This window comes from Lissotriton vulgaris, chromosome 9 (genome assembly GCF_964263255.1).
Source record: "Lissotriton vulgaris chromosome 9, aLisVul1.2, whole genome shotgun sequence".
Classification (NCBI taxonomy): Eukaryota; Metazoa; Chordata; class Amphibia; order Caudata; family Salamandridae; genus Lissotriton; species Lissotriton vulgaris.
Genome location: NC_141697.1, coordinates 485,738,042 through 485,882,220, shown reverse-complemented (window position 1 = coordinate 485,882,220; position 144,179 = coordinate 485,738,042).

The window sequence follows — 144,179 nt, the reverse complement described above, 5'->3', positions numbered from 1 at the left end:
CAATTCTAGAGAGGATTCCAATGGTTTTATTTGCTTGCTTGGTGGCATAAGAGCTTTGGATCAAAGTGGGGAATATTTTAATTTTCTGGTTACTCTCTTGGCCTGCTCTATTCTCCTTTCTCTACCTGGGGATTATCAGGTAGGCGTGGTGCTGTTTGCCAGCGCGTTCTTACTAGACAGCCAGTATTTGTTCTCATAAAGGCCACATTGCCATAGAATTTCCTAGCACTGAACAAAACTACTTTGTAAAAGAGCAAAATGCTGTCACACACAATGAAGCCAGCCAATAGATAGGAAGAGAAAGCATTTTAATAAAAACAAAAGGTCTTGGTTAACTCAGATTGAATTAGGGGCTCAAACGTTAAAGAAAGTCACAAAAGTACACCCGTGATATATGTCCTTATATTAATGCAGATTTACGTTTTTCATGAATTCAAATGAATTTCCGTAAGTAGGCCAGGAAACCGTAATCCTAGAAAATATTTGTGAATTGCATTTCAGCATGAGAAAAGATGAATGCGCCCCAGTGGTAATCTATTGAGTGTTTACAAGGTCACTTTTTCTCCAACCCCATTTTTCCCCAGCCCTGGAAGAAACTTTACTTCTGCCATTGTCAGCGGTAAATTTCCAACCTTTCTCAGTATGGGAAAAGATTAGAGAAGAGCTGGTGAAAAACCCCAAAAGTCAAATCCTTCTATAGTATTAGCCTGATGTTAACCAGAGAGGCTATTATCAGAGCTCTTCTATAATGAGATTGCTGCCATTATTTTACGGCGCACTACGTGGCACGAAAGGGACAAGTGGATTTTGTTAAAGGACAAGTAGATTTATGAAGCTACTTGTCCCATGGACAAGTACATATTTCATTAAATTCCACACCCCTGCGAATAGCTGTCAAGATAGATTCCTGAACAAAATACAGGGGTTCAAAATGACCAGGCCAGACCCTAGATACTCCCAGAGACAAACATCCAGGGACAGTTACAACATACAGTGTAGGGAAACTATGCCTTGAGTGGCTAGAGAAATCCAAACTGGCTGAAATTAAGCAACACTTGACTTTACTTAAAGACGGTGCAGACTGACGGTGGAGAAGTGTGGCTCACCGGTTAGAGGAGGCAGTCCCTGATGCAGAGGTCAGATCCGGGACCAGGGTTCAATCCCGACGCAGCAGGGCCTTGACCTCAAAATGTCCATGGACTCGATAATTCTCGCCTCGGTGCCTACTCAAATCATGGGTTCACACTCTGCAACTCTGGGCAATAGCTTGGTTAATCTCCACTACGGCCCCACTGCGATGGGATGCCTGGTCTTCACCTTGGGGATGCCCAGTAGGGGTAATCTCGCAGGGAAAGGCCAGGACGGGCTCCCAAAGCAAGCGCCTTGAGACCTTACGGTGAAAGGCGCTATATAAGAACGTATGATTTACGAAATTTTACTTGCGTGATTTCATAATGGGACCACGCAAACAGCGTCAAAAAACGTTTCATAGCGGCCGGTATATACGCTGCGTACAACGAAGCATGGAAAGTAATGCAAATTGAAACAGCGGAAAAAATACGAGAAATTTATCGTATAAATTTGGATAAATCACTTTCTGTTGTGGACAATGGGTTAACGACTCTGTCCTCCAGAATATATTCACTGGACAGCATTGTATCATCTGCTTTTGATATAATAGAGCATGACTTACTAATGTTACAATATGGTCAGTCTCAATTACGTTCTATTGTATAGCTTGGTTGGACGTTGCAAAATCTGCGTTCAGGCTATGTACCATGGCGTTTAATCAACACTACGTCATTATTCGGTATCTTTAACCTTACTGATAAACAAATCAGTTTGGCACCAAAAGGAGCAGACTATACGATTCTGAGCATTGAAAAACTCGAGAGATTACCATTGACCATGTCAGAGAGACCTGTCATTGAATGGATAATATACGGAACAATTACAATTCCAATAACAACTTTCCAGTTTAAATACTGCCAAGAGTATATACCTGCATGCCAGTATGAAAGGTTGAGTAAAGAATACATCAAATCAACCTGGGATTTACCTTATACACACAGATGTTATATTGAAGGGAACAAGGAGGTATTTCTTAGTGGTAAAAATTGTAAAAAATCACTAAGCGGTACACTTCTGTGTCAAGGTATTAATTTGCATGGAGCCTGCGAAGGGTCTTCAAATAACCTTTCATGTCACCTGCATGGCATGCCTGCAAAACGGATAGAGCCATTTTTTAGACTACTTTCTAACGGCAGTTACGTTTTAATAAGTGACCACAGCAGTTGTGGCATGCTGCCAGGAAAAGCCTATCTGACAACTGTAACTTCCAGGGCCGTTTGCTGTATGCAAGTATTGTATCCACACAGCAATCCAGATATGGGGGCTGCGTTATGGCCTTCGTTGAATATCTCTTCTATTCGAATTGATACTTTAAGCAGAATGAAGTCTATTCTTCTACGGACAACTGTGTATTTAACGTCATCAAAAGGAATGTATGATCTGCAAGTGGCAAGGACATCTGCAGAGATACATTCCCTTTTATCGACAAATTGCCCCGTGCATTTCGTAGAAATACTAAGCCAAATCTTTAACATGTCTGATACCAGTGGCATCGCACATGTATTTAAGACAATTTTTTTCGGGACTGTTAGCACCATTTGAAACAGTTCTGGGCATCTTCCCGAATTTTGTCCATTCTGTCTTTGGCGGCCTACCCTTAATCTTGGGACTCGTGGCAGGAATTTTATTTTTGCTCCTTCTGCACCGATATGGCAAGCCAATCCACAGACAAGACTCTAGCAACGATGGAAGAAACGATCCTAGCAATACGATACCGAGACCGTATCACTAAGGTCCTCGGATTGGCCCGGCTAAGAGATCTGAGTACAACCTGGTTTCTTTCATTCAGACCGATCTGGCAAGATTGCATCATACCTGTGCTTCGATGTCTGATATGCGGGGAAGAATGCGTGTTGGACATCTGTCTTACTCTACAATCAGCAGTACCAATGGATATCGATACTTTGCTAGGTCCTGTAACGACTCATGCATCGTGTTGTCCCCAGCGGCTACCAATTCTGATGATGGCATTCGTTGAGACTTCACCACTACGAATAGGTGGCCGTGAGGTACGAGAGGAAAGCAGCGCCAACAGGTACAGCCTTCGGTGAGCATTGCTGATCCAAACATCGATGATAGCAATCACGCAGAGAGCTGCACAGTTGCAGCATTTTCGAACTTGGTCGAACTTTCACCTGACGTTGTAGACCAATTTTTTGCGGGTCTGTCTGAAATAATGTTCTCTCCAGTCAACGAGAATCACTCTTAATAAAAACAATGAGCACACAGCGTTCCCTGAACTCTGAATTTGGCCTTCAGTTTTGAAAAACAAAACTACAGAAAATATTTGGAACAATTTGTTCCCCCGAAAGCGAAATTATTTTTGTTCAGTTTCCAAAATATTTACTTTTTTGGCACATGGTACTCTGCTTGAAGTATTCTTAGAGAACAGAGCTTCTATTTTAGGATACTAGAGACAATATTTTACCTCAGCCTCTAGCATATATACAACAATTTGTATAAATATGTGATGAAATGGTCTCGACCTTCTTTTCTGTATTTAGAGCCATTTTATGTGTAATTTTCGCAATTCATTCAGCTGATATATATATGTATATATCTGAATGATGACACTGCTATAAAAGCGTACAGTACCAACACTAATTTCCGTGTATTTAGCTTATTCCATTTCAAATGCGAAATATGTATTTTGGGGTGGGTCGGAAAACACACATGCATCGTTGAATGTTTACTATTGCTTAGTTTTTTAGTAATGATGAACATCAATCCGTGGAGTGGGTGTCGTGTTTATATCTAGGACCCTAATCAAATATTCCCGTTTTATGCCCTTGTGAGGTTATAATCAATAATATCCTGATAAAGGCATAAGAATCAGATCCATATTCAGTAATAGCCCATGCAGTCCAAAGCACAGCACGGCTACTCCCATCGACTCCTAGAAAGCACAACTCGTTCTTTAAACAAACCAAGCCTCCAGCAGCCCGGGAAATCCCCCCTGCTTTTGTTTTGATTTGAATAAGAACTCCTGAAGTCCAGAAAGAACTGCTAGTTCTTAGTGACGTCTTAAGTCCAACCTTACGTCAAACCCGGCACCTTCCAGGTATAAAATACCAACAGTTGCCTTAAGCAAAGACAAAGTGGTTTGGAGCAGAGCGGCCATCTACTTGCCCGAGAGCCCAGCTGATGCGAGAGCCATGGAAGCCGCCCCTCCCGTTTGACGCACTGAGAGAGACGCTGTCTTTTTCTCCAGCCGAGAAAATCCAGCTCCGGTGTTTCCAGCCTACCCTTGCGGGTTGCTGGGAGATCGAGTCCTGAAGAAAGAGATACCAGACCTCCCACTTTCTATTAACAAGGTACGGAGCTGACTAAACCCTTAAGAGAATTCTTGATGCAGATTCTTGGCAAAACAATCTTAACAAACTTAACTTAAACTGCTACTTACCTACTCCAAGTATTAGGCTTAGGTCAGGTACACCGGGGTAGGCTTAGTTAGAAGCACCACTTGAGTATGTTAGTCAATGTATTTATGTATGTATATATTTTATCCATTTTAAAGTATCATATGGCTAAGAAACCATATCAATGTTTTTACCGTATTATTTCATAATACTACTTTTACTGTACGCACTTTACTTTACTTTGTATTGCAATAGTGGCAATTCATTTCTCTTGCATGAGAAAGAAGACTGCTCAATAAATAACACCTCTTATTGAAAACGCATGTCTCTCTATTTCTCTGCACTCTGGTGAAACTAAGTATGCACGGTTGACTGAGTGAAATAGCTGCCTATTGTTTTCACACGACTCTAGAGATACACTCTTATTCTGAGGGAGCAAAGTTGTCATGTTTATGCGGTTGCCGGAAACTGAATCCCTTCTTGTCTGAGCCAGGGAAGTTCATCCCTCCCTATTCATTCAAGAAAGTTTCCAGTGACCTCTGAGCTAGCTGGGGCAAACCTAAATTAACTTTAACATAGTCAGTAGAGACCTAGATGACCTCAGTCCTACGTCTATACTGCTGTTTATGTTATTCCAATGCGTAGAGCCTTTTGCGAAAATAGGAACTACACTACAGGAGAAGGGAACTGAGGCCTGCAGTGTAGGGCCTCGCGCAGTTTGCTAAGTTAGCATGTTGTCCTGACAAGTGCAACCACTTGTCAGGTCTGACTTTCCCTTTTGCATTCACATTGGGCACCCTTGTGGTAGGTCCTGGTTAATCCTTGGGCAGGGTGCAGTGTAGGTAAAAGGTAGGACATATACTAAGGTGTGTTATGTCCTGACAGTGAAAAGCACTCCATTTCGATTTCCACTTTTGAAAGGCCATCCTGCCCATTGGCCAGAATGGGGAAGGCTGGGTGTTGTGTTTGTTAGCCTAGTTTCCTGTAAGTTTATAATGGAGAGGTGAAGGTTAGTATGTATGAACTCACAGTGTCATAACACATCTTTCTGTGAAGGTGGTTTTGTCACTGTATGTTCCGAAACCACTCTTTTAGAAAGTGGATGAGTTTTGTGCTTTAGGCATTTCTGTGTGTCTCTGCTGAAATGTGGATTGAAGGTCTGGATCTGAAAGTTAGAGGAGCTGGGAGAGGTCTTGACCCAGGGAAGGGTTGAGATGGCACCAGGCTGCCCTGCATCTGGAGAGTAGAGGGAGGAGAAGCCCAGGAGGTGAAAAGGCCTGGGCTGGTGCTATAAACCAATTGACCCAACTCCTGCTGAGTGATTAAGGATCCAGACCCCCAGTATCAAAGGGAGAGAGGTGACACTGAGAGGGAGACACCCAGAACTGATTTAGGGAAGGGTCAGGGAGCCCTGAGCACAAATGAACTTCAAAGACAGTAAGGGGTATAACTATGAGAACTGAAACCCATGAACGTTGGCATGAAACAGAAATGGATTGAGACTGAAAAGGCTTGGACCCATTCTATGGTCAAGATGAACCTCGGCTAAAGAAGGAGCAACTGGAGAGACTGCGGTGGAAAGACCAATCCTTGCTTCGTGATCTGGGGCTGGTCGCAGTTTGCTGTTCCAACCAAGGGAGAGGCTGTTGGGGCTGTGCTTGGAGGTGCTGAGTCCCCCTGCTTGAAGAAAACGATGCTTTGTGCTGTGTCTTATAATCCCAAGGGCTAGAGGTGAACTGGCTCCCTGTTTGGAAATACAGGATCATAAAAGTTTCCAGAGAAGTCCCAAGCAACGTTATGTGGGCGTGCTTTTGCAGCCTGAGACATTCAGAAGTTGTGCCTTGTGATCGTGGACATGCAGGAGTAAGCTGAGTCTCGGACACACTGGATGCATGTCGTGGTGCAGGCCAAGGCCTTGGTGAGGAGCGCCTGGTCGTGGTGTGCAAGGGGAGATGAAGTGAGACTCGGACGCACAGAGTGCATGTCGTGGTGCAGGCCAAGGCATTGTGGAGGAGTGCCTGGTCGTTGTGTGCTCCAAAAGAGAAGTGGGTCTCAGATGCGCAGAGTGCGTGTCGGGGTGCAGCCAGGGCATTGGTGAGGAGCGCCTGGCTATTGTGTGCACCGGGAGAAGAAGTGAGACTCAGACGTGCAGACTGCGTGTCGTGGTGCAGCCAGGGCATTGGTAGGAGCGCCTGGACATTGTGTGCACCGAAAGAAGAAGTGAGTTTCAGGCACACAGAGTGCGTGTCGGGGTGCAGCCAGGGCATTGGTGAGGAGCGCCTGGTCATCGTGTGCAACAGGAGAAAAAGGGGGACTCAGATGCATAGAGTGTGTGTCGTGGTGCAGCCAGGGCCTTGGTAAAGAGCACCTGGACATCGTGTGCACCGAAAGAAGAGGTGAGTCTCAGACGCGCAGCGTGCGTGTCGTGGTGCAGCCAGGGCACTGGTAAAGAGCGCCTGGACATCGTGTGCACCAAAAAAAGAAGTGAGTCTCAGATGCGCAGAATGTGTGTCGGGGTGCAGCCAGGGCATTGGTGAGGAGTGCCTGGTCATCGTGTGCACCGGGAGAAGTGAGACTCAGATGCGCAGAATGCGTGTTGTGGTGCAGCCAGTGCATTGGCGAGGAGCGCCTGGTCATGTGTGCACCGGGAGAAGAGGTAATCCAGCGGGTTACCAACCTGCCTTAATCAAACTCCATATATTCATCTGGGCCCAGCAACACACTCACTCACATAGGCTGCTCAACACTGCTGGGGAAGGGAAAAATGAGGGTCAATTTCTAAAAGGGTTTATCACTTCCCTATCTATTACTGATCCGAAACACTCCCTTTAATCAATGGATCTTTGTTTTAGTTGAGAAGTCATTGACGATATGACCTAAATTCATTTACCCTATTAATTCTAAATAATAGCAGACTCAGGATATTTTAAAATGTTTATCTAATTGTTTCATATGAGCAAAACAAATTACAGTGTCAATTCCATCATATTCTGAGGAAACAAGTTCATTATATTTCATTTTAATGTTCTATTAAATGAGATTTCACAATGACAAATACCCAGGAAAGAGAGGATAGAGAGAAAGAGAAGTACATTGACAGAAACACAGATTATATTTACCTAGGATGGAGCGAAAATCAGACTCCTCCTAACAAGACTTAATCGGCCCCTTAAAGTTCAGGTGACAGGTACTTCAGGACGGGTTAGGACAGGATAGATGACCTCTTCTGGATTTGACGTCTGCGTCTAACCCCTCTCTGACACTATCTTCCTCCTCGATTCTTCTGCAATCTAATTCTATTACCTCCTCGTTTCTTCCGCAATCTTCTTCTAATTTCTATTTTGCTCTGAAATTCTAAGTCTGCTTCTTTGGGTATTCGATCATCATTCGGACAGCATCTCGATCTCTCAGCATTTAGCAGCACCACCGGACTCCTAATCTAACTAACTTGCCCTATTATACTTTCTTAATGGCATGTACCACCCTTACATTTTCAGTTTTATGAAACTCCTATTTCTGATTGGTCAAGCTAAGCGATATGATCATCACACCATGCTAAGTTTTCAATAATTTTCTTAAGCTCATTGTTTTACATTCCCGCCCATTAATTTGTTCTCCCAAGCTTTTTTTCCCACCTGCATGTGCAAACTTTATCAACAACAATGTATACAAATTTCAGTCGTTCATTGATCAGGATGTTCAGTTGTTTCCCAGGACATGTCCCAAGAACGTCCTTGGACGAGTTTCAAGCTTTAACATCACCAGGTTGAACTTGTCATTTCTTCGCAGGCGGGAGAAGTCACGTGGGTTGCGGACTTTAGCATCGTTCAGAGGCCCAAATAGGAACTAATAGAGAAGTCAAAAGAGAAAGTATTAATTCCAAAATAAAAGGATTTCACTGTATACCACCTATTTCTACTCTAATCACAGTTACTTATAAAGACTGTATATGCATTAGCATTTAGTATATAACTCAATTTATTTTCAGCAAAGCAGATGCTTAGCACGTGAGTTTCCAACTGGCCATATTAGATGCTAGTGCGCAGAAGCAGACTGTTCCCTCCAAGCATTAATACGTCATGCTGAGTAGATGCAGTTGACGCATGTGCAATACAGTTCCGCGCATTAGCAGCCATCTTTAATCACACTCATGTTACCTGTCATTAAAACACATAGGCAAGCTTCCCCTATCTACAACATATGTGAAATGTAGTGCATAGTAGTATGACAATACTATTTTATTATTTCGTTACAGGTTTATATGAGAGGATTGCATCTGAGCAAGTCTCTTTTATACTAGTCCTTGCTCCATCAATCCCCTCTCTGATGGCATTTATGCCATCATAAACTACTTATACCCAACCAGATGCCAGCTTTAGCACATCTCAAACCCTTTTTCTATCTTTTTGTTTTCAACTTTATCGTTGTCTTTCATGTTTTTCATCTTCTTGTACAATTCTCCCTTTATTTCCTTGAGCTTAATGTCTTCAGACTTTTTTGTTTCCCTGTTTGTTCACTTCGTACTTTCTTACCCTTCTACAACATTTGCGCAATATCATTATTAGTAAAACCATCACTGTTATCCCAAGTATGGGCATTTTTATTTGAGCTACAACTCCTTTACCTACGTTAGCAAACCATGACCCTATAGAAGTTAGGCTATTTGTTAATGTTTTCCATACAATATCAACTTCCAGTGGTTTCAAGTCTTCTTCCAATGTTGTAATATTTTTAATGTACCCTCCAATTTCTACAATTTTATCAGGAATGTAAGTGCCACAGTGTTGCGCTTTGAGCATTTTACAGTCTCCTTCCTCTTTTGCCAATAATTTATCAAGGGCAAGTTGATTTTGTAAAACCATTGATCTGATCACAGCCATTTCGGTATTGATCATCAGAAAACCTCCAGCAGTATCAGTCGATAAACGATCAACTACTGTTGATAATTGACAAATTCTTTGTGAATTCAGAATTACTCCTACTGAAGGTATCAATGCACTAAATATGCCACCTACTATTTCAGAAAAACTGGCTCTTTTATTACAGATTAGTTCTTCTTTGTTTTCTTTGTTTCCAGTGATTCTTTTCACATGATAAACTTTAGGGAATACTATTCCAAAATAGCATCCCCATACCATTTTGCAGGTAGCTTGAAATAAGCTTTATTCCCACATACATAATAAATTCCAGGAAATACTGGATCAGTTCCCCCTTTTAATCCCCAACCTCCAAGAATCAGGAAATTATGTTCAAACTCACTGGAACCAATAAATACATTGGTATAGTCAGTTTTTAACTTAGGGAGACAGATTTTTCCTTTCTTTTCGAAATCTAGAGACATTGCAGTGTGAGTCTTGCCAGGTGTATAAATTCCTTCTTTCTCAACCGAAGGTAGGATATGACCTTTCTGTTCAATGGCTTTCTTCTAGAAATCCTGTCTTGTTTCTTCTACTAAATTCAAAAATATATTTTCTTCTTCTTCTAGTGAGCAAGTTAAATTATTCTTATGAGCTTCTGCAATATCTATTGTCTTTTGTGTTAGGAAAAATTCACCCATAAACTGTGCAGCTTGATTACTAAGCACTGGATTCATATTCTTTCGAATAGGAATCTCCGGAGGTATCACAACTAAATTTGAATAATAATATTTTATCTTTCCTGTTCTATAAAATAGACATTTTAATACGCTACATTATGTAACACCTTCTGCTACTGAAGCTGGTAATTTCATGCATACATAACAATCACTAATTTCCCTAGTGTCTACATATTGGAACAATAACTTGGTAAATACATTTAGAGCAGTGTTATTATCTGTTACTGTGTGATGTATTTCTGACTCATCTGATGCTTCTAATTCTACTCTATCTCCTTTCATGTTAGCTAACTTCCCATTAGTGTCTGTATTATTCTTTTTCTCTTCATTCATCAAGTAAGGTATTGCTATAGTTATAAATAACCATACTACCATTACTAATACTATGCTACATATACATATTCTACAGCACCTTTTAAAGCAATTTCGTTTCAGTCTTTCTGCAACTTTGTCTCTAGCCATTTTGAGAAGATTTCTCTTCTTTCTTTTACTTTAACTTGAAAATGTAATTTTCCTTTAGTTCAAGGGGGTCTCACTTCTCCTTCGTGAATCTGTTCATCAATTATTTCTTCAGCACTTTCTTTGTTTAAATCTAAATTTTCAAATTCTTCAAGAATCACATAGGTCCATTCAGGGCCTTTGAATTTATTATTCAGTATTCTTAGTCTCTGACTTCTTCGCCTCGGTTTCTCGATTGATGGTCCTGACTGACTTGTGAATTCATTCACTTGTTCAGGTTCTTCATTTATTGTCTTTTGGTGATATTTTAATCTTTTGACATAACTTGCCCAGTTATCACCTTTTCTTACCCTTTTACCTTGCACTGTACTTTCACTATCCTCGTCTCTTTCAACAGCTCTTTTATTTTTGTTAAGTTGTGGCACAATTTGATTTTCGTCGTCTTCGGATTCTCTCTATCTGTCCTGGTACAGGGCTTATTTTTGTATAACCATTTGCCTGAACGTTTTCTGCTTCCCCTATCTGATTCTGTTCAGGTCTTGCTTTAACTTTTTCTTCTTCTTCCTGAACTAGTTAATCTCCTCCTAACTGGTCCTGCTCAGGTGTTACTGCACGTTGCTTGCCTGCAGCCTGAACGTGTTCTTCTAACCCTATCTGTCCCTCCTGAGATTTGTGAATATTTTGGTTCACCTCTATCTGAGCATTTTTATCTTTCCTTATCTATTCCTGCTCAGGGTCTCCAACAATCTCAAATTCAATTCCCTGAGCTTGTTCTTCTATACCTGTCCGGTCCTCTCTAGTTTCTTGCTTTTCTGATCTTGTTCTACTTCTTCTTTTCATATTTTCATCAGGTACATCAACCACTGGTATCCAATCTTCCTGACTTTTGGTCGGTTGTTCTAGGTCGGCTACTGCTGAGTCTGTTATTATAGGCTCTTCAGCTGCACAACCTTCAGCACCCCCAACTTTCTGTACCAATTGTTGGTTTGCTTCATCAGGAGCTAGTACCCTTTTGGTATGACAAGCATGTATCCAGTTGGGCAAACCTGCACATTTCACTGCTGTTGTTGTAACCAGTATGACCTGTTTTGGTTTATCCCATTTTGGTGCTAGGCACGTCTCTCTGGTGTGATTCTTCACCACCACCCAATCTCCAGTATTGAGATCATGTGCTTGATCCAGCTGCTAACAACTGCATCTTCTCCAACCTGATGAGAGACAGAACGCACCAGATCAGCCAATCTTTTACAATAGTCTAATACCAGATCATCAGTTATATTTAACAGTTTATGTTCTGGTATAAAGACTAATCTCATTGTTCTTCCCATGATAATTTCATGGGGACTCAATCATTTGGTTTTGTCAGAATTATTTCTGAGTCCCATTAGAGCAAGAGGTAGTGCATCTGGCCTACACAGTGATGTAGATGTGCCCACCTTTGCCAATCCTGATTTTATAGTGCCATTCAATTGCCTCTGAACGGTAAGCATAGTGCAATTTTTGCTCAATTTTAAATGCTTAACAGATCAAACAATTATTTCATTATTAAAGTGAGATTCTCTATCTGATTCCACAGTTACTGGAAAACCGAAACATGGAATCAGTTCTCTTAAAAGTAATTTGGCAACTGTTATGCTGGCATTTCTTCTAGTAGGAAATGCCTCCACCCATCGTGAGAATAAGCATACTATGACAAGAATGTACTTCAATCCTCTACATAGTGGTAACTGAATAAAATCAATCTGCAACCTTACAAAGGGTCCCTCTGCCTTTCCAATCCTTTCCCAACTGACCACTGTTTTTCTGCCTGGATTATTCTGTTCACAAATTAAACATCTCTGCAAAGAATCTGCGACAGTCCTAAATTTCGGATTATACCAATCCTGTCTAAAGAGTTTGATCATAGCGTCTCTTCCTATATGGGTATCTCAATGATACATCCTGGCCGTTTGTGAGAGCAAACAGTCTGGCATGACCGATCTACCATCTGGATAAATCCAGACATCATCTTCTGCTCTCCTGTAACACCCTGTTTTTATCCAACCTTCCTTTTCACTCACTTCTACCACATCTTGCAAATGTCGCACTAAATCCCATGTTTCTCAATGCTGATATTAACACTTTCATTTCATTTTCAACAAACTTTATTCGGCATTTAAATAACAGCATAAAAGTACAATTTTTAAAATATTCCGACATTTCATTGAACAAACAAAAATAAAAAGATATACACAAATCAGCAACACACTAAATCCATCAGTTTGAACTAGCAGAGGGAAGATAGAAGACAGTTTTGTTGTTCTTTTAGTACAATAACAATCATCATATTTCAATAGTGGACCTTAATCTCACTTAGGTTCTTAAAAAATGTATCACACAGAATAAAATCAGAAGATATCTAGACACTTTTAAAAAGACAAGGGCATCTCTTGCTGATCTAAAATTAGCTCTCTTTAAAAGGTCTCTTGAAAATCGGTGCCTAGGCATTAAATAAAATGGGCATAACAATCCAAAATGAAGGGTATCCTGCGGAGATTGTTGATCGCAGCCGCAGGGACCCTTTGACTCGATTAAATCAGTAAACCCCACGGGGTCAGCTAATAGGTGGTGAAATAAATTCAGTCTAAAACGCGTTAATAAAAACCTATCATGTGGGTTGTATACAAGGACGAGATATGGCTCGAGTCCACTGCAGAATCTCAACGGCACATATGCTTGAACAGTGTGCATATTCTTTACAAGTGCTTCCAGTGTCGTCACTTTAAATTTGAGAAGCTTTTCAATTACTGTTGATTGAATCTGTTTAGTAATCCTCTGTGGGTTTGAAAACAGATCTCCACAACCGATTCCCTCTAAGACCCCTTTCACCTATTTTAGCCAGAGAATAGAGCTACCTTTCTCCCTGCCCAGACAATATAGGATTATTTGTTGGGTCAATGTGGCTTCCGGGCTAACCCAAAGATTTAACCATGCTGAAGCAGGACGCAATCTAACTCTATCTTCCAGGTACTTACAGCCTAGTTCCTCATGTACTATATAGGCTGATGTGCCCGGAGGAACTTTAAGAAGCCTCTTCAAGTATTTATTTTCCTGTTTTTGCAGTGTGTCTACTTTCGCCATCCCCCACAGTTCTGCCCCATATACATCTTTAGCAACAGAGACCGATTTATACAAAGTCATCATTTGCTCTGGGGACCAACGCCCCAAACGGCTATCAAAATTCATGTTCGCGCGAGAGCTAGCTGCTAGCTTATTTCCATGTCCCTCAATCAGATGTTTGAAAGTTAAATTTCTGTCAAATAAAATGCCCAAATATAAAAAAGTCTGCACTTTTGCCTGACTTGTGGAGCCTATTCTATAATTAAAATCTTTCCCCATACGCTTTGGGCCCACCTCCATGACATACGATTTTGTCAGATTCGCCGATAAATCTAATCCCTCCATGAACTCGATGAACCCATCAATGAGACGCTGCAGACCAAGTGGCGTACGCATCAGCAGGACCGCGTCGTCCGCGTAAAGAAGGACAGGTACTGGTCTATTTCCTATCCTTGGTGAATCCACTTGTAGGTTAGTTAAGAAACTTTCAAGTCCATTATGTAAATGGAAAACCGGAAGAGTGCTAGAATACATCCTTGCCTCACCCCGCTTGAACAATTAAAAGAATCGGTCAGGCCTCCCTCTAGGTTGTACCTCACTTTTGCAGTTGTGTTGTGGTGGAGATCTGTCAAGATATGAATGAGACCACTGTCAACACCCAGAACCGAGAGTATAGCCCACAGGTTCGATCGGTTTAGACAATCGAATGCCACAGCCAGATCCATAAAAGCTAGATAGACTTTTTCATTGCTGGCCTCATTGTATTTTGTAACCAATAAATATACATTTAAACACTGATCAGTCGTGGATCTGCCTGCCCTGAACCCATACTGTACTTCTGTTAGTATACAATTTTCTTCTTCCCAACACATAAGGCGGTTCAGGATGGCCCTACCCATTACCTTTGCAGTTACATCTATAAGGGAAATGGGCCTATAACATTGGGGGTTGTCCCTACTGCCTTTCTCATAAATCGGGACAATTATGGCCGTCGACCATGCGCATGGGAGACCCGAGGCTATAGCAGCATTTATTACTCTTGTCAGTATCGGGCCCCATAGTTCGTTCTTACTTAAAAAGAGGTCTCGCGGGATCCCATCCGGCCCAGATGCTTTGTTACAAGTCAGGCCCTTTATGCCCCCCTCAATTTCTTTTAACCCCTTCACTGCGGCGGCTATTCCGCCACAGGGCTAAGGGGGTTGGGGGGCCGCGCGGCGGTCCTGTGCTCGTGACAGAACCGCTACGTCACGGCACGTGGGTGAGCTGTGCTTGTGACGGAACGGTTCCGTCACGGCCCCGCCCGCTCAATAGAACGCGCCGTGCAGGCGCGGCGAGTGGGCCGTGACGGAACCGTTCTGTCACTAGCACAGCCCACCCGAGGCTCGTGACGGAACGGTTCCGTCACGAGCATGGGAGGGGTTTAAGTAAACGTGGTCAACTCTATGCTTGTCTCCCTGCAGGTATCCTGCTCTCCTTCCATCTGGGTGCCTCGATTATATAGGCCACCAAAATGCTCCACCCATTGCTCGGGCAGTACAGTTGACGCTATACAGGGGTTATTCCCTTCTTTGAAGCAGGGTCTGTTGATTATTGACCAAAACACAGAGAGGCCCCTTTTTTCTGCTGCCTCACGCAAATCTTCCCATGTCTCAGCTGGAGGGCTTTTTTGCGCGCTTGACTTCTTGTTTGTAATTTAATCTACAGCGTATGATCCTTAGCCCATCCCTTGGTTTTTGTTTAAGTGCTGCTCTAAGATTACGCTGCACGCGGGAACATCCTCTGTCGAACCATTTGGGTTTGGTTAATACCTTGCCCTTCCCCTTCGTAAACAATAGGCTATCTACTAGCCGTCCTATATTCTCAAAAGCCTCAACCAGCAGGGGCCCACTTACATCTAGATTAAAAAACACCTCCAGATACTCTGTGCCCTTAATCACTAATGAGTTATAAAAACTTTCCCCATCAATTTTTGCCCGTATTAAACGTCTACCCTGATCAGTGATCGTCTCCCTGACATCTGTTGCTTTTCTCCTCATTTCTTTGTTCCCTTGCAACACTACCATTGTCATGGTAAGGGGATTATGGTCGCTGAAACCGCTACACTTAATATTAAATTCTACTATTCTTTGTTTTATTGAGTGAGACACAATTACGAAATTGATGTAGGAGCAACATCCTCTTCCTTTAAAGGTGGGATTAACTCCCCTTTCCGGGTCTAATGGTATGAGGTCCATTGAATGTACCAGCTCATATTTTGACACCATTGTGTTCAGTTTGGTACCCTCTGTTGTATGCTCAAAATGAGCACCCTCCTCCATATTACAAGAAGACCAATCATCCGTGAAGGGTATCAATTGGGGACATAGATGACAATTAAAATCCCCTCCAATTAAAATTTGGGGGGCTAGGGCATCCGTCATCTTCTCTAACTGTGTGCCTAGCCGTCCTTCCAGTTCCTCCAGTCTACTCCCCCCTACATTATAAAACTTTACAACAATTAGATTAAGGTCCCTCGTTTTCAGCTGTACCGCCAGCATACAATCTGACTTCCATTTCAAGTCCTCCCATAATCCTTCTACCGTCAGGCGGACCCGCAATAAAAGACCCACTCTCGCTCTCCCTACTTTTGATCTAACTGCTGGGATGCCGAACAGCTTATAGCCATCCAGATTGAAATTAGTTGGAATCACTTCCCAGGTCTCTTGGGCACAAATTACATTATATTTATTTACGTAATCCAAGCATTCCTTATTTTGAAATTTGGCTGAGAGACCTGCCACATTACAGGACAGAAGTTCAAATGTGTTGCACTCAATTAGTGTTAGTGGTTTGTCGTAAATATTTAATTTACTATCATAATTTCTATGCAGGTAAGTACTTAATCAATAATAACTCAATCGGAAAGAAAGAACCAGAGTCCGTGGTGTTAGAGTTCTTAGGGGTTTTATTCCTTAAAAAGGAATGGTCATGACCTGGCTATCATGTTCCCGCAACCACACAGGGTTCAGGAAGGGATAGAGAGCATATGCCGCACACATTTTATTGACAATACATAGCTTATATACTTATTTTACATCATCGAAAGCAATAGAGTAGGCGTAACAGCTGAGAGAAGACAAGATAACAGCATCCACGTGTTAGCAATACGTAATTAGGAGGCGTGGACTGGGCGTGAACTAGAAGCGTCACAGGCAGGTGTCACAAGTGGGTGGCACTAAACAGAAATGTTGCAATGTCAGCAGAAATCGGAGACTTGGATGCGCACGCAGCTGCATGACGTGTGATTGACGTGAAACTGGAAGGGTGCAGGAGACTTGACATTTACACTGACGGAAAGAGACAGAAGTCTGGCATGTCAGATCAACTTGTACTTCTATCATATCTGATATCTGATGTTTGGGAACCATACTATCGAGAGGGAAAGGTCTCTGGGGCAGAAGCTATTCTATACTGACTGTGAGTGCGTGTGTAAGCGCCTGAGTGTCTGCATGAGAAGCGTGGGGGCATGGGCCTTCCATGGGAGCATGGTAACAGAGGCTATGAATTACTTGCACGGAGACAGGCCGGCCCTTTCGCCCTGCAGCTAAGAGGGATGTTTACTGAAACTAGTAGGCAGGAATGTATTTTCGAGGAGCGGAACAGATAATTCGAAGGTTGTAGTCAGTCTTGGCAGGCAGCAGGCTGAGCTAAGCACGGTGGGCCGCGCTGGAAGTAAGTCAGAGTTCACGGGTACAGAGGCAGCCTGGGCTGAGGCTTGTAGAGTCAGAAGCCAGAAAAAGGCTCGATGGCAGTAATTCAGGCCCTACTTTGCCAGAGCTGGAAAACGTGTAAAGTACACTACAAAAAGACGTTGGCATAGCATACTTAGGAACGGACTATTCAACCCATTCAGGGTGGGTCTGAAAGAGGACATGTTAACGTTAGACGCAAATGTATTTGCGTCTTCGTAGCTGGCACAGGAGGGAAGTTACATGCACTTTAAGCTGGTACATGGAGTCGGTGGGGTACACGCTAGGGAACACAATCTTGACCATAAAATTTATATTTCCTCATTCCCTCCTTGTTCCCTACGGACCCTTCATGATATATCGATCCTCATGAATCGATCAGTTTGTTCTTGTAACATCATTTGTTCTTCTTTCTTTCTTTCACGTTTTGAGAAGAAACTGGAATGTTCAATGCACGATGTGGCACACAGTCCACAAATAGCTGGCCCACACTGTAGGCACAGGCAGCAACTGAATACTAGGACTAGGCCAATGCCTAGGAAGGATAGGATCTTCCATCCCCAAGCAGTTAACGTTGTCCAGAACCAACCGGACCAAGTCCAGGTGCCTGGATTCTGATGTATCAGATTGGCAATCTTATGAAGACGTGTAATAGCTTGATATACTGTTGGCGCGTTTTCTGGGATGAAAATACAGCAACTTGACCCGATGACCTTACAGGCTCCACCTCTATCTGCCAAGATGACGTCAATAACAAGACGATTCTGAAGAACAACAACCCGCATGGCGGACTGCTCTTCTGTTAAGTTACCTAAGGCGGAGGCAGTTTCATTCACTACTGCTTCAAGTGTTCTAGTTAATCTGCGTATTAGTTTACTATTTTGGACGGGACCCAAGAAGAAAAAGAATCCTTTATTAAAATCGGTGTATTGTTCCCATGCTGTTTCTGTATAGTCGACAAGCGAGAGATCTCTTCGGAGCCTATTCTTTACTAGATTTGTATTTCTGTGATAATCAGGAGGAGCTAGAAAAACAGGTGGCAGAAGGAATGCAATGTAACAGGTACCATCCCAATCTGGAGGTAAGCGTATGTATGCGGTATGACCACAAACAAAATAGGAATGACGAGTAGCTCTAAAAGAAGACTTGCCTTGATCACTGAATTCGACCACAATAGTACATTTACTATGGCCTGTGGGCCCGATGTAGGTAGGGCTTTACCGATCGGTATTGGCCGAAAATACCGATTTTTGGCCCTTACCGATCGGTAAACAGCCATCGAGATGTAGGGAACCAAAAACAGAACGAATCGGATAGAAAACCGATTCGGAATGAGTACCGAATGGGAAAGAATCCGATACGTACATACCGAAAATCGGATATGTAACGATTCGGAAAAACACCGAATCGGTTACAAAGACCGAATCGGTCCTTGTACCGATTCGTTAGTGACACCGATTCGGAAAATCACCGATTCGGTCCTTGTACCGATTCGTTAGTGACACCGATTCGGAAAATCACCGATTCGGTCCAAGAACCGAATCGTAAGTGACACCGAATCGGAAAATCACCGATTCGGTCCAAGAACCGAATCGTAAGTGACACCGAATCGGAAAATCACCGATTCGGTCCATGTACCGAATCGGAAAAAATACCGATTCGGACATGATCCGAATCGGAAAACATGCCGATTCGTATGAATCTCCGATCGGGAAATTCCCCGATTCCGACAGTTGGGGAGATGTAGGGAGGCACAGAAACACCGAAATCGGCTCAAAATCGGTAGAATTCACTCGGTATTTACCATGGATTGCAATCAGGTGGTAACCAACTCCAACCCATATAAACAGTCCCAAAATGCATTGCAACTTGCAGGATGGCAGCTTTCTATGTCATTGCGAGGCGGCTACGGCTACAGCAGGAAGGACAGAGGGAATGGCTAAGAAATGAACAGGTCTACAGACAGAGGATAACCCTGTTCATGCTCACTGAGGCTGAGATCCTACAGAGATACAGGCTGGACTCTGACACCATACTTGAGCTCATCAGGGACCTTAAGCCATACTTGGACCACCACACCCCAAGGGCACACGCCATCCCTGCGCACGTCCAGGTGCTATGCAGCCTACACCTGGTAGCGTCTGGCAGCTATCAAAGTGGAGTAGCAGCAGCAGGAGGGGTGAGCCAGAGCAGCCTGTCAAGGTTCTTCCACATATTCCTTGACGCCATGATAGACAGGATGGACCAATACATCTCATTCCCTGCAACCCACGCAGAACTGCTACAAACCAAAGCGGACTTCTACCAGATGGCACACTTTCCCCAAATCATCGGTTGCATAGATGGCACGCATATTCCGATTTGCCCACCAGCGGACACCGAATACATATACCGCAATCGGAAATCTACACACACCATCAACGTGCAGGTGATCTGCAATGCCAAGTGCACCATCACAGACCTGGTAGCAAAATTTCCAGGAAGTACCCATGACTCCTATATATTCCAACAGAGCGGCATATATGCACGGCTGATGGCTGGCGATTTTGGAGAAGGATACCTCCTAGGTGAGCCACATCATCAGACCCCCATAACACATAGTAGGTAGGTGTAATACATGTATGCATGTGTCTAATGTGACCCCTTTCTCTTCCAGGCGACAGTGCATATGCCCTCCGCTCATTCATACTCACCCCCTACCTCAACCCCTCCACACCCAGCCAAAGGAGGTATAACCGGGCCCACATACGCACCAGGAATGTTGTCGAACGGACCTTTGGCATCTGGAAAAGTAGATTCAGATGCCTGCACAAGAGTGGAGGTGCAAGGCAGTATACCCCCATCACCTGCTGCAAGATCATAGCTGTATGTGCAATGTTACACAACCTTGCGGTCAAGAAGGGCACTGAGGTGGAGTTGTCTGACTACGAGGACTATGACGACGACGAAGCTGTGCCACTGACACAGCCAGCTGGGGTGTGTACGCCATGTGATGGCAGATACAGACGTGAGGAGATCACTGAGAACTATTTCTGACTGAGTACAGATGCAAAGACAGCTAAATGTTGCTTGGAAAATATAATTTTTAATAGTGATGCACCACAGTTACAGCACTGAAGTGCATCAAAAAATGGAGTCTGTAAAAACAAATAAAGTCCAGGGTACTGGTTTGCTCATCCCCCCTTGTCAGGCTATTTTTTGGCCCGCTTGGCAGACCCACTGGGGTGTCCCTCGGCCCCCTCCGAATGGCCAGCAGCATCAGCGGATCGCCTGGTGCTCCTCCGCGGTTCAGATGCAGCGCTGGCCGGGCTGCTGCGGCTGCTGCTGTCTCCAGCATCACCCAGGTCCAGGGCAGGATTGGAGGCGGCGTTTGATATTAACATGGCCTCCATGGCCGTGGTGATCCTGGCCATCCCCCTGGTGAGCTCAGCCGTGTGCTGACTGAGCACGGATTCTTGATTTGCGCTTCGATGGCACAGCTGTGCGGTCGCCGCTGCAAGGCGGGCCATGGCCCGGTTGAGCACCCGGGCATCCCTCCTGCGCGCAACCTCATGCTCCTCCTGCCTGGCAGATGAGTGGGTGATGGCAGTGGTCAGCCTGCCCAACCCTGCTGCCACCTCCTTGTTGCTGTCCACAACAGCCTGGAAACCCTTCACCAACTCCCCCATCTGCATGTTGTGCTGCAGGAGCTGGCGTTGGCAGGCCATGGTGGATCTGGCCTGTTGGCGCTGGATTTTGACCATTTGGCCCTCCAGGCCCAGGAACACACTGCCCTCCCGTGCTGGTGCAGCAGTGGTGGTGGTGGTGGCACGGCGTCGGGCACTGCTGCTTCCGGCCTGCTGACTGGGCTGGGGTGCCACTGGTGGGGGTGTGGTGCTGGCAGGTCCCTGAGCCCCTGCTCCCAGGACTGGTTGGACAGGTGGCAAGGCCACGATTGTGGCAGGAGCTGGTGTAGGCGGAATGATCTGCCTTGTAGGGGAGTTTTCGGGTGAAAATTGCAAGGGGGGTGTGCTGGACAGTACTGGGGAGTGCACTGGTTGGAAATCAATCACCAGGTCTCCCTCCATTCCAAGCCCTGGTGTGTCTCCTTCCTCATCCTCATCCTCCTCCTCCTGGCCAGCCTGGCTGTTGCTTGGCCCTGCGACAGCAGTGTTCGACGTTGATGCTCCCTCTGCTGTCACAGTGGTGCCGCCTGATGGTGCCCCTAGGTACAAAGAAGCATTTGTAAACTGAGTGCCGATGTATTACAGTCAGTACAATTATGGCATTCCACATGTCCTTGCATCTCCTTACACTGTGTCACACTGTTTCCTGTCTTGTGATTCTGCACTGACATATTTGGCTAACTTCTGCTGACTACATGTACCATGATGCTTGTCTCTTGTATGTTGGTGACAGTACAGTGCTGGTGTTTGCCTATGCATTGTGTCTAATGGGGAGGTGTCTGGTAGGGTGTGTAATGATGCGCATGCTTCTTACCTGTAGCTGTGGCTCTCGCAGTGCTGTCCAGGGTCCCGATTCCTACTATGCTCTCCCTCTCGATGGTGCTGGAGACAATTTCCTCCAGCTCGGTGAGGGGTGGCGCGGGGTTCTTGCCTCCTCCGGTGTGTCCAGCCTGCCTTTGAAGGTCAGCCAGCTTCCTCTTGGTGAGGCTGCGGAGGTCGTAAAACCTTTTCTTCAGTTCCTCAATGGACCTGGGGGTGACACCAGCAGCATTGACCTTCTGGGCGATGTCAGCCCACAATCTCCTCTTGGTGCTGTCTGGCACGTTGAGGGACAGCTTGCCAAAGAGCTGGCGGTGCACCCTCACCACCTCCTCAACCAGCACCTGAAGTTCGGTGGTGGTGAACTTGGGCTTCCTCTTTTGGGAGGACTTCTGGCTTCCTGCCTGATCTGCCATTTTCTCCTGCTCAGTTTGCAACCTCCTTCTCCCACTGCTGCTAACTGTGTGTGTTGGGCTCAGGCAGGCTTTCCAGAAACTTCTAGAAACTTCTTAATTGGCTGCACCTGCCAGGGTTGCCACTCCCTGTTTGGGTGGGGGAGGGGGAGCCACCTCATTGGCTGAATCGCCTATTGCCGATTCGGCTTTTACCGATTCGGTAATATCCGAATCGGTAAAATCCGATTCGGTATTCTCCGATTCGGTAAAATCCGAATCGGTATTATCCGATTCGGTAAAAGCCGAATCGGTTCATGCAATGCATTCCTATGGGCTTTTTCGCCATGGGTCTATGATTGCCGATTCGGTTTTTACCGAATCGGCTTTTACCGAATCGGTATTCGCCGAATCGGAAATATCCGATTCGGTGGTAGCCGATTCGGTGTTTTCCGATTCGTTGTTGGCCGATTCGGTAATTTCCGATTCGGACCGAGCTGAATCGGAACGTACCGAATCTCATTACCGATGCCGACCGAATCGGTATTCAATCGGTATTTTTTTCCTACATCTCGTTTTCCGATTTCAGAATACCGATTCGGCCCGCCTCGGTATTTTGAAATCGGACAATCGCGTTTACCTACATCGGGCCCTAAGTGTACTGAACCTTTCTTGCTGACACATAATTCACCAGTGACTGGTAGTACTGACATAGCGGGCAGAACTGGAGCAGTTTCGGATTCAACAGTAAGGATCATAAGGTTAATTGTGTAATTACCTAATCCATATACTTCATTTTCTAGATCAGTTCCTATTCTAATGGGGAGTCCCTTCTTGTCAGGATAACAGGCATTAAGCAGAACTAAGTTCAAGTTTCCCCAAACCCAGCTCCCTTTAAAAACAGCAATATCAGGATCTACGGAATTTATTATTCTAAACCAGGCACCACAGGAACCATTGTGAGTGAACGGGTACGGAAAGAGGGGCAGAGCTCCCTTGTATTTCTGGTAGGGAGGGAGTCGGCCACATATCCAGCAGTTTGTAGCATTGTTAGTCTGATGGGAGTGATGTAACATACTAATGAATGTGTTGTTGCGCAGCGCAAGTCTGTAAGAAAGTTCATGTGGAGGTAATTTACTAAAAGAATGTTCAGCAGAAACATTATAAGCAGATTGTTCACGCTTGAGAATAGGATAATAGATGGGGAGCAGTATACTCGCAACAATTATCAGAACACTTAGAAAAAACATAATTAATAATGTCACCATACAGTGACTACGTAGTGATTTACAATATGTACGTTTCTTTAGTTGTCTCTCTCTCTCTCTATCTCGATCTAGGGGATACATGTCAGAAACTATTTAACCGATTCACCTAGGGGAGGACTTAAACAATTAAACTGTCTGACTTGCTAGATCGGAGTTTACTCTTATACTCCTCTTGGGGAGTTTTTTCTCGTTCGGAAACTTTAAAGTCAATAGGCTCGATACAGTCTTTGGAAGGGGTGGACGAGCCTGGGTCGGATTTCAGTTCATTGCATAGTTTCACATGGCTTGTGTGGATCCACCCCTTTCGGCCCTCCACTTTCACCGCTGTCCTTGTAGTAAGTAGAACGGTCTTCGGCGCTTTCCAGCGGGGCTCCAGCGGACTTTTCCTGTCAAAGTTCCTTATTAGAATCAGGTCGCCTGGACGGACATCATGCGGCTTTACATCGGTGTTGTCAGGGAAGGCTGCGGCAACCTGTGAACGACATGATTGGAGTGCAGACATCAAGGAGGCAAGGTAATCTGTCAACATATTGCAATCAACATCAGTAATTTTCTTCGGTATGGGCGTCCCCCACATATTCGGTGGTCTGCCAAAGACCACTTCGTACGGGGATAGTCCAGATCGCGAGTGGGCGACCATCCTCATATAAAACAATGCAACTGGCAGGGCGACTATCCAGTCGACCCCTTTTTCTTTACATATTTTTCCAAGGCGGGTCTTTAATGTCTGATTATGCCTTTCTACAAGGCCTGCGGCTTCGGGATGTCGGACACAATGGAATCTCCACTGATATCCTAGCAGCAAGGAAACCTGCTTCATTAATTCAGATGAGAATGGCTGTCCGTTATCTGAGTACACGACACGAGGCAAGCCGTACCGTGGGAAGAATTCACGAACCAGCTGCCTGGCAGTGGTCGGAGCAGTGTAATCTGGGACTGGGTATGCTTCGGTCCAACGGGAAAGTGCACAAACAATTACGAGGACATATTTGAATCCTCGACAACGGTCCATCTGGATATAATCCATCTGGAGGACTTCAAAAGGGTGATCGGGAGGATGAAATCCACCTTGCTCTACAGGGACGCTTTTACCTGGATTGAACTGACAACAGATCATGCAAGTACGCACTTTCTGTTTTGCTGCTGCCCGTAAGTGTTTATTATACCAGACATTTTGTAAACTGTCTAACATCGCTTTCTCTCCTAGATGTGCTGGACTATGTGCTGTATTGATTATGACTTGAACCATAGAGTCAGGAAGAAACCATGTAGATTTTCCCTTCGTCATCCAACCTTGATCTGTCTGGATCCCTCCTAGTTCAATCCATTTCTTTAATTCGTCTGGGGTAGCATGTGTCTGAATATCGATTACATCTAGTGTGGGATCCCTGACTGTCATACAATTTGTCGGTCCTATTGTCTTCGTCATATCAGTTGTCTGAGTGTGAGTCAATGCTGTATGTTTTGCTGTCTGATCTGCCAGGTCGTTACCCTGGGAAACAGAATCTGTAACCTTAGTATGTGCTTTACACTTCATGACAGATATACCTGATGGCAGATGTATTGCTTCTAACAGTGCTTGAATGAGGGGACCGTGTTGGATCTTGGCACTATGAGAGGTCAGAAAACCTCGTTCTTGCCATAACATGCCGAAGTCGTGTACAACTCCGAACGCATAACGGGAATCAGTGTATATGTTAACATTTCTGTTCTTGGCTAATATACAGGCTCGGGTCAGAGCAATAAGCTCTGCCGCTTGAGCGGACAGTGTATCAATACGACATGTTTCTTTAACTTTGGTTTCAGTGGTCACTGCATATGCGGCCACTAATTCTCCTGTACTTGTTCTCATACATGAACCATCCACATAAAGTGTCAGGTCTGGATTTGTCAGTGGAACATCTGTTAAGTCTCGTCGAGGCTTTGTAACTGCATTAATGATCTCTATACAATCATGCGGGGCTGGATCTGTCTTACTTGTAGGTAACAGTGTTGCGGGGTTCAGAATACTGCAACGTCTGATTTCTATGTGAGGCTGGAATAGCGTTAATTCGTAACCTGTCAGTCGTGCTATAGTCAAGTGTTGAGTCTGGGTTCTGTTTAACAGAACCTCTACAGAATGTGGAACTTGTACTGTTAACTGATGTCCTAAAACAATTGAGTCGCTCTGTCTGATTGCTAATGCTGTCGCTGCTACTGACTTCAAGCACGCAGGGAGTGCCTGGGCTACTGAATCCAATGTACTTGAAAAATAAGCGCAAGGCTTATGTGAACCTGCTTGATCTTGGGTGAGGACAGACAATGCTGTACCATCACGTTCTGTAACAAAAAGTGTAAACGGCTTGCTGTAACATGGTGTCGCTAAAACTGGTGCTTGACATAATGCTTTCTTTAGTTCCGCAAAAGCTTGTGTATGTTCTTGAGTCCAAGGGAGGACAGTCGAAGTTGCTGCCTCCTGTGTCGTTAACTGGATGAGTGGTTTGGCTAGAAATGCATATTGAGGAATCCATTGTCTGCAGTACGAGGTGAGGCCTATGAAGGCCCGCACTTCCTTTTGTGTCTGGGGTCGTGGCATATTTACAATTAACTGAATGCGATCGGGAGTGAGCTGTCTCCCCACTTTGGACAGCAAGTGACCCAAGTACACAACTTGCTGAACACAGAATTGCAGCTTCGAAGGAGACACCTTGTGTCCCTTGTCGGCCAGAAAATGTAAAACTGTCAGTGATGCTTGTTCACATTCGGGCTCACTTCGTGCGGTGATCAACAGATCATCGACGTATTGCAGTAAAGCGGTGTTAACTGGCATGTTAATACAATCTAGTTGTCTTTTTAGTGCTTGACTATAGATGCTGGGGCTTTCTGTGAATCCTTGAGGTGCGCGTGAAAATTTGAAACTTCGTCCATTTAAACTGAATCCGAAGAGGTATTGGCTCTCTGGATCAATCGGTACACTAAAGAAGGCGTTCTTGAGGTCAATTACAGTAAAGAACGTTGCTTCTGAATCAATAGCAGTCAATAGAGAAGAGATATCGGGGACCACAGGGTACTGTGGAATAATGCATTTATTCAGCTCTCTTAGATCAATCACCAGCCGATATACTGGCGGTGCATTGGGATCAGTACGTTTAAGAATTGGAATGATAGGGGAATTGCAGATATTGGAGTCGGTCTCTACGACCACTCCTTGGACAATGAGCTCTTCAATAATTTTCAGTAAAGCCACTACAGCATCGGGTGGTAACTTGTATTGTCTGATTCGTGGTAGAACAACTCCTGTCTTGAGTGTAACACGGTATGGTGTGATATGCATACAACCTACATCAGTTGGGCCTGTTGCCCACAAGTGATCTGGTACATTTTTCAATCTGACATCGAATTCTCGTAAAACATAATGACCCTTGAAATCCCGCAGAAAGAGTCTAACTCCCTCCGGGGAACAGCAAATTATGGCTCCTAGAGCCTTCAGTGTTTTAATTCCTAACAGATTTTCTGGGCATGATTTCGTAAGTAGCAAGTCTGTAACACGTGATAATGGACCCACAGCCAAGGGGACGGGTTCAGATACTTCATTTACAATGGGCTGTCCTGAAAAACCAAGGGAAACATTCTGTGAGCCTGAGAGGGGTGCCCCTGGGACTTCATTATGGCTGATCGTTGTGCGGCTTGCCCCTGTGTCAATTAAAAACTTTCTATCTTTTCCCAATACTTGACTATGCACATAAGGACCCTCTTGATCTACAGGAATCTCAATAAGAGGCAAGCCAAATTCCCTCTCTAGGCTGTTTCATGTGTATCGCTGGTAATCGGGGTAAGCTGATTGGGCATACTGGTACATTTGTTGGGAAACTTGCTGAGTCGCGGCAAGAGGCTGTGGCTGTGATACCGCTACTGTCTGTGCTGTATGGGATGAAGCATGCATAGGCTGTGTGTTCTGTGAGGTCTGTACATTCTGTGAAGTCTGTTGCTGGACTTGATCTTGTCTTGGTGGATGCGGTCTCTCTTTAGTTTTACCTGTTGCTATATTGTGTTTCAGAACTGGGCATTCATGTACGTAGTGACCTGGCTGCTTACAATAGTTGCATGTCCCTTTAACGGGAGCTGCGGCGTGACTTGTCTGGGTCGTACCCTTTCTGTTTCCGTCGGTGTGTACCGACTGGGCTACTAACATTTTCATTTTTGTGTCTTTCATACGTTTCTGTTCCTGATCCTGTTCCTCTCTAATTCTATTCTGATGATATTGTAACATTTGTAACATCTGTGATGGCGTATTTGCTTGCCACGTACTCTCGACCTTGTACACACGGTTTTTAACTGCTAACAGGGAATTCTCGACTAGCTTTGATACAAAAAGGTGTGGATACGACTCGCTACTTGGTTTAAGACCACTATTAATAATGAAACATTTCTCGAATCTTGAATAAAAGTCACTAGTATCTTCGTCGGGTTTCTGTTTACATGCTGAGATTGCATCCCAGTCTTCCTTTCTAGTTGTCAATAATCTTGGCAGAACCTGTACTATCAAACCTGGTAACGCTTTAGTTTTGTCCCCAAGGCCTACCCCTGGGACACGTTTGTTCTCTTCGTCTTCTATTTCTGCCCATGCAATCTTTTTGTCTCCCACCTCCCATTCCTTTTCCTTGAGTTTCTCGTATATGCCCGTAGGCAGCAGTACCTTTAACATTTTCATGATATCTTCATACGTGTAATCCCCCATCAGTAACATGTCTTTAAGCTCTCTGTGGAAACCTGCAGGGTCTTTATCATGGCAGGGTACTAGTTTCTTCATTTCTAACAGTTCTAACTTGGTCAGAGGCGTGTGCACATACACGCGTTTCAAGACCTTATCCTCACCCATAACTGGGTGTACTTCTCGTAAGGGGTTCTGACTTTCAATGCCATGGATACGTTCCATATGATACATTTTTCTTTCTGGGGGTGGAGCGGGAACATATTCAGAGCTTACAAAAGTGTCATATCTATGTCGTTGTTCTAGAATTATTTGTATTAACTTGGTACTTAGACCTCTCCATCTATCCATGAGTAGTGCTTCTAGAGTTTCGTGTAAGGGACCTGGATCAGAATGTTGATTTCTGTATTTCGTGAGGAGGTGCTGCATCATGTATACACCTGCTAATTTCTGCTCGTCTGGGGAGAGGTTCAGGAATGTCTGTGCTACGGTGTCATCATTATATATATCCGCATTGTCAGTCCATAATATGGCTGACCGGGCTAGTTCTTGTTCATCCATAGAATTGAGTACATGGTACCCTATTCGGTCTCGAAGTCTTTTATCAGTCTCCTGGAACCGATGTTCAGGAGAATTCGGGTTTGTTAAGGCAGAGAGGAAAACTCTCTTGCTTTCTGGACGAATACCTTTCCTAAGGTAAGTTCCCTTACCTACATACGCTATAGTATCTGTAGTCTTTTCTGATTCTTCGAGTTCTTCCTCCTCCTCGGAGGAGGCCCTTCCTTTCTCTTTTTCGTGCATTTCTATCACTGCTTTTCTTATTTTCTTGTACATACTGGCTATGCAAGCCCCCTTATCATGTTTTCCTTCAGATATATTTTGGCCCCACCTGTTGAGTCCATCTAATTCATCCTGATCTGTCTCAGGCCTGTCTCGTTCTCTTATTAGGCAATTTATGAAAAAACGTAGTATCTGTGCTTGAACGTCAACTTTCTGATGCTCCATGGCATCCTTAACACTGTCAGGGTCTTTACCAGTCTGAATGAACTGATATATTCTATCTAGGCGCTCCTTCATTCCTACAAATAACAGCAGGAAATCAGTAGCAGATCTTAACCGTAGTGAGGCCATCATCATTCTGTCGTTTTTGCCGGGTACTGGATCATATCTGCAAACTGAAAGTTTTTCTTTGAGTATGTCAAGACGGGGTGACTTGAACGTGAGAGGACTCTGCATATCCCTAAGGTTTACTCTGTGTGTCAATGGTGGGGTGTGAAGACCCCCAGTCGCACCTCCTGAGGCGGAAGCTTGGGCATTATCTCTCTGCGGAGTCTGTATCTGAACTTGAATTTGTCTTTTGGTAGCGTCAGGTAGACGTGGTTTCGGTAGATCTATTTTAGCTGCGGGAAGTGGTGGAGGTGGAGGAATCTGTTGTGGTACTGGCGGAATATGATCTTGGGGCGGGTTACCACCCCATCCCTGTCGTTAGGCAGGGCGCGGACAGGCAGATTGGTGTAAGCGGGTGCTACATCCTCTAGATAGGAATTCAGGAATATGTCTTTAGTGGTCCTGTGATTTACTTTAGTTGGCACCAATGGTGGCGGCAGATTTTTCGGTATTTCTGAAATGGCCTCATGCGAACCCTCGGCCGCGAGATACATACCGTTTACGAGATTGTTTCGTGCACGGTCTACTTGCTCTGTTTTTACTCGGATCCCTTCAGTAACTAATTCGTTTTCTTGGGCTTTATCTGATTCTTTAAGTCTGTCTTCTCTACGTAGTGCTTTTTCAGCACGCTTATGTGATTCCTTACGCCAAAACTCTATGGCGTCTTTCTGAGATTGTCTGGCTTTCTTTTTCCATAGTGCTTCTTCTACCTTCATGATGCACTCGGCATCCCATGTTCCGGTAACAGGCCATCTGTGTCTTTCGTCTAGATGTTTTGTATAATCGGCCCATAAATCTAGATATAATATGGCATCTAAGCCATGCTTGTTATACATGAAATTTCCTGGAGTGTCCCTAGGGGGGATAGGAATTGCTTCCTCCAGTATCCCTTTCCTAGTTCCTATCTGCTTTAACTTGTTGAAAAACGGCATCTTGTTTCTACTTAGTACTGAAAGCTCGATCTTACCTACTTAATACTGAATACAGCTATTTATACAAGAACACACAATAATGCACATTAAAAACAGTCACACTCATACCACGACATTAATCACATGAAAAACATTTTAAACATATATCACTACCCCTTTATACTGATGTACTGCTAAACAGCACAGATACACTGTCTAAAAACAGTGCAGAAACTTGAAATAACGGATGTACTGCTAAACAGCACAGATACACTGTCTAAAAACAGTGCAGACCGGACTTGTGTACCCAAACCCGTCTTGATACGACCCAGCAATGGTACTCACCGGGAAGCACGGAAATCGGAAGGCCTCGGAAAACTCGACTGGACTGAACTGGACTGGACTGGACTCGACTCGACACGTGGATACTTCGGAAAACTTCGGAAAACTTCGGGAAACTGGTGGGCCTCTTGACACCTCGGACCTTGCTTCTTTCGGCTAGGCTCTGGTCGGGATCCTCCGCACTCCTCACCGCCTCGTCTGGGTACTGATCGCAGTCTTCGTCACCTCCGTGGGCCAGAGGGAGATGCAGGAAATCCTGCCAGTACGCGTAGTTTCCTTCTAACTGATGGCAGGGGACAGAGCTTGCAACGCACCAACCGGCGCGTGAGGTGGGGGAGGGGTCCCTATTCGGGCGCCAAAATGTCGTAAATATTTAATTTACTATCATAATTTCTATGCAGGTAAGTACTTAATCAATAATAACTCAATCGGAAAGAAAGAACCAGAGTCCGTGGTGTTAGAGTTCTTAGGGGTTTTATTCCTTAAAAAGGAATGGTCATGACCTGGCTATCATGTTCCCGCAACCACACAGGGTTCAGGAAGGGATAGAGAGCATATGCCGCACACATTTTATTGACAATACATAGCTTATATACTTATTTTACATCATCGAAAGCAATAGAGTAGGCGTAACAGCTGAGAGAAGACAAGATAACAGCATCCACGTGTTAGCAATACGTAATTAGGAGGCGTGGACTGGGCGTGAACTAGAAGCGTCACAGGCAGGTGTCACAAGTGGGTGGCACTAAACAGAAATGTTGCAATGTCAGCAGAAATCGGAGACTTGGATGCGCACGCAGCTGCATGACGTGTGATTGACGTGAAACTGGAAGGGTGCAGGAGACTTGACATTTACACTGACGGAAAGAGACAGAAGTCTGGCATGTCAGATCAACTTGTACTTCTATCATATCTGATATCTGATGTTTGGGAACCATACTATCGAGAGGGAAAGGTCTCTGGGGCAGAAGCTATTCTATACTGACTGTGAGTGCGTGTGTAAGCGCCTGAGTGTCTGCATGAGAAGCGTGGGGGCATGGGCCTTCCATGGGAGCATGGTAACAGAGGCTATGAATTACTTGCACGGAGACAGGCCGGCCCTTTCGCCCTGCAGCTAAGAGGGATGTTTACTGAAACTAGTAGGCAGGAATGTATTTTCGAGGAGCGGAACAGATAATTCGAGGGTTGTAGTCAGTCTTGGCAGGCAGCAGGCTGAGCTAAGCACGGTGGGCCGCGCTGGAAGTAAGTCAGAGTTCACGGGTACAGAGGCAGCCTGGGCTGAGGCTTGTAGAGTCAGAAGCCAGAAAAAGGCTCGATGGCAGTAATTCAGGCCCTACTTTGCCAGAGCTGGAAAACGTGTAAAGTACACTACAAAAAGACGTTGGCATAGCATACTTAGGAACGGACTATTCAACCCATTCAGGGTGGGTCTGAAAGAGGACATGTTAACGTTAGACGCAAATGTATTTGCGTCTTCGTAGCTGGCACAGGAGGGAAGTTACATGCACTTTAAGCTGGTACATGGAGTCGGTGGGGTACACGCTAGGGAACACAATCTTGACCATAAAATTTATATTTCCTCAGGTTCTTTACCTAGCTGGTGTCCACTAACTGATTCCGCTATAGGTGTTGCTACTAATGGATCGATGCCCGCCCTATTTCCACCATTCTGGGTTTGCTGTCAATCACAGTCCGACAGCCCGGACAGGGCCTCAAACCTATTATATAGCCTTATGTTCCGTGGAATGTAGTGATTCTGTGCCTCATTCCCTATTAGGTTTCCCCATTGTGAGGTCTGCACTTGTGCATAAAAGTACATAAGAGGGAGTGATTGGATTCGGGACATTGGATCTGTCTGTGACCCATTACAAATGTATTCAACACATTTTGTGTCCCTGAAATTGATGATAATACAATCCCCCCCAGTGACTTGGCCCGCCTGCCCACCCAATTGACTCTTCTAGCGAACAATATCTCTGCACACATGTGGAGTGGTAAAGGGCGATTTTCATTAAGCCACTTGACAGGATACACTCGCCCTGCTTGGCAGCTCGGAATTGTTTCTAGTGCTGTGTGAGAAGCGTGCTGTGCTTTTATACTCCCTTTTGCCTATTTTGGTTATTTTATCATTTTTGTTGTCCCTGTTTTTATCTGGGTAGTTGTCCCCTTACCTTCACATAATTGTACTTCTCACCGCTGCTTTAGCGGGTCCGGTACTGGGGGCTTAGCTTCGATTGTAGGTTGGGCGCCATCTTGGGAGGGGCAGTGACGCTGTTTGGGCGCCATCTTGAGCGTCCTAGTGGGGCTGATCACACCTGGTGACCCTACTTAAGGCGGTCCGTTTTGCTGCTCTGCCTTGACAGGATACACTCACCCTGCTTGGCAGCTCAGAATTGTTTCTAGCGCTGTGTGAGAAGCGCGCTGTGCTTTTATACTCCCTTTTGCATATTTTGGTTATTTTATCATTTTCGTTGTCCCTGTTTTTATCGGGGTAGTTGTCCCCTTACCTGCACATAATTGTACTTCTCACCGCTGCTTTAGTGGGTCCGGTTCTGGGGGCTTAGCTTCGATTGTAGGTTGGGCGCCATCTTGGGAGGGGTAGTGACGCTTTTTGGGCGCCATCTTGAGCGTCCTAGTGGGGCTGATCACACCTGGTGGCCCTACTTAAGGCGGTCTGTTTTGCTGCTCTGCCTTGACAGGATACACTCGCCCTGCTTGGCAGCTCGGAATTGTTTCTAGCGCTGTGTGAGAAGCGCGCTGTGCTTTTATACTCCCTTTTGCCTATTTTGGTTATTTTATCATTTTCGTTGTCCCTGTTTTTATCGGGGTAGTTGTCCCCTTACCTGCACATAATTGTACTTCTCACCGCTGCTTTAGCGGGTCCGGTTCTGGGGGCTTAGCTTCGATTGTAGGTTGGGCGCCATCTTGGGAGGGGTAGTGACGCTTTTTGGGCGCCATCTTGAGCGTCCTAGTGGGGCTGATCACACCTGGTGGCCCTACTTAAACCAGTCCTCATTCGCGCAGCGGGATCGCGCAGCGGGTGTGCCCTTGCTGTGCCTGAGTCGTGCCAGCGTCCTGCCCGTCTGCGCCCGTCAGCGCTAAGGAGGCGGCTGGCGGTGCTCCCTTATTTTTCATGTTTGACAGTAGGTAATGTCTCCACCCTGTGGTTATACTAGGGAGGAGTTACTGGAGATCAGGCGGTCTGTTCCTGTCTGTTCGTATAGATCAGTTAGCCCTCTATGTGGCCCATTAGTTTGTGCCTGTGACACTTGGTCGCTTGATGTCCCTTCTTTGTCCACTGCCGTGGGCTCTCCTTCGGATATTTCTCCCCGCCTCCGATCTTCCGCTCTTTGAGATATTACCATCTGGAATCTTAACATACGGTCTCTCCCGAAACATCATTCAGAAGTCTATGACCTTTTAAAAGACGAGGCACCAGATGTGTTTTTTATGACGGAAACATGGCTCCAGGATAGGGATACGACAATCGTCAATCTTGCTCTCCCCCCTGAGTATTCCATCTTTACTCTTAACCGGGTTACCAGGGGTGGCGGTATTGCGATGGCTGTGAAATCCAATTACCCTTGTATATGGAAGACAGAAGACCTAGCAGGCTGCAAAAGTGCTTCTTTCTCTGGCCTTCTTATCTATCGCCCTCCTGGGTGCGATATCACTTTTAGAAAGGCTCTCCCGGAATGTATCAGTTCCTTAGCAATTGATTGTGCTAATTTTACTATAATTGGAGATCTTAATCTCCATTTTGACTGTAGCCACATTCCAGCTATCAGTAGTACTCTGTCTGATCTGGAGGCGCTACAGCTCACCCAACTGGTCACTTCCCCCACTCATGTGGCAGGTCATACTCTTGATCCTCTATTTACCAACTTGTCTGGGGTCAAAGTGGCCAGTCCTTGTCCGGTCGCGTGGACTGATCATTTTTTAATCAAAATATCACTCCAGATTGGAGAACATCTCTTTATGCCCACGCACAGAGCTGTGCTTAAACGCCATTGGAGGGAACTTAATCTGGATGACTTTCATCATCTCCTGGAGCTTAATCCTCTAGGCCCCCTTCTTGACGTTGAGTTTGGTTACAATGACTACTTTGAATGGGTCTCTCGGGCCTTGGACGCATTGATTCCGGTTGTCTGGACCAAACAGCGTTCTAAAACTTCCAGCCCTTGGTACGACAGTTCCCTGCAGCCACTAAAAAAAGCCTGCAAAGTGGCAGAGAGGGACTGGCAGAAACTCTATGACGCCGAGAAGAAGAAGCTCTATTTGGCAAAAGTCAAAATTTATCATAGAGCAGTATGCCGAGCCCGTGCTGCCTACAATGCTCAGGAATTTAGTAGCAGCCCCAACCCGTCCAAACTTATTTTTAAGGTCCTTAAAGACCTGACAGCCAACAGAGCCGCTGTGACGGAGATCTGTTCAGCGACCCACTGTGAAGATCTGGCCTTGTTATTTATTGAAAAGGTCCAAACTATTTATCGCGCTTTCTCAAGTACTGTTCTGGTCGCTGAGTCTACTAATCTTCTTTCGACCGGTGGCCATACCCTTGTCTCCTTTCCTAATTTATCTTCTGAGACGTTTCTTATGTTGGTCAGTAAGGTAAAATCTGGCTCTCCTACTGACCCTCTACGTCCAGTTCAGTTTAAAGACTCAGCAAACCTTTGTCTTCCCCCTTTGCGCCACCTTATGCGCCCTCTCATCTGGTGTTGTTCCTATCAAATGGAAACAGGCCGTGGTGACACCTATACTCAAGAAAGCCACTTTGGACCCTTCCAAACTTGAGAGCTACCGCCCGATGTCACTCCTCCCTTGGCCTGCTAATATCACTGAGGCCTTTGTAAATGGGGTGCTGTCTGAACATCTCGCCAGGGCTGGTATTCTGGATCCATCGCAGAACGGTTTCCGTGCGGGTCACAGCACGGAGACCGCACTGCTCTCTATGACCGAATACCTTCGGTCTGTGATTGACTCTGGCCAGATCGCGGCACTGAGCCTGTTGGATCTCAGCGCCGCGTTCGACACGGTCTCACACAGGATTTTACTTCAACTTCTTTGTGAGGCAGGTGTGTCAGGCACGGCACTTGAGTGGTTCAGATCTTTTCTTGCTGACCGGACATTCAAAGTAGCCACCCCACCATTTGAGTCCAAGTCCCATCTGATGCAGCTGGGTGTGCCACAGGGATCGTCGCTGAGTCCCACTCTATTTAATCTGTATGTGAGACCGCTGGCTGATGTCGTCAAGCAATGGGGCATTACTATGGTCTCGTACGCTGACGATACTCAGCTGGCGGTCGTCCTAAGTGGTAACTCTGACCTTGATGCCCCCAGATTCCGGAATGGACTCTCTGTAGTGGCCCGCTGGATGAATACCAACTGTCTCCAGCTGAACGCTAAAAAAACTGAGGTCATGGTTGTGGGCAAGCGGGCCGACCTCTGGGGTGACATATGGTGGCCCCCGGAGTTGGGTGCGACTCCCACTCCTGTCCTGGAGCTAAAAAACATGGGGGTCTGGCTGGACCCTGCCCTTAGCTTTTCTGGGCATACTAAAAAAGTGGCAGCCACCTGCTTTGGAATTCTGCGTGGGCTAAGACCTATTTTGAGGTTTTTTGATCCTTCCACCAGGCAGCTAGTAATACAGGCCTCCATTTTATCTCGGCTTGATTATGCCAGCTCGCTCCTATTGGGAGCCAATCAGGCAGAGATTACTGGGTTGCAACGCGTCCAGAACGCCGCAGCCAGAGCTCTGGGGTGCCTACCTAGATTCTGCTCGGCGGACAGTACCATCTGTTCGCTACACTGGTTGCCTGTGGCACAAAGGATCCATTTCAAGACTCTCTGCCTCGCTTTTAAGATCCTCAAGCTGGCTTCCCCCCAGAATCTTCTGAATCACCTGGTGCCCTCTGTCTCTACCAGAAATTTGAGATCTCTGGGACAGAATCTCCTATTTGTCCCTCGGTTCAGGTTATGTAGAGCCGGCGGTCGGTCCTTTAGGTATTGGCTGCAAAACTATGGAACTCTCTCCCGCTCCATATCCGCGAAATAGGTGAGCTCCTGCAGTTCAGGAGGGCCATTAAAACCCATATTTTTTCTTGTTTAGTTTAGCCGTCTTGTAGTTCTTCTTTTCTGTAGCTGCTGTGTTGTGTTTGTTACTCTTGTAAGCACCGGGGCGCCCCTTGGCTGGGGCAGCCGTGCGCTATAAAAATGTCTCTAACATAACATGACATAACTTGTTTTTTAACTCCATATATGTTTCCCTCTTCCCTTGCTCAAGCGATGGTACCCCTGCAAAAATTACCACGTAGGGAGCTGAGTCTGGGGGTAGATCTATTGTTTGCAGGTTGGATACAGGACGAGTTATTAGCGGTTTTGACACTAACAGGGGTTGGACTGCAATTGGTTGTGATACAGGGTTACTAACCCCCCACACCTTCCCTACCTAATTGTTCCGATTGGGTAACCCCTGCCCAGTTAGTCTGGGGACCCATAACACTGGTTGTCACCTAGCTATTTGCTGCAGAAGGGTGGCTACCAATTGAAAGAACATCAGAATTTAAAGGAACATTAGCAATAATATTAGTACTGGTACGCTCAATACTTGATCCTGCCACTTTTGGCTCCGTGCAATGTCGCTCGCTGCCCTGGTTGCCCCTTGTTTGTGCTGATGCGAGCAAAAGTTCCACGCACACGAGTCTCGATTCAATCCGGTCCAGTCTGTCGTGAATCGGGTGAATTGCCTTTTTCACAATGTTTTCCAGTCTTTTCCAGAAGGAGGGGTCTGGCTCACCCACTGCTGTACCCTCATTGTTTGTCAGTCCATTGACTCCTTCATTTACCGGTGCCAATTCATGTGGGCCTAGTGAGGTGCTAACTGTCAGGTTCTCTTTGGGCGTCGCTTATTTAGCTTTTTTTGCTTTTCTGTCTGCGGCTTGTATTTGTGCCCCTGTGCGTTTTATGTTTAGCGTTAGCAGCCCCTGCGGTGACTGTACCAACCCAGTTTTGGCACTTCTAGCTGATCTGGTCTTTATATTTTTGTGACGGGTGCCTCTTTGAAGAATGACTTCTCTGTGGCCCAGTTGCTAAGATATTTTCAACTGTGTCCAGGGGTACAAGGGATTCTACTGGATGTAAAATGCAGCTTCCCTCATCCCCCTCACTGAGGATCAGTGTGTCCTGGGGTCTGTCATTTGAACAACCAGCGATTTTGCCCTTGCCAAACTTCCCATTGATGACCGTTTATCAAATGGATTATCAAGGGATAACCTCTTTTCGGTCAATTCAATGTTTTTGGCCAAGGCGCTAGACAATCTAATCAGAAAGTTGTCCAGGGTGCCCGTTAAGGTCCCCCCTGTGCTTCTTCTGCCATTTACTCCTAAGCGTGGTGATGTAGCCATAGTGAGCTGACTTGCAAAGGTGTCTGTGGCAAGATGAATCTAGTAACGGCCCACACTAATTCAAGCGAACAAAATGGGTAATACAAACAGTCACTAACCTCTTTTTGGAGGGCTGTAAATATGGATGTTAGGGGGGTGGCCCGTCCGGTCCTTGTCCGGACTTGAACGGGCTTAAAAGGGCCCGGGCTTCACCCGGCGCACGTCCGCGCACATCTGCGCGCGTCCGCGCAGCGGAGGTGATGATGCGTTATGTAGGCGCCAGCAGGCTGATGGCCGCTGGTTTGCAGGTGAGGGCTTTACCAGCACTCCCCTCTGGGAAATGTAGTTTCACTCTCCTTTGGCCCCAAAACAGCGAAGCAGCTCCCGCGGGAGCAGCGAGGCGCTATGTAGGTTCCGGCAGGCTGATGGCTGCTGGTTTGCAGGTGAGGGCTTTACCAGCACGCCCCTCTGGGAAACGTAGTTTCACTCTCCTTTGGCCCCAAAACAGCGAAGCGGCTCCCGCGGCAGCAGTATGTAGGCGCCGGCAGGCTGATGGCTGATGGTTTGCAGGTGAGGGCTTTACCAGCACGCCCCTCTAGGAAACGTAGTTTCACTCTCCTTTGGCCCCAAAACAGCGAAGCGTCTCCCGCGGTAGCGGGAGCGGCGAGGCGCTATGTAGGTGCCGGCAGGCTGATGGCTGATGGTTTGCAGGTAAGGGCTTTACCAGCACGCCCCTCTGGGAAACGTAGTTTCACTCTCCTTTGGCCCCAAAACAGCAAAGCGGCTCCTGCGGGAGCGGGAACGGCAAGGCGCTATGTAGGGGCCGGCAGGCTGATGGCTGATGGTTTGCAGATGAGGGCTTTACCAGCACGCCCCTCTGGGAAATGTAGTTTCACTCTCCTGTGGCCCCAAAACAGCGAAGCGGCTCCCGCGGGAGCGGGAATGGCGCGGCGCTATGTAGGCGCCGGCAGGCTGATGGTTTGCAGGTGAGGGCTTTACCAGCACGCCCCTCTGGGAGACGTAGTTTCACTCTCCTTTGGCCCCAAAACAGCGAAATTGGCAACTGGTTCCACTTCTTTCAATTTTCTTGTTTACTACGAATTTGTTTTTAGCGCAGTACTGGGCAACTTGGTCAGCATATCGATTACCAGCAGTCACATGGTCATTTCCATACTGATGAGCAGCACACTTGACCACTGCCACTTATTTTGGTAATTGTATTGCTTCTAAAAGCTCTTTTGTAAAATTTCCATTTTTTATAGGAGTTCCTGAAGAAGTCAAGAAATCCCTTTGCATTCTGAGTTGTCCAAAGTCATGCACAACCCCATAACCATACTGACTGTCAGTGTAAATGGTTACTCTCCAATGTTTCACAATTTTACATGACTTAATGAAGGCTATCAATTCGGCTACTTGTGCAGACTTGACTCCTGGTAAATAGGAGGCTTTGACTATTCCAGCCAATGTACAGACAGCGTAAGCAGCACTTAGCCCTCCTTCCTCATCCCTCATGCATGAGCCATCTAAAAAAAGCTTGTTTACACATTCTTTCAGGGGCTCTTCCTGTATGGCTAGGCGAGGTTCGGTGCAATATTCTGTAACTTCTAGACAATCATGCTCAACGTCATCTCTCACTTCTTCTCCATGTACATCAGGTAATAGGGTATCTGGGTTTAGGATTGTGCATCTGATTACTGTCACGTCTTCTGCACCCAATATGATTCTTTCATATTTAGTCATTCGACTTGGAGTAAGGTACTGGGTTCTTGTTCTGGTTAAATGAATGTCTACTGAAATTGGACATAAACTTTTACAGGATGTCCCATTACAGTGGACTCACTTTGTTCCAAACTCGTAAAAGCAGCAGTCACTGCTTTCAAACAACCAGGTAAGGCTGAAGCTACAGGGTCCAAAGTAGCAGAAAAATATGCCAACGGAGGTCGCATCAAACCATGTCGCTGAGTTAGTACTGATAAAGCACAATTATCTTGTTCACAACAAAATAGTGCAAATTCTTTTGCATAGTCTGGCATACCAAGAGCAGGAGCTTCGCACGAAAAATGTTGTCATTTTACAAAACCCTCCGTGCTTTCATCATCCCATTCTTTTGCTCGTTTTCTTGTCATTTGTATAAGTGATTTGACCAGCAAGGAAAATCCTACAATCTTTTGCCTACAATACCCTACCACTCCAAGAAACATTCTGATTTCTCTCTGGGTTTTCGGCAACTGCATTTGTTTTATTATTTTTATTCTTTCAGGTGTCACTCTTCACACTCCTCTTTCTAAATGGTTGTCCCAAATATTTAACTGTAGTTTGACAAAATTGTGATTTCTCTGGTGACACCTTATGTCCTCCATCTGCCAAATGATTTAACAAGGCAATGGAATTGGCGACACAATCATCTTGTGACTTTGATGCAACTAGCAGGTCATCAATGTATTGTACTAGAAAAGAATTTCTGGGCATTACCAGTGTTTCTAAACACCTTTTCAGAATCTGATTGAAAATTGAAGGGCTCTCTGTGTACCCTTAAGGAACCTGATTCCACACATAAATACGATTTTCAAATTTGAATGAAAACAAGTACTGGCTGTCTGGGTGTAATAGAATGGAGAAAAGTGCATGGCATAGATCAATTACGGTGAACCATCCCACACTCCATGGTATTTGATATAGGATTACTTCTGTGTTTGGCACTACAGGACAACAAGGTACCATTGTTTTATTTATTTTTCACAAATCCTGCACTATCCTATATTTCCCGTTAGGTTTCCTAATGCCAATCATAGGTGAATTACAAGGACTGCTCATTATTTCCTTTAGAATGCCTTGTTTAAGCATTCATTCTATTTCTGCCATGACACCTGCTTTAATTTCAAGGCTCATTCTGTATAGTCTGGTGTTTGGATAGACTGCACCTTCTTTCACAGTCACCTTTACTGGACCAACAGCTGCCATTAACCCTACTTCTTTTCCAGTGAAATCCCACACTGCCGGATTTACTGTCAGTTTCAATTCATCAGGTAGGTCATCTTTAGTCATCATATAATACATCTCGTCTGTTTTAGTACCTTGTTTGCTAGCAATATTTTGTAAATACCATCTTCATCAGGGGTCTGAATAGCAACACCATCCGGTGTACAATAAAGCGTGCAGTTAATTTTGCATAGTAAGTCTCTTCCTAACAGGTTTACCGGACAGGAATTGCACACCGCAAACTTGTACATGTTGGTAAAATGTCCTATACACTCCTTCATGGGTTCTGTGACTAGAGTTCTGATCTGTTTATCTTAAACACCTACTACTTGGATTGCTTCACCCAAGAGGGGTAGGTTTGGGATGTCTGCTGTTCTCACAGAAGAACAGGTAGCACCAGTATCCAATAAAAAGATAATGTCTTTCCCTTCTACCTTTCTATCAATATATGGACCTGACTGATCTACCGGTAAGGATGTGCCAAGTACGCACTCCTCTTCCTCCCCCTCAGGCACCATCATTGTTCATCTTCAAAAGAACAACTGTTCTGTAAAAGAAATTGTGAAGTTACAGAATTTATCTTATCACTTTCTCCTGGAAATCCCGGGTCCACACTGTACTTTTTTCTCTTCATAACATTTGGCATAGGGGCAGGTGGTAACTGACTCTGTTGATTAACAATCTGTTACCGTTGATTTATTATCACCTCATTCTGCGTCTGTGGATTCAAATTTTGATTTGGGCCATTATTATTTTGAATATTTTTACACTCGTTTTTCCAATGCCCCAATTGTCTGTGTTAGGATTTAGTCAGACTGAACTATCCTTTCTCTTCGTTTCTTTGAATGTCCCCGGTGTCCTCCCTCTGTTTCCTCGTTTCTGGTAGCCCCGCCCCCTTCCCTCGGAAGTTGATAAAGAAACCTCGGCACCTTGTCTCGGTGCTTGGTTTCTAACCCGGTTGGCGTTTTTCCTTGGATTGAGCCTGGTGTTGGGATACGTGTATTTTTTGTGAGCGCTTGGAGGAAGGAGCTGCTGCTAAACGCGAACTTCGGGTGGAGGCGTGTTCGCTGGACGAGGCTTCGTATCGGCGGCCCGGCTGGGTGCTAACACTGACGCCTTCCCTTTGGAGTCAACTTCACGGGACGCGTAAGCAGAGCCTTCGTGTCAAAATGCGCTATTACAAACTGGGGAAATAAGTGTGTTCTATGTTTATTTTTGGGCTCGATGGTTTTCCTCGCATCAGAGGGAGCTACTGGGAATCGGATTTCCGGGTTTTTTGTGTACCCGAGGTACGTTATCGTGTAAGCGCTGGGAAGTGTTTTATCAAGTGAGCTTTCACATTGTCTGAAACTTTCCATTTTTGATGCGCTTTTAGTCTGTGGCCACAGATAGTGTGCTATTATTGAATCTAGTGTAGGAGTTTTGGACTGCACGTTTTGTTCAGGGGTTTTTTGAGTCAGACGTATGACTTTTTTTCCCCTTCCTGTGAATAACGTCCTAGAATTTGGAGTCAATCATTTCTGGGTTTTGTTGGACTATCGCTCTCTATTGGCACTATCAACTGGACATACAAGTAAGCAGGGAATTTGGGGGGGTGTTGGGCCAGGGTTGGGAACGGGGATGCAGAGGAGAGAACACTGGACATTGAGGTATTGATCTGTTTCTTTTCTGTGTTTTCTTTTCTTTTCTGACTGCAGGAAAAAAGACTGTTGCTTTGCTCGCTGGGCTGTCTAGCTGATTCTTAGAGAGAGCTTGGACGTTACTCTTTCTTTGATTTATTATTTTCCTACCTTCTCTCTTTGCTCGGGTCGCTGTCACGCGATATAAGAGTGCGTGGGGGCGATTCGAGTGAGGGTAGAGGGCTGGGGTCATCCTCGCTTCCGTGGTGTGAGCTGGGGTGTGGAAAGATCCAACAGAAAACCAAGCCCACGAAAGTATCACCACCCGAGCGAGAATGGATGAGGATGGGCAGGAAGGGGAAGAGAGGGTCCCTACAGTGCAGGAATTGATGGGGGCTGTTAATGCCCTTCAGATCAAAGTACAGGAGTTACAACATGAGAACCAGGGGTTGCGTCAGGAAATGAGTGCGGAGAAGGCTAAGAATCCTGTGTGGGGAATGGGTAAGCCCTCTCTAATACAGCCTGCTACTTTTCAGTTCGACAGAGGTGCTAGCGCCAGTAATCCCCCTTTAACGGTTAATGTTACCACTCCCTCCCCAGTCCCCTTGGCAGTGCCTGAGAGATTTACCGGTGATTCCAGTAAATACAGCGTGTTTATGAATCAATGTCATTTACACTTTATGTGTCGTCCTGCTTCATTCCCTAACGACTCGACAAAGGTGGCATTTGTTATTTCCTATTTGGCGGGTACTGCGGCGTCTTGGGCGGTGCCTTTGGTGGACAATGATGACCCTGTATTATATAACTATGGGGCCTTTAAAGAACAAATGCGTTGTCTTTTTGCGAAACATGCATTTATGCAAGCAAGTGACTCCGAATTATTGAAATTGAGACAAGGAAAACAGGACTTACTAACCTATGTGTCCACGTTCAATCGGTTAGTATCTGAAACCCATTGGCCTGTGGATAAACGAACGTCTTTGTTCTATCAAGGGTTGTCAGAAGACCTGAAGGATGTGGTCTCCCAGGTGGTGGATCCTCCTGAAGATTGTGTGGAATTCATTGACTTAGTAGTGAAGCTGAACCATAGGCTATTGGAAAGGAAAGGGGAAAGATCCCGCTTTCAGATGTCCCGAGTGGTTCCTGCAAGGGGAGAGGTGAAGACCACTGGTGAGAGCAGAGCCACTTCAGAGCCTATGGAAATAGGAGGTGTAAGGGGCCCCTTAACAGCTGAAGAGAAGAGTAGAAGACGAACCCAGAACTTGTGTTTGTATTGTGGGCAGGGAGGTCATTATGCCAGAGATTGTTCTGTTAAACCTTCTTCCATGACATCTAGAAAAGTGGTGGCTTGTGTGCAGCCTCCTGCGGAGTTGTTGATGGGTGAGAAACTCAATCTTTCTTACCAGATATCCGGTACGGTCAAGAGAGTCCCTAAACATTTTATGATCACTGTTTGTTTGGTAATTTCCAACAGTCATAGGACTCCTGTTTCGGCCTTGTTGGATTCGGGGGCCACGGGCAATTTCATGGATATTAAGTTGGCGGAACAACTGAAGGTGCCCTGGCTTTTGAAGGACCAACCCGAACCAGTGAGGGCTATAGATGGAACAGAGTTGTCCTCTGGTACTATCACTAAACAGACCGAACCCTTGTGTATGATTTGCGATAACGGACATTCTGAATACCTTGGGTTTGATCTAATTGATGCTCCTTCGTTTGGTGTTGTGTTGGGGGTTCCTTGGTTGCAGTCTCATAATCCCCGGATTGATTGGTTTCGAAGAACCGTGACCCTTGATTCGGTCTATTGTCTGCAGAGTTGTTACAAGGTCGCCACGGATTGGGTTACTCCCTTATCTTGTGCTGCGAGTGATGGGTTGAGGTGTGATGTGCAAAAGATACCAGAGGCTTATGTGGAGTTTGCCGAGGTGTTTGACAAAGGACGAGCGCGGGACTTGCCTCCCCATCGTTCCTTTGATTGTCGAATTGATTTGATGCCCGGGGCCACTCTTCCTTGTTGTCGCGTCTATGCCTTATCCGGGCCAGAGGAACAACATTTGAAGGAATACATAGATGAGATGTTGGCAAAGGGGTTTATTCGTCCATTTTCCTCTCCAGCTTCCTCCGCTATCTTTTTTATTCCCAAACGGGAAGGTGGTCTTCGCGCTTGTGTGGACTATAGGGCACTCAATAAGGGAACTATAAAGAACAAGTATCCCCTTCCCTTGATCCCCGTTTTACTCGATCAGCTGAGGCATGCAACGGTGTTTACTAAATTAGATCTCCGAGGGGCGTATCATCTCATACGAGTCCGTGAAGGAGACGAATGGAAAACAGCCTTCCGGACTAAGTATGGCCTGTATGAGTATTGCGTTATGCCCTTCGGGCTATGTAACGCTCCGGCTGCTTTTCAGTTTTTTATCAACGAGGTGCTGAGGGAATTTTTGGATGTGAGTGTAATAGTTTACATTGACGACATTTTGATCTTTTCTAACACTGAGGCGGAACATGGTAATCACGTCCGCCAGGTTCTACAAACCTTGAGAGAACATCAGTTGTTTGTGAGACCAGAGAAATGTAGTTTCCATTCTGATAGAGTGGAGTTTTTGGGGTTTCTTGTGTCTGCTGAGGGCATCAGAATGGATCCGAGGAAGATCGAGGCGATTACCTCGTGGCCATCGCCAAAATGTGTGAAAGATGTGCAGGTGTTGCTTGGTTTTGCAAACTTCTACCGGAGGTTTATCTCCCATTTCTCGGAAATAGTGGCCCCCATGACGGTGTTGTTGAGAAAGGGTGTTCCTTTTGTTTGGTCCTATATGGCTCAGATGTCGTTAGATCAGTTGATTGAACGGTTCACTTCAGCCCCTGTTCTGGTACATCCTGATCCCTCGTTACCCTTTTTTGTTGAAGCGGATGCATCGTTGGGTGCTGTGGGGGGGGTCTTGTCTCAGCGAAATGCCGAGACGGGGTTTATGCATCCCATAGCCTTCTTTTCAAAGACTCTGTTGCCAGCGGAAAGGAATTACACCGTTGCTGAACGTGAATTGTTGGCCATTAAGCTGTCGTTTGAGGAGTGGAGACATCACTTGTGGGGGGCTCGCCATTCTATTACTATTTTCACAGATCACAAGAATCTCGAGTTTTTTAGGTCAGCTCGTGCCCTAACTCCTAGGCAGATGAGGTGGGTTTCATTTTTTAATGAATACGATTTTATAATCACCTACAGACCTGCTGCTCAGCAATTGAAATCGGATGCCTTGTCCCGTATACATGTGAACCATACAGAGTGGGGGACTGACAGGGACACGGGGTCTTTTATTCCATCTGAAAAGATCGTAGGGAGTGTGTCTCTGGATGGGTTCTTGGGTGAGGTGAAGGATAAGTTGCGGGGTCTTGATTTGACTCCTTGGTCTTCCCAGCCTTCCTTTTCCTTGAAAGACGGATTGTTGTATCATGAGACCCAACTGTTCATCCCACCTGCTTTAAGGGACACAGTGTTGAAATGGTGTCATTCCTCTGCTTTGGTAGAGCATCCCGGAATCCATAAAACCAAGGAATTCTGTTTACGTTGGTTTTGGTGGGAGTCTGTGACACCTGACGTTCGACGGTTTGTGGCGTCTTGCCCTATCTGCGCTGTGAGTAAGTCATCACACTCCAGTCCGTCTGGTCTGTTGCTTCCTTTACCGGTACCTCCTGCGCCATGGCATACGATAAGTATGGACTTCGTCACTGACCTGCCCTTGAAGTCTGGTTGTACGGTGATTCTTGTGGTGGTTGATTCTTTTACGAAGATGGGCCATTTCATCCCCTTAGCTAAACTGCCTACCGCTAGGGAAATGGCTCTGGTGTTTGTATCATCTATCGTGAGATTGCATGGGTTACCGTCAGCCATTGTGTCCGACAGGGGCGCGCAGTTTGTGTCCCGGTTTTGGACTGAGTTATGCGAGGCGTTACAAATGAAGATCTGCCTTTCATCGGCCTATCACCCTCAGTCCGATGGTCAGACAGAGAGGGTAAACCAAACTATGGAGCAGTACTTACGTTGCTTGCTGACTACTTTGACTTGTGATTGGGTGGTAGCCCTCCCCCTTGCGGAATTTGCATACAATAACAGCATTCATACCGCAGTTGGGATGTCCCCCTTTTACTGTTCCATGGGATTTCATCCAAGGGCTATTCCTATTCAACCTTCTGGTCATGTGCCTGCTGTCGATTCTCTGGGACTAGCTGTGAGCAAGATATGGGGGTTGGCCCGGGAACATCTTTTACGGGCTAAGGAGGACATGAAGAGGCAGGCTGATAAGCATAGGGTCCCTGCCCCATCCTTTGTAGTGGGGGAGCGAGTGTGGTTGTCAACAAAGAACCTGAGATTGGATGGCCCTAGGAAGTTGCAGCCTCGGTTCGTGGGTCCCTTTCCTATAGCCAGGGTTATCAATCCTGTCGCGATGAGGTTGGAGCTACCTGATGAATATCGCATTCATCCGGTATTTCATACTTCATTGTTGAAACCCTATAGAGACACCGATCAGACTTTACCTCCTCCTCCTCCGGTAATGATTGAAGGAGAAGAGGAATTTGAGGTCAGCGCTATCCTTGATGCCCGGAGGAGACGGGGGAGGTTGATGTACTTGATTGATTGGAAGGGGTATCCTCCGGAAGACCGCACTTGGGAACCAGCCACAGGGGTACATGCTCCTAGATTGGTTAGGCAGTTCCATCTCCGCCATCCATCGAAACCCCGCCCTGTTGGGAGGCCTTTGGGGGGAGGTACTGTTAGGATTTAGTCAGACTGAACTATCCTTTCTCTTCGTTTCTTTGAATGTCCCCGGTGTCCTCCCTCTGTTTCCTCGTTTCTGGTAGCTCCGCCCCCTTCCCTCGGAAGTTGATAAAGAAACCTCGGCACCTTGTCTCGGTGCTTGGTTTCTAACCCGGTTGGCGTTTTTCCTTGGATTGAGCCTGGTGTTGGGATACGTGTATTTTTTGTGAGCGCTTGGAGGAAGGAGCTGCTGCTAAACGCGAACTTCGGGTGGAGGCGTGTTCGCTGGACGAGGCTTCGTATCGGCGGCCCGGCTGGGTGCTAACACTGACGCCTTCCCTTTGGAGTCAACTTCACGGGACGCGTAAGCAGAGCCTTCGTGTCAAAATGCGCTATTACAAACTGGGGAAATAAGTGTGTTCTATGTTTATTTTTGGGCTCGATGGTTTTCCTCGCATCAGAGGGAGCTACTGGGAATCGGATTTCCGGGTTTTTTGTGTACCCGAGGTACGTTATCGTGTAAGCGCTGGGAAGTGTTTTATCAAGTGAGCTTTCACATTGTCTGAAACTTTCCATTTTTGATGCGCTTTTAGTCTGTGGCCACAGATAGTGTGCTAATATTGAATCTAGTGTAGGAGTTTTGGACTGCACGTTTTGTTCAGGGGTTTTTTGAGTCAGACGTATGACTTTTTTTCCCCTTCCTGTGAATAACGTCCTAGAATTTGGAGTCAATCATTTCTGGGTTTTGTTGGACTATCGCTCTCTATTGGCACTATCAACTGGACATACAAGTAAGCAGGGAATTTGGGGGGGTGTTGGGCCAGGGTTGGGAACGGGGATGCAGAGGAGAGAACACTGGACATTGAGGTATTGATCTGTTTCTTTTCTGTGTTTTCTTTTCTTTTCTGACTGCAGGAAAAAAGACTGTTGCTTTGCTCGCTGGGCTGTCTAGCTGATTCTTAGAGAGAGCTTGGACGTTACTCTTTCTTTGATTTATTATTTTCCTACCTTCTCTCTTTGCTCGGGTCGCTGTCACGCGATATAAGAGTGCGTGGGGGCGATTCGAGTGAGGGTAGAGGGCTGGGGTCATCCTCGCTTCCGTGGTGTGAGCTGGGGTGTGGAAAGATCCAACAGTCTGCGCCCATGACAGGGAAATGTCTTCTTTGCTTCCTCTCTACTCATCTTCCCTTCTCAGTTTTCCCCCATTATTTTCATTTTTTCCTTTTGTTTGATCGTTCGTCTGAATATTTAATTGAAGCTCTTGTGGTTCTACTAGTTTTACTTGTTCCCACATTACCTTTTCTTCTAGCTTTTTCCATCTATTTTCAATTCTATCTCCGGAGTACTTTAAACCTTTTAGTACTTGATCTATTGGCTTTCCTTTCCAACATAACATTTGGATTTGAATCATTTAACAGATCTCAAGTCTTAATCCAGATACAAACCGATACAAAAAATGTCCCATACCTTTATCTCCAATATTTTCAAAAACACTATACTACTTGAATACTGTAGTAGGCGCTCATATTAAGCATGTACAGTTTCATTTAGTTCTTGAGTAGTTCTGTCTATTTTTATCCTTCTGTTTCCTTTGGAGGAATTTTCCCTTGCAAGAAAGTGATCACCTGGTGATATTTCTTCATTACCTCTTCTGAGGGTGCTCCCGTTTTCTCATCTCTAGGCCAATCCACTGTAATTTTACATTCAATCCATTCATCTGTAGGCACTACTATGTCAAATAAACCATCTAAATCCTTTAACAATACTTTAGAAACTTTCACAAACCTTTCAACCTTTTTATACCATTCCATTGGCTTTTCTCTTCATTTTGGGAAATAATATTAAATCACAAAATAACTTGTTGGGTCCATGGAACATGCATGTATCCTCCTCCTGGTACCTCTCTCATTGGCCATAATCTTTCTATCTTTTTAGATTCTCTCAACACATATTAGGATTTAGTCCTATTTGCATGTGCTTCCTCCTTTTCTTCACCCACCTTGCTTTCCACTTATCTAATTATCCCCATTTCTGCAAAATTGTCATTAATTCTTTAGTCTGAAGCTTTCTTCCCAACATAGTCATATTTCCAAGTCTTTGTCAGTAAAATCTGCTCTGTCTGGTTTCTGCAATACTTTTGATCTCCCTATTTCAATTTCCATCTCAGAAGCAAGCTCAGTTAAATTTTCATGGAATCATTTTACATTTCTAGTTATGCTCCTGCATAGGAACAACAATTCTTCTTCACTATAAGTATTTAACCTGTCTATCCCTACATTTCCAGCTATCATTTCTTCCAATTCTATTTTTAATTCAAATATGTCTAAAATCTTCGGTTGTTGATTCGGTTTGTCCATTCCCTGTGCCCACCTTTCTCACTCTTCTGGCGACACTATTGTGGCATTTTTAGTCCCTGTGGCTGTTTCTAATCATATTTCGTTTGAACAACTGAGAACAACTCTTCTTGGAGGCTCGTTTATTTGTTCTCTTATCGGCAAATCCATTAGAGATATTACAGATTCACATTCACAGGCTTGATCTTCAATTATTATGTTCTCCTTTCTAGGTTCTATTATAGGAGTGGCTATTACTGGTGGTTTTGAACAATTTCCTTTATCCCCATACAATGGAACAACAGGACCTATAGTCACAGCTATAGTTAGAGCTTCAGGGTGTGTACTCAATGTGTGATTTTCTGTATTCATTCTTCTCTATTTTTGTTTATTGCTCTCTTTTTCCTGAAGTGTTTTCCCATTTATTGAGTCATGCAAAATCTGAGGAACCAATGGTGTTTCTAAAGCAGGAGCACTTAAGGTAGTTCTACCAGGCTCCTCCTGATATGGCAGAGGATTCTTAAGTAGGATATCTTCCATAAACTCACCTTCTGATTCTCCACAACCTGTCATTCTTAAATGCTTAGTTTTCCCGGTACACTTGCCTCCTGACTATTCCTCTGGCATTAATACATGATACAGTCCTTCTGTAACCATTGCTTGTCTCTATTGTTTCATCTGAACTTCACATGATTCACGCATTCTTTTAGGATAGAATCCTCTGTAATTCCTAGTACTTCTAGATATGTCTCGTTTAAATGCCTCTGTTTACCATTCCTCTAGAGCTTCATACTGTGTCAGCCTAGGTCTGGGTTCTAACTCATTCATTCTTGTCCTTAAATTCTGAAGAATTCTCCCATTGAACATACGATTTTCTGGAAAAGCTAATATTCCATCACTTTTAGTTTACTCAATCCAATTTTCTAACCAAACACAAGTATGGTAACCTCTTTCCATCATCATAAATGAAGCAGGTGCTTTAGGAGGTGGGGTAAGAATCCCCTCTCTAGTGTTAATGGGTTTATCTTTCTTGAAGTAATTTTTAATTCTCTGTATAAATGACATTTTTCTTTTCTTTCCATACATTTTAGTTGAAAATCCTCTTATATATTGTTCTCTTGCAAAGCCTAAATATATTCTATCTGGACAAGTCCCTATTAAATTTGGATCGTATTCCCACATACAACCTCCACTGTCTATTACTATTGTTGCTTTAATTTTGTTAAGCAATTAGTCCTTTTGTTTATTCTTGGTTTTCTCTAATCCAGTTGCATCTTTTATTCTTTTATACAATCAAGCTCAATTTCACAAAATTCACTTAGCCAATACTAGCGCAGCTCTATTGTGACATCAGTATCACTCCTCTCGACTGACCCCTCCTTTACAAATCTCCATAACTCACACACCTGCTGTTTCAACCAATCCCAGCTTGGCACTTTGTGACGTCAGCACAACTCCAGCAGCTGACCCTCCCTTCACAAAGAATTACGAAAATGTATTTTCTTTTAATTTTTCATCTAAATTTTCATTAAGAACAACATAAATACATTTGCTACTCTGTCGGTTTCATTTAAACTAAAAGTTTCTTTCACTGTGAGTAAAACCTTCCGCTTACTCTTCATATACTGCGAGTAAAACTTTTCCGCGTACTCTTTGTACAAGCTTAGAAGAACCTGATACTCATCTAGTGTTACTCTTTCTAGGTGATATAACTCCAAAGTTTCACCAGCGAACTCTTTGCTATCAATCACTCTCACTTATTCACAAAACTATTTAAAAAACCTAACGAGTAACTTCACTGCAGTGTGGCTTCCATTTACCACCTGCTATACGCTTCCTGGGATTTTCCAGACAACATGGAACAAATACGAACAGGTTTGTTAAAACATAAATCAATAACCAATATTCACCAAACTAATCAATAAAAACCATCCTCTGCTACCAGAAAACTGATCCAGCGGGTTACTAACCTGCCTTAATCAAACACCATATATACATCTGGGCCCGACAACACACTCATTCACATAGGCTGGTCAATACAGCTGGGGGGAAATGAGGGTCAATTTCTATAAGGGTTTATCAATTCCCTATTCTATTACCAATCTGAAACCCTCCCTTTAATCAATGGATCTTAGTTTTAGTTGAGAACTATTTAATGATATGACCTAAATTCATTTACTCCACTAATTCTAAATAATAACAGACTTGGGGCCCGATGTAGGTAAATCTACATTTACCACTTCATAAATACCGAATCATACCGAATCGGTATTTATGAAGTGGTAAATTAGAGGGGGGGAGATGTAGGTATTTCAGATTCGGTAAATACCGAATCTATAAGATTCGGTATTTACCGATTCTGTAAATACCGATTCGGTATCCCCCATTGCTTTCTATGGGCCTTGAAGCCCATAGGAATCAATGGGCATTACCGAATCGGTAATTACCGATTTGTGCAAGGGTGCAGGGGGTGTCACTTTGACACCCTCCAGCACCCCAAAAAAAGGCATGTGACCCATGTGGCACACAGACATGCCCTAAGGGCATGTCTGTCTGTCACATGGCATAGGTGTGCATGCACACATGTGCATGCAAACCTGGATTCGGTATTTTAACACCCAATTGGATTGGGTGTTAAAATACCGAATCTGAAGGGCCTGTGGGACTGAAAGTAGTCCCACCTACATCCCAAATTAAAAAAACAGGTAAAATTACTGATTCGGTATTTTTGCGATTCGGTAATTTTACCGAATCGGTAAAATACCGAATCGGACAAAAAAGGTCCCCTACATCTCAGTAGGCCAAATGCCGGTCGGAAATGGCCGAAATCGGCCGTTTCTGACCGGTATTTGGTACCTACATCGGGCCCTTGGTATGTTTTAAAAATGTTATCTAATTGTTTCATATGAGCAAAACTAATTACAGTGTCAACTCCATCATCTCTTGCGTAAAACAAGTTAATTATATTCACTTTTAATATTCTATTAAATGAGATTTCACAATGACAAATACCCAGGAAAGGAAGGATAGAGTGAAAGAGAAGTACATTGACACAAACACAGATTATATTTACGTAGGATGGTGCTAGAATCAGACCCCTCTGACCAAGAGTTAATGGGCCCCTTAAAGTTCAGGTGACAGGTACTTCAGGATGGGATAGGACAGGATAGATGACCTCTTCTGGATTCGACACCTGTTTCTCACCCCTCTCTGACACTAACTTCCTCCTCGATTCTTCCGCGATCTTCTTCTAATTCTATTACCTCCTCGATTCTTCCGCGATCTTCTTCTAATTTCTATTTTACTAAGTCTGCTTCTTCGGGTATTCAATCATCATTCGGACAGCATCTCGGTCTCTCAGCATTTAGCAGCACCACCGTACTCCTAATCTAACTAACTTCACCAATTATACTTTCTTAATGGCATGTACCACCCCTAAATGTTTCAGCTTTATAAAAATCCTATTTCTGATTGGACAAGCTCACCATGCTAAGTTTTCACTAATTTTCTTAAGCTCATTGTTTTGAGTTCCTGCCCACTAATTTGAGATCCCATGCTTTATTTCCCACCCACATTTGCAAACGTTATCAACAACAATGTATTCAAATTTCAATCGTCCATTGATTCTTCAGGATGTCCTTGAATGAGTTTCAAGCTTTTACATCACCGGGTTGAACTTGTCATTTCTGCGTAGGCAGGAGAAGTCACGTGGGTAGCAGACTTTAGCATCATTCAGAGGCCCAAATATGAAGTGATAGAGAAGTCAAAAGAGAAAGTATTAATTCCAAAATAAAATGATTTCACTGTATACCACCTATTTCTACTTTAATCCCATTAACTTATAAAGACTTCTAATACATTAGCATTTAGTATATAACTCAATTTAGTTTCAGCAAAGCAGATGCTTAGCACGTGAGTTTCCAAGGGGTCATATTAGATGCTAGTGCACAGAAGCAGACCTATCCCTCTAAGCGTTAAGATCTCATGCTGCGTAGATGCAGTTGACGCATGCGCAATACAGTTTCGCATGTTAGCAGCCATCTGTAATCACACTCGAGTTACTTGTTACTAAAACACAAAGGCTAGCTTCCCCTAGCCCAAAAATATGTGAAATGTCGTGCATATTAGTACGACAATACTAAGCATGGGCGGAATTTGTGAATTCGTTAAATGCGAATTCGTGCAAATTTGTAATCGCGATTCGCAAAAATCCGCCAAATTCCGTGAACTTGCAATTCTTTTTGTGAGTTCGGGAGATTTTTTTACCAGTTCGGGAACGAGAACTTGCACATGCGGTCGCAACAGTCGCGAACATGTTGTTTACACTTAACCAGCCTGCTCACGATGCCTTTTCCTGTTTCGGGTCGCAATAACGTGTTCGCAATGTCCTGTTTCGGGTCTCAATGACGTGTTCGCATTCGCAATTTCCTGTTTCGGGTCGCAATGACGTGTTTGCGATCGAGGAGTCTCTCGGCCAGCTACCAAAATCTCGCAGCACACGCGAACAGGGAGGAAAACTCATCAGCAAACGCAGAATCATGATAAGTCAATGCAGCGCACGCGAGATTGTATTTATGAAGCGCAAACAAACAAAAAAAAATCCGCCAACTAGCGAATTGTGGATTTTTGGGCAATTTCTCACGATTCGCGGATCACGAAATTGCCAAAAATTTGCAAATTTTCCACCCATACTTAGATAATAATATTTTATTTTTTCGTTATGGGTTTAGATGAGAGGATTGCATCCGAGCAAGCCTCTTTTATACAAGTCCGTGCTCCATCAGAGGTGAGACTCAGATGCGCAGAGTGCGCGTCGTGGTGCAGCCAGGACGTTGGTAAAGAGCGCCTGGAGATCATGTGCACTTAGAGAAGAGGAGAGACTCGGACATGCAGGGTGCCTTTTGAGGTGCAAGCAGAGGCGCTGGTGAAGAGCACCGGGTCATCGTGAGCACCAGAGAAGAGGCAAATCTCGGACGTGCAGTGTGCGTGTCGAGGTGCAACCTGAGGTGCTGATGAGGAGTGCCTGGTTAGGGTGTGCACCAAATTTGAAGTAAAGTCTCCGTGGTGCTGAGGGCAGTTCTTGGTGTTCACTGTAGCCCCTGGAAGGAGGGTCAAGTCATTGGGCCCTCAGAGTAAAAGAGCAACGGCCCGGACCGGCAGCCCCAGTGGAGCAAAGCTGCCAGCCCGAGTTCACTGCACCCCGTGACGGAGTTCTGGATCAAGGTCCAAGTCGCTGAAGTCAGAGAAGAGAGTGGGGTCGCGCCCCCCGCAGGTAACGTGGATCACCACCTGGGGCGGGGTGCGGGCCTGGAGGGACACTCTCTTGGCCTCTTGCTTCTGTCAGTTGCAGAAGCATGTTGCTTCGGCTCAGATCTCGGCCAATGCTGCCCCAAGGAGGGGCAGTACAGGGGCCAGAGTGAGAAGCAGTACTTTTGTGTCATCTTTGATCCATACTGGGGGTACTGTTAACAGAGCACCTAAACTCTTGTATTTCACTTTGCATTATTGCTGATAACAAACTATTGAACTATCGTATGATGCCTGAACTCATTTGTGCGTGCCAAACTACATGCTTGGTGCATTACGCACTGCGTTATTTTTCCCTTGCAAATTCCCTGATTGCACATTGCATTATTTCTTCATTGCACAGTATCTGGTTATAACGTGGCACAGTGCATTATTTCTTCATTGCACAGTACAGGATTGTAGCGTGACAAATTGCTTTGTTTCTTCCTGGTAGTGATACGCATTGCATTATTCAGTCTATTGCAAAGTACATGACTGTGGCGCTATGATTGGCATTGTTTCTCTGTTGCACAGTATAAAAGAATATTGTTACGCATTGCAGTATTTGTTTTCTTTTGCAACATGTGTGATTCTAGCAATACGACTGGCATAAACTTTTGGAAATGGTTATTCAAATTGTTTCTGCACTCCCTCTATGACAGGCCTCCCCGCCATGATTAAGCGTGTTCAAGATGAGCATGGAGCTGAGGCGGCTGTGGAACTGGGGATGCCTCTGGTGGGAGTATTCAATGTGGTGGCTGATATGATCCTTGCCAATTTCAAGGGTGATGCAGTAAGCTTTCAAGTCGCTAATGGCTTGGCAGCAATCCCTGATGTGGACAAATCACGTGAATTACCAAAAATTATTGCAAAAGCTTATAAAACCATTGGCTGCAGGGTTTGGGGGTTAAACCTTTTGCTCAAACTCAGTCTCAAACACAGCCAAAAGTTCCATCTGACAGAGATGGACGCCCAGTCTTTTCTAAAAAGAACTAGAGGAACAAAAAAAAGGGGGCAGCAACAACAACAGAAGCAAGAGTCGCATGCTGGTTCACCGACACAGGATACTTCTGAGCGTACTTATGACTTGCGCGACCGCATGAAAATTAAGACTCCTGATAGATTTCAGGTCCCTGATCGGTGTTCTCCTCGTTCTTCACAGGACTCATCAGGCTTGCAAGTCGGAGGTGGGGAATGCCAGGATCGAGGCACGAGTCATCCTGTTTCACGGGGACGTGATCAGCCTTGTCAGTTTGATGGCAAGGGGAAGCAGCAGGAACAACAATGCTTCTGTGCCTCTTTTCAAAAGACAAAAGTTGCCCCTTTGACAGCGAGATATGCCTCAGACAGTGAGAACCCAACTGCTGGACTGGACTAGGGCGGTAACCCTGCTAGACAGCGCAGCGGAAGTTACCATAGTGCAGGAGGCCTTGCGTCCTTGTCTGGAGGCGACAGCAACTGATACTTTCATTACTGTGGAGACAGCTGACACCCGGGTTGCCCGCCCGATTGACTGTACAATATGGTTTTTCGTATAGAGGGTGACATTGAGCATGTAATCACAGGGATTTTTTGGGAGAATCTAACAGCTTCCTATGACATTTTGCTAACGGAGGCAGATTGGCCCTCAACTTTTGTTCTTCCAAGTTTTTCACATTACGTCCCCAAAGAGCATGCAGAGGCCTTTGCAGCTGAGTGGTATTTGGGGCTGGCACTGGCACTGTACCGTAATCAAGTTGGCTGGGATAAAGATTTGCCACCACAATATATTTCATTATTGTCTATGCCTCAACCACAACCCCAATATCACATACAGCGGGAAGTCAAAGGTCCCGTTGCTGATATTCTCGCCCAGTTGGAGTATCAAGGAATGATTGAAACAAGTGTCACCAATGAATAATCTGCTTTTTACTGTATCTAAACCTAATGGGTCTTACCTCATAGCTTTTGATTACCGGCATTTGAATTCTCATTGTCCGACCTTTGTGGTACAGAATACCAATAGCTCTGCTTTAGTAGACAGCATAGTTTGTAAAAAATATAAAACAACACTTGATATTTCCAATGGTTTTTATAGCCACAATGCGTCCCCTGAATGTAGTCAATGGACCGCATTCTAAGCATGGGCGGAAAATCCGTTACGCTCGCGGATTATGCGAATTTTCGGTAAATTCGCAATCTGCGAGATTCGCGAATTTCCCGCAAAATCCGCAAATTCGCACGCAGCGGATTTTTTTTCTTTGCGGTGTAAGTTCGCAATTGCGAACATGTAGGTGCGGCGGCAGCAACAATCTTGCAATCGCGAAATTACAAAAATTGCAATTCTGCACAAGAAATCTACTAGCAAGCAGCATAGACCTTCTGAAAATGATGATTTTTATCAGAATAACTCCTCAGGTTGACATTTGCCTGCACTTTTTTGGATTTGAGGCCTTTCGATTTTCTTTGGATAACTTTTGGATTAGAAATCAACTTTCTCATATAAGCTTGGTCGGGCATTACAGTTGCTGTAATGCTGTTCTGCAGAAAACCGAGTTTTGCAAAAGTGAAAGCAGGTTCAAAAGTTCAAACTCATCATTAGTAACCGTTCCCTGTAGTGCTTCCTGACAAGGGCCCCTCCAGAGTTCAGTTGCTAGTTGCAACAATTGTATGACCCTGCTCTGACCCTCACAGCAGGCTCATAGAATAGCTACAAGTAGGCCACAAAGGTCCTGGAAAAAAAATTGCACTGCAACAGAAAGCAAATTACAGATAAGGAAGCAGGTGCCAGACTGGAATTTTAAAACAGTGACACATTAATAAATCAACCCCAAATTAATTCATGTCAGTTGAAGCAGGCAGGTGTGCTTGCTTTTTCCCCCCATAATCTACAGTGATGATGAACCAGAGGGTGGCATAAGGCATTGATGTACCAGAGGGTGGCATGGGTGAAACAGAGGGTGGCAGGGGTGAAACAGAGGGTGCTGGGAACCTGTGATGATGAACCAGACGTAGAAACAACATAATCGTGACCGTTGCGAGCCGACATGTAAGTTCGCAATTGCGAACTGTTACAAAACGCTCGCGAACTGTCAGATATCCTTGCAAACTGGCAGAAATCCTTGCGAACTCAAAAAAAAAAATTGCGAGTTCGCAAATTCACAAAATTCGCGAACGCCAGATTCGCAAAATTCGCCCATGCTTACCGCATTCACAGCCTGTGGAAAACAGAAAAAATACCAGTGTTTGCCTATGGGGTATAAAATAAGCCCCGGGGTTTTCGCCGCACTTGTTGTCTCTCTGTTGGACAGCATAGCCCTAGATGTATACTCGTATGCGGATGATATCTATCTCACAAATGACAAATTATGTCTGCATCTGTGCCACGTTGACCACATAGTTCTGGAATTTGTGAACTACAGTTACAAATTCAATTTTGCCAAATCCCACATCTCTTGTTATGCGGTGCTCTTTTTGGGCTATGAGCTCAACAATGAAGGTCGGGGCTTGGCACCCCACTTTCTGGAGAAATGCGCACGTTTGCAGTCTTCAACCACCCTTAAAAAATTTCAGACTTTGCTGGGATTTTTTAATTTCCTGAATATGCCCAGTGTATCAAGCCGCTTTATGCCTTGATACAACGTACATTTTCAAAAGCCAGCTGGTTAACAGAACAGTCTGCTATTCTATTTCTTTGCAATCTGATTTTGCTTGAATCTAAGTACTTGTTGTTGTGTGATAACCACACCAACCTGGTGATAGGAATCATGCCAGGCCGAGTGGGTTTCACTTACTTGACGTACAATGAAGGAGACACAGTACCTACTGCATACAAATCTCATTTGTACACTTCAGCCGATATGAGGTTTTTGACTGTTGAAAAAGTTTTGACAGCTGTGCAAATGGCGGTCCTAAAGGAACGTGCACTGGCACAGGGAAAACACATTTTGGTGGTTATACCTTACCCTGCTTTGGAAGCAGTGACAAAGGCTAGAGTGCCAAAATGAAAGGCTTTGCATCCCTGCTGGATACAGGGGGCTACTTCCTTGATGTCCCCAGATGTCACCTTTATCTTTGACCCCTCCCTTCAGACGCAAGAGTTCTTGCAGCATAAACATGTTCATTCACCTCCCCTGTCTTTGCTTCCTTTGGAGGAGTATGCATGTATCATTTACACTGATGGTTCGGCGCAACCGGCCACGGTTTTCTAAACATGCTTACTGACAGCTTGCGCCATTGTAGCAGGTACAATGGTGAATGGAGAGTTCAAATCTTCCATTGTGCATACTCATGCACTGGGAGACTGTACTGCACAATTGGCTGAACTGGGCGCTCTGGTTCTTGCTTTCGAGTTTGCTGATCCAAATGTTTCGACTCCCATTGTCAGCAACTCTTATTACTGTGTTCAGTCTTTCAATGACAACTTATTCTTTTGGCCTTAAAATGATTATCGAGATTCTAAAGGCAGCACAATTAAGCATAAAATGATTTGGGCTTGAGTGGCAGATCTTAAACAGCGTCAGCGGCTCACACATGTTATGCATACTTTTGGCCACCAGCGTGTGGGAGCACACGCTCTTGGGAATTGTTTGGCTGATGAAGCAGCCAAATCTGCAGTAGCCACATGTTCCGTAGCAGCTGTTACTAGATCCAAAACAAAGATTGATAATGACATTTTGGCAGCAATAGCTGCTCCTAAGGAAGGCCTCAATTACCCGGAAGGTTTACCTTCTAAATATTCTTATCAGTTAACTCCCAAACAGGTTCCTTTTGCTAGAATACCAGGTGTTGATTCTCAACACGGACCGCAGACACACTTTAATCAAAACCGCACATGAAGTGACCGAATATTTTTGAACTGAAAGACAAGTAAGAGGTAATGGATATCAGGCAGTGCATGGCCGCCTTTCAAGAGCCTACGCCTTAGTTTTTTCCATGAGAGCCTTGCATTTTTATTAGACCAGATAAAACTACCTATTTTCCCTTGGATTAAACTTAGCTCTTTACATGGAAAATCAAGGGGAATTGTGCTAAAAAGGTAGGTCAGTTTTGGCAGAATGACCATTTTGACCAAATTTACCCTGCCATATATCGTTAGGGGCAGGTTTTTCCATCTTAAAAAGAGACGATCGATCTCTTTAGAGACCTTTTTTATGTTAACTTTAGGTATATCCTCTATGATCTTGACTATGGTTGTCCCAAGATACCTAAATTCTTTGCTTACTTTACCGCTCCAATTATAGACATGCCAACACAATATCTCTGTTGTCCTTAACAGCATGCAGTTTGGAACTTGTTAGACCTGGAAGCTGATGCCATTGAGCTTTACAAACCTTCTCTCCAGATTTTGTATAAATTAGTTAAACCTGCCTCATTGAAAAAGAATCATTTTTTTTGTTTTAAACAGATTATATTATACTCCAAAGAAGATAGCTAAATTTGCCCCCTCTCCTCCTCAAAATGTTCAAGATGCGAGTTCTCTCCGGCAGATGACGTGCATATATTCTACGAATGTGTTGAGTTAAAACAATTTTGGCAGAATGTGGAATCTACTCTTGGAGCTATTTTTAAATTCAAGATCAATTTGAATCTCCCAGTAGTGATATTTGGCATTGATAACATCCTGAGGAATTCCTTGTCTGCTATACAAAAAGGCCTGACCATGTATTTGATCCTTATCACTAGGAGGGAGATTAGCAAGCTCTGGAAGGATCCACGGCCCCCGATGTATGAGAATTGGCTGAGGGCTGTATTGGGTATGGCATGCTTGGACTTTGGTAATTGGAATGACAGTGGGTGTAATATCTGGTCGGAGCTCCTGGTATGGGGCAGAGAAATAAGATCAATCCGAAGCCCCTAAGTCCAATGATTACACCAAGCTTTATCCAAAGAAGCTGGCCTGGTTTATTCTACAGCCAATGCAATTGCAGAAGTCTGGGGTGCCCCGGTTGGAATGATGGCTTCTTGCGTTTATTTGCAGTCGCCATATGGTGAGATGAGGACAAAAAAAAAACACACATGGAGGCATGGCTTCGGCGCATGCCGACGTGTCTGTAACTGTTTCTATCTTGCAGCAACATTATTGATGGCGTGGTTCATATAAACAGACCCGTAATTATGTATTTTTTTGTGACATCTGTCAACAAAGGTATACACCTGTTACAACGCAACATTTACAACTACCTACCATTACAACGCAACTTTTACAACGCATACCATTACAACGCATTGCGCTGGGGGGCGCTCTAGGATAGGGAATAAGTTTAATTTACTATCCAACACCTTCCCTAGTGTCCACGGGGACTGGAGTTGGAATAGTAAATTATACTTACCACTATCCAGCACCTCTAAGCGCTATGCGTTGTAATGGTATGCGTTGTAATGGTCGCGTTGTAATGGTAGGTAGTTGTAATGATATGCGTTGTAACGTCATACATCCGTCAACAAATCTAGCCTTCTGTGGTAACACGTCCACCACAAACACTGCTTTGCATTGCTAATCGCCCTTTTGTTTGTGTGTATCTTGATCACTGCTGTCCCTTTTCTTCAGATACTGCATATAAATATATTTTAGTTGCAGTGGATTTGTGCACTAGATTCCTTTGGGTATGGCCACAGCGCAGTGCTGATGCTCAAACTGTCATCAGGGATTTGCGAGTCTTTGTAGGGAGTTTTGCCTATGGCACCTTTAATTCAGACCAAGGTCCACCGTTCGCCTCTAAGGCGTACAGGGATGCTATGAGTTCTATGAGGGTGCTGGTGCTGCTTTCGTCTCCATATAGGCCTGAGGGCAACTCAATGGTGGAGTGAATGAACCGTTACTTAAAGCAATCCTTGACAGCCAGAGTCTTAGATACTGGCAGGAACTGGTTAGCCCATTTGTGTGGCGTCCAACGTGCACTTAATAATCTCCGTAGACCTCTGGTTGGGCGGACCCCATACAAGATGCTCTTTGGGATCAAAATGTTTGTGCCAGACCTTAATGGTCTAGACGTTGTGGCGGCTGCCGCGACTTTTGACATAGATAATCATTCTACTATGTTACAGAACCTACAAGATACCCGTGCCAGCCTTGCTACTGAACATTTGTCCTTAGCAGCTGAAGCAGTGCTCCTGAATCTGGTGGTCGTCTGGCTTCCTAAAGTTGGAGATCTGGTCTGAGAAAAGGTGAAGAACAAAAAAGAATTTGGTCCCTCTTATCGTGCACCAGTTCCAGTGCTTGGACTAAAGGGTACTCGAACAATCATTTTACCTCCTCTTCCTGGTCGCAAAGACAACAGATACATCTCAGTGGACAATGTCAAGCTACAGCATCTGGCCAATCCTGAATAGTGTGACACCTGCTGTTATTGTGTCCCACAATTTCGAGCACTTGTGCAATTGGAACGACATCCAATATGTCACACAACGCTGTCATCGAGATAGACACTTCTGTTCCCCCAGCTTCCTCCTGCAACTTGGAGGCTGTATACACATATCCCACAAGTGGGTCTTTACCTGATTTGATGGATAGTCCTTTGAAACATGACAGTTTTTCTTTTGACTCATCCTCCACTTCCTCCAGGAACCAGACAAAATTGTCCATTTTTTTATCCTGGTGTGAGCACACTTATTTCGTTCCTCCATGGACATACATCTGGTTGATACTAATTATGATTTTTCTTTTATGTCAATTGGATTTGTAACAGTTTTTTTCCTACTCATCAATGGTCACTATTTGCCTGAACACTCTGCTGTGAACTTTGTTAATGGTATTTTGGTTCCCCATTCATCTTCCCACATAATGAAGCGTGACCAAATTCTTGTTCCCAGTTTCGGATGGTATTATTTGGGATTAAGTGGGTTTCCAAGTTCATGGTCTGATAGAGCTCATTATTGTGCCATACATCTTTCGTGCCTCAATGTGTGATGTGGTGACACAAAACAATCGTTCTGATGATTGGATGTGCATGCAATACAAGCCTTGTTTTCAGATTTAAAATATTATGCTGCCTTTGATGCTGAAGATTTGTATATGAATTCTGCAAATTATGCTGACCTGTTCTGTTTTAAACATTATGGGCATAATTTCATACACAGGACCAGTACATTACCTCCTGTCATAAATTACTCTCAGTGGGAACATTGCCCTACACCATTAAAAGGCAGCTCGAAAACACTAAGAAAAAGTGTTCCCACTTTACAGATTTGATAAAACAAAGCCTGAATCATATTATTTCAAAATAAGTAGCTCTTCCTCTCAGAAAGTCATGTTAACCCATAGTAAATTAATATCTTCCAATTATTTGCAACAGGTTCTGTCCATAAAGGGTTATGACCATTGGAAAGACACGATTGATCTAAAATCAATTTGGGGTTCTAAGGATTGGCAGGTGCGAGGCTCTGAAGCCCTACATCATGTCGTTGTTGTCCAACAATATTCATTTGGCCGATTTTGTCTTAGGACCTAGAGCTCCTAGAACAAAACAATGGATATACGCTGTATACAATGAAATTCGGAACCATTCTCAAATGGAAGCAGCATCTTGTTTGCGGGAAACAGAACAGGCAAACTTAGAAAACGTTTTGGCTGTTGTCGAAAACAGTATTAATACACTGTCTTCACGCATATTTGCATTAGATAATATTGTTTCCTCTGTTATTGACATTTTGCAAGAAGATGTGTCTCTGTTATATCATAGTCAGAATCAATTGCGTTCTGTAATGCAATTTGCATGGCCATTGCAAACTCTGAAAATAGGATAAGTACTGTGGGATTATTTGAATGCAACTGCTTTGTTTTCTCTGTTTAATTTAACAGACAAACAGCAATTCATGTCCATGAAAGATGCAACCTATATGCTTCTGCACATTGAAAACATAGACCCTTTGCCTTTTTCTGTAGCAGAATCTGACTCTGCTGTTTGGTTATTCAATGGGATGATATATTTCACTTTCTCTCTGTTTCAATTTAGCTCCTGTATGAAACATTACCCTGTAGGCCGCTTTGAACCCCTTGGAAGTGCTTTTCTACATGAACTGTGGTGCTTGCCTTTCACGTATCGATATTTAAGGGAAGATACAGAAGTTTACCTTAGCGGGGAGGATTGCGATTCCACAGTAGGGCATTCCCTAGTATGCAAAACATACAATTGCATGGAGCATGTAATCTGTCAGCTCAGAGCCTTGCATGTGTTTTGAAAGGTAAACCAGCGCCCGCAATCCTTCCCATGTTCACTCTGCTTGCTAACGGTAGCTATCTTATTTTAAATGACCAGGAATGCTGAGGCTTGCTTGCTGGCATACCATACATTGTAACGGTTTCCCAGGCCGTGATTTGTTTCCATAATGTGCTTTTTTCACTCCCATGTGGGCCACTGGATAGTTCAGTTTGGCCTTCGATACCAGCTTTGAAAACAGATTTCAATAAGCTGAGCAGATTAAAAGCGCTTTTAACGAAACAAGAAGTTGCACTGACTTCCGCACAAGAAACATTCACTCTCCAAGTGGCTAGCGTTGCCACTGAAATTAAAACGCTTTTAAATACAAACCTCCCACTACATTTTGGGGCATTAATAAATCACATTTTCAATGTGTTGACTACTCAAGGTCTAGCAAATTTTTTTTAGGGCTGTGTGTTCTGGCCTTGTGTCTTCTTTTCAGACTACATTTATTCATTCTATCTTTTCCAGCGTCTTGGGTTTTCCCTTAATTTTGGCATTAGCAGCTGGAATCCTGCTTCTGCTGTGCCTGCTACGCAATGGCTGCTCCTCTTGTGGTTTGCACAGACCAGGCCGGCTGCAATTGCTTTGTGACCGGATGCATGCATGCTTGGGGACACTGCCACTTGCGACACTCAGCGTGTCTCATGGACTATCCTTCCGTTTTGCGTATTTACTTGCGTGCAACCCGTATTTTCATGCCTCCGCTGTCAATTTAATTTGGCATTGGATATATGCCTTTCCAATACGTCATGTCCGGACCCGGATTTCGACCAGCTGATGAGCTCCTTAGTTGCTCATGAGCAGGACTATTCTGGGATTGGCTTAATGGCTCGTGCACCTGCACTTGGATTTTTGGCACAAAGGGATGTCTGTGAAGCTACAAAGAATCTCCTACTTCAGAGTTACATTGAATATCACGCAAGTTATCCTGCAATGCTAATGGAGGCACCAGACTATGAAGAACACTCTTTTTTCCTCAGCTTTCTAAATTGGATGGCATCGCTTTATTCCACAGACCAAAATGATGACCTTTTGGAGGGTATTACAATCTTTTGCATCTACACCTTGATGGATTAATCATGAACATGGCCTGCCAACATCATTTAGGCTTTGGATGCCTTTTTTCACACTACATTTTTGTTACTTCTTCCCTGCATTTTCCAGAACTTGATTTTTTATATAGACTTTGGTCTTTGCTTTTTCTAAATTTATGGACACCCTTATTAATATCTGCTCACGCTTTTTGAACAATAATTGAACTGTCATCTTCCTATGCCTGCATACAATAGACTTACCAGGCGGAGGGTGTAGTATGGCTTAAAGGTCCATTGTCGACATTTGCTAATTTAGCATGTCCATCGCTGCCATGAGGCTGCTTTTGCATACAACACTGCATTCATATATTTCGCAAGACCCTGTTTGTGCTCCTTTCACACGAGAACTGTCTACCTTGCACGTTCTCTGATGTGCTCTGAGGTTTAGTCTGCACACGCTGTTCATTGTTAAACAATAATACCCCTTGTTATTCCGTTCTGATCAGTCCCTCGCACCTAGCACTACTGGAAATTGTGTGCTTTAATATTGCAAGGGCAACATGTTTTAACACACTTGGAGAGACACTTTTCCGAAGAGAAGAGCTGTGCTTGTCCTGAGATGTGATCATTGCATCTAGGCCTTGAGGTATGGGGTCTGCTGACAAAGGCCAGAGATCTTCTTTTTTATAATAAACTATCTCTTATCACGGGGAGGGTGGTTAGGTCATTAAGTCCTTTTCTCCTAATTTTTATAAAATTATATCCCCGTTTGTATTCTATGTTATTGTAACAATGCTGACTATATTGTGTTTATGCATTTTGCTGCTAGTATTGGCACGTGTACTGCATCATAGAGCGCGTTAGTTGAAATAAACATTTTAAACAATACTGCAGCTCAGATTACTCGCATTGTGGGCAAGTATGAGTGAGTGAGCGAAAGAGTGTCCGGCTCCCATGATTCCCAAAATAGAGTGACGTGTTCTGGGTTGTCTAATCATTGGTAGCTTCGCTGTAGATGGAGAATAAATAAGACACTATAGCTAATCGGTTTGGGATTTTGAGTACTAATGTGATAGGTTGGTACACCCTTATTCACTGAGGTCCTGTTTTCCTGTGCATAGTTCTGTATAAGTGTCGAATCCCTGCACCAGCACTTTCTCATTTGCCTGTATGCTGATAGTTATTGCAAACTGAACTCTGAAGCCAAAATTTTAATTCTCAATCCTCCGCTGTTACCCTTGTATTTCAAAGGACTCTGTAACTGATTCTGTGCCTACATTGCTTCTCCTTGTTTTTATTGTGTAATGATGAATCTTTTATTATTTTAAGAAAAAAGAATCTTTTTTTCCTAAGCGTTGGTGGTATTGATAACTTGGATATATGTGTTTATGTGGAACTCTTCGGAGTTACAAATCATAATAAATAATTGAACTGAATTGCCACATTTTTCCCTCGTCAACGTTACAAACATTTCGGGTATTTAAGGGAAGGCGCGCTGGCAGGACCGAACACCCCTCCTTAATTTGTGATAATTACTCCGTTGTTTATGGCATAATTTTGCTGCCAGAGAATTTTGAATTAATACCTGACCGGAACAAGATGCACTTGCTTATTCCTCAAAACTTTGGAAGAAGAATAAAATGTCAAAAATGAGACTGTTGTTCGACGTAGGGGTTTTAGCCTTTTGTGCAGATTCATAAAATGAGCATCATTGGATGGGAAAAGTAACATTCATTATTAAGCAACAAAAAACAACCTTTTTGATGGTGGGTACTATAGAAATGGTCAATCTAGCATATTTCATTGCTGCTAAGAATAACCATCCAGGGTGCTCGTCTGCGCACAACGTGACCCCTGGGGGCATGAATATGCAGCCTGGTCAGGGCGGCACCAAAAGGAAAGACCCATGCCTATTTTTCGTTTTCTTTTTATCAACTTAGCACCAATGGACCATTCATTTTATTGGGAGGTTAATTTTTTCGGGATAATGCATCAATTGATTTGTGAAATTAATGCAACTCTCGAGTCTCACAATGGGGAATTTTGGTCGTGCTGTTACTGTATAGAGATATGTCAATGGGGGCCCGTGGTTCATTGAGCTGTCTCTCAGGCTATCAGTGGAAAATACGCAAGACAGAAGACCTTATGCAAAGAGGGATGTGATGGCCAAAAGAAGCAGATAAAAAGACTTCTCCCAGGAATAAAATGAAGGTATTCTCCAAAGCTAGCTAACTGAATTCTTATGTATCTTATTTCCATTTTAGTTACACTCTAAGCGCCTTTCCTTGTTTGTTAAATTCAATCATTTGAAATGGTAAAGCTGTACTTTTAGAAGTCATATGTTATATGGATTTATATAGTGCTCTTTATAACCAATTTGAGCCGCAGGGCGCTCTATAAAAAATTCAACTCCAGAAATTATTTTCAGAGCCGGCTGAAATCGAGCACATAAGTGCAGGCGATAGGGGTAAAGCCAGTGCTTAATTTGACCTGGTGGCAGAAAGTGGGGCCCACTATCAATAATTGTTAGGAATTGGAACTTATTTTTCAGGAGTCTCAAAACAAGAGAAAGGCAAAAATGGGAGAAATAAAGTGGATGTGAAAGACGGAAAAACGGGCAACAGGAGAAACCAGGTATGAAAAAGAACCTGCAAGTGTGAAATAAACGTGCAGGGAGTTGTGGTGGTGGATGAAAGAGGCACCAGGTGCAATCATTCAGGACCACACAGACTTGGAATTCGGGATCCTGACCTTCAGTAGCACAGTTGGCGGGCTACTGAGGAAAACGCTTACACATTAAGCACTGGATAGGGAAGAAGCTATGTAGCACATAATTACCTCTGTTCTTTGCATCTCACTAAAGTATGGTCGCACTTGATCTGTGAGCACACAGGATGCTGGTTTAAAAGAAACATGCAGGGAACACCCAGGAGCAAAAGTTCTGTGTTCCCATGGTGCGAGTCACTAGGACACAAAGAACTATCGAGACAGCAGCTGTAGCGGAGATAGGAGCGTAGTATTGTTCCAAAATATAGAGTGTCGATTGGCACACATTTTGTGTTCTAAATATCAATTACAAAAAGATTGCCGCATTGGAGTAAATAATCGAAAATCTATTGACAACAGGACAGTATTTTACTAAAAGATATTTCGAACACAATATTTTTGGCAGCCTATATTTCTGTACATCATATTATACATCTAAAAGCGAAGTAAACTAGGCCCAGGTGGAATTTCTTTTCGTCAGTCATAATTTTTTATAATTTGGTGAATTTTGCACTAGGATTGTTTGAAAATGTCCCCAAATTATGCCATTATGCTATGTGGCAGGGGAGCATGGTAACAACGCAAACGAACAGAACACGAGCTGCTGTTGTTTGCAACATTTGTGTTTTTTGTGTGCTTTTTTAAAGTGTGAAATGCATTCTTATTTAAAAAATCAATGCGAAAGCATTTTGCTCTAAAATAAAGCTCTACATGACATTTTTGCATTTCACAGAATTCGGTGGAACTTTTTAAGTATTTCCTCCAATTACACAAATGCAACTTATGCAAATTTGGCACAACCTTACAATAATAAACTCCCTTCGAAAGCAAACCCTCTTATTTGAAAAGCTACTTTGATATTCACCCTTTAAACTGTTTCTAAAGGTTTGTTAAAGTTGTTGTATAACTCTAGCCTTCTGCCCTTGGTCTGGCTAATCGTACAATACATTCATGTGCAAACTGGTAGATCCAGAGCATCCACTGGGCACCACTACAGATAAAACGTTTTAACTTATCTCATTAATCTGTAATTACTGCTTCAAGATATTATTTTCATACCTGAAGGCCTCAATGGTTTTCAAGCATAATGATTGTTTGTCCGCCCTAGACAAATTAACTAGTATGGGTATATCTTATCATTCATGCAGTAAATACCTCAAGTTTTTCAAATATACTTTTGGTACCCTTGCCTTTCTAACTGAGTATAAAAGCTCCTTCCAATAGAAAACATGCATGGGGAAATATTTACAGCAAAATGTCAGAGTGTGGTGTTACTTCAATATTGGTAACATGTGTTTTTACAAAAATATGGCGCACCCTTGAGTTTCCCCTAGCGATGGCGCTAATATAGCTGCCTAGCAGAAGTGCATGCACCCTTGAGCCATGTTGCACAGGGGCCTGTGATAAAGGGGCAATTGTTTATGTGCAGGAAGGAACACCTTTCTGCACATAAACAATCTTGAAAGGCCATTTGCTCTTTCCATGTGTGCTTCAGAATACATCTGCAGCCTGTTGAGAGGAGGCGGACCCTGTGAAACTTACCTTTGCCGTGAGGGGAACGGCTCGCTGTTTGCACCAGGTCCTCTATCGCCGTGAGGGGAATGGCTTGCAGCGCCAGTACCATCACTGCCGCAAGGGCAGGGACTTCTACTCCCAGGTGCCCCGGCAGGCGTGGCGCGCGAGTGGCGCCACCAGAGCGCCCGAAGGCGCGTGAAAACGGAGGAGCGCCGAGCGCTCACTGGGAGCTTTGTCCTGTTGAGAGGACAAAGCTGTGAAACTTACCTTTGCCGTGAGGGGAACGGCTCGCTGTTTGCACCAGGTCCTCCATCACCATGAGGGGAACGGCTTGCAGCGCCAGTACCATTGTCGCCGCGAGGGCAGGGACTTCTACTCCCAGGTGCCCCGGAGTCCGTGGCACGCGAGTGACGCCACCAGAGTGCCCGGAGGGGCTTGGAAACGGAGAAACGCCTCTTGCCCCGCGAGTCGCGCGCGGGAGCGCCCAGGCAAAGCCCGGGCCAAGGGTGGGCCCGTCTAAGCCCGTCAGAGACTGGACTGGGCTACTCCCTTTGATTGTGTTCCACGGGGCCAACTATTGTGGGCTTAAGGTGACTATTCAGTTTCAATTTTTGTTACGAGTTCTATTAACTCACGCCCCATGAATATGGCATCGAAAATCCTGAAAGGTCAAAAACTGAGTAACAAGGGAGTAGCAGGGGTGATCATAGGCCCGATTGACGCTTTTATCATGATTGGCTGCGTCGGCCCTAGAAAAGGAGATCGTACAAACGGTTCGACACATATCCCTTGAGCCCGCCCTTCAAAAAAGATCATCACTCGGGCATATTGCTTCAGCGGCATCACCAGTGAACGCTCAGACTCAAAGTGTTCTCTTAACTGAGATTAATCCAGAGCATACTGGTATTTCTGACATAAATGGGGAGGATGCCAGTTTGGTTTTTTTCATGGCTTATCCGAGCACTGATGCCGGGGCCAGGAAAAGTACTGAGGTAATAAAAAGCCAATTAGTTGTGCAGCAATCTTTAGAAAGCACACCAGTGCCCGCATTAAAGCGCAAACGTGGCGGCAAAACACATAATGGGGGCCGTGCTAAGAGGACTAAAGAACCATCACCCAGTCAGAAGGCAGGTACCCATAAAAATAACAACAAGACCTCCACTCAGGGGGAACCACCAGTCCTTATTCAAACTAATTCCACCCTTGAAACTATAGATATTGACCTAAGTGGTGTTGAAGACACACCCTGCACCCTAGAAAAAATTGAACACCTAGTAAAGTCCCTAATTTTGCCAGAAGTTGAGCGCTCAAAAAGGGTTGGTACACAGTTGGAAGCTCTGCAAAATGCCACTCAGGCCAATTCTGAAATACTCAAGAACCTGGTGAAGGTAAATCAAGCGCCAACTACCGCACGTAATCTACCCAAACCCCAAGTAAACATGCCAAAATCTGCTCCCAAGGGAAAATCGTTAAATGGGAGCACTGTGCCTCCTGGGTTAGGGGGAGATAAGATTAAAGGGAAGCCACCCAAACCAGTAGGTGAGACATGCACTGCTAAGGGGGACGGAAACAATCTTAGGACTACACTCAAGGGGCCACAGACTAAAGATATCATGCCAGACCAAGTAACACCGGAGGTCTTAAACAGCCGGAATGACATTAAAGGAGTGGACCTACCAAGGGATTCTTATCCGTATGTGATAGTCCTAGTAGGGGTTCCAGAGTGGCAAAATAATAGGGTGGAGTCCTTCCAGGAGTTGAAGGACAAGGTGATGTTCTGGTTAGAGAAAAATCGGCCACTTAGACCAGATCTACAGGGGGACATAATTAATGTCAGACGTGTACGGTGGGTGGGACATAAGGTCAACGATGTTGAGGGCAATTGTATTTTAGTAAACTTCAGATACCCTCATGTGGCTCAATTTATCAGTGGTTTCCCGAATTATAACAGTAGGGGTGGGATTATGACTTTTGACCTAGGTTATTTCTATCCACTGGTCCACCAAATGGCTGGCATGAGGAGTGTACATCTGCCATCTTATAGGACACATTGGGCCAACAGAAGACATCCTGCCAACATCCCATTAGCCCCTTTCATTCGTAGAGGTTATTCTCAAAATATCTCTCATAACACACAGGGTGCAGGAGACCTCTTTAACGTCCCAGTTTTCAATCATTTTGATGCATTTTCTGACTTAGGTGGGATAGATTGACATATAAGGGGGAATAGAAAATCTAAAGAACAAGAAACCCCCCTTATTCAGGATGGCCTGGCTAAACAATTGAAAAATGGTTCATTGTGGCTGGAAGAAAACAGATCGGAAGCAAATTTGAAACTGGCTGACGATTTTACCTTGCCGATTGGTCTAAACGAACCACCACCCAGGTTAATCAACCCTCCTATTAGCACTAATATCAAGCTTGCAACTTGGAATATTGCAGGTTTAAGGAATAAACTAGATGACCCTATCTGGAGAGATTCCATAGGGCTAGCAGACATAATTAGCCTACAAGAAACTTGGGATCAAGGGAATAATCTCAGCCTGGATGGATACTCTACGTATTTCCTCCCTGCAATAGCTTCGGCAATGGGGAGAGCGAAGGGGGGACTAGCCACATTAATATCGGCCACGGTCCCAGGAACTCATACCCAGATAGAAACGGGTTCACTATATTGTCTGGCAGTGCAAATCACTTGTGAGGGGGCTGGCAAGATTCTAATTGTGAATTTTTATAATTCTTATGCCAGAGCCACCTTGACTGAACATTTGGCCTCCCTCGACCGCTTTCTGGTAAATTATAGGGAGGGAAATTCCCATTCTTGTTCAATCATTCTCCTGGGCGATTTTAACATCCACAGGTGCCCAGATAAATGTGTTACAATGGACAAGTTAGGCCGGATAGAACAAGGAGATACTCATTTTGAGCACTCCCTCCAAGGAGTTTGCCTTGAAAAGCTTTTGGCAGTTCACGGGTTGTTGCTCACGTAATTGGAAGATGAAAATATACCAACCTTTAAAGGTAGAGGGAGAGGATCAATTATTGACTACATTTTGGCAAGTCACACATTGTGGAATAACATTAGTAGTTATTCTGTGAGCTGGTCTCATTTTAGTGACCATAACCCAGTAACCCTCAATGTGAGTGACATAATTAGAATGCCCGATAAATGTAGCAATAGGGTCAAAATGAATGATCTCGTCCTGACAGATCAGGCAAGAAGGATAAAATTGAGTAGAGTGATCCCTGGGGATTTTTTACTTAATCTTGTTGACAGCGTAGGTAGAGAAATGCACATATGTATGGATGTCGAAGCAGATGATAAAGAGGTTTCAGCCGCCTATTTAACAGTCTGCTCCCAAATTAATACGGCCCTTAAATGCCCAGGGAAAGCTAAGAAACTAGGGGGGTTTGGCTGGTTTGATCACAACTGCACACTGGCAAACCAAAACCTAAGGCAGGCACTGAAGTGTAAGCCAGTGGATAGGGTCCTTGTGGCCTCCTTGAGGAAAACTTATAAAAGGGTAGTAGAAGCAAGAAGACACAAAATTAGGGAAGCAGCCTGGGAGGAACTAACATCAATTGATGTGTTGAAGAACAGTGCTAAATTCTGGTCCGTTGTCAACAAGCCCTATTTTAATGATGTATGTAACAGCCAGTTAGATTGTGCCATACAGGAAGAGGTGTGGCACTCTCATTTTAAATCAGTCTATGAAGGGGTCTCTGTAGGGGAGGAGGTTTCATCAGCCCCAACTTGGCCTTCATATACTTTATCGGTCACAGAAGAGGAAATGGCAGAAGCCATCGGGAGAATGACCAGTAACAAGGCTCCGGGCCCCGATGATGTTCCTGCTGACCTCTTCAAATCTGACATCAAGTTATGGTCCATAATTTTAACAAATGTTTTTAATAGAGTCTGCAAATCCGGCATACCGACTACCTGGTCCAAATCAGTCATCGTGCCGATTTATAAAAAAGGTAACAGAGGGGAACCCAGTAATTATCGCCCAATCTCGCTCATTGACTCGGCCGTGAAAGTCCTAGGACGTGTGGTCTTAAGTAAACTATCTGACATATTGGATGAGAATAATACACTTTCGATCCTCCCATATGGATTCAGGAAGGGGCGTGGCACCATTGATCTAAGCCTGAACCTACAGATGTTAATCGGGAAGTACACATTTGCCAAAGGGGGCTCATTACACATAGCATTCATGGACCTTTCATCAGCTTTTGACTGAGTGAATAGGTCGAAATTGTGGCCCATATTATTAAAACTAGGCATCGACGAACACATTGTGTACTTCCTGGCAGATCTCCATAGGGACCTCACTGCTACAGTTAGGTTTGACCGCCAAGGCAATAATACTGGTAACATTGGGATCACGAACGGGGTTAGACAGGGGTGTATTTTAGCGCCCCTTCTTTTTACCCTCTATATTAATGAACTAGGTACAGTTTTAGAGGAGGCGTGCAAAGATATACCCAGGGCGGGCAAGTTTTTAATCCCGGCATTATTGTATGCGAATGATGCCGCTCTCTTGCCACGCACTACAGTAGGGTTGCAGCTGCTTTTTTTTGTCAAACAGATTTTATTGTTTTCCATAGCAAAAGACGCAAGGCACAATCCGCAGCTGCTTTTAAATACATTTTATGATTTTATGACAGGTTTAGATTTGAGTGTTAATTTTTTTAAATCCCATGTAATGGCTGTGGGCACAAAGGGCAAAAAAATGAAGGCATTGTACTGTAACGGAAATGAGTTGTCTAAAGTTTCAAGTTTTCCTTATTTAGGGGTTACTTTTGATGAGAGTTCCTCATGGTTGCCCCAACTGAATGTTAAGCGAATTGTTTTTGCAAGGACCACCTTGGCTGTACTCAGCTTTGCGAGAAAACTTGGTGTGAAACCTCTGCAGGCTGTCTTAAAAGTTTATGACGCTAAATGTATTTCCCTAGCCATGTATGGTGCTGACTTATGGGGCTTTATGGATGTAAGGTTGTTACAAGGCATAGAGGACAAGTTCTTAAAGAATATCTTATCGGTCCCCCAATCTACACCAGGCTACATTGTCCATCAAGAATGTGGGCTGGAATTTTTGGCAGACCGAATAGCTCTGGCACCATTGCTGAAATGGATTGCAGTGTGGTTGAATCCTGACCTTGAACTTAATCACGAGGTGTTGAGGGACTGTCTAGCCCTTGGTTATTCCAATTCCATCCCATGGCTGCACTACGTTAAAAGGCTGGCTGGCATTTTAGGGCATCCAGAATTGTTCAGTCAGCCCACTAAATTAGTTAAGGGGGATGTAAAGTGGGCAAAAGAAACCTACAAGCTTATCAAGGGTCTAGTAAGAGAAGACAAAGAACTGATCAAAACAACTGTAAGAGCGCATCAGCTGCTCGTAAACTATGGTGAGATGGAATTATACCTGAGAGTGGTAAATAATCCCAACCACAGATTTTTGTTACCCAAGTTCAGGTTAAATAACTTCCATCTCCTCCTTACATGACGCCCAGGCTGGACCAAGGCTATAGACTTGGAGATTTGTCCTTGTGATGGTTATTCCATTATGGACACTACTCATTTTGTGTTCTTTTGTAATTATTTTATCACAATAAGGAAAAAAATCATTTTTCCATTGATTAAAGATAAAGGCTTCAGGCAGGTCAAACCAGCCCTTTTGTAACTTCAGCTGTTGTCAAACATCTGGGAAATTTTTAGCATCTCTACTTTTTTGACCATAGCAATGCGTTTGGGCAAAAAACTTAATTGGAAGCAGTGTGCTTAGTGAGACCGTTTCTTTGATCTTCTTAATTTTTTGTTAAAGGTCTCTGACCCAAATTAATTGTGATGGAGCCTGTATATAAATTTTAAAATTGTTAATGTGAGGTTTGTAAATTGTATTTTTAATCAATGTATCATATTATGGGCCTGATTCTTGATGTTTGTATACTTTTATGGTTTTTGATATGAACCGAATAAAGTACTTTTGACTGACGGACTGACATCTGCAGCACAAATGGAAAGATAAAAAAACCGAGAAATTAATAATTTCTCCTCATACCGCCAGTCTAAGACCAAGTATTCCCTGGTCTTAGTTTTTGGTGCTGCCACAACCTTGTAAATATGGCCCAGCGGCAAAAGCAATGGGTGTTGCGGCAGAACGCACACTGCAACACCTGTTTCACACCCCTTTCACGCAAGTGAAGCATGAAAAGGGGCCTTATTTACAAGGTGGTGTTAACACGTTAAGTTTTCGCTATTTACCACAAGGTTTGACTTCGTGGTAAATAGCGCTCCTAAATTGCGAATTCGCAATTTTTAAATGTTTCATGAATAGCATTTAAGGAATCTCTAATAGAGATTCCTTAAATGCTAATCCTCGCAAATTTGCGAATTCTTTATTAGCGATTTTTGCATTTGGGATGATGAATCCCAAATGCAAAAATTCCACTCGCAAAGGGCCAGATTCTGAGAATCTGTCCCTTTTGCGAGCGCATTTCGCTTGATGAATCTAGCTGATAGTCCCTCAATGTCATTTTTCTGAAGTGCTGTGCTTCCTTCTCCCTTAAAGAGCCTCGCCATATATATTTTTATGACTTCCAGTCAAAGTTACCAACAGGCTCGTAGCACGTAAACTTACGTTGGGGCGTCGCAGTGCTTCTTGGCACAGGAAGCTGGGGCTGTGAAAGACAGTAATTGACTGGAGAGGAAATGCGTCGTGCTATTTCTGCTTCTGAACTCTGCACCACACTTGGCGACGAGGCCGCAGCTTTTATTCATTCTGACTGCACCTTAGGCACGCTTCAGTGAAATGCAGGTTATATAACGGCTCCGTTTTCTCTGAGTTTAGTTATACTAAAGTAGCTTTCATTATTGTTTGGTGACACACTGTTAATACGAGTAGCAGCAACAATGACATATCAAAAGGTTTGCTGTTGAAATGTTGTAAGCTTGGCGAGCCCTATCTTGCTGAAGGGTTTTGCAATTTCTGTGGCGAGCCTCCGGTTATCAGAGAAGAGCCTTCAGTGCATTAACTAAAGTCCCCTGCTGATCAATGTAACAATCAGGAGAACTTCCGTAGACCTGTCTTGCTCACTTCAGTGATGTAGTGAAATGTTACAGGACACCCCTTTAAGGAATGGTGAGGGACGGAAAACCGAATTGTGTTTATATTCACAATAAAATAATATTTATTATTATTTTGATTTTCACGATTGATGTTTGGAGCTGTTTGTATGTGCCCCTCGCTGACATTAATACAAAGGAGTATGTTTGTAAGGGATGTGCACATGCAAATGAAATCTATCCACAAAAAGGTGATCATTTATAGTTTGTCAAAGCGAGCAGCCTTATCATAAATTGGAGAAACGCTTGTTCTGCCAAACCAGTCCCTATCGGCTGTCCTTGCAACTCTGGATAACGAATGTAATGATTACTACAAATGGGACTCTTAAAAATGAAGAATTAATGAAAAATTGGAAATTGAAAACCTAATTCCCTGGTTATTCCTCCTTTCACATACTCTTTTCACCCATAGATTACTGGCCCCATCGGAATTACTTAGCCTTAATCAATGGCTTAAAGAAGAACAACCACTGATAGTGGGAGTTGCACACAATCCTAGGTGGTGGTCTACCTGTCACATGGCTCCTGGTGTTAGTACATTAGGATGTCTGATTTTATGTGAGCTACCTGATGCAAAGCCTCTCCAGGGTTTGCAGTGCCAGACAGGGAAAATCATCATTGGCACCCACCTGCAGGGAAAATAACTCTGCACATGGAGGTTTTAATTTTTTGTTTTTCAGAGCCAACCCCTTGATTTGGGGGTCTGTGTCTGAAAAAAAGAACCAATTTGTGACCTACTTGTCAGTTGTGCTGAAAGCAACAATTAGTAATGGGAGAGGCACTCCTTTGACTTAGACAAATCAATACACAAAATGAAACTCCTAAACATTAATCTACTACGCGTGCTGTGGAGGGAGACGCTTTGTCCAAACTGCGTCAGTAAAATGAATAAACAAAAGATCAAGCGTGACCGCTTGCCCTCTACGCACTGTTGCGGTTCCAAAAATGGAATTAAATCTGACACATATTTATCACATTTTTTTTTAAGAAAAACACTTCAAACTTTCTGATTTATCAACTTTGTGTTTTTACTGACACAGTTATTGTATCAAGCATAATATATATTACATGTAGGTAGATACGGTGGGTTCATAATCCTTTCAACAGAAACTTTTTTCTACAACATGGATGTTAACATTACATCAAGGTAAAAATGTTTCACAAGCAATTTTTCCCTGCCCAATGCATTTCGGGCCGCCTGGCCCTTCGTCAGGGGCGATGCTTGAATAAATGAAAAGACAATGTAGTGGATGAACAACCGTTTTTCAAGTCTGCCAATGTGGGGAACTCTGATCCGTCGCTTGGGCAAACGTCAACACTGTGGTGTACTGCTGTCCTGGTTGATACGACGTTACTGACTTATAAACTGATTATCACTGGGAACTGTCATGTCTTACACCGAGAGCAGAAACCCGCCTGGACTAGTCCATCTCATGAATGCAGCTGCATGCAGTAACGGTCGGCGCGTTCACGAAGTCACTGAGCCATACCGATGTATGAAGAGACTTATGCTTGACAGAACAATGCTTTCGATACTCCGATTTTCCCTCACTCCTTCCTCGCGGCCCCAAGCGTCCGGTGTACGAGTGGATCAGAACGCGACGGATCAGAGTTCCTCACATTGGCAGACTTGAAAAACGGTTGTTCATCCACTACATTGTCTTTTCATTTATTCAAGTATCGCCCCTGACATCCGTGTTGTAGAAAAAAGTTTCTGTTGAAAGGATTATGAACCCACCGTATCTACCTACATGTAATATATATTATGCTTGATACAATAACTGTGTCAGTAAAAACACAAAGTTGATAAATCAGAAAGTTTGAAGTGTTTTTCATAAAAAAAATGTGATAAATATGTGTCAGATTTAATTCCATTTTTGGAACCGCAACAGTGCGTAGAGGGCAAGCGGTCACGCTTGATCTTTTGTTTAGTTGTGCTGAAAGCCCATCCGCTGCCCCAGTGGAAGCACTTTTGTCAAAGAGACCCACATCAAGAGAGCAAGGGAGTCTGAATTGGTTTGTCTGTTCCCCACTGGGGAGAGCAAAAGTGTGTCCACCGTGCTTATTGACTCAGGGAGCACTGAGGGTACCAGACTTCGTTATGTGTACAAAGTACCCCAGGTCCTATTATGTCACTTACCTTCTCTGAAGCATGTCTATCACCCAGGTAACAGATATTACCAGATACCGTTTTGCAACTTTTCCCAACACGGCTCACATTGCCATACTAACTTACACATTAGCAGACAATATTCATGATGTCCTTAACCTGATTTAAAACAGGAGGGGTGGAACACACTTAATGTGACAGATTGATCAAATGGTTGAGTAGAACTTATACCGCACACTAACACCCAAAGCCTCTATAGCAATGTTAGCTGATCCTAATAAGAAATACATTAATCAGAGTAAAGTTAGAAAAGAGGAAGGATCTTAAGACATTCTTTTTTATAAAAGTAAATGGCAGAGCTAAAAGTACGGTGTGGACAGCTGCCAATACGCATGTAGTACTACTTGGGAATCATCTTTAGGACTGAGGTTTTTGAGCAATGATTACACATAAACATGATTTCATTTTTTTGTATAAGATAGAGGGTCCAGTGTAGTAATAGGCCCAATGTGTGGGAAAGAAACCCTTCAACTGAATGTGCTGCTGCAAAGGTGGGCAGTGTCAAATTTACTGGGGATAGGTGACATGATCAGGCTTCCCAAAAATGTAGACGAGTCTTTGGATACACTGGAGTTTCCTCAGGGTGAAGACTCTGAGGTCTAGGTAAGACATCATGAAAATATACATCACTGACTAGCAAGCAGCACGTACACACCAGGCAAAAGTAATGGGAAAAAGTTTCTTTAGAAGAAATTGCTGATGGAAGCAGGAGGAAACACCCATATTGACCTGGGTAGTTATTATCCAAAAATAAGAGTTGGTTCTTCATATTGTTGACTAGGTTAGGAGGAAGACCAAAAGACACCTTTCAAAATCAGCATTTGCTGTCTCCCTTCTCATCCAGTATGTGCAAAATCTCAGTTTTGTCAGAGTTCAGTTTGGGATAATTTTGCACATTTTCCATTGTAAGGCAGAACGATATTCATAGTGGGAAGGGAGGGTACAGGTCACGTTTAGCAAGTTTCATAGTAATGTGCACATTGCTTGCATAGGGAAAGTTTCTGAAACTGCAAGATCAAATAAAGATCGATGACTGCATGAGAGGTAGGACAGTACTTAGAAAACATGGTAGGTAAAGAATGGAGACTTAAATAGGATGGGGAGAGTGGCCCTAAGATAACTTCCATCGCTAGCCTTTGATTCTGAATCAATTGATTGCAGTGGACATAACCAGAGTGTGCATAACTAGAGTCTTGAATAAAGCACTGGCCATCCAGGACAGCAGCCAGCATGGATTCCATACACTCAGCCGTCCTGGAGCTTGACTACTGTAAGGCAGTTTCATGCAATATAATCAGAGGATAGTCCTTGCTCTGAGTGAGAGTCTGGCAGTTTATTAATACTGTTCTCCAGCTGCACTGATTAAATGTAACCTTGGAGCAGCCTGATGTAGACCTTCCGGATGGTCTAAGGTCCATGTCACTCACAAACAGACATCCACCAGATCCCACTAGACACTAGTTGGGTTGGACTCAGAGATTGTCGCTGACAATTCTTTTTCTTTGCTGAGGGGGAAAGAGCAGAATTAAGTAGAAGTCATTGTTTATAACTGGCCTAGTACCCCAAGCTCCTCCTCCTTGGAAAGGTGAGAGGAGAAATAGTGTTGCCAGCGTTTGACCTTGAGATTAGTGGCAAGAATTACACCAAGCCATTAAAACTATTACATTTTCTTAGTTCTACTTCAATTTCCCCATTTATTTCCATCCGAAATCGAGAAAGGAGATTGATCCATCCAGTTCCTGGTACATATCTTGCCCTGAACCACACATCCATTCTCACTAACAACAATAGGAATTAGTAGATTTATCCTGAGAGATTATGCTCCTGAAGTGTTGTTGTGGGGGGTATGGTGATATGACAAACTACCATGAGGGAATTTATAGAAATATAATTGGAATGTCTCCATTATAGTTAAGTACATGACTATTTGTTTATTTCTCCTGCCCACTGCCCTTTAGCATTATAAAGTTACATGTTATGAACCAGCAGATGCCACAATTATGTTGTCACTCATGGATGAGGAATGATTTAAGAGTCACAAAACCAGACACCTGTGGACAAGGGGTAGTGATGGAGAAAGCCTAAAAAAGGTCTTTTGATCTCTTTCCTTAAATTTCTGTCGATAAATTGTGAAGTATATCAGGCTTGTAGATAGCGAGGTCTGGGGTATCACAAAAGTTGTATGCATTGGCACTTGTATTCTAAATTTTTGTTTAACCCTGACAGTGACTGTCCAATAGGTTTTGAGGGTACTGGCATATTAGTTCTTCTAAAATGTTAGGAGGCCTAAGACAGAGTAAGTCACATATTGGAAGTCTCAGCCATACAGAACTGACTTTAACCCAACCCTACTGCCCTTTTGTTAGTTGGGAATCTGCTCTAAAAACCCTCTAATTATTCATTTAGGTCAGTACACCTCAGCTGAAAATGCCCTCTTTTCTACTGCACATGTCTTGATTTGTCTACCAGATCTTCACTTGGGAAATTTTCTGTGTTCTTTGTCTTTCCGCCCTCTATGGTTTCTGGCTAGCATTAGGTGAATTTTCTGAGACTTTGCCACATCGCCCTGGCACATTGTTTCTATAAACCAGGGGGTTTATTTACAAGCCCTGCCTTTTTGTGACGTTCTGGTGGCGTAGAGGGCTTATCCGTATGAACAAGGCCATGTAAAGCCACCCTGCGTGGCTTTTCACGGCCTTGTAGATATTGAGGGAGGCAATGCATTACAAGTCGCTGCGTTGCCTCCCGTGCTATGGGCATTGCAGTGTGTGTTCCCATGCAAAGTTCATAGGTTTTGACACATTCCCAGATTTACAACATCGTGTACATCTGGGAATGCATTAAAAATGTGCGCCTCCCCAGGGGTGGTGTAGCAAGGAGAAAAACTTTTATTACTCCTTGTTGTTTCCTCCTTCCATGTGTGCTGCATGCTGCAGCAGACATGGAAAGAGGTAAACACATCCAACGATAGTTTTTGTGCAGGAATTTGTCTCTTCCTGCACAAAAACAATCATGCCAACAACACAGGCACCCTTGCACCATGGTGCAAGAGTGCCTGCGTAGACGGACGGCTGCTAATCATGCGACAGCACTGGATAAAAGGACAGGAATGAATTGTATCTTGTAAATACAGTGCATTCCTGCCCTTTTGAATTGGCAGGGCAGTGAAACCAAATGATGTACGTCGCTACCTTATGCAATTCTTTGAAAATATGCCCCAGTTGGGGGAGGTACACATTTGGCCCCAGTAGTGACGTGAAGTCTCACAGAGTCATAAAGCTACAGTTAGAAAGCAAGAAGCATTTATATACAAGACCCACTCACTCCAGGGACACCCAACCTACATGTTTACCCTATCAGCTCAACTTGTGTCAACGTAGTGATTTGATATTGGCTAGATTGTTAATTTGTGCATTTTTACATGTTGTGGCCGATGCAGATCCTAAAGCTTGTAATGCATCTTGCCTGAAAGGACACTGAGCATGTGACCAAGTTGGGATCAGACGTAGATCTCCTATAATGAGGAGATATAGTTTCTTTAAATTGTTGACCTCACAGTGTTTTCTCTTCTAGCGCTATGCTTTACTTCCGTCTTCCACAAGCTGGGTGCATGGGTGGAGGACCTGACTATTCCTGTACTGCTGGATCCATGGCTTTGTGTACCCTATAAATTCTGTGAAGCCTAGATACCTCATTGCAAGCTCTCATTGCCTTTCTTCTAACTGCTACTCTCCCTGGAACCCCATCTCCCATTTTGGATTGATTTTCTCTAGAGAATCTTGCAAGGGGTGTTGTAAACATCATACATATTAAAAATGCAGCAAGCAAAGCAGATGTATGTGATATTCCATGCATGAAGAAGTAATTATTGTTTCTGGAAAGTAAAATTAAAATACTTCTTAAAGGATGCATATTGATTGTAAGACTTGCTTTTAAATTTTAAATGCCTATTAGTGGATTAAAATAAATCATGTTTCTGCAAAACACCTGCCTTGCTTTATTGCATATGCAGCTGACTCCATGTAAACAGCTGCAAATAAGACTTAAATACCCACGCAGACAGCCTCTCAGCCAACATGGAGAATCTCCACTTCCAGGTCCAGACCAACCCGAACACCACCCTTGGACCCGCCCACCCTTCAACGATTCAATCATAGACTTCATCACACCCCACCTTCTCACTTCCACAGACTATATCCTCCTCGGCGACCTCAACTTTCACCTGGACAACTCCAGTGACAAAAACACCTAGTTCTTGCAGTAGAACCTCATCACCATCATACTCACACAACTGGTTGCTTCTCAACCCACTCAGCAGGACACACGATTTACCTTGTCTTCTCCGCCAGCAACACCATCACCTTCAGCCACACCACCGGGCTCCAGTGGACTAACCAGCGAGTGTCCACTTCGCCTTCACCAAACCCAAGCCCACTACTACCCTTGTGAAGCTGGAACAAGGTCACTGAAGAACAGCTAATCACTGCCCTTAGCAAAACCCCTCTACAGACATGTACAGATGCCAACACCACAACACGCAACCTCCACTGATGGATATAAGACTGCACCGACACTTTGGATCCCCTGAAGAAAGCCCAAACAAGCAATACTCCAAGAAAGCCAGGACCCCAACAGACCTACTCAGCTGGACCCCTCTCACAGGGGAGGGTACCCATAAGATCATGAAGAGCATCCACTCTGGAGCATGCTCAGATCCCTGCCCATATCACATCTTCAACAGAGTAGGCATCCCCATCACCCCAAACTCTGCTGCAACAACAATGACTCCATCAACTCCGCCACCTTCCTGGAAGACTGGAAACATGCAGAGGTTAACTCTTTGCTGAAGAAACCCTCAGCCAACCCAAAGGACCTCAACCACTTCAGACCCATCTCGCTTCTTCTCTTTCCAGCAAAGGACATCGAGAAGGCCATCAACTGCCAACTTTCCAAGTTCATCAAAACAAACCACATCTTGGACCTCCCGCAATCAGGTTTCTGAAACAACCAGTGCGCTGAGACAGCTCTCCTCGCCGCCACAGACAACATCCGTTGCCCTCCTCGACAGAGACAAAACTGCAGCCCTCATAAAGTAGACCTCTTGGCCTCCTTCGATACCATTGATACCCTATGCAGGAGACTACACAATGCTGGCACGCATGACAAAGCCCTGGAATGGATATGCTCCTTTCTCACCCGCCATACACAAAGAGTCAGAGAACCTCCGTTCCTCTCGGAACCCACAAAGATCAGCTGCCTTGTCCTTGAGGCTCCTCCATGAGCCCCATGCTTTTCAACATCTACATGTCCCCATTCCCAGCCATCCTCAGGAACCGCAAACTCAACATCGCCTCCTATGCCGGAAACACCCAGCTGATTCTCTCCCTCACCAATGAACCAACAGTCACCAAGAACAAATTTCACAAAAGGGATGAAGGCTGTTGCCGCCTGTATGAAGAACAGCTGCATCAAGCTCAACTCAGAGACGACCAAAGTCCTCATCATGGGCTCCACCCCTTCTGCCTGAGTGCTCAAAGAAAGAATGAGAGACAGGATAATGCAGACATGAGCACATTCAAATATGCCTTTAGGTACTACCACCAAATTTCTGGACCACCAAACATGCCATAGTGGTGGACCACATTGATGCCAACACCAACAGAAGCAAAGAAATCTTTACCCTAGTGAAGGATTTCACCAAACCAGAGGACACCTCCAATTAGATCACCACCTCTACAACAATCTCTCTCAATTCTTCAGCAACAAAATTACTGCCATTTACAGCAACTTAAAATGGCAATCAGACCCAACTGACCTCACAAAACATCTCTTGATCTTGTGGTGGTGAGCCTCAGCAAGGCCTACCAGTGCAAGGGATTCACCCTTCTCTGCACAGAGTCCGCAGACCAATAGGAAGAAGTTGGCACAGAAACTGGAATAGAAAATACAAGATTTATTAACCCTCATGAGGTGGAACTACATTCACACAACACCCATCGGTAGTGTATGAAGACGCACACAGAATGGAAGGAGGTTAGTCCTTTTATACCCACACAGGGGCTCAAATGAAGGCGGTAAAAGTACAAAATGCTGGTTTTAAGTACATATAAGGTCATACAGAAAATGCACAGTCAACAAGTGGGAGGAGCTGGTGAACACATCCTGACAGTGACAGACTAACAGCAGCTGCATGGACAGCTGCAAGCTCAACTGAGCATGTGCGAAGGTGGAAGATGCTAAATATAGTTCATCTCTAGGCAGATTTCAAGAGCAGTTAACAGAAAGGTAGGACAGAGCACATGGCGAGCACATGGTAGCACATGGCAAACAAAATGGCTGACAGAAATACAAAAAGGATTTTACAAAATGGACAAGTTAGTCTCTAAATGCAGGATGGCTTCCGCTAATGCTAACCTAATCCCTGCCAAATTACAACAATCTTTTCAAAAGAACCAATGCTAACCACTTGGCTTGTCATCACCTTAAAAGACAATACAGCCACCATGTAGTCCATCCATTGTGGGGCCCTATTGGACCCCTGCCCACCAAACATACTGAAGATGATGGGAACCCATCAGCGCAATGCTCACACCCATTCCAAATGCCTTTACCTCTTCCGTGACTTTCCTGGTTGCTTGAAAATACACATCTGTCCTTCCATTGCCAAGAAAACCTTCAAAAGACCCTTCAACACTTGCTCTCTACAGACCGATTTCCCTGCTTCTATTCTCAGCCACGCTCTGGCTTCAACATCAACAGATGCCTCTCTGAATACTCAGTGACTAACAACTCTTTGACATCATTCAATATGGTTTCAGATCCAACCATAGTTTGGAAACTGCCATCATTGCCTCCACAGATGAAATCGACTTGACTATTGATGGAGGAGACATGGCGGCCCTCATCCTGGTGGACCTCCCCGCAGTATGTGACATGGTCTCCTACCCCATCTTCATTCAACACCTACACAACATAGGAATCCAAGGACACACACTCCAATGGGTCTGCTGCTTCTTGATTGGAAGGACCCAGTCAGTCTGCCTGGCACCATGCACCTCAAATGCCAGTGACCTAATCTCTGAGTTCTGCAAGGATATCGCCTGAGCCCGACCTTCTTCAACACATAAATGAACCCTCTGGCCAGCATCATCTGCTCTCACAACAACTACAGGCTCTCTTCCGCCAACGACATGTAACTCATTGTCTCCCTCACCGACAAGATGCCTAGCATCCAGTTTAAGTTCAATGCCTGCATGACTGAAATCACCCACTGGATGAAGACCAACCTTCCAAAGAGGAACACTGACCAAAAAACAAGATTGTAATTTTCGGGTAGAACAATTCATTGTTGTATTCCACATGGTGGACAACAGAGCATAGATTGACACCCACCCCGTACACCAAGAAGCTCTGGATCCTCATTGACGGCAAAACAGATATGACCGCCCAAGTCAATGCCCTCACTGCCCATTGCTTTCATACCCTACAACTACTGTGGAAGATTTTAAATAGTTCCGATCAGCACTTGGAAAACAGTCACACATGCCATCATCACATGCAACCTGGACAACAGGACTAACCTCCATGATGGGAGAAAAAAACTCACCAGAAGGAAGAAGATCGTTCAGAACAGGGTGACTAGTATCACTCTCAACCTATCATACTATGGTACACTCACTTCACAACACACCTGATGGAGATACACTGGCTCCCCATAAACAAATGAGCACAATTGGAATTCCTCACACACACTTTCAAGACACTACGTAACACTGGCCAGGCATACCTAAATATTTTAATCTGCTTTTACAACATTTAAAAGACCTACACTCCTCTGGACTCCTCGTGCACATATCCCATGCAAATGGATAATATGATCCAGCAGTCAAGCCTTCTCCCACATCGATCCTAAAGTATGTAACAACTTGCCGCTACACATAGTAGCCTACACCTCAATTCTTGAAATCTACAAATAGCTAAAGGCTTGGCTTATTGAGTAGATCCACTAGACCTAGATTTGGCTTGACTCGACTCACATCTGCTCAGCACCAATATACTCTCCCAGTGAGCTCCACAAATCTGCATAACATAATTCATACTGCAATCTGCACAACCATCAATTAGCCAATATCGTGGCTTTGCTCAAGTATTAACACTCTACATTTCACAGAATTGCTGAGGTTTTTTTTGTTGTGCTAATGTCGGCACCCCTCAATCCTTCTCCACAGCACCTTTGATAATCTGTCTAGTATCTCCCTGGAGAAGACATTAAATTCAGAATACTTCACACAAGACATAGCTTAATTAGATGAAGTCTTCTGTAAGTAGTAAGAAGGTACGGCAAAGAGGCAATGGCCAGTATTGTCCTAGTGTAATTTAAGGAGATAAGCTGCAAAATCAAAACATGCACCTTAATCACCCCCTTAGGTACTCATGTGAAACTTCAGTGGTATACTATATCTCAGTATCCCTTTTTTGGGACTTCTTTTTTGTAAGCAACCTTTGGCACCCCCGCACCAGCCACAGTCATGATAGTGGTAGCTTGCTTACTAAGAAAACTATTAATTCTTTGGATTGTGGCACATCATAATGTTGGTGCTCATGCGGTGCCCCTCTGACCCTATTACACATTAAGCATTCAGACTCCCACTAGATTTTCCCATTACCCCTGCCACAAGATAGAACAGTATTTTGGTCACTGGATGAGTTTGTGTGTGGGGAGAAATGGAGGCTATTGTCACCTTTGCTCTAGACTTTGTACACGAGGCTAAACTGACATAGCATTGCTCAATGATCTAGTTTAGCCTGTCATGTAGTTCCTATAAAAAGTATACAGGATCTGCATGTTTACACAACATACACTGTAGGATTGGTGTCAGACTGACTCTGAACACCCCCACCGGGTATCTTGGCATTGTGTACCAACTAGCTCACAGTGCCACTAGAATCTCCTCTTACCAAGGAGAGAATAGTTCTTGACAACCATTGAACATGACATCCCTGATCTCTCATGCCTATGCAAACAATATATTACCTTTTCCTCAGTCACTCGTGCTTACTTAGTCTGTCTCAGAGAGCTACAAAGAATGAACTGGCTGGCGTTTTCAATAATTTATTGAACAGTTGTTATTCTGGTGTAGAATAGATGAGCTGCAACAACCGTTAGACAGTATAAAATATAAATGATTAACAGTCCTATAAACGTAAATGGATGGTATAGTTCTACCGTCTTACTAAAATCATGAAAACATTCACGTATATAAAACCCATGATAAATAGATGCGTACTCCTACAATGTCTCCCTAACTAGATTTACCTACATGTACCTATTCTGTGTGTAGGTGTTAAGCCAAGAATCCCTCTAGGATTTAGTCAACACCATTACCTAAAGAGAGAGACTGTGGGACCCTGTCCCGGTCTCGAGTTGGACATCCCGTGAGGGATGTCAGCCCACAGCGATTAGGAGTGTCTGCATGCAGGAACCTCAGCATCTCTAGTCAGTGTGTTGGCCGGGAAGCCTCGGTCTCCTCTAGCTGTCTTAGCAAGATGTGATGTATACATACCCATAGGTCTCCCTAGGGGACCGACCTTGCTGTATTACTGTGTCGGCCAGCAGATGACGTCGGGCATGAACTTTATACGTAGATTTTATACAGGAGACGATAGTCCCTCTGTGCTTCCAAGAATCCTCATGCATAATGTATGAGATTTCGAACCAGGGAAAGCCTACGTTCTGAATGCAGTGTAGTATCTTGGTAAAAGTTCAGTCCCTGTAAACCGTTACAAGTGTAATGTAAGGAAGAATATAGGTGAAGGGTAATGAAATTACAGACACCTATATTATGGAACCTATATGCAATATAACACCCGCTCCTCTTCCGAATGGACAACATAGTTACATTCTAAACGTACTTCTAGGTAGACTAGTTGCTTGTACTCAAATAGTTAAAACATTAGTTTCTTGTGTTAAAAAACATTGTTTTAAAAAGTTTTTTTTTAAAAAGGGTTCTAAAAAGTGTTAAAAAAGAGAAAATATTAGAAATTGACACTTAAGCCACAGTTCTAATATGTCCGCAGGTATAATCCGAACTACTACCAGCATTTGAAAGCCATAAATGCTCAAAAAGAATGTCAATTTTCATATGGAGTTTTAATTTTTCTGTTTGTTTTCTCAAAATTGCATTTTTCCCAGCACACAACAGGCCAAATGAGACAAATGTTTGTGTCCTGGCTGGTAGCCGTAACATTTTTGTGCTTGCCTCCACAGTCGACGGTACTTGTAACACCTCGCAGATTGTGTCAATTGAGCACAGATGATCTTCCGTACTGTCCACAGCCGGTGCTGGGGCAGCCTGTCCACCGTCCATGGCCTGGGTGTCAGGGGAGGAGCCGGTGTCCATACCAACTGGAGCTGATACTACCTGTGGTGGCTCTAGGAATGCCGCCATCAATATGGGAAAATGCTGGGGACACTGCAGAACATGGGCTGTTATCAGGTCCAGTAAAGCATCAACGTCCGGTTGCGCACATGATGGGAGTGTCAGACAGAGATCCAACATGCATTCTTCTCTGCAAAACAGGCATCAGAGGGCAGGTAAAATGCAGTCCATCAAGACTGGTCTAAATGACAATAACCAAGAAGCACTTAGTTCCCTTAGGCGAGGTGTGCCTAGAAGTTGTACCATGCGATCACTGTATTTTCGCTCCAGGAGTACTGTTTCCATCTACTTGGTGACTGGGATGTCCATTGCGTAGCAGAAAAATGACAATCAGGATACCTGCTATTAGAAAAAGGATCAGAGGCAGCCCTCCATATATGCATCCAAATACGGATTGTATAAAGTTTGGTATAACTCCGAAGACCGTCTGAAAAGTGCTTAATAATCCAGAAACTATGTTCTTAAATAGGTCGACGATGCCTGTCGTATCAGACATGTTAAATATATGATGTGCCATTTCTGTGAAATCGTAGGGGCAATTTGTATGTATAAGTGCCTGTATCTTTGCCGAAGACCTTGCAACTTGAAGATCAAAAGTCTCTCAAGCTGTGGCTAAGGGCACAGATTTCTGTATAAGCATGGCATTCATTCTGCACAAAGCATCAAACCATAATAATGAAATATTTAGCAAAGGGTATAACGGCACCTCCATGATTGTATGTGTTAGTGGAAACAATACTAGCATACAGCAAGTAACCCTGGAACTCACAGTTACCAGATATACGATGTCCGGTAGCATCCCACAGTAACCTTGATCGTTCTGCATCAAGTAACTCCCATTTGAGAGTAGTCTGAATACTGGAGTAATCACGGCAGCTGGGGCACACTTTAAATGACACAATAAGTTTGCTAGGGAATCGTTACAGGCCCCATGAAGAATTGTATCTTGGCATATGAATGATCCACTTAAAGCATTCTCGCAATTTGTACAGCTTAGAAACACTTCTTTTTCCCCACTCTGGCATCAAAATCTGTATGGTAATTCCCAAGATATGAAGAAATGGGTAGGGAATTGATGAATTCCCTACCCATTTCTTCATATCTGCTTGCCTGCATTTGTTCAAGGCAATATTGGAATTGAAAAGTTGTGACAGGAAGAGTTATGTGGCCATGGATTAACCATTCCGTGGATGGTGACTCTGCCACTGTAAAGGGTAGTCTGTCCAGTTTTTCAATGCGCAGCATTCTATAGTTTTCTTCTCTCTGTGCCATTTCTATCTGTTTGTCTGTCAGATTGTACAAAGAAAACAGAGAAGTGTTGTTTATGAAGCGCTAAGGCACATAGTCTGCGCACAAAGATTTCACCATCCAGCTTAATAACACAATAGAATGCAATTGTAATTCCCTGTGTTGAAAAATGGACAAATCCTGTTCTATTACATCAATAGAAGAAGATTGTCAGGAACTGAGGAAGTAGCGCCTGCCTAGGTGTCTGGACTACAAGTCCCAGAAGGCCTGTGGTGGGAGGAGTGTTTAAAAGAAGCAAACGCGCACGGCCGCGCATGCGTAATTCTGATTCATTTTCTGGGTTTCCAGCGGGACGTGTTGCGGCTGGAGAAGACGGCAAAAACAGACCTTCGCCGTTTCCTTCGTTCGAATGGAGCTTTCACCCGAAGCGGAGCGAGGCAGATTAATGACTTCGGCAGAGGCACGGTAGGAAGAGTAGAGGCGGGGCTACGCTCTATCTCTCATTAAACTGCAGTGGGAATTGGCAGCGGTCTATGGAGCAGCTGGGAGGAATTACTGTGACGCTAACGGCTCCTCAATGCGGCCCCACACCAGTTAAAGCACGATTTGAGTTGGCTGATCCCTCTCCGGATGGTGGGGGGGTTTGGGAATTGTACTGAGTTCTGGCATTGCTTATAAACGCTACTTGGAAATAACAGCGTGCTGATTCCCCGTAAGGAGGAGCGCTGAGCGAGACTACTTGTGCAAGGGCGGCGGTTAGTAGATACCGTGGAAGCCAAGGCGGGATATTTCCTAAAACAGGGGATGGAACCGCGAGACATTTTGGCAGGTTATTACTGGAATACCTCAGTAGTGTAGGATTTACGAGACATTATCAATACAGGCTTATGGAATGAGTCATATCACGCCAGGGCTTATAGTTAGGGTTTTTTGACTTCTGTTTTGAGACAATACAAAGGGCTGCTTGGATTACCGCCGGATGGCGAGAAGTTATGGTTTCATTTGGTGTTTGGGTCTGAGTCTAAGGTAACTAGGATTAGCGAGAATTGATGAGAGTAGAATTAATTCATGTCTGTGGTGTGTTCATGTGTCTGCTTTGTATTACAGATCCTTTGTCCTTGCAGTCCCCATCTGTCCTTGTCCCCTGTCTGATCTGACTTGAACTCAGTGTTTTTGTATTCTGAGTTCGGAACGATCTGGAAGTGGACCCCTTATATCATCGGCCTGATCCTGAGGAGACATAGCACCCTGACAAAGATACAATGCTGCCCAGTGAATATATCCTGGAGGCTAGTGTTATTAACCCATTATCAACCAAGCTTTCTCTAGATTCATATGATCTACTTCTCGTAATCTTTTTGCGGCCTCTTGTGGTGGTATTTTGCAAATCTCGTTGTAGACAGCATAATAGAAACGTTTGTGACATGGCTTCCTAGGACCTAATTAAAAATCCTGTAGGTCCACTTCCTCTGAAAGTAAGGATAAGTGTTGTTTCACATGTGTGAGTGTTGAGGTCTTTAGCCCATCAAGGCATAACGTCCCAACACTGTATGATGTCACTACCCGTGGGTGTTGTCTCTGTACATATCGTGGATCTTTCCTCTTGATACTAAATCCTTTAGTTTTACCCAAGAATCTTTCCTGACAGTTATTGGTGTCCACAGGCAAAATCAACCATCCCTTCCAATCGGGTTTGATCTATTGTATTGAATGATATCATCTTGTCTAACCTCTTCTTGTGATGTTATGTTACCCTCAGTATATCATGGTGTGGGCATCTGAGGTGTAATCAAATATTTGTTCCTGGCTATTCCAAGACAGGTCATTTGTTTCACTGTTTCATTCAAAAACATTATTTGTTGAGGAATCAGGCATGCTCCAAATAGTGCCTCCGTTCCCTAGACCTGCCAGTCTCCAGTACCCCAGACCGATTTTAATTCTATGGTATTTTTCCATAAGTCGAAACCTTGTTCAGACAATTGGGCAATAAAGGAAGCAGAATAAATCTGTTTGGTGTTTGTCAATATATTTTTTTGTGATGGTGTTGGTGCAACCTTATAATAATATCAGGCTGGGTCTGACTTGGTAAACCCTGAAAAACATTTCTGGGATTAGCAAATTTATGCAGAAAGTGATGACCATAATGTTGATAGCAATACATTGTTTCATAGTCTGATGTCTCTTCTAACATTTCATTATTAGAAAAAGTATCAGATTTTTCTAAATCAGACAACAAATTATTTAGAGTTTCATAATCCCAATCATCGGAAAATGTACTGGAGGTAATGATATCACTCAATGAAACTTTAAATAAAAGTTCTGTCGGGCCAAATATATCTTAATCAACTTTGTCCCATACTATACTACCAGGTATAGGAACTGAAGTAATGTTCACTGATGATAGGTCTCTTTTTTCACAATGTGATGATAGATGTGGTTTCAGAATCCCATTCACTTTCTGTGCTGCAGAGCTTTCTCTGAGATACGTTCTATTTATAAGCATACTAAAGACAGGTAATAGGCCTATCCAGAAAATAAAGAAAAGTATTCCGGGAGATACCCAGAGCTCCACCCACAGTGATACCAGGTACGTTTTTTAAAGAAAGTTCAGAAAATCTTTAAATCGCTCTAGATGAGAGTTTTGGGCTGGCATTGTTTCACGTTCACTTGGATCCAAAAAAACATATCAAAGTCAATGAAATAGCCAGATGCAGTTCGATCAATTTTCAGTATTTCCGCTGGGTTTGTGGAAACTGAAGCTTGCTCTTTTTGGGGCGTGTTGACGTAGATATCTGTGTTTGGTCAAATTGAAATTTGTCTTTCAGTGGAGTTCTCATTTTGAACTTCAGTTTCAAGAGGAACGAGTTCCATCGCATTTTTGCATAGTCCATCATTCCGTGCAGGTGACCCTTCTGTTACTCCGGAGTCCACGCGGCCTACTACTCACTATCGCCACATAGTGTGGTTTGATCAGGTCTATTGAGGCAAATCTTTTCTCCTTTTTACTGGCAAGAAGTGACAGAAGTACTCTTGTTGTTCCTTCAACTGCCAGGACAGGTACAGGCTTTCTGGATGAGGGCCCAAATTCTATTTGTCTGCTGTTTTTTCTCTGACCAGATCCCCAACTTTTGGGATCCAGACAGGTCTTGCTGTGACACTTTACACTTCCCCAGTGACGGTACTTTCACCTGGACATTACTCTGTAGTGCCCTGGATTCATTCAGGTCCTGTAAAACCGCCAAACGTTTATGGATGTCAAAATGTTTTTTATTCGCCACTGTGCCTTAACAATCAAGATCTGGTACCCACGTTCTCATCCCTTATAGGACAGCATAAGGAGTGACGGTAACCAGAAATAATATCAAAGAAAAAAAATATCGAATGGACATAATATCGAAGTCAAAATATAGAATGGACAAAATATTGAATGGATATAATAATATAGTATTTAAAAATATCGAAATGCAGGTAAGTACTATCGACTGTCAAAATATCGAAGTACAAAAGATAGGCATTAAAATATATCGAATTTTTAATAATATCAATTTTTTTAAGTGTTTTGTATGTTAGTATATGTGTTAAAAGTGTAAATTATTTTTGTAATGTATGTTTCATTTTTTTTACGTAATGAATTTTATGTTATTTCAGTTTTTACGTAATTTAAGTCCGTAGCGGGTTGTGAGGTTATAGGGGAATAGGGTGGGAAGTAATTTCATTATAGTAAATTAAATATAAATTTTTAGGAATTGTTAATTATTTTTAATTACATTTTGCGTTTTATTTCTGTAGCGGGTTGTGGGTTTGTAGGGAAATATGGTGGGAAGTAATTTAATTGTAATTAGGTAAATATTTATTGTTATTTATTGGTATTCATAATTAATTTATTGTTAATTAATTTTTAATTGGTAATTATTTTTCATTAATTGGTAAATAATTTTTATTAATTGATTACTTGATAATTATGTTAATTGTATTAATGTATTATTCATAGCGGGTTATAGGTTTAATGGGGAATAGGGTGGGAAGTAATTTAATTGTAATTAATTAATTATGAAAATGATTTTTGTGTATTGATAATTTACTGTTAATTATTAATTGGTATTTATTTTATTATTTATACATATTTGGCATTGAAAATTAATTAGCTGTTAAATAATTATGAATAGGTAATTAATTTTGAATAACTAATATTTATTTGTATTTATAATTTATTAATTTTTTAATGGTATTGATATTTAATTTATTTTTATTAAAATATTAAATCATTACTTTCCCTACTGTTGCACTCACTGGAGTGGGAATAGTAATTTTTACCCTCCCGCTATCCAACGGTTTCCCTACTGTTGCACACTCTGGAGTGGGAATAGTAATTTTTACCACTACGCTATCTAACGCTTTCCCTACTGTTGCACTCACTGGAGTGGGAATAGTAATTTGTACACCTACGCTATCCAACGCTTTCCCTACTGTTGCACTCACTGGAGTGGGAATAGTAATTTTTACACCTACGCTATCCCACGCTTTCCTTACTGTTGCACTCACTGGAGTGGGAATAGTAATTTTTACTCCTGCGCTATCCAACGCTTTCCCTACTGTTGCACTCACTGGAGTGGGAATAGTAATTTTTACCCCTACGCTATACAACGCTTTCCCTACTATTGCACTCACTGGAGTGGGAATAGTCATTTTTACCCTCCTGCTATCCAACGCTTTCCCTACTGTTTCACTCTCCGGAGAGGGAATAGTAATTTTTACCCCTACGCTATTCAATGCTTTCCCTACTGTTGCACTCACTGGAGTGGGAATAGAAATTTTTACCCTACTGCTATCCAACGCTTTCCCTTAGGTTGCACTCTCTGGAGTGGGAATAATACATTTTACCCCTACTCTAGCCAACACTTTCCCTTCTGTTTCACTCACTGGAGTGGAAATAGTAAATGTTACCCTTCCGCTACCCTCCGCTAAACATATTGAATATTTTTATTAATATTACATTAATATATATATATATTACAACACATTGGTAGCCCAATAAGCAGCACACGAGTCAGCTAACAGGTTACCAGCCTTTATTTGAGGTATGGCATCACATCCAAAGCCGGTATAATCCGCAGCTTTCCCCTCGCCTGACGCGTTTCGAGCAAATCTCTTCATCAGAGGCAGAGGCTAGGAAAGTTCGTGCTTAGGCGGGAAAAACACTCCCTCATTTTGAATAATGTCACGCCCCTCATTCACGTATATTTGGTTTCTGGGAGATGTAGTGCCCAATTATTACCTCCTTTGTACGGCGCACTAATGACTGCGACAGATAAGGCCCAACCAATGGGCCCCACCTTTGGTGTAAGTCCTCAATCCTCGTTCGTTGCTCCACTTTCAAGAACGCTGCATATATTCTCGTGGCCCCCTTGAAATCCTGGGGTGGTGCATACTTGGCGGAAGGGCGTCCGCCTCACAGATTACAACACATTGGTAGCCCAATAAGCAGCACACGAGTCAGCGAACAGGTTACCAGCATATATATATATATATATATAAATAAAAATGCATGTTTTTTTAGCTTATACTAATTATTTATTAATTTTAAGGTTGTTTAAGTATTTTTAAGTATGTTTTAGAAATTATATTTATTATTTCATTAATTTTAAATACCTTTTAAGACATTTTTTAAAAACATGATATTTTGACTTTTTTACAACGCTATTTTGGATTCAATATTTTTGTACTTACCTGTTTGTAGATAGGAATTCGATATTTTGGCATTCAATATTTTGTCCTCGATATTTTGTCAGGTCGATATTTTCCTCCTCGATATTCTGTCAGTGATCCAGGAGTGACACCCCCTAGAGAGCATCTTGGCTGATTATTTAATGCTCTTTGAACTCCATACATATGTTTTACTCAATTTCCACCCGAGCCTAATACTCTAGCTGTTAAAGGCTGCTTTAAGTCCCGTTTTTTCTACTCCACAATCAAATTTCCCTCGGATGGTACAGAGAGGAGTACCATAAGGCTACACCCAGACTTCCCATGGCTTCCTTGTAAGCCCTAGAGCTAAACACGGGCCACGGTCAGAATGTAATGTGTCAATTTCATATGTCCCTATAAAGATTTGAAAATGTTTTATCACAGTTCAAGCGTTAGCTGAGTGCTGGGGCCACACCCCTAGGAACCTAGAGCAGGAATCCACTACAACCATGACATACTTTTAAACCCCATCAGATTGTAAGGGGTCTCAGTGGTTCAAATAAACACATGTGAGTGGTTTGTCTGATATTAGTAATGTTGTCTGCACTGGACGTGTTACTTTGAAGCCTTTCAGCTGCTGACAGAGGTTGCATTTCAAGACGTAGTCCTTAGTCTGCTTTCTTGGTCCTGGCCACAAGTAGCGCTATTTCAATAGAGAAACAGTTGTTGAAACTCCTGCATGTGCAGAACCTATACCCTTGTGTGCTGCTATTATTAATCCTAACCTACGATGCATATTTGGTATTACTCTATCCCCCACTCAGGAATTTGAGCAAATGGAACATTGTTTGCATCTAGCTTGCAGGAGTACTTTAGTGGAAATCTTTTTGGTACTGCTGATTTATTGTGAGTGGCAATAATTGCAACAATTATCTCACCAACTATTTTCTTTTTTGAACGAGTGATTGCAGCTACAGAAGCCGTGCATACATCCCCCTTTGCAGCTTTTCAACCAATGAATGAGTTGATCACTCAGTGTATGTATCATGTGAGCCCTTGGTAGTTCGTTTTTTAACTCAACTACCTGTTCCCATTGCATTTTGGGTTAACTGTCCCACCTTTTGCATCTTTAAACCCATTCTGTCCCAGTGATGTAAATATTCATTATATGACTGTATACAGTAAAAGGAACCACACACGATTAGTGTGGGGAATTCTCGATCCGTATTTACCAGTGCCAGTATTAGTGCTTTTAAGTCTGCCAGCTGTGCCGTGAACACTGTGCACACGTATATAGTGTAATGAGGGTCAATAGATGAACCAAGCGTCTTTTTCACTGTTCATATTCTCAGAAAATGATGGAGGTCGACATCAATTGTTTCATGTAAAACTTGATCAGTACAACACAAATGAAGTCAGCCAACACGTGTTTCGTCACACCATGTCTAGATGTGACTCTTCAGGGCTGGGAAAGACAAAATGGAAAACAAGGCGAGGCAGAGATGCCAGAGCAATGCAAAACAATAAAACAAAAAGCAAAGAAACAGAAATCACTCGGGTGAACAAAGTGACTAATATTAGAAACCCCATTGTACATGTGGAGACCCTAAGGCGCCCATTACGATGTCGGGGCGGATCGCCACCGCCATGGTGACGGTGGCGATCCGCCCAACATTAATGTCCGCCCGCCATCCATTTCCCCCCACCATATTACTATGGCGGGGGGACCGTGGTGGACGTAAACACCGTCCGCCACTTTTCCGCCCCGGTCGCCTTGCGGCCGGGGCGGAAAATGTTTAATATGGTGGCGGTGTCTATGAGACACCGCCAGCCATATTATGATGGGCTTCCTGACTTGCTTTTCCGTGGTGGCGGCATGCGGAGACTCCCTGCGGGGGCCCGTTGCGGGCCCCCTTGGAGTCCGGGGGGTGGGGTGTGCACATGGGGGGTACCTATGTTACCCGCCGCATTTCAAAGTACAACATGGCAGGCACCGCGCGGTGCCTGTCATGTTGTGCTTTGAAATACACACCGTGCATTTTTACCATTGCAGCGGGCAGCACTTTCTGCACCACCCGCCGCAATGGTAAAAATACAGGATGCGCCCTCCAGTGTGGCGAGCACATCCTAATGCCCACGGCGGGACCGCCGCTCCAATGGCGGGTGGTCTCGTTTTGCATGAGGATGGCGGGTGGGCAAAGTCCAAAGTCCGCCCGCCATTCTAATGGGGGCCTAAGTGTCCAAAAGTACAGTATTGTTGTGACAAGCTGAGCATAGACTGTACTGAATGCAGCTTGTGTGTGGATAGTGACAATAAAATTCATAAAAAGATCAGGTGATAAGCATATTTAGAAAAACACGAAATAGAATGGATGAGTAGCGATATAATGTGTATACACGACTGTAAGTTATATACTTAGATTCTGTAAATTCAGACAAAGATATTATGCATTGTAGCAAATGGGTAAAGTAAAAAACAGAGATATAGCGAAAATTATTTGTATATATTAACATGATTGATACTGAAATTGCGAGAGAAAAGTGTTCCCTTGCGGATGAAAACAACATCGTCAAAGCGGTAAGTCAATCAGAAATTGCAGTGCAGTAGAATGATCAAAATCTCAAAGGACATATGAGAGAAAAAAAGAGAAGTGGGTACATATTAATTAGGAATGAGTGTGTCTATAACGAGGAGAAAAAGACCAGTATGGTTTAAGTGTTTTACATGAGTAAAATATATGTGGTCAATGGACACGATGGAACATTCAAAAAGCGCTCGGAGTGATGCTAGAATCAATGAGAGGTGCCCTGCTGAAGTTTAACATAGGGCGAGTATGTATATCAAATCAATGCATAAATAAAGTCAAAATTAAGCAAGAGCCAAAATGGTCCAGTAAAAACAAAGTAAATATCATCAAATGATAAATCGATTGCCTAAGATGACAGAATAGAAATAAAAAAGAATGAGAAAGAGAAGAGAGACAGAATAAAAGTACGTATGGAAAACAGTTCATGGCGGGGACTGAAAAGTACGCTGCCAATCCTACCTGAAGGTGGTTGAGAAGGGATCGGGTGGTTCTGTGTGGGTTGAAAGATTATGAAGGTCAGTGTGTGCCGCACGTGTAAAAAATATAAAATTTAAAAGAGCCTGGAGTGAAATGATGTACTCACCGCAGGACCAGTGAAAATTCCAAACTGGTCGCGGTTCAGTGTAGACCAGGTGAATGTATAAAGTAGCCTGGGGAACGGGTCCGTCCAAAGCGGAGCTCTGAGGAGAATAGGAGAGAAATTGAGGGGAAGGAATCAAACCCCTCTGGGTGAAGTGATTCAGGGTCAGGCGTGGAATCTCAAGGAACCCAAACTAACCTGGGCTCCAATGGCGGCGTGTGAGTCTGGCATCTTCGTGTTCCGGGTAGTGGAGATAGAAGACGTCGGGCGGCAGAGCGAAATCAGCTACCATCACAAGACAACTAGAGCGCTGACTGCTCTATGTAGTATGGTGAGGGTGGATGAGAGGAAGCCAATCTCTGAATGCAGAGAATCGGATGTCACCGCAGAAATTGGGAGGGATTCAAGCAAATGGATGAGAGAACACTGAAAAAACGACCTGACAGACAAAGTGTCATGGGAGCCTTAGTATAAGAAAAAATAAATAAATAAAGCAATTAAAGCCACTTATAATGGGTAAAGGAAATGAAAAAAGAGGAAAGCAAGAACGTGAAAGGAAAGGAGAAAGCAGCAGGGTAAAGAGAGAGTGACATGTAATGAGCATATTCTTTGACGGAGACTAGACATCGATGGTATAAAATAAAACAAAACATTGTGATCTAATATGATCCCAGTGCATCCTTATTGATTGAATAACATATAATACAATAGAAGATGAAAGTAATGCTGTTTTGTCCACAGATGGTAAACATTATTATTTGGTCTAAACATAATCACAAGTTCTATTTGCGGCCAGAATCACAACAAATCTAAAAGGTGGAGGCCTGCGTGGTAACACTCTATGTGTGTGCGGAGGGTATCAGGCACTTATACATCAGGAGTGCAGAGTAACCTAATGCGAATAGCATGTTAAAAAGAAAGATCAGGATCCCAAGAAATACTGCAGTTCATGGTCGATGTTGAGACCGTGTTTGACAGACTGGAGACGCAAAATCCAAGTTGCTTCCATTCTTTTGAGTCTCAGTTTGCGGTTCCCTCATCTGGCATTTGGTTCAGTGACATCCATACCAAAGAAGAGCAGTTTTTTCGGTCGGTCCTTGTGTGGGGCATGTGGCTCTATATGAGGCCATCGGGTACATCGCATCTCCATTTCTCATTGCCCTGATGTGTTCCAAGATGCGATCCTTCAGAGCTCGGATGGTGCTTCCCACATAGTATTTTTTACATGCGCATTCTAGTCTGTATATGACATATTTGGTGTAGCAATTGATGATTCTATTGATTTTGTATTTGCGTCCTTTCCAGTCTCTGAATTCTTTGGTTTCATTGAGCGCCCATTTGCAAGCTCCGCAGCAGCCACATTCGTGAAAGCCTATTGTCTGGGCGGTAAGCCAGGATGGTGCAACCATAGTTGCTGGGATTGTGGGACCTAGTCTGTTTCTTAAGGTTTTGCCCCTCCTGAACGCAATTTGCGGTCGTGTAGTTATGTATTCATTAAGTGTTTTGTCTGCGAGTAAGGTTTTTTCAGTGTTTATTGAAGCTTTGTATCATTATGACACTGGCTTCATTGTAGTTGGTGATGAGTCTAACAGACTGTTTGGATGGAGTCTCTTTGCTCTTGGTCAGTAATGTCTTCTCTTTTGAGTTTGCCAATCCTGTTTGCTGCTTTGTTTATGGTTTTCGTGTTTGTGGCCTTTTTTCGCAAATCTCTTTTTCATGTCACACAGACATTTGTCAAATTCACCCTCCTCACTGCAATTCCTCATGGCCCTGGTGAATTCCCCATATGGAATTGACAGTATCTAATGGAGGGGGTGTGAGCTTTCAGCATGCAGTACAGCATTGCATGACGTCTCTTTTCGATAAAGTTTGCTGTGTAAAGTGTTATCCTTGATGTAAAGTTCAACATCTAAGAACAATATACACGAGGAGCTGTTGTGACAGGTGAATCTCATATCCATATCATTTGAGTTCAAATGAGCGCAGAAAGAGTCAAGTTGGTCCTGTGTACCGGACCACAGGGGGAGACAATCATCAATATATCTCCCCCAATAGATGATATATTCCGTCCATTGTGAGCCTCTTTTTTCCCCATATCCATTCTGTTTCCAGTGTGCCCATATATAAATTTGCAAACGACAGCGAGAACTTAGAGCCCATGGCTACTCCCCTTGTTTGCTTGTACCAATGATGGTTGTAGATAAAGCAATTGTTATTCAAAATGATCTCCATCATGGCAATGATCATATTGGTGTGGGACCATAGTGTGACAGGTCTGTTATGGAGGAAATGTGTGATTACTTTTAGACCTAGATCCGGTTTTATAGAGGTATATAATGACATCACGACAAGGGTGGCCATTATCATATTGGGTTGCCAACCAACATCTGCCAAAATTCAGAGTATATGCTTGGTATCTTGGATGTGTGAAGGTAAGTTCTTCACCATCAGGTTGAGAAATAAATCAAAAAATTGAGATAATCTTTCTGTCGGTCCCCCAAAACCAGAGATGATAGGCCTACCGGGTGGGAAAGGCGCTTGTTTATGCACCTTAGGAAGAGTATAAAGACAAGGGTAGGTGAGTCTAACATCTTTCATGTACAGTGCCTCTTCTTCATTCAACAAGCCTAGTGAATGCCAGTTCCAAAGGTTCTCATTGATCAGGATGGTAAGTGGAGCCATAGGGTTACCTTTGAGACGTTCGTAGCAAGATTCATCCTCTAGTTGGCTCATAATTTCATTGTGGTAATCTAGACGGTTCATGATGACCACATTACCCCCTTTGTCTGCCTCTTTTATAATAATGTTACTGTCTTTGCTGAGTGAGTTCAGTGCTTTTCTTTCACCTCTTGTCACGTTGTCTTTGCCTCGGTGGTTCCTCGTGAGGGATCTGGTTTCGTATTTGTCTAGGTCATCCAACACAAGATTGTGGAAGATATCAATGGCACTACCACCTGCGAGTGTGGGTGTCCACTTGGACTTGCTCCTAAGTCCGCTTGGGGTAGTAGAGTTAGGATCTATATCCAGGTCCTGTAATAGAAGGTCTATGCTGCTTGGGGGATCATCAGTATCCGTTATGGATAAAAGGAGATGTGTCTCCTTAATGTCGTTAGTAGTCTGTACACTTAATATATTAGTGTCAAATACGTTGATAGTGCTATCCATGATGGTAGAAGTGTTGTTGACAAAATGTTTTCTCAATTTGAGGTTTCTTATAAATTTTAACAGATCAATTTTGGAACTGCACAGGTCACCTGTTTCATAGGGATTGAAGCTCAGCCCTTTACTTAATAGGGAGATCATGTCATTGGTTAGAGGTGTAGATGACATATTGATTAATAGGGAGATCATGTCATTAGTTAGAGATGTAGATGGCATATTGATGACGTGGACCTCTTCTGTGTTGGTTCTCATTGTTTCCTGTCCCCGGATCTCAGTTTCTTCTTATATTGTTCTTTTTCCAGTTCTTTTCCCTCTACGGGTCTTGTGTCTTCCGTACCTTGTTGTGGCTGCGTTCTGTTTTCTCGTCTGATTGTCTGTACCTCTCGTAATAAATTGGAAGACGTTGTTCTGGAGTTGGGTTGTGCTTGAATGTCAGAATCGCTGTCACTTTTTTGTATCGTGTTCAGAGATGAAGTGCTGGAGGAGACAGAGGCTGTCTCGACTCTATCCGTAGTGTTTGGCTTTGTTGTATTCTCAACTAGTCGGTCGTATTTTCAGGCGAATGTGAACAAGCAGCCTTCTTTGTAATCTGCCTCGTCTCTTTTTAGTTGTCTCGTTTTTCTTTCTTTAATGTCTTTCTGGTTTTTGGCAAGTTCTTCCTTGAAAATGGTGTAGTTTTTTTCTGTTGCGTCCTTGAGATTGAGTTCCTCTATTTCTTTTTCTAGGGTGGTGATTTCTAATTGTAGCTTAGTTACATTTCTCTCTGCGTTTTCTATTAGTATGTTGATTAAAGTGTTGGAATTAGTGGTTGGTGTTTCCTCCTATTTGCCAAGGAGGTCATCATCAAGGTCATCAACAGTGGGAAATATCTGTGAGCGTAACCCTCTGGGTACCCTGTTTAGCCTTAGATGTTGTTTGAGAGTTGAGCTGTCCCACCAGTGTGAGTTTTTGGTCTTTCTTAGTTTTTCCAATTTGATACATTTTTCTTTTAATCCTTCCTTACGTTGTGTACCACTAGTACTGGCAGTACTGATCAGTGGGGTACCTTTTGCTAGATTGTCAAAAAGCTATGAAGCGACCTTATCTCTATCCATATCAGTATCAAGTGCCTAAGTAGTACTCAGGACAGGTTAACAAAATGCAGGGTGAAGGTTAGTGCGTCTGTGTGTACTTGTATGTGCGGCTGCCCTTCCTGAAGACACAAGGTTGGTCAATGTAATGGGTTTGAATTGGGTGCAGGAATAAATGGTGCTCTAGCATGTGCATACATGAATCAAAAGAGCACCGTGTATCGAGGCTACGGTGCAGACAGGTCAGGGGAAACAAACCCAAAGGAAAAAACAACCCCTGCCATAGTGTGGGTCGAACCTATACAACTGAAATTGTTCAGAGTCCTGGGCACTAGTATATAGTGTAATGAGTGTCAATAGTCAAAACGTCTTTTTCACTGTTCATATTCCCAGAAAATGATGGAGGTCGACATCAATTGTTTCATGAAAAAAGCGATATATTCAACTTGATCAGTACAACACAAATTAAATCAGCCGACATGTGTTTCTTCGCACCATGTCTAGGTGTGACTCTTCAGGGCTGGGAAGGACAAAATGGAAAACAAATGAAAACAAGGTGAGGTATAGATGCCAGAGCAATGCAAAACAATAAAACAAAAAGCTAAGAAACAGAAATCACTCGGGTGAATGAAGTGACTAAAATTAGAAACATCATTGTACATGTGGAGACCCTAAGTGTCCAAAAGTACAGTATTGTTGTGACAAGCTCGGCAAAGACTGTACTAAACGCAGCGTGTGTGTGGATAGTGACAATAAAATTCATAAAAAGATCAGGTGATAAGCATATTTAGAAAAACACAAAATAGAATGGATGAGTAGCGCTATAATGTGTATACATGACTGTAAATTATATACTTAGATTCTGTAAATTCAGACAAAGATATTATGCGTTGTAGCAAATGGGTAAAGTAAAAAACAGATATAGCAAAAATTATTTGTATATATTAACATGATTGATACTGAAATTGCGAGAGAGAAGTGTTCCCTTGCGGATGAAAACAACATCGTCAAAGCGATAAGTCAATAAGAAATTGCAGTGCAGTAAGAATGATCAAAATCTCGAAGGACATATGAGAGAAAAAAAAGAGAAGTGGGTACATTTTAATTAGGAATGAGTGTGTCTATAACTAGGAGAAAAATACCAGTATGGTTTAAGTGTTTTACATGAGTAAAATATATGTGGTCAATGGACACGATGGAACATTCAAAAAGCGCTCGGAGTGATGCTAGAATCAATGAGAGGTGCCCTGCTGAAGTTTAACATAGGGCGAGTATGTATATCAAATCAATGCGTAAATAAAGTCAAAATTAAGCAAGAGCCAAAATGGTCCAGTAAAAACAAAGTAAATACCATCAAATGATAAATCGAGTGCCTAAGATGACAGAATAGAAATAAAAAAGAATGAGAAAGAGAAGAGAGACAGAATACAAGTACGTATGGAAAACAGTTCATTGCGGGGAACTGAAAAGTACGCTGCTAATCCTACCTGAAGGTGGTTGAGAAGGGATCGGGTGGTACTGTGTGGGGTGAAAGATTATGAAGGTCAGTGTGTGCCGCACGTGTAACAAATATAAAATATAAATGAGCCTGGAGTGAAATGATGTACTCACCGCAGGACCGGTGAAAGTTTCAAACCGTTCGCGGTTCAGTGTAGACCAGGTGAATGTATAAAGTAGCCTGGGGGACGGGTCCGTCCAAAGTGGAGATATGAGGAAAATAAGACGGAAATTGAGGGGAAGGAATCAAACCACTCGGGGTGAAGCGATGCAGGTTCAGGCGTGGAATCTGAAGGAACCCAAACTAACCTGGGATCCAGTGGCAGTGTGTGAGTCTGGCATCTTCGTGTTCCGGGTAGTGGACATAGAAGACGTCGGGCGGCAGAGTTAAATCTGCTACCATCCTGAGACAACTAGAGCGCTGACTGCTCTATGTAGTATGGTGAGGGTGGATGAGAGATGAGACGTGAGTGTTTTTGTACACTTCGGATGAAACTTTCCATCCTGCATGTGTCCTTTAACAATAGAACACGCAGCGCTGTATTGCTGTTTTCTCCCTATGGACGGTTGCGCAGATCCGTCAATGTAAATTATATATTCATACAGATCAAGAGGCATTATTTCTATCATCTGCAGTCCTTGATCTCGGGATTGGAGCAATGTACAATTGTGTCCACCTCTTGATCGTCTGGTATAATAGCACAGAATTTTGATATGATCAAGCAAGGGAAGGATAGGATGGGAACAGAAGGGAGGGAGATCTGGAAATAGAAGAATGTGCAATTACTATTTTGGACCTTTTAAACATACAGCTATCAATGTTCTCACCCTTATACGCTCTAGGCAATATGCAGTACATGTAAAAGAAAATAACAGGAACCTCTCTTCAAGGAACACGATGGTCATTGGAAAAGAGTTATGAACATCGTTGTTCTATATCCGGCAGAACTACACAGTACCATGCATCTATGGAACAGATATAGTGTTACTCCCAAATAGTTATTTACCATGGTCACAAAACAGTTTGGTTGGTTTCCCTACATACCATATGAATTGCCTTTACACTCATCACAGGGTGTGGACTTCACTCCTGGGATGCCCCGGTTAAATAGTGAGGCATGAAACATATAAATAATAAACGTAATGAAGTCAAGGTTTGACAAGTATATCACATTAGTTTTAGTTGTACTTGTACTTTTAACATCATACTTGCTTTTGGTAATTTTCGCCAGTTTCAAGAACATTCCAAGTAATAACTGAGCGGAACATGAGCAGTTTAGTAAAGCATTCACAAGGAATTTAATGTTGTAGGCTACTGCCTCAATGAGCGGTAAAAGAGTATATGCCCAAATGATGTCACTGTCAATATTATAATCACCACAAAATAGATTGTCTGTGCCTTAATTGTCAAATCAGAAATCCCAGAAAATGAGCACAGGCACCAGAAAATGAGCACAGGCACCAGAGAAAAAATGATATTCAATATAAGGGTTCCTTCACCCTTATAGACATCCAGAAGTAAAAGGCATGAACTTCAACCGGCTCGGCTGGTTCCTGCACCCACGTAAACTGAAATCGGCAAGCAGCTCAGCCAAGTTACATAGAGGAAATGGTGGTGCTAATGCACCTTCACCCGACCCTTCGAGGAGACGCGAACCCGGTGTCTCCCTCCATGACCAAGAATAATCTGCGCCCAGCCAGCGCATCGGCTGTCCTTTTCTCCGCCCTACTCGAAAGCTCTTTGCATGTCCCGGAAGGGCTGGAGCATGCCAGGACTTGTAGTTCCGCATGATGCTTCTAGCATCTGACAGCGGACGGAAGCGGGGAATCGTAACAGCACACCCTGTCCAAGGTACGGTGTCAGGGTTTAGGCTTGGACAGGTTCTGTAGATGGAAACTTTTTACCAAACGCGGAGCATGAACCCCCGTAGCAGGATCCCACGAATTCTCCTCAGGACCATAGCCTTTCCATGCAATCAAATACCATAACCTGCCCCCTCTCATTTTGGAATCCACAATTGCTTGTACTTCACATTCAGGTTCTTGATCCACCTACACCGGAGAGGACAGTCTTTTCACTGAGTTGGATGAAGGTTTAACCAGTGAAACGTGGAAATCTGGGTGTATTTTCATGTGTTTGGGCAAAGCAAGTTTTACCGTAACTGGGTTCACTATCTTGATGATCTTATACAGTCCGGTGTAGCGTGGATTAAACACACTATACTTACGTACACGTATGTTTCTTGTTTCTTGTAGATAACCAGACCCCATCTCCTACCTGGTATGAGGTTTCTTGTCATCTATGTAAATCTGTGTATTTCTTGTATTTACTTTTAGCTTCCTGTATGTTCTGTTGGGTGCTTTTCATAAGTTCCTGAATGTGTTTACCTCTTGTTTGTACTGCAGGCATCTTTTTTCCTGCTCCAGGATGCATTAAAGGAAGGAATCGAGATGGAACCCATAGGTGCTAAAGTAAGGAGCAAACTTAATGGTACTATGCTGCGAGCTATTCTATGCCACTTCAGCAATCCACAGCCATTCCACCCACTCCTTAGTGTTTCCGTCCACATAACATCTTAAATACTGCTTAAGAGTCTGATTTAAGTGTTCAGTCTGTCCATCTGTTTGTGGATGAAAGCTTGTGGATAAAGATGATATCTGTAGCGCAGAACACCACACTTTCCAAAACTGTGCCATGAACTGCGTCTCCCTGTCAGATACCTTCGGAAGCCCAAGTAATCTTACAATGTCTTTAATTAATACCTGAGCAACCTGTCCTGATGTTGGGTTTGTGAACAGGCGATTAGTTAAGCTGTCTACTACTACCAGTATCATGATACAACCTTGATACTTTGGTAACCCCACAATGAAGTCTAAGGAAATATGTTCCCACTGTACCTCTGGAGTGGGTAGAGGCCTTAATAACCTATAAGGGCGTCCTTTATTGGCCTTTACTTGCATGCATACTTCGCATTTACGGATCCACTTTTGAATATCAAGAGTCATAGAAGGCCACCAAAACTGTCTGAGCACTCTCTCCTTGGTTTTTGCAAACCCATTATGTCCTGCGATAGGAGCTGAGTGGCACCACTGTAACACTTCATGTTGCAACTCCCTCGTAGGTACTAACAGTTGTGTTCCCCTGATGGGTAAGCCTTCCTTGACCTTCCAGTCTTCTTGATTGGAAACCATGCCTTCCATTTAGGGCTTCTTATCGCACAAGCTACTTTGTCTAAAAATAGTTTGGTTTGTAAGGTGCTGTTAACATGATTGCTTGTTTTGTCGTGTCATGAGGAACGTGCACTGATTCCTGTCTGGTGAAGGCGTCTGCTTTTTTAATTCTCTCTCCCTGGTCTATAAGTGAGGATGAAATTAAATTCCTCGAAGAACAACATCCACCTCAACGGTCTAGGTGATAAAAAATGAGCGGATTTCATGAACTAGAGGTTCCTATGATCAGTATATACAGTAGTTATATGTTTCAATCCCTGAGGTAATGCCTCCATTCCTTAAAGGTGTTTCTTATTGCCAATAGTTCCTTCTCCGCTATTGTGTAGTTTACCTCTGTCTCATTAAGTTTTTGGGACATATATGCAGTAGGGTGTAAAAGAACATTATCGCAATCACGTTGTAATAAGACTGCTGCTATTACTATCTCAGAAGCGCCTGCTTCCACCAGATAGGGTTTGTCAGGATCAGGATGAACCAAAACAAGAGCGGAGGTAAAGGCTTTCTTCAATTTGTTAAAGGCTTGGTCTGCTTCGTTAGTCCAGCAGAACTGGATTATTTTTCTTAATAGCTTAGTGATGGGAGCAACACCGTTTGAGAACTGGTTGATGAATTGGCGTTAAAAGTTTGCAAATCTCAGAAAGCACTGTATGTCTCGAACGTTAATGGAAGTAGGCCAATTCTGAACAGCCATTACCTACCTTTCTGCCATCTCCTGACCTTGGACTGATAACATGACCCCTATGAACTGCACCTTGTCCACATGAAACTCGCAGTTACTGAGTTTACAGTAAAGGTGGTTCTTCCTCAAAGTGGTTAATACTTTCCCCACATGTTGACTGTGTTCTTGATGCGTGGCAGAATACACCAGAATGTCATTGATGTACACTACAATGAATATATCCAAGTATTCTCTTAGAACTTAATTCAAAAAGTATAGCATAGCCCGAAAGGCATAACCAGGTATTCAAACACCCAGTACCAGGTCCGAAAGGCTGTCTTCCACTCATCGCCCTGCCTCATTTGCACCACGTGCTATGCTCCTTTCAAATCCAACTTGGTGAAGATCTCTGCCTTCTGATCTTGCTCTATTAAAACAGGAATCAAAGGAAGCGGATATCAACTCTTCACTGTTACCTTGTTTAATGCCCTAAAGTCTATACAAGTCCTTAATTTGCCATTTGGTTTGGAAATGAAAAAGAGTGGCAACGCTGCCTGGGATTTGGAGGGGATGATAAACCCATTGGTTTGATATTTCTCTAGATAATCTCGAAGGTGTTCGTTTTCATGCTCTGATAAAGCATACACTCTTCCACAGGGAACAACCACTCCGGGTACCAGATCAATTTGGCAGTCGTACTGTCTATGTGGTGGTAGGATTTCTGCCTGTCTTTAACTAAAGACACCCATAAACTCCATGTAGATATCAGAGAGTTCAATGTCTTTTTCTGTAGCCGTAGCTATGGTATGTCCCAACGTTAGGTATTGTACAAGACTCATAGCTAGAGAACAACACGTAGGCACACAATAAAGTGAATTGAATACCACCTTCTTATTCGCCCACGCAATAGTGGGTTATGGATAGTTAACCAAGGTAATCCCAGTATAACACCAAATTGTGGATCTTTAATACTGTTGAATACCATAATTTCTACGTGATCCTTTTGGCTTATTACCTCTAAGTCTGGTGTATGGAAGCAGATGGGACCAGAAGATAAGTCTCTCCCATCTACCGTTAACACCAATTCAGGCTTTTTCTTTGCCATTTGTGGAATGCCTAGTTTGCTCACCAAGTCAACATCTATAAATATACCAGTGGCCCTTGAGTCTATCAAAGGCTTCACCTTGTGTGAGATGGCATCTACTACTAGTTGAATATCAATGTTAAAATGTTCATGCTTCCCATTTGTAGAAGGAATATCAAGTCCATGGTATCACCTTCATTAATGCCAGGGCATTTTAGTTTTCGGGTTTCTTAACATATGGAGTGGTCGCCTTACCAAACCTATTCTCCTTGGTTTAGCCAGGGATTCCCTTACAAAGTGCCCTTTCTTGCCACAGTACATACACAAGCCTTGTTTTCTCCGTTGATCCCTCTCCTCTGATGTCAAAGAGGCTCTTACTGATCGTATTTCCATAGGTTCTGTCCCAGACCCTGTTCTCCCAAAGGTAGTACAGGGTTTATCGTAGTGTTGAGGCAGATGTTTGTATTTCCTATGGTCCCCTTACGTTTGTTCAACGTATAGTCTATTCTCATTGTTAGATTGATGAGATCTACACAAGTCTTAGGCTGGGGGTCGATCTGTGCTGTTACATCTTTTAGCTCATTCTTGAGCCCATGATAAAAAATAGCTGCCTGCTTGTCTTCTGGCCAGTTTGTTTCTGACAATAATCGTTGAAAGTTGTTTACATATACCAATAAGTCCTTATTGCCTTGTTTTAGCTCCAATAACTCTCAATCGATCAAGAAAGACTGGGCCCTACGATCAAACATATATTCAAACGCATCTCTAAACCCTTCCCAATCATATAAAGCGGGATCTTTTCATTATGGGAACAGCCCATTGCACTGCATCCCTTGCTAAGTAGGAGATCAAAAAAACTACCCTGGCTTGGTTAGTATGAAATACTTTGTGGCGACACCTGAAGTGTAGCAAAATCTGTCATAAAGACCTGTACTTAACTGGCTTGAAAGCGCTCTGGCACAGCCTACGGAATAGGGGTGGGGGTTCCCACCGTCATAGGTGGATATGAAAAGGATGTGGCACCCCCAGGCTATGAGAACCCCCCATTGGTTCTGCTCCCTGCAACGTCAAAAGGATTCCTTTGTATGAGTTCAACTTTCTCCTGTAATATAGCTATCTCGGCTTTTGAAGCTGCTAATTCTGTCTGTACTACTGCTAATGCTCACATTATATATTCTAAACTGACCATCTTGTCATCGACCCAACCAGGAGGTAGATATAATGTGTACAGATTATTCTGTCATCTGCAGTCCTGTACCGCGGGATTGGAGCGATGCACAATTGGGTCCATTTCTTGATCGTCTGAATTCCATCTGCTATAATAGCACAGAATTTTGATATGATCAAGCAAGGGAAGGATAGGAAGGGAACAGCAGGTAGGGAGATCTGAAAATAGAAGAACAGGCAATTACTATTTTGGACCTTTTAAACATACAGCTATCAGTGTTCTCACCCTTATACACTCTAGGCAATAGGCAGTACATGTAAAAGAAAATAACAGGAACCTCTCTTCAAGGAACACGATAGTCATTGGAAAAGAGTTATGAACTAAGAATGGGGTGAAAATTCGTTCTGCTCGCGGAATTTGCGAATGTTTGGCTATTTCGCAATCCGCGAATCACGGGAAATTGCCAAACAGTTCACAATTTGTGAGTTGGCGAATTTTTTTTGCGTTGTCGCGCTTCAAAAATACAATCTCGCGAGTGCGGCGTTGACTTACCGTGATTCTGGGTTTGCCGAGTTGTTTTCCTCCCGGTTTGCGTGCCCTGCGCCATTTTGGATCTGGCTGCGTGATCGCGCGAGACACTTCGACCGCGAGTCCGTCATGGAGTCCCGCCATCTTGCACTGCGACACTGTGAAAGCGCAAATACGTCATAAGAGCCCGCGATCACGTATCGCGTGAGTAAACAATAGCGAATACGTAGATGCGACACGCAGCTGACATCCGGCGGGAGATTTGAACAGCCCGCTTTCCCGAAGTCGCAAAAATTGCAATTCTGCACAAGAAATCTATTGCTGGCAGCATAAACCTTCTGAAAATGACGATTTGGATCACAATAACTCCTCCCATTGACATTTGGCTGCACTTTTTTTTGCAAGGAGTCCATTTTTGGGGGGGTGGGAGGAAGGAAGTGCCCCAGAGTCTCCAACTTCCTGTTCCCGTCCAGCAGGCTCCTCCCAGTGCTTTGTCCATGTCCCGGTCACTTTCCATTTGGATCTGGAGCTGGAAGGTTTACTCTTTGTTGCTGCGGCTGGATATTTGTATTTGAGGACTTTTTGTTTGGATCACTTTTGGATTTGAGATTTTACAAGTAAGTTGGTGTTGTTTGTTTGGGGCATTGCAGTTGCTGCAACTACAATTTATAAACTTTTTCACAACTTAAATAAAATTATATTGTGGGTAGCCACAGTATCCAGTAGGCACAGGGTTAGTCATGGGTGCATGATACAACTGTTTCTGTGAGTTTTGTTGAACCTAAATATCATTTACGGCATGGATGGCATGGAATTGAATAGCTCACTGTTATATGTGGAAGTTTTTTTTAATTTTGTGGTGCGGGTTAAAGCCACACTAGCCAGTAGGCCCAGTGGTAGTCAGTGGTGCATGGACCAAGTCTTTCTGTGGGGTCTCTTGAATTTAAACATCATTTAGGGCATGGATGGCATTGGATTGGGGTGATTTTTGTGTATATTTCGATTTTTTGGGTGTTTTTGGGGCCCTTGTCCAGGGCCTGGCCATGTGGGTGTGGGCCATTTTGAGGCCTGGTCCAGGGCCTGGCCATGTGGGTGGGGGTCTAGGGGCCATTTTGAAGCCAGGCAGTGTGCTTTGTGCCACAGGCCTGAACAAAGTCTGCCCTGCTTTCATCCATTATGCCCAGGGGTACTCAGTGGTGCATGGACCAAGTCCTTCGTTGGGTCTCTTGAATTTAAACATCATTTAGGGCATGGATGGCATTGGATTGGGGTGATTTTTGTGTGCATTTTGATTTTTTGGGTGTTGTTGGGGCCTGGTCCAAGGCCTGGCCATGTGGGTGGGGGCCCTTTTGAGGGCAGTTCCAGGGCCTGGCCATGTAGGTGGGGGTCTAGGGGCCAATTTAAAGCCAGGCCGTGTGCTTTGTGCCATAGGCCTGCACCCAGTCTGCCTTGCTTTCATCTATTATGCCAAGGGGTACTCAGTGGTGCATGGACCAAGTCTTTCTGTGGGGTCTCTTGAATTTAAACATCATTCAGGGCATTGATGGCATTGGATTGGGGGTGATTGTTGTGTGTATTTTGATTTTTGGGGTGTTGTTGGGGCCTGGCCATGTGGGTGGGGGCCATTTTGAGGCCTGGGCCAGGACCTGGCCATGTGGGTGGGGGTCTAGGGACCATTTTGAAGCCAGGCAGATGTGCTTTGTACCATAGGCCTGCACCCAGGCTGCCTTTCTTTAATTCATTATGCCCAGGGGTACTCAGTGGTGCATGGAACAAGTCTTTTTGTGGGGTCTCTTGAATTTAAACATCATTTAGGGCATGGATGGCATTGTATTGGGTAGTTTGTTGTGTGTATTTTGATTTTTTGGGTGTTGTTGGGGCCTGGTCCAGGGTCTGGCCATGTGGGTGGGGGCCATTTTGAGGCCTGGTCCAGGGCCTGGCCATGTGGGTGGGGTTCTAGGGGCCATTTGGAATCCAGCCAGTGTGTTTTGTGCCATAGGCCTGCACCCTGTCTGCCTTGCTTTCATCCATTATGCCCAGGGGTACTCAGTGGTGCATGGACCAAGTCTTTCTGTGGGGTCTCTTGAATTTAAACATCATTTAGGGCATGGATAGCATTGGATTGGGGTGATTTTTGTGTGTATTGCAATGTTTTGGGTGTGGTGGGGCCTGGTCCAGGGCCTGGCCATGTGGGTGGGGGGGCATATTGAGGCCAGACAGTTTTTGCCATAGGCCGGCAAGCTTGCGGGCCAGTAGACCTAGGGTTATGAATGGGTGCATGAAACAACTCTCTCTGTGTGGTTTCTCTTCTATTATTTTAAACATCCATTTTTGATCAGAATTGCAATTTTTATTTTGGGTCTTTCCGTTTTTGGGTGTGTTGTGTTAATAATAATAAATGCCTAATTGCAATAGTATTAATTGAAGCACGACATATGCAACATTTATTTAACTGATGTTATTCTGGCTTCTTTGCTTTTAGGTGCACAAAGACTGAGAACCTGGAATCATCCTCATCATCATCACTTGTTGTAGTGCCAGGAAGAAGTCCTGCTGCTGTGTGTGCACAACATCATGTGACGTCACGTGTGGCCACAGACAACTCTGCAACTCGTGCAACTTCATCCTGCAGTTCTGACATCTGAAGAAGATGGGCCCAAAGAAAGGTGGCCATAGCTCCTCTACCAAGAAACTTGCCAGTCCCAATGCCAGTAAGAAGGAGCAGAAGAAGCAAGTGGCGCCACTTACCAAGGAGGCTGGTGTGCCGACAGGCTTGAAATACTTACTTTTTTTCGTCCTTATTCACTTTTATTTCTGTGTGTCTTTCTTTGTTTTGCAACGTTTAGCACAACAAAACTCTAATCACAACAAATCCATCAGCAGCACTGCCTTTGTGTTATTTCCATATTGAAGGTGCCGCTGTCTGCATTCCTGAAGTTCACAAGTTCACAACTCAGTCATGGTCCTCTATCCTCCTCCTCCAGACTCCCCCTATCCATTTCCCTCAAGGCAGATGGCCGGATTACGCAGAATCAAGAAACTGTTCCTTCGTAGACGAGTCCCCTCAAAAGAAGTGGGACTGGAATGACTGACTATGCTGACTGTTACTCCTGAAATTGACACGAGAGGCTGCCCTGTGGCCCTTCACTTAAGAATAAGATGCTGACAAAAAGTGGAACAGGTAATGAATGATGAGATGGCATGCAGTGGACAACACTGGCTGTCTGGCTCTGATGAAAGTATTTGCTGTTTGTTGTGCATGAAATGAATCCTATGTGTTTTGTTATTATTTAATCTTTTGCACAATAAATGTAACTCAAGTCTACTCTGTTTACCTTGTATAATACAAATTGTACTTCTACTGCAGGGGCCACTACGTTGCATTTTTTAATATGGAATGTGTCCTTGGACTCACTGTGTGTAGACTGTGACTGCATGAACAACATTGAGTTTGCCAACACCATGATGATGATGAGTCATGATGACCAAAGTTACATAATATCTGTGCAGTCACTCACTGGGATGGATGGATCATCATCGTCGATTTACGGAAGAACTATGGCCATTTCATGAGTGGCAAACAGGTAAACAAGTCAACAACAACCACAGCAGAACTACATGTTTGTTTAGTTGTGGTATGGAGTGGTCGAGCCAGTGTAGTGTTATGCCAGAGTCCAGACAGCGGTTCATGTAAAATTGCGGCTATGTGGCTTGCTGTATAAAATTAGATCTGCTTTGTCTGTCTGTGTCAAAGAGGTATGCTACATGGAGGTTGGTTCACTCAGTCGTGCCTGCCTTGACCGTCTGCATGGCCCTGGCCTGCTGTGTGCTAATTATTATCCTGGAAACAGAGACTCAGAGTAGGCACTTTAGAAATGATGCATCTATGTAATACTGTTGTCTCTGAAAGTGAAAGTGTTATTTTTGCACTACACACCGTACCTTATATTTTTCCTCCGGGGTGTTTTAATATCCCTTTCTGTTTTTCCATCGACAATTACAGGCCGGCACTTACCCTGTGCGATGGGAAAAACATTAACTCAGGCTTACCATAGCAATCCTCAATTCCGCATCCGCCAGGCAGGCAGTGGACAGTGTGGTCACCAAGATTGATCGACGGAGCGCCTGATGGAATGGAGGAGTACCGCGATTAAGAGGAATGGCTGGATGCATGCAAGTTCCCAATTTGACCAGGACAACTACAACATACAGTTACAGTATCCACTTCACTTGTCCTTATCTTTTAAATAATGTTATTGTTGTGAACGTCTATGAGTGTGACTCTGTGTGTTTGCTCTATGCTTCAAATTCATCCCTACAGCTATTTGATAAGTTTCTTTGCTATTTTAAAACTAATGTAATGTACTACTAAGTGTTTATTCTCTCTGACGGCAGATAGGCAAGTGAAATTGCGTAATTACTGCAGCCCTGTACTGTCTAATTGTTTAGTACTAATTAGTAAGTTGTAGTAAGTACTACTTTTCAGTAACCTAACCATCCATTTAGCAAACAACTTCATGCATGCACTTCCTTTATGTCCCTTAAAAGATTTATGGATATCTTCGTATCCAAAGATTTGTTTTTCTTCATTTGTTGTTTGTCCATGCTGTATTTTTTTTTCTCTCTCCAAAAAACTTTCCCAAAACCCCCCATTCCCATCCATTTTTCAAACTTTAACCCTCTTCCCCTGGGCTGTGTGGTTTTCAATGAGGTGTGACTAAATGACACCAATAATTCCACACGCTTGCTGGGGAGGATGAGGACAAAAGCAACAGAAAATCAATTTCAAGGCAGGTCAAGGAATCTGAGGATATATTCTTATTCTGCTTGACACACACCCATGAGTATTTGCAAATCAATTAAGAATTTCAGGTCCACCATCGAGTGGATTCGTCATTAACAACATCCTCCTACACGTGACTAAAGCTTACGCTGCTGTGTCCTTCAGTACTAGTTCTTGTAGTAGCCATAATCCACGCAACTAGTAGTTAACTTTAGATTGAATAGCATTGCTTAGGCTACAATTCATGGCACTATTCTTGTGTACTGTACTAACGTACTGTTCAAATGCTCCTCTCAGGCCACTCATTGCCTCGTTTCCTTTTTTTTCATATGCTGCTACTGCCAGTGTGTACCACTACTACTACTACCACCACAACGATGCCATTTCACTCTTCCAGGATGAAATGCCTTGAGCAGGACTTTCTGACTCTCTACCTCCTGCTCAAGGTAGGCCACTCGCAGGGTTAGGCGGTGCACAAGCGCCTTGCAGGTACTGTGGGGGGCAGCTGTTGGTTTCGCTGCACGGCGGCGGCGGGTGTTTGCCGGACCACGAAGCCGTACCGCTGGAGGATTGTGCTGGCTGTATGACCCAGAGGCAGTGTTGACTGAGACTCATCCTCCACCTCCTGAGCCACCAGCCGCCGATATTCGGTGACAATTGCCTCCAGCTTCCGGCGCCTGGCCCGGATAGCCAACTCCTTCCTTGATGGTTTAGAAGGAGTATCTATATGAAGAAAGAAAAAAATACTGTAACCAATACTCTGTAAGATTAACACAAAATAATTCAACAGAAAATTGTGTCACAGTAGCACTAGCAACTTGCAAGCACAGTACATAACATTTGTGGCATGTATTTATCTAACCTCCCACTTCGTCGACCTCTGCTCTAACATTAGTGGGAGTTTCAGGAATTCTACTAGCACTATGGACTCACTACATTAGACTCAAATTCAAATTCAAATTCCTTTATTCGGTTTCCAAAATTCCATAGAAAACCATAAAAGTGCACATAGACATATACAAACAATCAATATAAACAATGCATTCGATCCAGTGCAAATTCAATAGATATATTCGAAAGAGGCAGGTTAAAATACTAAAATCTTACAGATAAAATATCAATAAAACGCAAGTTATTCAAGATTTGACTGATGTTTGACCCAAATCTTCAGAAAGCAAGCTATACTTTTTGCATAGGGTTCAACTTCCAAGAATTGAAGTGCGAGGAATGCGGGGCGACAACAGCGTAGACCCATTGTTCTCAGTATTGGTACTATCCATCGTTTTATTGAGTCAATATAAAATCTACAAAATAGCACTACGTGTATCAAAAAGTGTGGAGAAACATCATCACACGGACAGACAAAAAGAATCTTAGACCAGTCATTTGGTAGCGGGAAAGTTATCAGGCCGTGGTAGATGTTAAACCTGAAACTAGTCAATAAAATGTTCTCGTAATTATTCAGGTTGTAAATTTAAATAAGGTTGCACTGAGAAGGTGGTCTGGATAGCTAAAGAAAGTTGCACTGAGCTTTTTCCAATCTCACTAGAAAGTCGTAGCTGCTCTAGATGTGAAATACATCGCTTTTTTAATTCTTTCCTCGATAGTTCTAAGATGGTTTTTGGGTGTTAAAAGTATCTTTCTAAGCCCATATCATTGAGGATTTTTTTCACATAAAGAAACCAGCTGATCTTATGCATCTTTTCTAGCTTTAAGCAATCGCGAATGAGGCATCGAGACAGTTCACACTGTACCGTTGTCCAGACATGGTGCCATAAGAGGATTGGTTGAATTTTGATGTATCAGATATATATACCAACCCTAGTTCTAAATGGCAGCAGTATGTCGAAGAGATTTGAGGAACTGCAAGTAAATATCTAAGAAAGCTATTCTCAACCTTTTGTAAGGCATCCACCTTGACGTGACCCCAGACCCTGGCCCCATAACTGGCTACTCTAATACATTTAGCTTGGTATATCTTGAGAATTTCTGGTGGCGATCTCTTCCCTAACTTCTGTGCAAAAGCTACAAGGGCAGTTGTAGCCCTGAGGAATAATAACTTCCTCGCATCGATAGCCTGCTTCCATGAAGACTTATTGTCTATTAAAATCCCTAAATAGGGGTAGGAGTTAGTACTCTCCAGCTTGATGTTATTAATAAAAATGTCTTTTATTTTTTTGGATCTAGTTCCTGCATGCATTACGTATGTTTTTTTAATGTTGATTATTAGATCCAAACTCGCCATAAAACTGTGGTATACATCTAGGACACGCTGAAGCTGGAGGGGAGTTCTTGCCATAATCACGGCGTCGTCGGCATATAGGAGTGCCGGTATTGGACGACGACCGATGGTGGGCAGGTCCTGGCACCCTTCCAACATGGCTACTTCTAGCCCGTTGGTATAAAGAGTAAATAGGAAGGGAGCCAGGACGCAGCCCTGCCTAACCCCCTTCTCCACCCCAAATGATGCAGTTAGTTCTCCCCTTAATCCATGTCTAACTCTTGCTGATGCGTCCGAATAGAGCTCACGGAGAAAACTTACTAGTGGCAAATCTACCCCCATTCTCAGGAGGATCGATCACAATTTGGTATGGTTGACACAGTCAAAGGCCACAGTCAGATCAACATAAGCCATATGTAATTGCCCCCCTTTAGCTCTGACATATTTCCCCAGTAGAAGAGAGAGATTTAGGGCCTACTCGACAGTGCACAATCCCTCTCTAAACCCATACTGTAGGTCAGAAATTATATTGTGATCATCGGCCCAATCCTGGAGACGTTCTAAAAGGATACGGCCGGCGACCTTGCCAAGGGAATCTAAAAGGGAAAAAGGTTGGTAACATGTTGGGTTCGATCGGTCACCCTTTTTAGGACTCGCATGGGCAGCGTAGGCTGCCTCTACGAGGCATTAAGTAATTTGTATTAGTAGTGAAACTCCACCCATTTTGTTTTTCTATGTGCTGTCACTTGCCATTGGTTAAAAGTGTCATTGCTGGTTTCATCTTGCCCATTGATCGGCTGGTGGTCTGAAACATCATATCCAGTTTACTTCTATTTCGCAGGAAGCAGCACCGACCAACTACGATGTAGTTCCACTGCTGGCTGTTTTTGTTTCATTTAGGGACTACTTGTTTTATGTAGGCATCGCGCACGCATGCATGCCTGGGCAACAATATGGCGCCTTGTTTGCGCATACTTTGATATGCACACGCCACTTTTCGGGGTGTGCAGCCCCTCCCCACTCTTTGTAATGCTAGGCATTGGCCAGGAACCGGGATTCCATTCAGCCATGTCATCGCTGCACAGACGGGTCTCCCAGCAGGATGTGAGCGTCGAGCTGCGCTCGAAACCGAAAGGGCTGCCCTGCTCCTTCTCTGTGCAGCCTAAAATCGGTACCTCTCCCTCCACTGTGGGTATGAGTCGAACCTCTCTGCAGTAGGTTGGCATTGGCTTTTACTACTTTATAATCTGAGCCAGGAGCAATGTTTAATTTATGTTAAAATCCGCAAATTAAACAGGAAATACTAGATTGTGGCCGACACTCCGAGGTCACGTCCAGACGCCTGCAGCTCCAGTGAACCTCGGTTTTTAGGTCGAGCTATTTATAGCTCTGAACTATTGCAGGGGAAACAACACTCTTGAACACTGCGGATTCCATGCAGTTCATGTGAGAAATGCGTGTGCACAGAAATCCGCTCCCCCACCAAGCAAGACAAGCCAAGAACATCAAAGCGACCGGCTGCTTTGAGTCCATTTGCCACCAGCCACTTCACGCGCTCCGCAGGTCATAAACAGGACCATCTGCTCGTGAATGCTGGCATGCTTGCCCAGCCCCCTCATAGCGCTCGTGGCACATGCATTCTTTTCTGTCACATTTGCTGCTCAGGAAATCAACCAACTTACGCGCTTGACGGAGTTGTAAACGTCGCCACTTCCATGCCCAAAATTACCAACACAGTTCCATAATATTTCGGTCCCCACTTTCGCCGCCCACCGCAGAGGTATGAGAAACCATGAACTTAAACAATTACACCGTCAGTGCTGGTGGGTAAAATTTTAAACTTAACGCGATACATACACTTTCGCACAAGGCAACCTTCGCCTTTTTAGTGAATACTTGTCAAAAAGCCCTTTCAAAATGAATTTACGTTAAAGTGCACCTGGACCAAATTAAAGATCGGGTAGTAAAAAAGAAGCAAATGGGGTGACGTGCACTGCTGCTTTTACTGAAGCGGGGTTATGGACAAGTTAAACACACAAAGATTCAGTATAACCATTGCAAGCCCGTTTCTGGAATCAAACTTTCCTTTATACATTTCTGTCACTGTCTAGTGCCCTGTGCAGTTTCATAGATGTGTACTGCCACCTGCACGTGAGGAACAGGTACTGCATACAGGGGGATTGCAAAGGGCTCTAAATAAAGCTGGTGGTTCAGCCGCTTCGAAAAGCTGACAACTGCCCACAACGTAAAGGCCGGAATTCCATCACTTGCTAACAAGGTCCATTTTTTACCAACGTAGGAGTGTCATAGCTCGATCATCGATAGCTAGCCCCTTACATCTGCTGTCATGATGCCACCACATTGTAAAATAACCTTGAGCATATTATATTTTTTACAAATATCAGGTTTTTGCACTCGCTTGGTTTTGTCAAAGTAAAATACGCTACAGCTGGGAAATTCTAGATGTCATTTTCTCTCACACACACTCTCTCACACACACTCTCTCACACACACTCTCACACACTCTCTCACACACTCTCTCACACACTCTCTCACACACACACTCTCACACACACACACTCTCACACTCTCTCTCACACACACACACACTCTCTCTCACACTCTTTCTCTCTCACACTCTCTCACTCATACACTCTCTCACTCACACACACTCTCTCACTCACACACACTCTCTCTCACACACTCTCTCTCTCATACTCTCTCTCTCACACTCTCTCTCTCACACTCTCTCTCACACACAATCTCTCTCACACACACTCACTCTTTCTCTCTCACACACACACACTCTTTCTCTCTCACACTCTCTCACACACACTCTCACTCACACAAGCACTCTCACTCACACACACACTCTCTCACACACACTCTCTCACACACTCTCTCTCTCACACTCTCTCTCACACTCTCTCGCTCACACTCTCTCTCTCTCTCTCACACACACACTCTCTCTCTCACACACACACACACACACACACCCATACATGTGTTACCATCCTTGTGGGGACTATGTGTGAACACCAGCCTTGTGGGGACTAACCTTTCCCAATGTTTTTAAAATACACTAATAACAGAAAAAGGTTAAGAAAAAATTCATTATACAGGATCCTGCTTCAAATTTGCAAATATGTTGTTATTTAATGGTGCGCACAGCACCATCTTTGTGGGGACTTGAACACGTGCTACCATCCTTGTGGGGACCTAGTCCGTAACACTATTTGTGATTGAATACAGTCAAAGGTACATGACTAAATGTTTATTTTATCAACAAAATACACAAACAACATTATAATCTATTCATATATGAATTGCTACTATATACTAGGGGTATACATCAAAGGCAGATTCTGTTAATGTGCCAGAAAATATCATATCACGCTTAAAGAAAGACCCTTAAAGCTGTATTTAACCTATTTATTAGTGCTTAAAATCTTAAGAGATAAGGGAACAAACACATAAATAAATTAACATTTGGAACTAAGGAATATGGTCAAGTGGAACCCATAACGTGATTAGTTGCTAACATTTTTGCCAAAATAGATGTTCAAGTCCCCACAGAGATAGTGGGTGAAGATCATTGTGTTTAAGTCTCCATAGAAATAGTGGGCACATTGAAAGCTTAAATCCTATTATAAAGAGTGCGAGGCTAATGATGTTCAAGTCCACACAGAGGTTGGGTGTAATTATAGGAATGCTCAAGTCCCCACAGAGATGGTGTGTTATTATAGTGATGTTCAAGTCCCCACAAAGATGGCGTGTTATTATAGCGATGTTTAAGTCCCCACAAAGATAGTGTGTTATCATAGAGAGGTTCAAGTCCCCACAGAGATGGTGTGTTATTACAGTGTTGTGTAAGTCCGCACAAAGATAGTGTGCCTTTATACGATTAAGTCCCCCCCAGAGATAGTACTTGCAGGTGATTGTGTTTAAGTCCTCATTAAAAGAGGGCCCATTTCACAAAGGTAAACTTAGACAAACTGTCTAACTTTACTACTTTTCAGTGTTCACAAAAGGTAAATTTAGACCAAAAGTCTAACTTTACTACATTTCAATATTCACAATGCCCCATACAGAGAATGTGAAGCTGATGATGTTCAAGTCAAAGCAAACACAAGGAGATGATGGACGGAGTGCTGAAACTTTTCAGTCACTTACCCAGTCACAGATCTGGGTTGAAACCATCATCGTTCTTTAGCTTACTTCGTCACCCCAGTTCAGACCCAGCTAAATGCGAATCAGCCTTGACCCTGTGCCTCGTGGCACTCCCTGGTGCTTCCTGTCGAAACAGAGCTTGATTTTAATTACAGGAATGCTCGAGTCCCCACAGAGATGATATGTTTTTATAGTGATGTTCAAGCCCCCACAAAGATAGTGTTTTATTATAGTTTTTTGTGTTTCAGTCCTCATTAAAATAGGGCCTTATTCACAAAGGTAAATTAGACACAAATTCTAACTTTTCTACTTTTCAGTTTCACAAATGTAAACTTAGACAAAAGTCTAACTTTACTACTTTTCAGTATTTCAAAGCCCCATACAGAGAATGCAAAGCTGGTGATGCTCAAGCCAAAACAGAGCTTGCGTTTAATTACAGGAATGCTCAAGTCCACACAGAGATGTTGTGTGACTATAATATTACCACAGTCGCCAAAGAGAATGTGTGTGATTATAGACATGCCCAGGTCCCCACAGAGATAGTGGGCTATATAGACATGCCCAGGTCCCCACAGAGATAGTGTGTGTGATTATAGAGATATCCAGGTCCCCACAGAGATAGTGTGTGATTATACACATGCCCAGGTCCCCACAGATAAAGTGTGTGATTACATACATGCCCAGGTCCCCACAGAGATGGTGTGTGATTATAGACATGCCCAGGTCCCCACAGAGATGGTGTGTGATTACAGACATGCCCAGGTCCCCACAGAGATAGTGTGTGATTATAGGCATGCCCAGGTCCCCACAGAGATAGTGTGTGATTATAGACATGCCCAGGTCCCCACAGGGATAGTGTGTGATTATAGACATGCCCAGGTCCCCACAGAGATAGTGTGTGATTATAGACATGCCCAGGTCCCCACAGAGATAGTGTGTTATTATAGAGATGTCCAGGTCCCCACATAGATGGTGTGTGACTATAATATTACCATGGTTGACAAAGAGAATGTATGTGATCATAGACATTTTGAGAAATACATATTCATGCTGAATCATTGCAAATTAGGTGGAAGAATTGGGTAACGTTGGGCCAAGAAGTTAAGATAGAGGCAGGTTCAGATTAATGCTTTGTCGAAGACAAATGTGCCAGTATCTTTGTCCCAAATACTCAAAGTCAATTTTTACTCTTTTAAGATTTACTCCACTCATGGATATTCTCCTGGTATGATTTTTTAAGATTGATGGTTATATAATCTGTTTTGGAGGAGTTTGTCCCCAGTCTACTCTCTATGCAGATCAGCAAAAAGTATTTAATTAAAAGTTGTAACCCTCTGCTGGTTTTTGAGGCAAGCAGTATATCTTTCGCAAACAATAACAGAGAGTCTTTGCTATCTGCATGTATTGGAGATGCATTAGCATGAACTATGCAACTAGATCATATAACTAAAAGGAAAATAATGGAGTAAGCGTGTATCCCTGCCGCACCCCTTTATTCATGGTGATGCAGTCTGCCAGTTAACCCCGACTAGCCCTCCACACCTGGACATAACTGTCATTGAGCAAGCAGATTAATGTTGATATGTTACTAGGGACCCCCATCCTCTCCAAAACTGACCAGAGTTTTGTTCGTGGAACTAGCTCAAGTGCAGGTTTAAGGTTCACAAATGCTACACCACCCTATTATACTCTGCAACACATCACTCCACAATACAACACTCTTCTCTACACTATGACATTTTACCCTTGTCAACAACACTCTACTCTACTGCTACACTCTATTCCACTCTATGCCACTCTACGACACTGTACTCCACCCTATGCCACTCTACGACACTCTATGCCACTATACAAAACTATACTTCACTCTACAACACTCTGTACAACTCCAGCTAGGCCACTCCACACCACTTTACTTCACTGTACTCAATGAAACACTACTGCACTCTACTTCATTGTACTTCACCACTTTACTCTTCACCACTATATGCCACTCCACTCGACGACACTCTATGCCATTTTACTCTACCACAATGTACAACACTCTACTCCACTGTAGCCACTCCACTCTACAACACTCTCCTCCATTGTATGCTACTTCACTCTACTCCACACAACAACACTATACAGCACTCCACTCTACAGCACCACACATTGTCAATACACTCTATGACAGTCCACTGTGACACTCTCCTGCACTCTACACAACACTACTCTACACCACTCCACTTTATGCCCCCACACCGTATGCTATGCCACTCTATACCATACCATACCACTCAACTCTACTATATGGCATACCACTCTATTCTACGCAGCTCCACTGACACACCAATGCACTGTATTCACCTTCTCTCTACAACATACCCCTCCACTCAATTTACTCCACTCTATGCCACCTCACTGTACACTATTCCAGTCTACGCCACTCCACTCTAGTCCACACTACCACACTGTACGACACCTCATGCCACAGCACTCTACAACAGTCCACTGTATGACACTCTCCTCTGGTCTACTCTACGCCACAATACTGTACGACACGTAACTCTATGGCGCAACACTCCACTCTAATGTACGACATGCCACTCCACTCTTCTCTACGGCATGACACTCTACACCACTTCACTGCACTCTAAACCCCTATGTTATACGCCACTCTACGCCACTCCACTGTTCACAACTCCACTGTATGGTATTCCACTCTATGCCACTCCACTCTACCCCATTCCACTCTATGCAACACCACTGTATGCCACACCACTGTATGCCACTCCACTCTATGCCACTCCACTCTGTAACACTCTACTCCACTGCATGCCACTCCACTCTACAACGCCCCACTCTAGAACACTCCATTGTACAACACTCCACTGTATAACACCCTCCTCCAATCTACTCTACGCCACAGTGGCAACAGAGATGAAGGAGGTGAAAATCTTCCTGCAGTCTAGTCCAAGTCCAAGAATCGAGCATAAGGAAGCAGCTATGATTAGTGCAGCAGATACAGTGGTACTGGGATGGGTGAAGAGCCAACAAAAGCCTGATATTGACATTAGGAATTAGGGCGCTGCTACTGTATCGTATTGTACAGTGGTTCATGTGGGGTGCTAAAGCACATTTTTGGTCAGGTAGAATGCTAACCCATGAGGGAGTGTGAGGCTGGCAGAGGATGTATTTATTATCATTCAATATGGGAAGTGTTTTGATTTCATGGATGAGTGACCAGAAAGGTGCCCTTTTCTTGTCTTGAGGCATAGTGCATATGAACGGAGCAGGATCCGTGAGAGATCGGTATGCAAATTATAATATAGTTAGAACTAAAATAAATAGGCAGCACTCACCTAGTCAGATGGACAGCAGGGTGATGTGTGCAAATACACTATAGGGATAACCAAAGAAGGCCTAGTAATCCTTTTGGCAATGTTGGCAAGGCAGACATCCTGTCAAGTGTGTAAAATGATGCCTGGGCCAATCTTCCGCTCTCCCTAGCGGGGGGAATAGCAATTGCCAAAATGGTGATCCTACCAAAACTGCTCTACCTGTTTGTCAATACCCTGATTCAGCTCACACAATTTTTTTTAATTCAGTTTGCTAATTACTGATCTCTATAATATGGGCTGGCAGACAGGCGCGTATCTCATGGGAACTACTAACACTGCCCCTGTCTCAGGGAGGGATGGGCACCCCGGATATCCAATTGTACGCCTTCTGTGCTCAGGCACAATTCCTACACTTCTGGGTGCACCCGACCCCCTTCCAGCATCATACTGCTGTGGAGCTGGACGTGGCAGCGCCGATCCAACTTTTGGTGGCATTATATCAGTCAGGTAGACGCCTTCATGGGGAAATAGACACGGTGGAGACATTGAGGTGGGCATGAGACAATCTACGGGTCAGAGAGCACCTTAAACTCCTCTATGCCCTATCTATCCCCCTAGCACACAACCTGAAGTTACCACCATGGGACATGGTACAAGTAGGGCACTAGCTCTCCGATTGGGACTGCGCACTTTTGCGGACCTATACCCAGAGGAGACATTTAGAGCTCCTCCTGAGCCAGAGGAGGGACGTCCGGTCCGATTTTCGGAACAATTCTTCTATCACAAACTTAAGGCCATGTGCAGAGAATTACACAACACATTCCCAAGTCCACCCCCACACTGCTAGTGCTTGAAAATGTTCTTAAGGTTGACACACCTTATATACTCATCACCATACTCTACAATAACATGCAAAACATGGCCCCTTTGTTAATGCCCAAAGGCCTGCAAGCATGGAATGCGGACCTTCCCACTGAGCTATCTGAGGAACAATGGTCATGTTGTTACAATCATCTTACGGCACTGTCCCCGATGTATAAGCTATGCCTTATTCATTTCAAATGTATACAAAGATTCTATAGAACTCCTGCTCAACTTCAATGCATGGGACTTAGGGACGATGCCGGCTGCTGGAGATGTGGATTTGCTCCAGCAACATTTTTGCTCATGGCATGGCTCTGCCCCAAACTAGATGACTTTTGGACCTCCGTTTTTAAAATTATACATGACATACTGGGCCAGACCCACTGTTGGGCTTATTGGGATATGTAAAGGTGACACCACAGGGACTCCGGAAATGACACGCGCTTTTGTTAATACTGGCCAAGCATAGAGTTACTATACCTTGGGGAGGAGAGGGTCCCCGACTTGTAAACGATTGTATTTGTGATGTAACATTTAGTCAGGAACAGTTATCAACCTTCTGGAAGCAGATGCCATCAGCATCCCAGCCACGTGGCATATGGGGCCCCTTTCTGGAGTGGGCCAGCACATAACAAAAGGCAGAACTGGACCACCCACACACACCGAAGCACAACCCTTCAGCACACTATAACAGGGCGTTTGCCGCTAGCACTGTAAGCAGCAAATGTTTTTGTACATACCAGGGGAAGAATGCATTCAATGTGTAACGTGCTTTGGCTGGATTTACAGGGAAAGTTTCCAGACAAACTGAATAATAAGCTTGTAAAGTTATACCATGTTAATTGCACAATGATACTTCATGGGGTGATGTGGAACAACAGTCTTCCAAAATGTTTTGTATGTTTATTATTATGAAAATGTCAATAAAAAAATGATTTACAAAAGTGTGTAAATGATAGCGTGTACACTATTTGCTTAGTTTGTTTTTGTTTAATTATGCAAACTTTCAGGAAAATTATGCGTAGTCATATAAAATTACACAAATGCAAAATACATTATGTAGTGCTATATTTGGGCACAAAATGAGTTTTGCAATTTTGCAGTAAAAACATAGCACGAAAAAACATAAGTGGCATAATGAAAAAGCTCTCATGTTCTGGACATTTGTATTAGTCCCATGAATTTGCGATAAACGTTTGCCACAAATGCCATATAGCTATGTGAGGTGGCACTGGAATTTTTATAACAAGTGTAGCATGAAATTCTAGAAATTGCATGACTCAAGCAGCTTAATTTAAATTTCAACAGGGTCTCAATATTATGCCAAATGGTAATGATGGGAGTTGGTACTATGAGAAGTAGCCATCCACCTTTTTTTTTTAAAGGCGGCACTACTTCCTACTAATGTACAATTATATGTCATTGACGATAGAGAAGAACACCATGAGATGTGAAAAAAACAGTGTTATGGGTTTTTGGTTATGAGGTTTAGGGTGGGTATGTGGTATTGGGTGGCAAGGGAATTTCTGGGGATTAGGGTGGGTATGGGTTGTTGGTGGTAAGGTATTTTTTTAGTGTTTAGGGTAAGTATAGGTTTTTAGGTGATAAGGGCTTTTTTAGGGTTTAGGGTGGGTATAGCCTTTTGGGCGGCACATGAATTTGAAAGTTTTAGGGTGGGGATGTGTGTTTGGGTGGTAAGGGATTTTCTAGTGTTTATGGTGGGTATGGGTGTTTGGGTGGCGAGGGAATTTTTAGCATTTAGGGCAGGTATGGGTTTTTGGGTGGCAAGAGAATTTTTCAGGTTTAGAGTGGGTATGGGTTTTTGGGGAGCAAGAGAAATGTTATGGTTTAGGTTGAGTATGGGTTTTTCAATGATAAGGATTTTTTTGGGTTTAGGGTGGTTATGGGTTTTTGGGTTGTGAGGTTTGTCTTGGGGTTTAGGGTGGTTATGGGTTTTTGGGTGGCATCTGAACCTCTAGGGTTTACGGTGGGTATGGGTTTTTGGTGATAAGGTATTTTTTAGGGTTTAGGGCGAGTATTGTTTTTTAGGTGATAAGGGCTTTTTTTAGAGTTAAAGGTGGGTATGGGTTTTAGTGTGGTAGGGTTTTTCTTTTAGGGTGGGTGTGGGTTTTTAGGTTATATGGAATTTCTTAGGGTTTACGGTGGGTATAGTTTTTTGGGTGGCAAAGGAATTTGGGGGTTTAGGTTGGGTATGGGTTTTTGGGCGGCATAAGAATCTTTCGGGTTCAGGGTGGGTATGGATTTTTGGGGGGTAAGACATTTCTTAGGGTGGGGTTTTTAGGTGGCACCTGTATTTTTTAGATTTAGGGTGGTTATGGGTATTTGGGCAGAAAGGGATTTTTAGGGTTTAGGGTGGGTATGGGTTTTTTGGGTGGCAATGGTATTTTTATCGTTTGGGATGGGTGTGGGATTTTTGGTGGGAACGAATTCTGTAGGGTTTACAGTGTGTATAGCATATTAGGTGGCAAGAGAATTTTTAAGGTTTAGGCTGGGTGTGGGTTTTTAGGGGGCAAGGGAAATGTTATGGTTTAGGGTGGGTATGGGTTTTTGGGGGATAAGGAATGTTCACGGTGGTTATTGTTTTTTGGTTGTGAGGTTTAGGGTGGGTATAGGTTTTTGGTGGTAAGGAATATTTTAGCGTTTAGGGTGAGTATAGGTTTTTAGGTGATAAGGGCTTTTATAGGGTTTAGGGTGGGTATGGCTTTTTGGGCGGCACAGGAATTTGTAGGGTTTAGGGTGGGGATGAGTTTTTGGGTGGTAAGGGATTTTTTTAAGTTTTAGGTAGGATATGGGTTTTCAGGTGATATGGGCTTTTTTTGATTTTAGGATGCATATGGGTTTTTGGGTGGCAAGGGACTTTCTAGGGTTTATGGTGGGTATGGGTTTTTGGATGGTATGGTCTTTTTTAGAGTTTAGGGTGAATATAGGATTTTAGGTGATAATGTTTTTTTAGGGCCTAGGGTGGGTATGGGTTTTTGGGTGGCAAGGGAATTTTTAGCTTTTAGGGTGGGTATGAGTTTTTAGGTGGCAAGATCATTTTTCAGGTTTAGAGTGGGTGTGGGTTTTTGGAAGGCAAGAGAAATGTTATGGTTTAGGTTGAGTATGGGTTTTTCAATGATAAGGATTTTTTGGGTTTAGGGTGGTTATGGGTTTTTGGATTGTGAGGTTTGTCTTAGGGTTTAGGGTTGTTATGGGTTTTATGGGTGGCAATGGAACTTCTAGGGTTTAGGGTGGGTATAGTTTTTTTAGTTGATAAGGGCTTTTTTAGGGCTAAAGGTGGGTCAGGGTTTTTGGGTGGCATGGGAATATTTAGGATTTAGGGTGGGTATGGGTTTTGTGTGGTAGGGGATTTTATATGTTTTCGAGTGGGTATGGGTCTGTAGGTTATATGGGATTTCTCAGCGTTTAAAGTGGGTATGGGTTTTTGGGTGGAAAGGGAATTTTGAGGGTTTAGGGTGGGTTTGGGTTTTTGGGTGTCAGGAGAATTTTTAGGGTTCCGGGTTAGTATGGATTTTTGGGTGGTAAGGTATTTTTTTAGGGTTTAGGGTGGGAATGGGGTTTTAGGTGGCTACTGCATTTTTTAAGTTTACGGTGGTTATGGGCATTTGGGTGGTAAGAGCTTTTTTTAGGGTTTTGGGTGGGTACAATTTTTGGGTGGCGAGTGAATTTTAAGGGTTTAGGGTGGGTGTATGTTTTTGAGTGGTTAGAGATTTTTTAGGGTTTAGGGTGGGTGTGTTTTTTTTGGGTGGCATGGGAATTTTTAAGGATTTGGGTGGGTGAGGGTATTTGTGGGGCAAGGGAAATTTTATAGTTTAGAGTCTGTATGGGTTTTTGGGTGTGAAGGATTTTTAGGGTTTAGGGTGCATATGAGTTTTGGGTGGCAAGGGAAATTTTATGGTTAGGGTGGGTTTGGGTTTTTGGGTGATAAGGAATTTTTAGGGTTTAAGTTGGGTATGGATTTTTGGGCGATAAAAATTATATCAGGGTTTAGCATTTGTATGGGTTTTTGAGTGGGAAGAAATTTTTTAGGCTTTAGCATTTATATGGGTTTTTGGGATTCAAGAGAATTTTCAGGATTTTAGGGTTTAGGGTGGGCGTGGGTTTTTGGGTGGCAGGGGACCTCTTAGGAATTTGAGTGGGTATGGCCTTTTGGATGGCATCGGACGTTTTGGAATTTAGTATGGGTATTTAGGTGGAAAGGGATTTTTTTTAGAGTATAGGGTGGGCCTGAGTTTTGGGTGGCAAGGGCACTTTTTTTGTTGCAGAGTTTTATATGGCACGAACTTGACCCGAGCCGAATCGGGTATCAGAGCGCTTTACATAGCACCAGTTACATTACATGAGGACACACATTCATTTTTGTTAGGCACGGAGAGATTAAGTGATTTGCCCAGAATCACAGGATGTTTGGCGTTGTTACAGAGACTCGAACCCAGATACCCAGGACCGAGGTCGAGCACCCTAGCCGTTAGGCCAACTCCTCTCCCCTAACCCTTAAGTGTTTATGGTAGGTATGGGTTTTTGGGTGGTAATGAATCTTTTAGGGTTTAGTGTTTGTATGTGTTTTTCGTGGACGGGGATTTTTTATAGTTGATTATGGGTTTTTGCGTGGCAAGGGATTTTTTATGGTCATGGGTTGGTATAGGTTTTTGGGTGGTAAGTAGATTTTTAGGGGTTAGGCTAGGTGTATGTTTTTGAGTGGTAAGGGATTTTTTAGAGTTAAGGGTTGTATGGGTGGCAAGGGAATTTTTTGCATTTAACACCATCGCTGCTGCAGCAATTCCCCTCCTGTGCTGCAGATTCTTCATTCCCATTGTTCATGACGAGCTCAGCTCGTCATTAGCACAGCTCAACCGTGCCTCATGACGAGCTGAGCTCGTCATGAGCATCAAAGGGGTTAAAGTGGGTGTAGGATTTTTAGTGGCAAGGGATTTTGTAGGTTTTAGGTTGGGTATGGGGTTTTAGGTAATATGGTTTTTTTAGGTTTTAGGGTGCATATGGGTTTTTGCGTGGCAAGGGATTTTTTAGGGTCATGGGTTGGTATAGGTTTTTGGGTGGTAAGTGGATTTTTAGGGGTTAAGCTAGGTGTATGTTTTTGAGTGGTAAGGGATTTTTTAGAGTTAAGGGTTTTATGGGTGGCACGAGAATTGTTTGCATTTAAGGTGGGTGTAAGAGTCTTTGGGAGGCAAGGGATTTTTTAGGTTTTAGGTTGGGTATGGGGTTTTAAGTGATATGGGCTTTTTTTAGGTTTTAGGGTGCATATGGGTTTTTGTGTGGAAGAGGATTGTTTATATTTAGGGTGGGTATGGGCTTTGGGTGGCAAGGGAACCTTTAGGGTTTAGGGTGGGTATTGGTATTTGGGTGGTAACTAATTTTTTTAGCGTTTAGCATTTGTATGTGTTTAATGGTGGCAAAGGATTTTTTGGGGTTTAGAGTGGGTAAGGTATTTTGGGTGGGGCGTGAATGGGTTTTTGGGTGGCAATGGATTTTTTTTAATTTAGTATGGTTATGGGTATTTGGGTGGTGAAGGATTTTTAGGGTTTAGAGTGGGGCTGGGTTTTTATGTGGTAATGGATTTCTAAGGGTTTAGGGTGGGTATGGGTTTTTGGGTGGCAAGGGAATATTTCGAGTTTACGGTGTAGGTGGGTATTTGGGTGGGAGGGGATGTTTTAGGGTTTAGGGTAGGTATGAGTTTTTGGGTGGCAAGGGCAAATTTAGGGTGGATATGGGTTTTTAGGTGGCAAGTTATTTTTTAGTGTTTATGGTGGGTACAAGTTTTTTTGGTGGTAAGGGCTTTTTTAGGGTTTAGCATGAATGTGGGTTTTTGGAAGGCAAGGAAAATTTGAAGGTTTATAGTGGGTGTGAATTTTTGGGGGGGCAAAGGAAGTTTTATGGTTTCGGGTGGTGGTATGAGAATTTGTTGGGATTAGGGTGGGTGCGTGCTTTTGGGTGCTAAGGTATTTTTTGTGTTGAGGCTGGGTGTGGGTTTTTGGGTGGCTTGTAAGTTTTTATGGGGTCAGGGTGGGTATGGGTTTTTTGGGTGGCAAGGGATTTTTTAAGTTTCTGGTGGGTATGTGTTTTTGGGTAGTAAGGGATTTTTTATTTTTAGGGTGGCAAGGAATTTTAAGGGTTTAGGACGGGTATCGTTTTTTGAGTGGCAAGGGAATGTTTAGGGCAGGGGTCTCCAAACCGGTTTTGGAGCGCCAGATCCATGCCAGATTTTTGGGATATCCCCATTGAGATACATGTAGTTATTTTAAAAATATGGCATGGATCCGGCCCTCTAGGACCGGTTTGGAGAACCCTGGTTTAGGGTTTTGGGTGGGGATCGGTCTTTGGGTGAAAATGTTTTTTTAAGGGTATAGAGTGGGTATGGGTTTTTGGATGGCATGTGAATATTCAGTGGTTAGCATGGGTATTAGTTTTTGGGTGGCAAGGCATTTCTTTAAGTTTAGGGTGGTAATGGGTTTTAGGTGGTAAGGAATTTGTTTGGGATTAGGGCAGCAAAGACATTTTTTAGGGTTTAGTGTGGGTATGGGTGTTTGGGTGACAAGGGACTTTTTAGGATTTAGGGTGGGTATTGTTTGTTGATTGGCAAGGGAATTTTTAGGAGTTAAGGTGGGTATGGGTTATTGGATGGCAACAGAATTTTTAGTGTTCTATATCTTTTGCGCCGGTTGACATATCTTCAGAAAATGTTCCCGAAAAAGTGTGCCGGTGATTTGAGCTGTGCATGGAATGTTTTGGGAGTATAGAAAAAGGCACAGGCCAAACAAAGTGCATTTCCCATGTTAATTACCTAGAGTCTTTATACACTCCTGCAGCTGAACCACCGGACACAATTATAAAAAAATCGGGAGAAAAGTAGATTCTGTTCTGGAGATCATGACTGTTATTTGGTGTAAATTGTTCAGTATTTATTGAGATATTATAGTAAAACACATTTGTAAATCTAGGTATATGTGGTACTTTTGTAGAGCTTTTGTATTTATGTTTGTATGTTCAAAACACAAACTTTAAGAAAACACTGGATGATGTCATCAATGATGGCACTGAAGATGTCATCAGCGGTGCATTGAATAATGCCACTGACCATGTCATAAATGATCTAATATGTGAGGTCATAAGCAGTGCATTGTGGTTTTGTAGTACTTCCTGTAACCTTTGGCTTTTTTAGGGAATTTTTAAGGTTTTTTTTAATTCTGTTTCCTAAGTATAATGACCCTATAACCTTTCTTTTTTTTAATGAATTTTTATGTTTTTTTTTACTGTTAAGTAAGATGCTCATCAGAATGCACATTGTGGGGTTAAACACAGGGTCTGGCCTGGCATTGTGCTGCCCCCACCGAAGCTTGCTGCTCCTGCCCACCCCTTCTTTGCTATCCATTGTCCAAGTCCATGACCCTGCTCCCTCATTACTGCAATTTGTGGCTATTGTTCTGCCACTTCCCTTCCTGCCCCATCTCCTCCTCCCTACCCTCTTTCATCTGAGTCCATGCTTGAGCCCCCTCACTTCTGCCCTGCATGGTCTTATGTGCTGCCACTGCTCTCCATCAAGCTTGATGTCCCTGCCCACTCCTCCTGCCCTCTGTTGCCAAATTCTTTGCCTCATCATTGCCCTCCTGCTTAGCGTTAGTGCTTAGCTTGCTCCCCCTACTCTCTTTGCACTTGCCCTCCGATGTCTGTGTGCATGCCCCTGCTCCCCTCTGTCAATTCTCACCATATTCCATGGATTTGCCACACTCCTACCTACTCAAAGTATTCTGTTGAGCTGCCACTGCCCCTTCCACCTTCCTGGCATCGTTAGATATCTGCCGCCTGTCCCTGCTACCTCCACCCTGCCTGTCAAGTTACATGCCCCATCCCCTTTCTCCTGTCCTCCAAGATCCATTTTGTTGCTACTCCCTTTTGCCTCCATGCTCTGGTTTGCTGCAACCGTTCCTCCTGCCTGCCCTGCGTGGTCTGTTGTCAAGTTCTTTCCCTGCCCTCTTTTTTGTGTGTCCAGCCCATACTCCTCCCTTCTGTCCTCCAAGGTCCTTTATGCATGCTCCTGTCCCCTTCCTCTAGCCCACCATGGCCGTTGTGCTGCCACTAACCCTCCTGCTTGCCATGCATAGTCTTCTGTGCTGCCACATCCCCTCCCATCTGCCCTGTGTAGTCAGTTTGCTGTCCTTGACTGCCCCCATCTTTCCTCCAATGTCTGTGTGTATAGCATTATAGTCTCACTGTTGCCCTCCATGGGGTGTTGTGCGTCTGGTGCCCATCCCTTCTGCCCTCCATTGTCAGATTGCTGCTCCTGACTTTCCCCTGGACTCTGTTTTCCATGTGCAGACCTCTAGCCCCTCCTTCCTGGTCCTTTGTCATGCCCCTGCCCCCTCCCTCCTGCCCTTCATGGTCTGTAAGGCTGCAACTGTCCCTCCTGTCTGGTGATGGTCAGCTTGCTGCCGTTGCATCTTTCCTCTCTGTTCTCTGTTGTCAATGTGGATGGCCCTTTCCACTCCCTAATGCTTTCCAGGGTCCGTTGTGCTGCACTGTCATCCCACTTGCACCGTCTGGTGTATTGTGCTACTACAACCCCTGATGCCTGCTATTTAGGTTGCTTTTGGAGGTGATTTCTGATGGTCATATCACGTCTCAATCCTAGCTTCAAAATGCTGGAGGCAAACCATGACTCTACCATGAAGGATCACATGACAATTAAAGTATCTGTCAGTGTAGGACACACTAAAATGTCACAGGAAGTCCCAACAAAATGCTCTAACATCACACCATGTCATGCTAGGCTTGATATGACAGAGAAGAGGTTGAATATTTTTGGGATCCAACTGAATTCCATCTCTGGCTGGAGATGTTTGGCGCGATGTTGAATGTGAAGATTGTAACAGATGGGACAACATCTATATTTGTGAGACTGATAATGTCAAAGGAAAAAGACATTCTGAGCATTTTGGCTCAGACCACCTGCTTTGATGAGGGCCTGAGTTGGACAAGTAGTCAGCAAAAGCCGTTCTCCCTCCTCCACTGTCATACACTCTTCTCCCTTAGAACAATTAAGCCACTATTTTCATGAACACCTTAGCCATTAACACTCTTACTTCTTGGATGTTCTCTGAGGTGAGACACATCTTTATTAAAATCATTACCATGGACTCAAGGATTACTGTGGTCTCCACAAGTAATGGTACTAAAGCCTTCTTTGCCTTCAGGTTATCTAGATTTTAGAATTGTCTAGTAGTAAGAGGTGATTGGAAGTTGGTGATTGTATTTGTATAGTGCTTACTACTCTTGACGAGGTATTGAAGCACTTTTTGGTGAATAGTGCACAAATCCAGAAAACAGAAACAAAGATTAGTGGTGGATGACACATTTTGATAGCGATAATGAGAGGGCACTACTCAAAGTTGTGGACTTCAATCTGATGGACACTTGGGGATTGCTTCACCTGCCCCCTTTAAGAAGGAGTACACATTTGTGTCCTGTGTCCATGGGATGAAGTTTCATTGGCTTAGTCAGGTTTTTAAATTCTATGTTACCAGTTGTATACTCAAGGAGGCATTTCAGATCATGCCTGAGTGTTCTAGGTTTAAATCAAGTACATGTGGTTGTTTCAAAGTTCACGCATAGCCACCACATTTAGAACCAATGTATTTCCCATCTTAGAATGGTAAACCCGTAATATACGATATTCATCATGGTCTCCTGGTGTAGAGGAAGCGGCCAAGAGATATGCGGTATACAGCAGATGAAATGAGCAGCAAGCAAGTGACCCTTTAAGATAGTCTGGAGGACTGTAGAAGCCTCTTAAGAAGCATTAGAATAAAAATAAAAAATAAAAGAAATTTAAAAAAAGAAGAACAATACATTCCAATCTAAAGGCCTGACCAACTAAATCTGACACTAATGCACACTCATCTTCAGGTGGCTGTGCACACATGATCAGTAAATGCGGTCATTCACAAGAGAGCCAATGAATGATGGCGACTGAACCTTTACCCCATGCACTTCACTTTCATGAATGGAAGCAGAGTGCAAATGACACTCAGACAGACCAATGCAATGACAGAAGACAGCTGGCCCAAAAGCCCTCTATGTATTTATATGGATGTAAATGTTCGAATAGACTAGATCTATGGCATTAGACATAATATTTCCATATCGAGCCCAGTCCTAAAGTTTTGAGCATCAGCTTTTCCGCAAGGCAACTATCGGAAAAAGCCATAATGTTAGGCAGGGGTCAAAATTACAGTTGGCTTATCAAAATACCTACAGCCTAACAAGGATTCTGACAGAGAATACCTTCTATATCCGTGGTTTGTCACACTGGGTGGCCAACATAAAAAATATTGCCCACTATGGTAATATGTAAGATTCCATCTATCAAAATGCCTAGCTGAAGGTTTTAAGAGAGTAATCAAGATCCACACTTAAATGCCTATTGCTGTTCTCATATGCTTTTTACAAAAATACGTCAGGTCTAGTGGCTTTATCATAACATTCAATAACAAATAGATCAGGTGCATAGCCATGATCATTATCACTGGCTTGACACCATAACCAACTCATTACTACTGTAATGAGCACATATTTTGCCTCAAGCTAAAAAGTGCAATTCAAACAGTGTTTGTAGCAGTAGCACGCAAATTCATCCCTGTAAAGTCCTGTACTAAGGGAAAGCTACATGTGAGTGTATCCTAAATCTCTCTCTCTCTCTCAGTAGGACTGTGAAAGCTCTATTTTGTTGATCACATCAGGTCAGGCAATGGGTGCACTGCCAAGCCAGTCTTAAAATTCGATCTAGGTTAGTGTAGCCTTTGCCTCTTAAACACAAAACTGCACTCTGAAATTTAAAACATCTTCTTTTAGCATAAAATGGAACAAGGTGCAATTAGCATAAATTTAATAGCCAACCTGGTCTAAGTCTATAAAGCTGGTAAAAAGTGCCATGCAGATAAAGAAAAGTGCTGAAGACAATGTTAAGGCACAGGTTACTCTCCATGTGATGTTGGCAGTATCTGAGAGCAAATGAGGGAGATTAATTAAATGAGTATAATTCGGAAGAACTGATGCAAAGCAGAACAATACAGTTCAACTGCACCAGCTCTTTCTGACATTGTTTTAAGAAACACTTGAAGGTCAACAGTAAAAAATGCAGCCAAGAGATCCATTTAGAATCTGAGCACAGGGATGCTTTGAACAGGACTATTCTTCCCTCACGTTTATAAGAAGTGTCATATGCTCCTTCAACACCCTCGATAATATTTAATTCACAGTTTTACAATTTCAGAATGTAAACATTTCCGATGTTAATTATTTATTACAAATTATTGCTGGTACTCATTTATCTTAAACAACTATCAACCATTGACAAAGAAAATAGTACTGGCCGGTTTTAGGTGTATGTCAGTTGTTGTGTTATATATATAAGGATACAGTAACATCTCATAAAGAAACCAAAATGGTGGTCGAGTGACACACTATGGAAAAGAGAAATTTATTTTACATTTGCCTTTTTAGAGACTTTTTTCAACCCACTTTCAAACCTGTCTGCACATATTTCCATATGACTGATTGCAGCCAGCAGGTGTGGGTGCTTCCCGAAACCTGGTTAGAGCATTTTCTTCCAAGTCGGTACTGCATGTGATACAAGTCGCTTGGCCTAAAGTTGTAGCGCTGCACAATTTTCACATTACAGGCACTGTTGAGCATGTTAATGCAGTAAGATACGGGGTCATTTTACATTTTTTAAATATTTTAAGACTATACGTTTCCACTACTTTATAAACCTTGCTTTCTCACTAAATTGTTTAGCGCCATTTGCTAATTATTGCTTTTTTTTTTTTTATTCTCGGGAGGAGGATCTCCCAAACTTCATGTTTGTCCATTAAGCTTGCTCACTTCGCTACCACAATAAAAATCATAACCAACGTTTACAAAATTCTACTTTTAAATGTCACCAACCGCCACTGGCCGAGTACACACAACTCATACTCTCCCTCTCAGACAAGAGACCCAAAAGAAGAGTTAAGTTCACCGCCTGCATGACCAAAGTTGCTAAATGGATGAGAGTAAACTGTCTCAAGCTTAACACTGATAAGATAGAACTAGTGTTTTTTTCGTCAAGAGCACTTTTTTTTTTTTTGCAGAGTTTTATATAGCGCAAACTTGGCCCGAATCGGGTATCAGAGGGCTTTGCATAACACCAGTTACGTTACATGAGGACACACATTCATTTTCGTTTGGTTAGGCACAGGGAGATTAAGTGATTTGCCCAGAATCGCAGGATGTTCAGCGTCATTGCTGAGACCCCAACCCAGTTCCCCAGATTCTATGTCGACCGCCCTAGCCGTTAGGCAACTCCTCTCCCCCCACTTCTCCATACACTTCATCATAGGACTCCAACTGGTGACAAGCTCGGACCCACAACCACACCCAGCACCTATACCAGGAACCTCAAAATCTTCAACAGCAAACTGGACATAAATGCACAAGTCAGCACCATCACCACACTCTGGAAATGCTGAGGATCTTCAAAATGGCTCCAAATCAACATTAGAAAACTGGTCACTAGCAAGTTAGGCTACCGGAACAACCTCTACTCTGTGATCACAAAGCGACCCACTAGAAGACTAGAAACCATTCAGAACTCAGTAGTCTTACTCATCCACAACATCCCACATAGTGCTCACATCACACCACACCTCCGGGAGCTCCACTGACTCCTGATACACAAACACACTCATTTCAAACACCTCACACACTCAATGAAGGCACTAGACAACTTAGACACTACGTATCTGAATAGTTGCATCTCCTTCCACCAACCAGACTAGACACCACTGTTCCGCAGGACTCCAATCTGCATACATTCCACGCATATGCAGAACTAGGATGATGGGCGTCCCATTACATCACTCCTAAAGTGAGGAACTACCTCCCACTCCACATCGGAGCTTCCTTCTTTCTTCTCTTCTTGAATTCTACCAGAAGCTGAAGACCTGATTCTCCAATCAAACAAATTAGAGGTCGGTCAGGACACTGACATTTTGAGTCAGGCTTTAACCTGAATCCTGGCTCTGGCTCAACTTGAGGGTCTGCTATAGCCGTGATCCAAAAAACAAGCTGATCTTCCATGTGGCTTTTGCCTGCCTTCCTCCCTCTTCACAGGATGTGGTGTTATGGCCAGAGCTGTTGACTGTGCAACTGGGTATCCAGATTTAAGCCTTGGCACTGGACCAACAGTAATCCATGTTAGTGATGCAGTCCCTGTTTACATTTCACGTTTTTTAGCATAAAAAACATGTAAAATGTAAACAGGGACTGCATCACTAACACTACACTCCAGGTGTAATTTAGTTTTGCCAGATGTTATTTTTCTGTAGGTTTTTTCATGCAACATAGAATTCTTGTATAGTGCATACTGTGAACTGAGTCGCCCATAGGTGTCTGGGTCAATTTGGGTTGGGGATGGCAATTCTTAAAGGGGCACAGTTGAGGGCATGAGCGGGCATGGAGGAGAAACTATTGCCCCACTCTAAAACTGGAGTATACCACCATTCTTACCCAGTATAAAAAAGACATCTTGGAGGCCAAAACATCGTATTTCTCCTCCAAAATCCTAGCCGCGGAAAACCAGTCTAAGGAGATATTCACGATCGTTCACAACCTGGCGTTCTCGGACAGAACAACCCTTAAGCCCGCCCCGTCTGAAGAACTCTGCCACTCCCTCAACGATTATTTTATCCACAAAATTGTTACCATCAAGGCCAACATCCCTCCCCCTTCTCCCTCCTTTGTTGACCCCCAATGCCCCCCTCCCAAGGGTGAACTCACCACCCTCCCCCCCATCACTAGGGAATCTCTGACCTCCTTAGTTCCCCTGGTTAAATCTGGTTCTCCGCTTGACCCCTGTCCTGCCCACATTCTCCGCCATATCTTTGTTACCTGCCCAGACCCCCCCCTTCATCTCCTCAACAGCTCTCTTGCTCAAGGCGTAGTTCCAAACCCCTTGAAGTCCGCGGTTATTGTGCCTATTCTGAAAAAACCCGGGGCAGACCCTTCTGTCCCTGCCAATTTCCGCCCCATCTCCCTCTTGCCATTTTTGGCTAAGGTGCTCGAGCGCCATGTCACCGGCGCTCTGAGCTCCTTTGTGGAGATGCATGGAGCTCTTGCCCCCCGCCAGGCCGGCTTCCGCCCCGCACACTCTACGGAGTCCGTTGTCATCTCGGTCCTAGACAACCTCAGGGAGGGTATGGATACCAATCAGCCCCAGGCCCTAGTGCTCCTCGATCTCTCAGCCGCCTTTGACACGGTGGATCACACCATCTTGCTATCCCGTGTCAAGGCGGCGGGGATCGGGGGGACCGCCCTGGTCTGGCTCTCCTCCTTCCTGAGGGACCGCACCCAGGCCGTCCGCCTGGGTGACTTCACAGCGGACGTCCGGAAAGTTCAGTGCGGGGTCCCCCAAGGCTCTTCCCTTTCCCCCCTCCTGTTCAATTTATATGTCGCCCCTCTTATCTTTTCTCTCCAACAGATGGAGGTCGCCGTATTCAATTATGCGGATGACCTCCAGCTTGTTTTCAATCTATCCTCTTCCCCTTCCTCTGTTCTAAACTTTCAATATGTTATGCTCCATATCAGGGACTGGATGAACCACAATCATCTCAAACTTAACCCCGACAAGACCGAGCTGGTATTGACGGGTGGTTCATCCAGCCCCTGGTCTCCTCTTTTCTGGCCCCCCTCCCTTGGCCCCTCTCCTGTACCCTCTTCCTCTGTCAAAACCCTAGGCATAAAACTCAACTCTCAACTCACCCTTCACTCCCAGGTTAGCTCTGTGGTATCTTCTTCTTTCCTTTCATTGTGCACTATACGCAGGGTGTCCCGTTTCTTCACTTTCTCCGCCCTCAAGCTCATCATTCTGACCATGGTGGTGTCCCGCCTGGATTACGGCAACGCCCTATATGCCAGTATCCCCGCATATAGCCTGCGGCGCCTTCAACAGATACAAAACCAGGTGGCCCGCCTGGCCTTCAAACTTCCAAAATTTCACCACTCTACCCCTCTTCTGAAATCTTTACACTGGCTCCCTGTGCGAGCCAGGGTCCAATTCAAGCTCGCCTCCATCACCTTCTTGGCCCGACTTGGCCTGGCACCAGCGTTCATCTCTTCCGAGATCATTCCTTACGTCCCCACCAGAGAACTCCGCTCGTCCTCCCAGTCCCTCCTCACCATCCCACGCTACCGGAGAAAGAAGTGGGGAGGCTCAAAATTTGCCACTCTTGCCCCGATTCTCTGGAACTCCCTTCCCTTTGAACTTCGTTCCATCCCCCTGTACCCTCAATTCCGCAAACACCTCAAGAGCTTCCTGTTTACGAAGTCCTTTGAATAATACGCCAGCAGCTCCTCCAGCCTTCTAGCCCTCGACTTTGTTAGCTATAGCGCCATGAAACCGCTGGTAGACGTGCGCTCTATAAGAAATTTTAAACTCAAACTCATAGTTGGCCTGCAGTTGCAGCTTCTGTCTGTTGGCAGTGGAAAGGATAGACTTTTGCCTTGCTGTGGTATCCTATTTAAGAAGATTCTCCAAGGGCTTGAAGTAGAGTTTGCCACCTGTTCTGAAGTTTCAGGGATACATAGACTTTACCAGCACCTGGCTTTCTCTGCTGGATTCCTGCCAAAGGGTGCCAATTCCAGTTCCAGGGTGAGCGTTGCTGCCAGTAAAGCCGCGACATGCACCGAGGCCGTAGGCACCTGTTCGTGAAGTATATGACCCAGTGCCCTCACTGCACCCCAGCTCAGACACCTGCCGACACCTGCAAGTTATCCTTCTTCCCGACGCCAGAGCTCGCACGGACGCCTGACGTCGCCAGCATCTCGTGATCTCGGAGTCAATAACAGATGAGGGTGAGTTCCCGAACTCATTGACACCGACTGCTGAATGGAATCGACGCCTCATCGTCACCTCACCTCACCTCCCCTGCCAGCCCAAACTCGATGCCTTGCGGACTCAACCCCTCACCTCCCGTAAGGCAGTAGGGTGCTGGCCCTCGCCTTGGCCCATCAACACTTCACCTGCATGATGCTGTGCACCGTCTATTGACTCTGATTTCCAAGGTACTGTTACTTAGGGATCAATATGTCTCCATGGCCGGCCTGTACACCTTGCAGTCAGCGGCGTGCTAGGGATTTATGCCTGTCACGATGTCGTAATAGCCCCAGTTGGAGCTATATGTTGTTACAACATTAGTGTTGGGACTACCAATGGTGGCAGCGACCTTGGGCACTCCTCCCCAACCAAAAAATGCAGTCAAAGATTTAGGGGTCTTGATTGATACCACCCTCTCTTTTGAGCCTCATGCAAAAAAAGTGGCCGGTACTTGTTTTGGCCTCCTGCACGGCCTAAAACCCATTCTGGGGTTCTTTGATGCTCCTATCCGCCAACTGATAGTGCAATCAGATGTTTAATCCCACCTAGATTACTGCAATGGTCTTCTGCTTGGCGTAAATAAAACAGTTACTGCAAGACTCCAACGAGTACAGAATGCAGCGGCACATACTCTTTTTGCCCTACCAAGGCAGTGTCATACCTCCAATCTCCATCGTCTTCATTAGCTGCCAATTAAACAGAGTCCAGGTTAAAACCCTCTGCGCCTCACATAGGATTTTACATGGCCAGGGTCCCCAAATCCTGCAGGGACTATGCACCCCTTATGTTCCAATGCGAGTATTGTGCTCCGCTGACCCCCACCTCCAGTGTGTTCCACGGGTCCGCCGGTGTAGAGCAGGGGGTGGCTTCTTCAAAGCTCAGGCCCCTGCGCTACAGAATTCTATCCCATTGGCTGCCCACTGTACTCGGGATCATAGGGCATTCAGGAAACGGATTAAAACTTGGCTTTCCTCCTCTGTCTTGCCTCATTTCTTCTGATTACACGTCCACTAGCGCTGAGATGCCCTGTTGCTGGGGCAGCCATGTGCTTTATAATTGACCCTAACATAACATAACATATTAAGCGTTATTTTTGTAATAATCATTCTAAAAGTGATATCTTTATATGTGTGTGCTGGATTTTTGTCATTATTTGGTTT